This window comes from Carassius auratus, unplaced genomic scaffold (genome assembly GCF_003368295.1).
Source record: "Carassius auratus strain Wakin unplaced genomic scaffold, ASM336829v1 scaf_tig00216070, whole genome shotgun sequence".
Taxonomy (NCBI): Eukaryota; Metazoa; Chordata; class Actinopteri; order Cypriniformes; family Cyprinidae; genus Carassius; species Carassius auratus.
The window spans coordinates 116,772-226,547 of NW_020528391.1; the positions used below are offsets into that span (position 1 = coordinate 116,772).

At 35.5% G+C, this 109,776-nt stretch overlaps 3 protein-coding genes across 3 annotated transcripts; 2 read left to right on the plus strand and 1 right to left on the minus strand.

Annotated features, from left to right (window-relative positions):
- Positions 1-27,934: 27,934 nt before the first annotated feature.
- Positions 27,935-37,767, plus strand: LOC113097023 (coxsackievirus and adenovirus receptor homolog). Its single transcript, XM_026262256.1, has 7 exons — positions 27,935-28,010; positions 30,575-30,738; positions 31,475-31,676; positions 33,815-33,964; positions 34,237-34,359; positions 35,559-35,697; positions 37,196-37,767. The coding sequence occupies exons 1-7, from the start codon at positions 27,935-27,937 to the stop codon at positions 37,440-37,442; spliced, it is 1,101 nt and encodes a 366-aa protein (XP_026118041.1). The 3' UTR covers positions 37,443-37,767.
- A 9,007-nt stretch (positions 37,768-46,774) lies between these two features.
- LOC113097016 (uncharacterized) lies at positions 46,775-48,014 on the plus strand. Its single transcript, XM_026262247.1, has one exon. The coding sequence runs from the start codon at positions 46,986-46,988 to the stop codon at positions 48,012-48,014; it is 1,029 nt and encodes a 342-aa protein (XP_026118032.1). The 5' UTR covers positions 46,775-46,985.
- A 4,943-nt stretch (positions 48,015-52,957) lies between these two features.
- Positions 52,958-107,881, minus strand: LOC113097021 (dedicator of cytokinesis protein 5-like). Its single transcript, XM_026262254.1, has 51 exons — positions 107,839-107,881; positions 101,001-101,084; positions 99,761-99,801; positions 99,586-99,641; positions 97,864-97,960; positions 97,544-97,692; positions 97,197-97,332; positions 96,047-96,204; positions 95,720-95,801; positions 95,063-95,192; positions 92,172-92,244; positions 91,850-91,992; positions 90,707-90,832; positions 90,458-90,582; positions 89,692-89,790; positions 87,765-87,837; positions 87,288-87,391; positions 85,990-86,170; positions 85,513-85,610; positions 85,340-85,429; positions 83,744-83,844; positions 83,382-83,516; positions 82,999-83,110; positions 82,417-82,487; positions 81,505-81,611; positions 81,295-81,431; positions 79,603-79,698; positions 79,239-79,337; positions 78,772-78,942; positions 75,947-76,047; positions 75,777-75,835; positions 75,392-75,546; positions 74,854-74,939; positions 73,833-73,989; positions 73,625-73,665; positions 73,439-73,529; positions 70,892-71,011; positions 70,278-70,367; positions 67,893-67,997; positions 67,218-67,359; positions 66,180-66,261; positions 66,019-66,103; positions 65,068-65,154; positions 64,517-64,693; positions 64,223-64,306; positions 60,692-60,829; positions 59,363-59,529; positions 57,347-57,491; positions 56,999-57,149; positions 56,320-56,441; positions 52,958-56,160 (listed from the first exon to the last, which is right to left on the minus strand). Exons 1-51 carry the CDS (start codon positions 107,879-107,881, stop codon positions 56,059-56,061), a joined length of 5,604 nt encoding a protein of 1,867 aa, XP_026118039.1. The 3' UTR covers positions 52,958-56,058.
- Positions 107,882-109,776: the final 1,895 nt, after the last annotated feature.

The window sequence follows — 109,776 nt, forward strand, 5'->3', positions numbered from 1 at the left end:
TACTCAGAATTCATGCTCTCCATTTAACCCATCCAAAGTGCTCACACACAGCAGTGAATACACACACACACCACTTCCTCAAATGCAACATTTTCAAAATTAAGCAACTATTACAATCGAGAAAAGATCACTGGGATACCTGAAAAACTCTAGAGAAGCTCAAAAGGTTGTAGTCAATTCATTCAAATGACTATTTAGAATTGCATACTGCATCTTTCCTTAAAATAATCTAAATGATCATTAAAAAACAATTATTGTACTTCACCATTCAATAGTTTGAGGTTGTTAAGAATATTTATTGTATATTTTTTTATTTGTGTGATTAAAAATACATTAAAACTATAATTTTGTGAAATATATATATTTTTTTACATTAATAATTACAATTTATTACAATACAAAACTCTCTTCTATTTTAAATAGAAAGAGAATATGCTGATTCCTGTTCAAGAATCATTTATTGTTCTTATCAATGTTGAAAACAGTTAATAATTTAATATTTTATCTTAATAATTTGGTGGAAATGGTGATGCATTTGTTTTTGGTGAATCCAATTTAAAACAGCATTTATTTGAAATAGAAATCATCTGTAACATTATGACTGTCTTTAGTGTCCCTTTTGTGTCAAGAAGAAAATATTAATTGACACCATTATTGCTTTAAAAATGATGCTCAAACCATTAAAATATATCCAGTAGGTTCATACAGACTTCCCACAACCCCATCTGCATCTCCTGATAAATTAATGCTTGAGTTAATAATAATAATAACAATACTTTTAGTTTTATATATAAAGTGGCTTTCCCAAGCTTAAGGTTGCTGAGCATTTATGGAGCATTTAATGCTCACCGCCCCAATGCTGCAAACCTTTTCTTAAATCTTTAAAATGCTGTTATGCTACAGTAAGTGACCAGTAGCATGCCAAATCTATATAGTGTTGTGTAAGTAAACTGAGAGACACAGGTGTTATGTGTTCACATGTTTCCTTTGCTATCCTTACAGTTTGTGACAATTACGATGTGAACCTAAGGAAATCTCTCTGTGTGAAACTACGCTGATGACAGTCTGCCCACAGAAGGCTTACAGCAAAACATTCAAATTGGCCTGACTCTAGAATTAGCTGAATTTGACCTTTTTTTCTGGCCAAGACAGGTTTCACAGCTGCCCAACCAATGAGCTCCCTGGTGACAAGCAAAAGAGCACTTTGTGTCAGTAACGGACAAATACCGTTCCTGTGATTTGCAGCCAAAACCTGTCAATTTGTGAAGTTGTGCATGACTTGTGGATTCAGCTTTAGAGGAAAAAGGTAACATGGGATTCTGCTCCAGTTCCAATCCGCCTCGACTGGCAGCGTTTTGGCATGTGAACCACTGTGTATTGTTACACTGCCAGTGCTGCGGCTGTGATGTGGACATAATGTGATGAAATGCTCGAACTCAAACAAAACAAACCATTTATCAAGGTGAATGTTGTGAGCAACAGAATGATTGTTATGTCCCTTTTGTTCTGTTTCTGGGTTTTCTTTTGTTTTGCGAGGTGTTTGTGTGTCTCTGTCCAGGAAGAAGACCGATTGGTTCCTGCAGTCTAATTGGTGCCACACCCTCCCTGGTCAGCTGACTCCGCTGCTTATAAAAGCTTCCTTCATCACTTCCTGCATCACTTCCTGCATCTCGCTGTGTTTGCCCTGCCTGACTTTGACAGCTTTCAGACCGTGTTAATAAGACTGAGAGAGCATCTTTTTGTGTACATTCGAGAGCTCTTTGACTTTTGATTCTGGATTGCCCCTGTTTGGACCTGTTAGCTCTCATAATTGTAAATAAATTTTGGTTGTAGGGAGACTGATGCCATTTTTTGTTGTAACATTTATTGATGGGTTTTGGACGTAGGAAAGTAATTGCATGTTCTTTTCTTTACTTTTGTGTACAAGGGCAGTTATTAATTGTTTTTAAATGCCATTAAGACATTCCTGTTGCTTAGTGGTTTGGTTTGGCAGCACAAAAGGTTGTGGGTTCAATTCCCAGGGAACACACATACTGGTAAAAAAATAATAACATATAGCCTGAATGCACTGTAAGTTGCTTTGGATAAAAGCATCTGTTAAATGCATAAATGTAAGATTTAAAAAAAGACATTAATATTAATATCATAGCAATAAATTGCATATTAAAGCTGCAGTAGGTAACTTTTGTAAAAATATACATTTTTACATATTTGTTAAACCTGTCATTATGTCCTGACAGTAGAATATGAGACAGATAATCTGTGAAAAAATCAAGCTCCTCTGGCTCCTCCCAGTGCTCCTATTGCCATCTGCAGAAACTCCATCGCTCCCGGTAAGAAACAACCAATCAAAGCTGCGGTCCGTAACTTTGTTTGTGTTCAAAATGTAGAAAAATGTATATAATAAGCGAGTACACCATGAATCCATTTTCCAAACCGTGTTTTTAGCTTGTCCTGAATCACTAGGGTGCATCTATAATAAGTGTTTATATTTGGACTATTTTAGATTGCTTCGGGGGTACCGCGGCGGAGTAACCCAGTACCTTTGTGATTCTTCATAGACATAAACAGAGAGAAGTAGTTCCGGCTACGATGTTCTTCCGCAAGCAGTTCTGTTTATTAACCGCTAGAGCATTAAAAGTTACCTACCGCAGCTTTAAAATGTATTCAAACAGAACCCCATTATTTTAAATTGTAATCATATTTCACAAAATTTAATGTTTTTACCATTTCTGAACAAATAAATATGTTAAATATAATACTTCTATTAAAATCGTAAAAAAAATACACTTACACCTAAAATTTTTAAATGATAGTGTAGCCTACTTTTCAATCCATCTTTTATTCCATAAAAACATAAATTATGTTTCCTAGAAAAAGTGTAAATGGTTTTCTCTGATTGCAGACATTGTGTAAAGGAACTGTTTGCATCCACAGGCAAAACCACACTGAAAAAATATTGATGGATTAACTGTGCTTCCCTTACAAGCATTTTATTGTTTTTTTTTCTCCACATGGAAGATGATTATAATTGTAGTGTTGTGAATTACAGGTTTACTGGGCTGGATGCAAATGCTTTATTTCATTTATATTTTGACAATTCATTTCAATCAACCCCCACCCATCTCAAACTATTCAATTTTCATACATCCCATCTCGAAACCTGCATATGAAGCATGTAATTTCTATGCCATTTGCAACACCAAATGGGACTGCAAAAAAAAATAAAATAAAATAAAATAAGTGATGCAAAATTCACCAACACTAGCCTGGTATGTTTTGGAAGGTTTTCTAAACATATTGATTAAATACATTAATTAAATACCATTTTATTTTGTTATGGAGTTGCCAGGGCATTTCAGATACAGTAGCTGTTTACAGTGCATCTCAAGTCTATGGCTCAACCAGTGGACAACTTAAATTTGACTCAGAGCAATAAAGTGGAACCGGATGAATAATTTACACATCTAAACAAAACCACACAGAGCATCTTGCTATAATGCATTCAAAGCTCATTCATCATAATAATAATTTTCGAAAGATATGCAGTGGCATAAAAACTGCATTTGAATATCAATATAAAAGTCATTAGCAGAAATCCAATGTTTTTGTCTCATTAGCAGGCTTGCAACCAGGGGCGGACTGGCCATCTGTGTGATCTGGAGAATCACAGAACGGCCGGTACACCACGCACGCAGTCATCACCTCATTCAGACTATAAGTCGCACCTTAGTCGCATCAGTCCAAAAATACATCATGACAAGGTAAAAAACATATAAATCGCACTGGATTGTAAATCGCATTTATTTAGAACCAAGATCCAAGAGAAAACATTACCGTCTACAGCCACGAGAGGGCGTACTATTTTTTCAGTGTTAGACTACAGGAGCACTGAGCAGCATAGAGCGCCCTCTCGCCGCTGTAGACGAGATGTTTTCTCTTGGTTCATTTCTCTCGGTTCATTTCAAATTAATTTTGATAAATAAATGGCACCTGACTATAAGTCAAATAAGTCGCAGGACCAGCCAAATTATGAAATTATGAAAAAAAGTGTGATTTATAGTCCGGAAAATACAGTAAGTATCGTGCATGAGAGGAGAAAGAGTTACTTGCTAGGGATGATGTTAGGAAGTGATATTCAGGTTGCTACATTTTTAATGATTACAGTAGTTAAAACAGCTAAACTTCAACATTTTAGGTGTAAAATGCCACATGCAGTAGCTAATATTAAGAAATATTTTGTGTTTTTACTTTAAAAATGTTGGTAACGTTAAAGTTAATGCTTACAAACTTTGAAGATTTTGAATACAGAAGTTACATTTGTAATGGTGTATTTTCATTTAGATGTGGTATTAATTAATTAAGATTATTAAGTAATAAATTCATTTGAAGACAGCATAGAATAGATTGTATAATATGCTGTTATAACATATATTATATAATATATATTATATAATCTATTCCACGCTATCTTGGAATAAAACCTTTTTTTTTTTTTTTATCCATTTCATAATTTGTTTATTCAGGTTGAGCTTAGACAAACTGTCTCTGGCTTACCAAGAGCAGATAAAGACACTCTCTCCAGCTCAACTTTAAATTACTTTTAAGTGCGCCAAGTCAGATAGTCACATCCTAGAGTTTTTTTTTTTTTTTTTTTTTTTTTGTCAAACCACCCTCAGAAGACAAAATACCTGACAGTACAGAGAGTGTTTAAGTTGAGTGTTTAAATCAACAGTACACAAAGATGTACCCGCTACGAACTCCCGAACTGATTCACAAAAACAGAGTGTGTTAAAAATGTAAAAGATTGGATGACAAATAATTTTCTCCAATTAAATTCGGATAAGACAGAGATACTAATTATTGGACCAAAAAACACTACACAGAATCTTGTAGATTACAATCTGCAACTAGACGGATTGTACTGTTACTTCCTCTACAGTCAGAAATCTGGGTGTTATATTAGACAGCAATTTGTCTTTTGAAAATCATATTTCCAATGTTACAAAAACAGCATTCTTCCATCTTAGAAACATTGCCAAGCTACGAAACATGTTATCTGTTTCTGATGCAGAAAAGCTAGTTCATGCATTCATGACCTCTAGACTGGACTATTGTAATGCACTTCTAGGTGGTTGTCCTGCTTCGTCAATAAACAAGCTACAGGTAGTTCAAAATGCAGCAGCTAGAGTCCTTACCAGGACAAGAAAATATGATCCTATTACCCCAATTTTACAGTCTCTGCACTGGCTACCTATTAAGTTCCGTATCAGTTACAAATTATCATTACTTACCTATAAGGCCCTAAATGGTTTAGCTCCTGCATACCTAACTAGCCTTCTACCACGTTACAACCCATCACGCACCTTAAGGTCACAAAACGCTTTTGGTAGTTCCTAGAATAGCAAAGTCCACTAAAGTAGGTAGAGCTTTCTCACATTTGGCTCCCAAACTCTGGAATAGCCTTCCTGATAATGTTCGGGGTTCAGACACACTCTCTCTGTTTAAATCTAGATTAAAAACACATCTCTTTCGCCAAGCATTCGAATAATGTATCTTTTTAATTGTGAGTGTAGTTGCATCTGATCAAAGGTGCATTTTTATTCATTACCTTAGGTTAAACTAATCTTACTTTGATGGATCAGCAGCTATGCTAATGTCTGTATTTTGTTTCTATGTTTCGCCACGGGATTTACATCCTGTGGTAACTAGGATTTACACAAGTTCCAGTCTGGATCCAGAACACCTGAGAAGAGATGATGCTGACCCTCAGAGGACCTCATATGATGCTAACCCTGAATCAACAAACAGAACTAACAATTATTGCTAAATGTGTGACTGAATCATATAATAACTTAATTAATAATATTGATAGTTCATCGTCTAGCTGACTACGTCTTGTATTATTATTATTATTTTTATTTTTTCTAAAATCCTGTCAAATGTGCACAAACTACTAGCAACTACTAAATATTGTAGAAACATAATTTTCTGTAAAGTTGCTTTGTAACGATTTGTTTTGTAAAAAGCGCTATACAAATAAACTTGAATTGAATTGAATTGAATTGAAATGATTCGCGATCCCCAAACTGACTCAAATGATTCGTGAACCCTCTTTGAACTCCCGAACTGACTCAAATGATTCCCGAACCCACTACGAACTCACGAACTGATTCAAATAATTCACGATCCCCAAACTGAGTCAAATGATTCGAGAACCCGCTATGAACTCCCGAACTGACTCAAATGATTCGCGAAACCCGCTACGAACTCTCGAATTGATTCAAATGATTCGCGAACCAGAACTCCCGAACTGACTCAAATGATTCGCGATCCCGCTTTGAACTCCCGAACTGACTCTAATGATTCGTGAACCCTCTTTGAACTCCCGAACTGACTCAAATGATTCGCGAACCCGCTTTGAACTCCCGAACTGACTCAAATGATTCGCGAACCCGCTACAAACTCCCGAACTGATTCGCGATCCCGCTCCGAACTCCCGAACGGACTCAAATGATTCGCGAGTCCGCTTTGAACTCCCGAACTGACTCTAATGATTCGTGAACCCTCTTTGAACTCCTGAACTGACTCAAATGATTCGCGAACCCGCTTTGAACTCCCGAACTGACTCAAATGATTCGCGAACCCGCTACAAACTCCCGAACTGATTCGCGATCCCGCTCCGAACTCCCGAACGGACTCAAATGATTCGCGAGTCCGCTTCGAACTCTCGAATTGATTCAAATGTTTATCCCAGTCCGAACTCCCAAACTGACTCAAATGATTCGCGGGTCCGCTTCGAACTCTCGAATTGATTCAAATGTTTATCCCGGTCCGAACTCCCGAACTGACTCAAATGATTCGCGATACCGCTACATGCTCGACAGTCGGGAAAGAATATTGCAGTTTTAAACCAATTGCTCCCTGATCTCGCTCCCTACAATCTAAACCACAAAAGCTGCACAGTCGGCTATGGTGCTTCTGTCTTACAGACATCTGGCACAGATGTGTATAAACAGCAATAACAAAGTGAGAGAAATGAGGTCAGATTTTTTTCCGTATTTGGTCCACTGTCTAAATATGGGCAATATCGATCATCATATTCTGATGATATCACTTCTGATGTTGACGTTACAGAATATCATAACATTTGATTGTTGCATGACATCAATAATGATTTAATAATTGTGCTTGAAAATTATTGTTTTAATTACATTCCTCCCAGTGTTCATCTTATCTTTAGAAACTATATGAATAAAAATCATTTGTTTAATATCTTTATTCTTAACATTATCAATGCTAAAAACTGTTGTGAAAACTACGATATACTACCATTCAAAAGTTTGGGGTACAGTAAGTACGATTTAAATAAAATGAATTCATACTTTTATTTACCAAGGATGCATTAAACTGGTTGAAAATGACAATAAAAGGCATTTATGATGTTTCAAAAGATTTCAGTTTTAAATGTTTTGCATCAAGGAATAAATTATATTTGAAAAATATATAGATAACAGTTATTGTAAAATTTAATAATATTTCAAAATTAAGCTGTTTCTATTGTATTTTTAACCAAATATATTCAGCCTTGGTGAGCAAAAAATACTTGTTTCCATAAAAATATATGGGAATACTGGTGCAGGTATTCAATTCAATTCAAAAGAGATCTATGGAAAGCCAGAACAGCTAAAAATATATAAGAATATTTTATTCTCAATGACTTAATGGAGGGGAAAAAATCAATATAGGAAATACAATCAGTTATGTCTAAAGTGAATGGCAACAGACAAGACAGATCTGTGAAAATCTGTCAAATGATCAGATTTGTGCATTGTATGCAGTCTAAAGCAGACACTCGTTTGGAAACACCCTAATGCTGTTTTTTCACTGTGAATGCTTCAAAGTGGCTCTTATTCACTAGCTGAGCATACAAACCGCCCTTCTAACGGTGTGCCGCAGCTTTGAGACGTGCCGTCCCTGAGGCAGCTCCTCTTGAGCCGGACGGATGCCGCATCCGTGAATGATGAGGTCCGACACAGTCCAGGAGCGAGCAGTGTGAGGATATTCACGAATTAAAGGTCTAGCACTGCAAATTCACAAGAGCAGAAAGACTGGTGATGGAGTTGCTGGAAAGTGAGGAGCTGTTGGTTGACAAAGAAGAAAAGAAGGAAGCAATACAGGGATATGAAAAGAGATGAAGGACAGGAACACGCGGAGACCATAACAAGAACTCTCCTGAGATACTTTAGCCATTAAATGCTTGGAGTCTCTTTACGCACTTCTTCCACACATTGCAGACTCGCAGTGCTAGATCTAATTATGAGAGAAATATGGCCACTGAGGGAGAGAAGACTAGTGCAGCGCATATCATTTATTCACTTTCTATTAGATTTGAACTTTCTATTTTATTTTAATAACATCAGACAAATTCTAATGGCATTGAAGGGCTCTGCTGGTTCTGGAGGAGGACTGTGAGCCACTAAACCCTTTCACTGAGGACCCTGTTAGTGAAGTACTTAAAACGGTCACGTCAAGAAAGCCATTTTGCCATTTACAATCATACGACCCTGGAAGGCATGTCCTCAACTACTCATTTTGAAAGCTAATTTATATAAGATGTTATCTGAGATTGGAAAAACTCTCTAGGACTGAACTATTAACTGCAAATATTTCTAAAATATTTTCATGTTTATCTTTAATTAAACACCATATGAAGAACCTATAAAGTTGAAAACGTTCCATATGAATTGAAAACACAGAAGCAATATTTGACAGACATCGGGTCTCCTTCAATAACTGTGTGGATTATTTCATATTTGTATGCACAGGAAAACCTTCTGAAAAACCTTCTGCCAAACTCACAGAAGTATACAGAGTTAGTAAAACTTCAATTCATTTTCTCCATAAGGAAAACTGATTTTAAATGATAACTTATAAACTTTCAATAATATACCTACTGTGAGCTACAAGGTTGTTACAGTAACTGATATATGCTTTTATTGAAGCTATTCATTACTGAATTTGTGATGACAAACAACTTTACCCATGAGTCTATACAGAAAATTCCACCAATCAGTGAGTCAAAGACACTCATATGAAGCATATCCAATTAAATACTTGCAAAGTATATCTGTTATATATCTGTTTATATATGCATATTTTGCAGTAAATTATATATATATATATATATATATATATATATATATATATATATATATATATATATATTGTTTCTGTAGATATAATAACTTTAAAAGAATAGTTTTATATTTCTTTATCGCTTTTATGCCACATAGTTTTTTTTCTGCCTCACTGAAGATCTTAAGTACATCTTGCACCCTTGTGTTTCTGTCTGATTTTCAAACACTTTTATTCAGAAAAGATACATTCAGTTTAAAAAATGACTAAATAAATATTTATTTATAATGTCACAAAAGATTTAGATTTCAAATAAAAGCTGTAAATATTGTGGACTGAAAACAGAATGATGACAATAGCTAAATTAAACAATGTATTTATAATTACTTATAAACTTATTTTGATGGCGGTTAATAACTAATCAAATGTATGTCCATGTCAAATGTCTATAATAACATCTGAGAGTAGATTCCTGAAAATTCAGCTTTGCATCCCAGCAAGAAATTCCATGTCTTTCAAAAGCATCAAAATACATTTTAATAGAAGAGTAAATCAGGCAACAATATTCAAGTAATCAGTTCTTATGTCTTGATTGATTGATCGGGTATACATATTGCATTTATACTTATGCCACATAAAACTGGTCTTTACAAAATTGATGTAAATCTCATCCACAGCTGCAAGCACCTCCAGAGTAATCTGAAATGGCTATACATCTCAAATGTTTCAGTCTTTCCGTGATCTGATAGCTACCCGGTCAGTAAAAATGAATGAAGTGACCAGTGTAAAGACCCCTCTCTTTTCCAAGCTGTTTACTGACAGGCTCATTTCACAGACGAGCTGTGTTCTTTGCAGGTCACAGCTGAAAGTGAATGCGCACAAAGATGTTTGTCAGAACGAAACCCTGTTTTAGACTAAGCTTGGATTGCAGAAGTGCAGCTCATACAGTGTACTATGGGTTCTGGACTAATGGGAGCTGCAGTGTTGTTGTTTTTTTTTTTTTTCAGATGGCTCACAGCAGTTATAACAAGGTCAACACAAATAGAGTTTTTTTTTTATTTGAGCAGTGTGGACCTTGTTAGAAACCACAGATTTAAACACAGGTACAGGCCATCACACAACAAAACGCTGTGATTGTGACAGGCCTTTGAGTGATGACAAGCATGATGTAGCTGATTTTACAAAGTTGAGAAATGTTTAACTGAATACAAATATTAAACACTAATGTGACATGATCCACCTTCTGTGAGAATATGCAGGACAAATAAATGTCACTGTGAGAAAACGATGTGATGATCTACAGTATGATCAGTATATAAAAATACAAATATATACATATAAATATTTTTTATAATGTAGAGAGAGAGAGAGAGAGAGAGAGATTTAATATTGTTATTTTGGTAGCACTTAATTTTACAGTCCTGTTCCCCATGTACATAGTATGTACTTATTATAGTAATTACAATAACTATGTAATAACTAGGTACTAACCCTGAACCTACCCCTAAACCTAACCCTACCCCATGTAGATACCGTGTATTACCAGAACTTTCTTAGATAAATATACTGTAAGTACACTATAAGTGCATGTTAGTACACGTACTGTAAAATAAAGTGCAACCGTTATTTTATTAAAATATATAAATATATAAAATAAATTGTAAACAATAAAAAGAACTGAAATTTAAAATAAATATTATATGAACAACTTTAAAAACATAACATTATAATTTGTGTGTGTTTAGAGTTTAATATTATGTATTTAAAACATACAAATATATATATATATATTTAAGCAGAAAGATGCTGATTCCTTGTCAAAATCGTTTTAGATCTATTGTTTTACTGCAATAAATCACATTTGTGTCCAGTCATACAATCCACCATTAACTTTAGGCCATCCAGCAGCAGGACACCCCATGACCTCCAGTGAACTCTTCTTTAGCTTTGTGCATGTAGAATAAAGTATCTTTTCTTACACTCACCAGTACTTTTCATCAAATATATCTTAATAAGTGTGTCACACAAACACTTGGCCCAAATCAGCAGAGCGGCAATGTCCATAAATATGCAGAAAAAATAATAATCATAAATCCCCTACGCTGAGGCTTGTCAGATTTTAATATTACTTGTCTTTTGGCCTGAAACTAAACCAGGCCATTGAAGTGAAAAGTAATCCATTTGGAGAAAAATCTTGTGTTGTGGCACGACTCCTTAAATTGCCTTACCAACAAATCATCCTTACCAGACAACTAAGGGAGTTGCCCTCGTCGACCTAATAAATTACGTTTTCACTCGGCTTACTTAAAACAGGATTAAGATTGACAAACATTCTTCTGGGTTAAGCTTGCTGTAATCTCTGCTGATTAGATAGAAATGACTGCCATGTCCAAACTTCTTGAAGATCTATTGAGGAAAACCAATTCACTGGCATTCTGCTCGTGCCACTGCACAGCTCGAATTAGAATTATTACACAGCCCATTTCATCTACTGTACACTTCAATTTACCCAATATGGGCTCCGGAGTTATTCTGAATGTCCTGTTTAATAAATGAAGGACTTTCCTAACTAAAAAGAGGGGAGGTGGGGTGGCACAGAAACCTGTTTTGGGAGGTCATGGCACACAGGCCTCCAACTGTGTAATCAAGCATTATGATAAACAATAAAACGAAAAGTGTCGTCCCTGAGAGAAGTTACTTACTCCATTCAAGGGGGTTTGTCTTCTTTTGTCGAGTCATTCCAATCGCTAATCACAAGCTTAGCAACAGCTACATTCATTAATGCATTCAGATACAATGTAGCAAACTCAAGATAGCATCTTAGAGAGGCTTTTCATTAGTGGCCTTCAAACTACACAAAACCATTCAATATTTGATACGAGCCATGTGATTGTGCTTGTTATTCGAGGAGCTAATCTCATCACAAGTTTCCATGGAAGTGTACTTGACTCGAAGCAATCTGCCTTAAAAGGTTCTGCAGGAAACAATAGCTGCACACCTTGGAATTATATTTTGGAAAGAAGTAATCATTCTCAAGAAATTTTATTGCCTAAAAGATTTCCCTGGACTGCGTTTCTGAGACACTAACTCATTTTAGATAACACAGCTTAAATAATAATCACTAAACCAGTCATGAGCAAAAGAAAGTTGTAGCTGTAGTGCTTTTAGCCACTGTATTATATGAAGTGCAACCAAGAGGTCCAATGCTCTGTCTGTTCATCCTTGATCGATGGATAGATGATTCATCCTCTGTACCACTCAAGCTCTTAATTTGAATCAATAGCCCTGTTTGTACCGGGAATTCTGGGTAAACGTGTGTTTCACAGACATAATTCACAGATTGTAATACCATCCGAATCAAACATGCCTATGTTTATCCTTACATGACTTCAGAAAAGAATGTTTTTATCTGCAAACTTGGGCAAACCTTTTGAGAAATGCAATTTTGTTCAGAGAGGACTATCTATTGGACATTATTGTATCATATATATATATATATATATATATATATATATATATATATATATATTTTTATTATTATTATTATTATTATTTAATTTATTTTTTTATGATTATTATTTAGTAGGTCAAAAACTAAACTCAACTAAAGCTAAATATCACATTATACCTTTCCTGGCAATGTTGTGGGTAAAAATGACACTTGATGGTTTAAGAAACTACATCTAGCGAAAATTGTAATAAGTGTTTGATATTTTATTAATTTTTTGTTTTTTTGTTTTTTTTTACAAATATATTAAATACATTTTCATCCAACAAGGACTAAATTCTTCAAAAGTGGGTTTTAAATGTTATGAATGTTTTAAACGTTAATGAAAGAACAAAATTAAATACTTTTATTCAGCAAGGACTAAATTCATCATTTATTTTTTTATATACACTGTTCTTTTGAAATGATTTTTTAGAAATATTCTAAGAGAAAACATATATTTTAATTTGCTTTGCCATTTTACTGCTTTTATTGTATTTTTGATAATAAAAACTGCATCCTTGGTGAGAAAAGAGACAAAAAATTGCACCAATCCCAAACTTTTGAACAGTATACAAACATGAATTTATGATTTATGATTACATTACAATTAATTTTAATAATGTAGTATTATGACTACAATAGCATGTCAATATTTTTCACAGTAATGTAATTAAGTTCTTAATTTATCTTAAATTATTGAACGTATGATAAAATATTCATTAATATTTTTTCTGAATATAATCACTGTCAAATATCATTTAAAAATTGGCATTCTATTAAAATATATTGTAAGAAATCCTTACATAAAATCACAAGCCAGTTTCTCTCCCACTTACACTAAACATGAACGACTCCTGAGTGAACAATACCACATCTTATAAATATCTTGGCATATTCATTTACCTCTTGCTTTAGTATTGGGTTCACATCAAAGTTTGTTATATACAGATTTATTCTAAACTTATTTAATATGGGTTTCAGTATAAACATATCTACACACTACAAAAAAAAAAAAAAAAGTATAACAACAGTGAACTCCATCCCACCAAAATCAGTACATGAAATCACAGACATCCTTTGTTTTAAATCAAACATAATCAGAAAACAGATTCTATTTGAATAGTGTTCTGCGCTCATAATTAAAACTCTCAAACCGGGTTGATAGATTCTCATAAGTACCCAGGGCAGGTTTAGTATTCGGCCATCACACGACCCAAAACGGAGTAAGACTGACATCAGTAACATCATCAGCTGATTGCTTGTGAATTACAGTCACTGTGAAAACACAGGGACAAACACCGCGGTCAACACTGTTGGTCTGACTATGTAGATGAGAGGCAGGAATGGTCTCAGTGGTGGGTCACCAGCGAGCTGTCAGTGCTTCCACATTGGGCCGTCAGTAGTGCGTTCCCTTGAAATGTTTTCTAACAGACTGTCAAACAGTAAAGCTATTCTCATCAATCTAGACAGCCGAGCACAACAGATGAAAATGCTTGTCAGAGAGGAAGTGTGGAGGGGGTACAGTATATTGTTGTAAAGGAAATGGGATATTTGTAAAAGTAAAGATGGGTGAGATGGGAAAAAGCAGTGATGCTCATGAATTTTGATCTGTGAAGAAATTAGAACAGCATTTTTTGGCCTTTTTCTAATAGATGCAAGCATTGCTGAAGAATACAGCATGGTTTACATTAGATGCTAGAAGTATTATCATATCCTTTGTGTCTGATTGATGATTTATTTATGTTCTTTCTGCCTCATTTTTATGTGTGTATGCTAACTAGGGCTTTGCAGATAATCGAATGTGATTTTCATGCACATCTCATCAGTAAAGACGCTCCTGTAATTAGAAGTATATCCCCAGCACGTGCGTTCAGATCAGGGTTGCCAGGTTTTCACAACAAATCCTGCCCAGTTGCTTCTCAAAGCTAGTCCAAAACTAGCCCAATCGCGTTTCCAGAAGGTTTCACGCTAAAAAAAAATGGCTTCCCGGGGTTAAAATATAGGTTTTTTAGCAGGGTTGTCTTGGTAAAATTTGCATTTTAGGGGGTAAATATCACATTATTTGTACTGGGATCGCTTTGACCCGCGGACATGAAAAACAACCACCACAGACTTGGCAACACTGGTTGGCATTTACTACACAGAGCCGTAATTCACTGACAATCTACACAACATCGATGTTAAAATCGCAGGCGATTCTTTGTCGATTTTGAAAATGATTTTGTGTTAGTTGTCGGTAGACTACGGCTCTGTGTAGTAACTGCTGCTCCACCTGAACCAGTGTTGCCAAGTCTGCGGTTGTTTTTCATGTCCGCGGTTTGAAGCAACCCCAAAACCAATAACGTGATATTTAGCCCCTAAAATGTGAATTTTACCAGGGCAATCCTTCCAAAAAAAATTATATTTTTACCCCGGGAAGCAATTTTTATCGGGGAACCTCCCGGAAACGCGATTGGGCTAGTTTTGGATTAGTTTTAAGAAGCAACTGGGAATGTTTTGTTGTGAATACCTGGCAACCCTGATCTGAACGCACGTGCTGGAGATATACTTCTAATTACAGTAGCATCATTACTGATGGGATGCGCATGAAAATCGCATTCGATTTTTTGCACAGCCCTAATGCTAACATCTCTATAGGATCAGTACAACCTGATCTGTAGGTAGAATGGATAAACTTATGAAGAGTCTTAAGTTAAAAATGTTTCAACATCCTCACAACAATTTACTTCTGACCGTGAAGGAGGTTGTGGGGTCTAACTGACAGTGGATGCGAGTATTTAGTTCAGTTCATAAAGCACAATAAAACTACAATGGTTGACCATTGTGCTGAACAATATTGCTTAAAATCAAAGTATATAACATGATATGACAAGACAAAACTAATTGTAAATAAACAGTGGTTTAGACAACGAATCAACACTTTAGCTGATTCTTTGGGCTCACACACACACACACACACACACACACAGACATGTTGGTATATGTGGTTTATGGGGACTCTCCATAGGTGTAATGGGTTTTATTCTGTACAAACTGTATTTTCTATTGCCCTACCCCAACCCTACCCCTAAACCTAACCCTCACAGGAAACTTTGTGCATTTTTGGATTTTCAAAATAACTAATTCTGTATGATTTATAAGCGTTTTGAATTACGGGGACACTAAAAATGTCCTCATAAACCACCTCCTCATTGTAACACCTGTGTCATACCTATGTCATTATACAAATGTGTGTCCTCGTTAATAAACAAGCTCACACATACATATGTTCTGGACAAAAAATGGCTTTAGAAATATATATTTTCCATTTAAGTTTTTGAGTGAACCATCCCTATTGATTTTATTTTATTAATATGGATTTTTTTATTTCATATGTTAAATTTATATTGAAATATAAAAAAAAAATTAAATGATTCTGTAAATAAGAAACTAAAACTGTCCATAGGTGGCGGTAATTGTCTTTTTTTATTATTCGTTTAAAAGGTTGATTCATTCAGGAAAGATGTAAACACTGTAGCTCTCTTATGAATACAGTAAGACATTGAATCATTGGTCCACTCAATTCATTCAAAATGGGGATTCATTCAGAAATGAAGAGAGATGCACAACAGTTCTTCTGTGGTTTTATAGGTTATATAATATAGGTAAAAATCATAAAGGCACATTTTTTTAGATCTTATGAATCTTATGCATTCTGAAGGACATGCGAGTTGTTGTCCCACATCATGTTCTTCAGTAGAATTAAATGTAAGATAACCTTTGCATTAAAATAACTAATTAGAATAATGTGTTAAAACTACAGCCCTAATATAATGTAAATACAAATTCTCATAAAATGTATTACTAAAACACATACGCAAAGAATTTCTGTCAGACACACTGCATTAAATATTGATCAATTGATATCACAAATTATAATATAATATAATATAATATAATATAATATAATATAATATAATATAATATAATATAATATAATATAATATAATATAATATAATTACCAATATCAAAAGGCTAAACAGAGGCCAAAGCAACATTAAACAAGTGTAATCCAAAACAGCTGTAGACTGTTAGAGCCACTTTCCAGCAAAGTCCAATTCCTCAGAGCCGGTCAGAGCCAGTAAATCAGCTTTATGAAACAGGCACCTGTGCTGGACTAATATGATAAGTGTACACTGGCCGAACGGCACTGAGGGGATTAAAACTGTTCACAGGAGAACCAGAGGAGCCAAACACAAGTGGGCTTTTTGACAATGAACCCTCTTCAAATACAGGATAATTACAGTCTAATGAATTACTTCTGGAGAGTCTTTTAAAAATATTCCTGCTCATGTTCTATTGCTATTCTAATTCTGTGAATTGCATCTGAGAGAAAATGGCATTTGCAACTACAAATAATAATGCCATTACCATTCAAGAAAATTAATTTTAATTTACACTTACTGTATGTATAGGAAGTGTCATGCAAAATGTCAAGATCTTTTAAGTGTTTAAACTGTGCACATTACTCTCCATTTCTGAAACATGTCTTTGTCTTTTGCACCTGTCAGTTATTATTCTGATCTTCTGTTAAAAGTTTTAGAAAGACCTTTATCTCATAATACTACACAAAGAAAAATAAAGAAAAAAATATATATTTTTTATCTACTTTAATATGTAGAATGGATACTGATAGTGATATTTAAGATTCTGCCCACCTTCAGATATTATATTTTGTTATATTATATTATATTAAGAGTTAAGAAATTCCTTAAATATTATTTGATTTACTAATTACAAGACTAAGAGATAAGAGCTTTCCCACATTTAAAGATTATAGTATATTATATTGAGAGTTATGAGATTGTGCCCACCTTTAAATTATATTATGTTGTGGGCACAGTCTGAATTCTCATTGTACAATAGGTGAACATATATAAAGTATAATAGTATCTGACAGGTGCACAGTGACATAAAAATCATCGCTCCTCAGGCGTATGGCCCATCTTCATCGGCTCATTGAGGCGAGATCCTTCCCTCACAAGAAAAATATGGACCTGTATTCCCTGTTACTAGCTCCAGTCAAAACCTCAGCTTCCTCTCCTGGCACGTCTTCAGACATTTTCAACCTCCCTGCCGATTTGAAACGGTCATTTGTTTCTTTTCACCCGTGTTCTGTTGTTTACCAGTGATTTGGACATCCCCTCCGGTGTCATTAGTGAGGTCCTTTTTGCCAAATCTACTAAGATAGATGGGGTTATCAGTAGAGCCCATGGCCGCAGATCAAATCCAGTCCTGTTTGGCCGCTGTCCCTCCTTATTGCAAGGGAACACAATTACCATACGATGAAGGGCGTCAGCACTGACTTTCAGTGTCTTCAGGTAGATCAAATAGTAGAGTAAACAGAGAACAATGAATCTGAGTAACAGAGGAAGTCTCCTTTGTGATTGAAGACATAAAAGATAGTTATATATATAAAAAAAAGAAAATTCTGTCATTAAAGGGGGCGGGGGGGGATGAAATGCTCGTTTTCACTCATTATCCTGTTAATCTTGAGTACCTATAGAGTAGTACTGCATCCTTCATAACTCCAAAAAGTCTTTACTTTTATTTTATTCATAAGAGAAAGATAGTCTGTACCGATTTTTCCTGGAAAAACACGACCGGCTGGAGGCGTGACGTGTGGACGGAGCTAAAGAATCACGAGCGCCAGTAGGCTTTTGCGTTATGAGCGTTTGGAAGCTGTGACATTACCGTGAGGAAAAAAACATCCAAAACAAACCATGGCTAACAGTCAGATTCAGCGTATATTTACGATCCAGAATCAGATCCAGAGGCTGAAATTTAACAAGAGCAGCATCAGCAACAACGTCTCTATGTGGTATGTACTGAAACTGTATATATTTGCTTAGCGGTTTTGGAAAATGACTAAGTTCCACTTTGTCGTCTTTTTTTGTTTGTTTGTTTTTTAAGCTGTACATGTGGAAAGTGCAGTTTGATGACAACATCGCATGTTGTTTACTTGATGTGCTTACGCGCCGATAGCTAAGTTAACAACACAGAGATATCTGAAGCAGTTTTACTCACCGCATGCGGTTCCAACACATGATCTAGACCCTTTTTCGTTGGGACTGCATTATCCTTAAGAAATAAACGATGTGCAAATCCGGCATCAAACTGGGCCTTGTTTGTAAAACAAGCATCTTCGAAATGTAGGGAACAAACACAAACACTTGCACAACTCCGCTGATGCTCTGTAAAAATAAACTCCATCCACTGGTCCCTTAATGCAGTTTTTTTTGGTAATCTGTGCAGGGTTGTCTTGCCCTGGCAACCAAAAACACACTTCTTTTGTGACATTTCGCGACGCTCTCGCTCTGATCAGTGAAGCCTGTTGTGCTCTCAGTGCTCTGTTATACGGGAGCGCGCGCTCTTCCGGGAGAAGTGCCCTTAGGACCCATATAAGGAAATTCCGCTCCATCTAACGTCACACAGAGCCATACTCGAAAAAAACTTTCCGAAACTTGTGACAAACCGGAAGGAGTATTTTTGGAACAGAAATACTCCTTCAAACGTACAACTTAATTTTAGAAACTTTGTCCATGTTTAGCATGGGAATCCAACTCTTTAACAGTGTAAAAAACTCAGTATGGATGAAATAGCATTTCACCCCCCCCCCCCCCCCCCTTTAATTACCTTCATGTAATTTTAAATCTGTAAGCCTTTTGCTCATCTTCAGAACACAAATTAAGATATTTTTGATGAAATCCAAGAGCTTTATGACCCTGCATAGACAGCATCACAACTGAGTGTATCCAGGCCTAGGAAGGTAGTAAAGAACATTGTTAAAATAGTCTCCGCTGCCATTCCCAAGAGTACCATGACACATGCATGTGGTGCCGCTGACGTAGGAGCCTCAAGCGCTGCGCCTTGTTTACAAGCAGAGGAATGCACAAGCATGCGTCATGGTACTCTTGTGAGTGGCAGTCAAAAGAGAAGAAATCATTGAATAAAGTCACTATTTTTGTTTTCTTTGCACAACAAAAATATTCGTGTAGCTTCATAACATTACGGTTGAACTACTAGACATAGATTTTTTTTTTTTTACCGATATCCTTACTACCTTTCTGGGCAGAATTATTGACAGAATTTTAATTTTAAGTGAACTATTCCTTGGTAATCTTTTGGCAGGAGGGTCTGTGGTGTCTTAAAATGCTGCCTGTGGAGGAAGCTCACTGGGTTTAGGAAGAGAACACTGGTCAAAAGTCACAGTCATTATACTAATGATTTCTGTACCTGGCTTGTGTCCTCTCATTACCAGAAGGCATGCATGGATCAGTCAGATTTTTTTTTTTTTTTTTTTTACTTGTTTAAACTTGAATGGAACTTTCATCAATTGTTCTTAACTCTAAAGATTTAAATGGACATACGCTAGCATTCAACCATTTGGTTTCAGTTTTTATTTTTTATTTTTTACGTTTTTCTTCAGCAAAGATGCTTTAAATTGATCAAAAGTGACAGTAGATACATTAATGTTACCAAAAGTTATTAAAACTTTTCTCCCTGTGCAACTATCCCTTTAAGAGTTTTGAACGGTAATGCAAAAAAACTACAGCAAGCTAAAAAAAAAACACATTAGATAATATGCTTTAATGCCAGTTAATTAGTTTAGTTTAAAACTGCAAGATCTGCATCATCTGCCAGCAGAAGACTCCCTAGCAAACAACTGGACAGTAATGCCAAGAATAGCATGAATCCAAATGAAGATAAGACTTTAAACAAGTTGAGCCCTTAATTGTAATCCCTGCCTACATTCAAAGTCTTGTGAATTCAGCCAGATTCAGTTAATGAGCTTAATTGATTTGGAACCACATTTCAACAACTTAAGCGTTTTGAAAAGTAGTGCAAAAAAGATGCATACACATCTAAGCACTTGCATTACCATGGCGTTTAGAACATCTCAACATGCCGAAAGCATATAATCACATCAGATGTACACCCGTGCACAGAATGCATCTCTTCACACTGCGGCATTCACACAAATCAGGGTGTGTTCTGTGACGCGTCACTTCTTTCTTCGCTTTAATGAATGCCGAAGGTTTTTTGACTATTCTGACTCAGACTTTCAGAGAATCCATGGGCCAAATTACCAAAGTACAGTCACAGCATGATGAAGCGTATTCCCTGCCGATCGATGCTACATAATTACATGTCATCTCCCATTCTACAGAATTAGCCCTGTCGGCTGATGTCCCCTCTTCCCGTCTGCCTCTCTCTCATCACACATTGTTCAGCAGCAGAAGAACATCAAGGTTTGTTCAGGTCCGGCGCTACAGCAAACCTACTAATAGGCATCCTGCCGAGCTGTCGTTGCATCCATCTACAGATGGCAAAGATAAATTACTTATAAAGAAACTCACAACGCAGACAAAACTGAACAGTTTCTCCCTGTGCAAAATGCACATCAAACGGAGCATAAGTTCTATTCGAACGGTCAAATTGTGTGGATTGTAATGACAAAGGACACCTATTAAGGTGACTGCGCTTTTGCCAAAGATTTTGTTTCTCATTTCTAATTTCTCATATTAAAAGTCTAATTCAAGGTTCATTACTCAGAAGAGCGGCTTTCTGACCAGCTAGGGGAATTTTAGAAGGAAACCACAGAACAGCCTTCTCCAGTTCAGTACCAAAGGTGCAAATAAACAAAAGCGCAGCACTCACATTTGCATTCAATGGCACAATGAGGAACAAAGCATCGGCCTCGCTTTCTAAAGACTCCATTAGCATTTGAGTGAGAGCAGTCATGGGACGACAAGCGCAGCATTTCCCAGTGTGTTTTATCTTATGTGACTCCAATATCTCAAGTTAAAACACTTTCACGCGGACTGAATCACACTCAGACGGAAGGCAGAAGCCAATTTAAAGGTGTACCATGTCATTTTATCCATGTTTTGCTTCTAGGGAAATGAGTAGTACTATTAACAACAGAGTTTCAAATGATCAAGGCTCATATCTGTGGCCTAGAAACAGCTGTTTTAAGGTGCGATAAAATGTTATGTTCCCGTAAATTCACATTTAGATTCCCTGGTTGGTCAAATGTCACAGACTGTCCTCTTGGCTCAATATATAAAGATTACAAATACACTTTTTCCTGCGTGTTCCAGGTTTTAAAACGTTTTATGCCAATGTTTGTGTAAGGGAACATTCTATTTTATCATTTTGTAAAGATTATGAAATGTTACTTTTGAATGTTCTCTGAATTTTCTAAAACGATTTCTTAAAAAAAAGTTCCATTGTGCAAATGTTTGGAGAACATTACTAAAGATCAGAAAAGTAATAGAGCAAATGTTCTATTAAAGTAACTGCAGAAATGTTTGCAGAGAACTTGCCAGACCGCTGCCCGTTTGCCAGGGAGTACATAACACAGACACTTTCAGCTTAACACAGATATTCCTGTGAATCCACTGCCAGCCAAAAACACTTTTGTGTGTCACTGCATCCACACCAGTAGGGGTCAGCAGGGTCCAAAATGAACACTTGTCAAGTTAAACCTGTCTTTGATGTGTAAATAAAATGTTTGAGCTGGTAACTGCAACATATTACATTATAAATCAAAACGAAACGCTTGCCAGACCCTCACTGAATGTCAGCATGACCCATGTGTTTTCCACCATCACAAGTTTATCTAGGATTTACAAGGAATTATTTTTTAACTCCAGGACTCCATATGGAGACACATATGGAGCATTTCTCACATTAAACCACTAAAACAGAAACAGAAAAGACGTTTCATGCACCAGAATATATTAACCTACCATAGACTTTATGCCACATGCAAATACAACTAAAATAATCCCATTGTCATAAGAACAAATATATTTTACCAAACATAATCATGTAAAATAATACAAAAACTTGTCTCATGACAATAATGTTTATGGACAGAATATTTTCTCTATTCTCTCACCATTGCCTGGTTTGTTAAAAATACATAATACACTGGGAGTGAGTATCATTCTGAGATATAAAATGTTTTTCCACCATGGTCCATAAAATAAACATGAATTATTAAAACTCATTAAATATCTATAAACTATAGGTGAAATTTCAAGCCTTCAAGTGTTTCTGGAAATAATCAATATGCTGTATGTATGAAATCATGTTGATGACTCAAAATGGGTCAGACTTCTCCAGCTGACTCGTGAGCTGAAGTGTTTCCAAGATTTCCTGTCACTGCTGTGCCTGTATGACACTTCATCACAGATTATTGAAAATACTGTAGTGCTTTAAAGTTGACTGCTTGAACTACAGTGGTTCTTTAAGGTCAGATGGTATCTGTACAAAACAAAAAGCGGAGTTATTTTCAAAGCATCGCACCATATACAAGACCTTTCATCTCGAGCTCACTGGATGAACTGCTTCATTGAAAACCACAAGAAGATGCTTTATTTGTACTTGAAAAGGAGAGATAAGAATTATTAAAACTCACATCTCAAGGTCTTCATGGAAAACTACATCAAATTGTCTTTATTTCCTAATCGCCACCAATTATCAGCGGCCGCTATCTCATCGATTAGCTGTGTAGAGGCTGTCGGCCTTGAAGCAAAGCCCGAGGGGAAAAAAAAATCTCTTCGTTTGCCATGAAAGTAATACGAGGAAGAACAATTCTGTTGTGTAATGAATCAGACTGAACCTCAAATGCAGAACTTTGGCCATGTACACCACTGAGATCTTCAGTCAATTTATTAAACCAAGACTTACTGATCTCATCTTTTTTTCTTTTCTTTTTTTACAATGTAGGTTAAAGCTGCAGTAGGTAACTTTTGTAAAAATATATTTTTTACATATTTGTTAAACCTGTCATTATGTCCTGACAGTAGAATATGAGACAGATAATCTGTGAAAAAATCAAGCTCCTCTGGCTCCTCCCAGTGGTCCTATTGCCATTTGCAGAAAATCCATCGCTCCCGGTAAGAAATAACCAATCAGAGCTGCGGTCCGTTACTTTGTTTGTGTTCAAAATGTAGAAAAATGTATATAACAAGCGAGTACACCATGAATCCATTTTCCAAACCGTGTTTTTAGCTTGTCCTGAATCACTAGGGTGCACCTATAATAAGTGTTTATATTCGGACTATTTTAGATTGCTTCGGGGGCACCGCGGCGGAGTAACCCAGTACCTTTGTGATTCTTCATAGACATAAACAGAGAGAAGTAGTTCCGGCTACGATGTTCTTCCGCAAGACGCAAGCAGTTCTGTTTATTAACCGCTAGAGCGTCAAAAGTTACCGACTGCAGCTTTAAATTATATAGAATAATAATAAAATAACACAAATTAATACAATTATTTATAACTATAACAATAACATTTAAATATGAACAAATATACATATTAGTTAAGATACATGTTAAATTACATTATTTTAAATAACAAATTACATTTTATGGACTATGCTGGAAAAAACATTTCCAATCCCTACATTCAAAAAAGAGAAGAAACAAAATCTGTGGGAAACTTTTTGGAGCACAAAGACAAAACCAACAAAAATATATAAATTCAAATTCAGCCTCATGAATGAAATCCGATTCCTAAACACACTCACACTCACCTTGTGTTTCTGTCCTCAGTGGCTTGTGATGTTGCCATTGTGATCAAATCAACATATCCACGGCTGTGTGTGTAGCTGTGGGAGGCGTCGATGATCAGAAGAGCTCTTGATTGACAGAAGACTTCATCTGAGTCTGTGTGCACACATCCACAGCCTACATTGACAGCAAGGAGAATCACGTATTGTACATGTTTTGTAGTGATAATAAGTGTCTGAGCAGAGCCGAGCAAACAGTCTGATTCCACTGTGAAATAACACTTCAGTGTTTACATTTTTACAGCAGCCTAAAGATGCATCTGTTCATTTCCAAATTAAACATAGACATACTGGCCTATTGGGCTTAAAGGGGGGTGAAATGCTCGTTTTCACTCAATATCCTGTTAATCTTGAGTACCTATAGAGTAGTACTGCATCCTTCATAACTCCAAAAAGTCTTTAGTTTTATTATATTCATAAGAGAAAGATAGTCTGTACCGATTTTTCCCGGAAAAACACGACCGACTGGAGGCGTGACGTGTGGGCGGAGCTAAAGAATCACGAGCGCCAGTAGGCTTTTGTGTTGAGAGCGTTTGGAAGCTGTGACATTACCGTGAGGAAAAAAACATCCAAAACAAACTATGGCTAACAGTCAGATTCAGCGTATATTTATGATCCAGAATCAGATCCAGAGGCTGAAATTTAACAAGAGCTGCATCAGCAACGTCTCTATGTGGTATGTACTGAAACTGTATATATTTGCTTAGCAGTTTTGGAAAATTACTAAGTTCCACTTGATGTCGTTTTTTTTTTTTTTTTTTTTTTTTAAGCTGTACATGTGGAAAGTGCAGTTTGATGACAACATCGCATGTTGTTTACTTGATGTGCTTACGCGCCGATAGCTAAGTTAACAACACAGAGATATTTGAAGCAGTTTTACTCACCGCATGCGGTTCCAACACACGATCGTGACCCTTTTTCGTTGGGACTGCATTATCCTTAAGAAATAAACGATGTGCAAATCCGGCGTCAAACTGGGCCTTGTTTGTAAAACAAGCATCTTCGAAATGCAGGGAACAAACACAAACACTTGCACAACTCCGTCGATGCTCTGTAAAAATAAACTCCATCCACTGGTCCCTTAATGCTGTTTCTCTTTTGGTAATCTGTGCAGGGTTGTCTTGCCCTGGCAACCAAAAACACACTTCTTTTGTGACATTTCGCGACGCTCTCGCTCTGATCAGTGAAGTCTGTTGTGCTCTCAGTGCTCTGCTATACAGGAGCGCGCTCTCTTCCGGCAGAAGTGCCTTAGGACCCATATAAGGAAATTCCACTCCATCTAACGTCACACAGAGCCATACTCGAAAAAGCTTTCCGAAACTTGTGACAAACCAGAAGGAGTATTTTTGGAACAGAAATACTCCTTCAAACGTACAACTTAATTTTTGAAACTTTGTCCATGTTTAGCATGGGAATCCAACTCTTTAACAGTGTAAAAAACTCAGTATGCATGAAATAGCATTTCACCCCCCCCCCCCCCCCCCTTAATATAAAAATAAATGTGAATAAAACTAATAAAAATAATCACAAAAACCAAGCAAATTGAAACAATTATGCAATGTGCAACACATGCGACATAAGGCACACTTCAGCGCAGTGGTTCTCAATTGGTTTAGCATTTTGCATTAGAAAAGTGCTAAAAACTGTTTTTTTGGAAGTTAACTAAATGAATTAAAACTGTATTAAAATTACCCTGAATTGCACTGTTCATATTATAAAATGGCAGGTGTATTTGCACCAAAAATGCCACGTGTGATTCGATGAAAGGCCTTCGGTTTTAAAACCAGCAGGAAAAATATGTGAATCTGCCCTTTTAAATGTCATTGGATGGCTGTATATCGAGTTATATTGTATTATTTTTTATTTGCCATTGTTTTTAACCCAGATGCCAAGCACTGTTTTAATGTGAATGTACTGCTTTTGAGTCAGTCACATGGTTTGATCCGAAATGGCTGATTTAATTAATTTACTGTACTTACTGTGATTCTTTGAACACATTTCACATTAGATAATCCAAATGGAATCATCACCGGAATGAAAGCTTAAAATCCTACACAGAGGCAACGAATCACAACATCTCAGGAGTAAATAGGCTGATCAGCAGCAAGTTACACTGAGTTTGTGATTGGAGGAATGCTGTGAGGGGGAGGGGCCTTAGAGGAAACACCTGTTTACCTGCTTCAGGTGAGAGTAAGAGCTGAATAGAGGAACTAGCAAAGAAAACACCTGACAGCACCGCTGTGTTTGTTGGACTACTCTGAATTTGGTTCTTCCGTTAAGAGGTAATTTGTCATTTTTTACAGAAATCCCTTTTTGAGTTTACATCAGTTGAATGTCAACACAAAGAACTGAAGTTGGAAGTTGGTTGTGACGGGAAGGACTGCAGTTTGGACTTTGCTCTTTATAAAAGCTAACAGAAATGAAATCCTTGCCTGCTCTGACCTCAGTTAATTAGTTTTTCTGGCTTATTTAATTTCTTATGAGACTAAAATGATTACTGTAAACCGTCAGTAAGCAAGTGCTCCAAAAAGGCTTATTGAATTAAAAGTGATGTATGTGTGTGTGTGTGTGTGTGTGTGTGTGTGTATTTCAATCCTGGTGGAGACTTAAACCTGAATACACACCAACTCGTGGGGACTTATGGGGAAACGAGCTTATAAATCATACAGGATGAGTTTTTTGAGAATGTAAAGATGCAGATGGTTTTCTGTGAGGGGTAGGTTTAGGTGTAGGGTGATCGAATATACGGTTTGTACAGTATAAAAACATTACACCTATGGAGTCCCTGCAATGATAGCAATCCAGATGTGTGTGTGTACTGTATTCAGTTTTCAGGGGACTCTCTTCCTCAAGGTTTTATTACTGTGTTGTTTTTTATTGGCAGCTACTTTGGCACATACGTTTTTCCTTAATGATTCATAGACAAAGATAAGAATCACAGTTTCGGCCTTTGTTTTGATAACTCTACCTCATGTTTAAAACTTTACAATGTTTGAGTCTGAAGTGATTTGTATATTATAAATGCATGCAAATAGTAATAGGCAGAAATATCAGTCAGGCAGTGTTTGAGATGGTCAAAAATATTTTAACACATTTGTCGACTGATAGTGGACATTTCCTGTTTAAATTATTTATTTTAATATTATGTAAACAAACAAAAAAATTGTGTGTATATATATATATATATATATATTATTTTTTTCATATGCTTTTAGATATTTGTTCTTATAAAACAGATGATATATATGATTACATTGAAATATTATATTTATACAGTACATACATAGTTATATGTTTATGTACATATATAGTTCATATGCTTTTAGATATTTTTTATTATTTCTTGTCTGTGTTTGATATGTGTATGCACATATACATACACATATCAAGCAGATCACATTTGTAAGAGACAATCCATCTTTGGTTGCTGATTAGATTTTTCTGTGCTTGAGAGTGATTAATGATTTTTTACACTGGTTTTTACACTTTTGAATCGAAACTCAAGACTTTCTCATTCCAGCTAAAATGACATTGTAATTTGTCATACGTGTGACCCTTATCAGAATCAGATGATTCACATTTACAGATAAGGTGTCTAGTCAGCAAGGGACAATGACAGTCTGTGCTTTTCTTCTCTTTTCTTTTTTTCAGGTTTTCTGTGAGAAAAGCTGACATTTGGCTATGAGCAAGTTCTGGTTTAACTTCCCCTTGCCTTTGGCTGCATTATACATCACTTCACTATGTCTAAATCATGCAGGTGTGTAAAATACTATTTATTTACTTATTTAACAGTCTCTTTGAGGGTTTTCTGGGTTAAAGGTCACTTTTCTCTTCACTTTGTGTGGGCTGTATCAAGTTTCAACGGCAGTCTAAGTGTGACCATGTTATGCATAAATTAACCCTGCATATTAAGAAGTTGCACTGGCCTCCCACTCCACTTTATGCAAATTCTAGTGTTGAATAATACTGGAGCTGAGATTCATTTCAATGCATTTGCATGTGCATTTCAGATTTCAGAAAGCAGAAGATGTAGCGTGCATAAAACTATAAGGTCATTCATTATCTGTGAGCGTGATCTGCTAAATATTAAATGCACTAAAATTACAAAGCATGAAAAGGTGTGGTTTTTGACCATACATGGATGCTCTCACAGAGTTTTAACCCAGCATGTTGCTCAACACATTCATGCTTTGACTGTTTTTATTCCAGCTGATGGACGATCTGTAAATTGCACAGATGCTCCCTGTGTTTTGTGTGAATGTGCAATACTTACAGTTATCTGACACATTCTGCTGCTTGTTGCTAAGAACAAGAACAACCTGACAATCTGTAGCATTCCTTCAAAAATAAATCAAATGAATAAATTGCAGAAGCACCTAGCAAAGACTGCTCATCTGTACTCAAAGCTGTTTTTTGGTGATTTTGAGACTCAGAGATTGTGACAGGAGCATCGGAGGACAGTGCATCTCATCCGTTCACGTTGCATAGATCACCTAATTGCTGTTTATGGCATCATGTCTTTTTATTCAGCCACTCAGCTTCTGATGACAGTAAACTTGTTTTTGGTAACATTTGTGTGACCTTAACGGCTGTGGCCTTTTGTCAAATTATAAAATCACAACATTCTAATAAATTTGGTAAGGTTCTATCAAAACGTATTTAAAAAATGTTTTTATAACTTAACACGAACGTTAGCACAATGTTTGTAGAACATAATTGTTAGCTTGGAAGATTCTCTTATATCTTATGTATATTATTTATACATCATTCTTTTTTTTCATGTTGCTACTTGTTTCAGAATGTTCAGAAAACATTCAAAAGTAACGTTCCCATAATCTTTGCAAAATTATAAAATAGAATGTTCCCTTTGTATAAACAAGAAAAAAAAACATTTAATGAAAATCTGGACATTTAGAACATTGAGAAAACATTCAGAAATAGTGTTCATACACCCTAATTGAAACATTAATAAAAACTTGGTAGCACTTTATTTTACAGTCCTGTTCCTCATGTACATACTATCTACTTATTATAGTAATTACAATAACTATGTAATAACTAGGTACTAACCCTGAACCTACCCCTAAACCTAACCCTACCCCATGTAGTTACCTTGTATTACCAGAACTTTCTTAAATACATAAATACCATAAGTACATGTTAGTACATGTACTGTAAAATAAAGTGCAACAAAAAACTTCTTAGAACATATTTTTGTTTGACAAGGTTCAGCACAAAAATGTGTGTTATTCACAGACAACTCTTTTCATAGGCTTAATATAGAATGTTTCACATTTACTGCAGTATTCCACCTAGTGCAGTTACTGCTATGTTATTACGCCTGTGAAAAATTATCTAGTGATCGGGGCTCAGGTAATTCATCAAATAATGGAGAAGAGAGCTACAACCAACCATATATCCAGATTCAGCATGTTGTCAAGTGCACTTTCAGCATTTAAAGAGCGATGGATGGTGTCTGGATCATTGTGGTAGAGTGATGCATGCAGACTGTCACAAGCTGCACTGTACAGCATCATCCTCCACATTCTAGCACTCAGAACTGGCAAGATTGGAAATAGCACACAATGATCTATCACAGACACACTATCACAGACAGAACAGAATGTGCAAATAAACGGCACTATTAGCAGCCATGATTCATTTGAGCAAATTCTCCTCTTGATCTGTTTTTGATAGTGCACATCATAGAAACAGGACTATTTGTGCACTTTTGAAATAAATGTCATGCCACTTCTTCCTCTGACCAATTATTGAAATTCAGCTGCAAAAAAAAAAAAAAAAAAGTTTCTTCAGAAATCATTATGGCATCACAACTATGAGCACATGACCACATATCAACATATTCATCAGTGTTCAACAACTTGGAAGTTTCAGTGATATGCATCTCTCATGCAAACAGTTTAGTCAATCATAAAAGTTGAAAAACCAGCTTGTACAGATGGCATTCACAATGTTTTTCGTGCATGAAACCTTGGCTTCCAAATAAAGCATAGAATACGGGCTCTTTAAATCAATAAATGTTTTACAGCAGTGGTTCTCAAATGGTGAGTAACAGATCAGTTCTGATAGGAATTTTTTTTTGATTGCAAATAATAAAATGCAACACATCATATAATCATGAGTAGTAAATAGCACAATAAAAATGCTTACTGGCTTTAAGCAAAGTAGATGAGAACCACTGATTTGAATTATTGTATAGAGGGAAAAATTCTATTCAATAAGACATTTTCTGAGTTGGACAAGACAGGTGTTTGTAAAACAAATGATCATTATTCCGTATCTCTCTGTGTGAACCTTTAGCTTTGGCGGTACAGGTGACATCCACAGGACCACAGACGGTGAAGAAAGCTCAGGGGGAGAGTGTTACTCTGGGCTGCACATACAGCTTGGACGCCTCAGATGTCGGAGACCTGGACATTGAGTGGACACTCGTCAGTCAAGACATGACCCAGAAAGATGAGCTGGTGAGAGCGTGCTGAGGAAACAGAATGCAGTTTAAAGCACATCTTGTATTGTATTGGTTTGTTACTGGCATCTTTAAGAATAGTAAAAATGAAAATGGATCTGAAAGTTTTTCGAAAGCATCAGAATACGCTTAAAATACACTTCTTAAGATGTTTCTCAGTAGGCATGAGGGTAATTGGCTTATTTTAATTATTTCAGATTACATATCAGATTAAATAAAATACAAAAAATTAGCAAATAGGGTTATTTACCATTTCATGCTGATTTTTAAGTTACAATAACAACAACAACAAAATCGAAATATTAATAATAGTATCTTAATCATTCTAAAATAACACTGACTGGTACTAAATGGTGATGGCACTAAAATAACACTAATATCATAAGAGAGACTGGATTATTTGTCACACCTGCATGACTGTTTAAGATGAACTGACGCATGCGGTGCAGCTTTTCTTTACGTAGCATCTGGTGTTTTTGATAAGACAAGAATGTAGGAATGTGTTCTCAGCTCAATGGAGATCACAGTCTCCACCTCATCAATCATATCATCTTGATGGATTTTGTAATTTCCTCCCATTTCTACCTCGTCCAAACCGCTTAACCCCAGGTTTTCCAGAGATGTGTGTGGAGATTATGAGAAATCCATGTGTAAGACTTCATCTTAATGACGGCAGGTGGTTAGACCGGTTACATTAGATAAGACTCACTGAGCTAGGTTTTTCTGTCTGACAGATCTTATCCTACACTGGAGGGAAACAGTACCAGCTAGGAAACCCAGACTTGATGAGTCGCTTGAAGTTTGCTGGCGACCCGAGCCTAGGCGACGCCACGGTCAGCATTTCCAGCGTCAAAGTCTCGGACACCGCCACGTACCAGTGCAAAGTGAAGAAAGCACCAGGCATCGATTCGAGGAAACTCACTTTAGTAGTGCTGGGTGAGGATGTGCTCTTTCTGTGACTGCTGACCAGTTCTGACACTCTTATCAAGCTGCAGGTTTCTGTTTTACCGGTTCTCTCCAACTTTAGCCTGCATCTTTCCTCGAGTTGCTCTCGATGGCATGACTGGAATGGTAGGTGGAGTGGATGCTTGTTGTTCACATCTGCTTTCTGTTTTCTTCTGGCAACCTCAGCCCGACCCCACCGCCTCCTGTCTACAGACTCGATGATTTACACCCTCTTGTAAAACTTTGGCTCAGTGCTGGAGCCTTTAAGGTTGCAGTGTAATTATGGTTTTTTGAGTTTTACATTAGTTTGTTTCTATTTGATTTTAATTTTATTTTTCTTCCAAATTTTCTGGTTTAGTATTTTTTTTTCAAGCTATTCTAGTTTCAGTTTAGTGTTGTACACACACACACACACAGAGAGAGAGAGAGAGAGAGAGAGAGAGAGAAAGAGTGGGTATAGGAAATAAATCACCCCCCTTTAAAATAATAACATTTTGTTGGTTTGCAGCCATAAATAAAGACGGACACAGTTTTTGTTTTATCTAGCTGTATTTATTCAGTGTAACCTAACATCCAAGCGAAAGATATAACACCAACATGTCAGAAGAAAAAAAAAAAAAAAAAAAAAAAAAAAAAAAAAAAACAGAATCACCGAGTTGGAAAAAGGATCATCCGCTTGTGTCAGTATTTTGTTGTATCACTTTTGCTTTAATTAAAGCCTTTAATCTGTTGGGATTTGTCTCTGTCTCTACTAACTTTGCACATCTAGACCAGGGGTGGTCCTGGAGGGCCGATGTCCTGCAGAGTTTAGCTCCAACCTGCCTCAACACACCTGCCTGGAAGTTTCTAAAACCCTCTAATCTTTCACATGAAATGAGAGTTTCATTTAAAAAAAAAACAAGACGCTCTGCATTAACAGGTGACAGCAGGTTGCGAGTGTGGGAACGAATGTCCCCACCAGTACTGGAAAGTCGTTCACTGGGCACAGAGGTAGATTTTTGCCATTTCAGCCAGCAGTGGAAATCGCTGCTGGTTTGTCTTATATTTTATTCTTATATTTATATTTGTACACAACATTATCCCGGAGATATTTTGACTGTGCCTTGCCACCCATAGTTGATTGTTTGCTTCAGTTGCACTACCAAGGACCGAAATGGTCCAGGAAAGCTCTTTTCATACTGGAACTAATCAAAATGAGCACAGCTGATCACAGATGAAAGTCAAATGGCTTTGTGTGCCATTGAGAATGTGATTAGCTTTTTCTACATGTTGGTGTTATATCTTTCACTTGGATGTTATAAGTTGCACTGAGCAAATACAGTAAATACAGCTGGATAAAAGAAATACTGTGTCCGTTGCAACAAATTGTGATTATTTTAAAATGGGGGGTGATGATTTTCTATACCCACTTTGTGTGTGTGTGTGTGTGTGTGTGTGTGTGTGTGTGCTTGCGTGTGAATTTACAGTTTTTGCACTTTTTATGGCTTTTTAGAGACATTTAGAGTTCAGATCTGAAATCAAAAAATAATGAATGATCTTTTTTAATTAATAGATAATTTTTGAGCCATGTAAAATTATTTTAAGCTTTTGTTTCCACTTAAAAAATTATTTAAAATAATAACAATGTTTATATTTTCTGTATTTATTTGTTAAAAAAAATGGTTGTTTGTTTCTCTGGATTATTTACTTCAATATTATATTATATTATATTATATTATATTATATTATATTATATTATATTATATTATATTATATTAGTATATTTCAGTTGGCTTTTATTACAACTAAAGTTTTTTATGGTTTTAGTGTACAATATATTGAACATTTGAATATTCCTGGTCCTTCCTTCCTTTTGCGATTTATGAGATATGAGATATGAGTGTCAACATGAAAGTGCAACCTATACTGTATTTAATTTATGACTCATTTCTATGTAAACCTTATTATGAGTAGAACTTGATTTTTTTCTGAGGAATGAATTAGATGGTTAAAAACAGAAGCTGTACACAAGAATGCAGTCAGACCTGCATGTGAGGTTAAAGAATGTGTGTCAAATGTCATAAAGGTAATGCATCAGCCATGTGATTTCGTCCATGACTTCTGATTGTTTTTCTTTTGGTTTCCTTCAGTACGACCATCGCCCCCTAAATGTTGGGTGGAAGGTAGCGAGGAGAAGGGTGGGACCGTTTCGCTCCGCTGCAAATCTTCCCAGGGTTCATCTCCTCTAAAATATGCATGGACCAAAGAAAGTGGAAACCTGCCACCAACTGCAACACAGAGTGAGTTCCCCCCGGTGCACACAGGTCTAGTGCAACTCTACTCAGTAAATATTCAAGTGCAAGTTTAATATTTGATACCGCTTGAATAACCTGTAGCTTCAGGCCTGTGTTGTCAAGTCACATACAGCTGCTGTAGACAACAACAAAAAAAAAGACAAAAAAATTGTTGAGCCTCATAGCAACCAAACAAGTTTTAGTGTGCAACCTGTAGTACACGAGACTGCAGGGTCTTTTGCAGGTCTGCACATTCTAAAAGACTCTTTTGTTTGAAGATCCCCAGACTGGAGAGCTGCTAATCGGAAATCACAGTGAGAGCTACACAGGGAGGTACCTTTGTGAGGTCAGCAATGAAGTAGGCACTGAACGATGCACATACGCCCTTCAAGCATATAACCGTAAGTATGGGTGCATCCGGAATGTATTTGCAAACCTAAGCTTCCCTTAATGTCTGAATCTCAGTGCATCAGACAATAACATGTCAAATTGAAAGACAGAAAGACAGCACAGATGTTTCACAAAAAGACTAAGTATCAAAGAGGTAACTCGAGAGTGAGAGTGAACTAACTCCAGGGAAGGGTTTAAGTAGCCTAATGTTAGTGTGGTCACACCATAAAGCCGTCTTTTTTGTCTGTACCACATATGGGTGTCATGTCATGCAATATTTTTAATACGGCTGAAAGTTATTAGGTTGTTCAAACAGCAAATGAATTATATTCAGAAAGCGAGAGTAGAACATTTACATTATCAAAGCACGTCATCACTAACTTCATTTCAGAGTTAAGTCATTCTCAGAATACTCCTGTTATAATAAATAAAGCTGTTTACACTGTGAAATGAATTTCTTGCTTACATGGTACATACTGTACATTTGCTTTATGATGAGAAAATTGAAGCTAAGCTAAGCTAAACAGAATCGTGTGTGATCGGTCATGTGCAACGCTGTAAAAACGACTAAAAGGAAATTAGCAGAACTAAATTTAATGCCGCATTTCATTTTCACTTTATTTGCGACAGCGGTAATATATGTTTATACCTTGAAGTGTTTTTTTTTTACCAATTTGGTGATCAAAATTCCCACCAAAATGTGGTGATTCAAATGCTAGGTTGGTGAAAAGAAAAGATCCAGAGACTTTTGACAGGCAGATGCCAATTAGACATGTTTATTTATAATATTATTTTATCTATTAGGCTATATAAATGGTTTAAGTGTCCAAATACTTACATAAATCATTTGTAAGTAAGTCTCTTTATGCTTATTGAACATATGGAGAAAGTTGGAAGAAATGGAGAAAGTCAAAAGATCCAGTCATTCTCTCATTTCTGTGCAGCGTTCATACCTCAACTGCAGTAGCATATCTCTGTATAAAGGCCATTATGCATTATGTGTCCTTGAATGAAATACGCAGACTCACTCAATGGAGGATTTTGTGTTAACATATTCTTTTTATAAACACATTTATTCTCCAGATAATTTTTATAAGATTAATGATTTTGTGAAACCTCAGCTGCACTTTCAGATTAAATGTATCTCAGGTTAAGAGTGAGCCACTATCTACATAATCAGCTGTGTTTTATCTGAATCTTTTATCTCTAGCAACCAATAAAGTGGGAGTGATTGTGGGAGCTGTGATTGGTGCATTGCTGTTGTTTCTCCTCCTCCTTTTCCTGATCTGGCTCCTGATTTGCTGTTGCTACAAGAGGCGCTATGAAAAAGAGCGTGCCAACGAGATCAGGTGAGATACTGCTGGTTTATTATAAAGTGGAAAATAATGAAGCCGAAGTAGTGACAGATCTTTCTTCCATATTGGGATGTAATATGAAGCCCTGTAAATGGCATACAGGAAAAAAAAAAAAAAAAAAAAAACTTGTTTTTGTATATCATGGCCACATTGTACTAATTTGTTTCCTTATTTCAGTCAATTAAACATGGGCATGTCATATGAAAACAAGAAAACTAATTCATATGAGTTTGGAACAAATTCTTAATTTCTGACCATGATTTAGCTCAAAGAAGATAATTAATTGTTTATATGAGGAAACTAATTCTCAGCCATGATAAATATGTTTCTATCTGCATGTATCGGTTGTTGATTCAATGTTGAAATGTGGGTGTTGCATTTAAAAATGGAGGCAGATGAAAGCGAGCTTGTGTGAGGTGTGGGTGAATGGAGAATGATTGGAGAAGTCTGGCTTATGTCACCATATGTCGTTTTCACCAGAAGGTCCGGTTATATAGGCTATACTTTTTAATTATGAGCAGTGAGAACATGCATTATAAATGCCTTTGCTGTCTCTGTTCCAGAATATTAAGACAAGACACCACAGGTGAATAGAGTCAAATTTGAACTAATTGACATTACCATACTTCACAAAATGATTAATCATATGGAGATTAAGACTACTGTTTTGTATGACAAGTTTCTGAAATCTTATTTTTAAATATGCAAATATAGATAAAAAAAAAGTTTGGTCAATGTAAGTGCTGCTAAAACGTTAATTTCTGGCTCAGTGCATGAGAAAAAACTCATTTGGATTGACTTTTAACGATACATATTAAAACTGAAACATTTTAGCAAAAGGTTAATGTTTAAATGGATATATATTCCATGTCTCCTGAAATGCAAAAACTCTTTGCTAGTGTTGTGTTGACAAATTAATATCTGGTAAAAATTTGGAAGGATTCCTCCAACCAACCACATACAAAAAATTCCTTGGTTCTGTACGAAAAAATGATGAAAATGATCAACTTTGGGGCAATATTCTTTGTACAACATAAAAACTTTATTTCCATTTCTAAGTTCAGTTGTGGCTTGAAATTTATGTATAATCGACTTGGTTGTACAAGTCATTTCAACTCAATTGACATTAAACCAATTTCCATGTTTTTTATTTATTTTTTGGAAATTGCATTCAAAGTCTATTTGGCTGAAAAACCTGAGAGGTTTAATGGGCTTAACACTGGCATAGTGTCTCTCTACATGCTCGATAGTTTCCCTTCAGGAGCAGAAGTACATGTTTAGCTAATAGTTGAAGAATGTCTCGCAACCAATCATGGGTAAATACCTTTCTGACTTATCAGCAACACTGGTGATTCATTAACAACAACCACACCCAATAATGATTCTCTCAACTGGATTAGTCCCAAATATGTATGTCTCCTTTTTCTACTTCGGGTATAAATATATTTGGCTAGCATCAAGTGACATGTTACTTTCCTCTACCGTATTTTAGGGAGGATGTTCCAGCTCCCGAGAGTCGCCCGGGAAGCCGTTACTCCAGCTTCCATTCTGCACAGAATTATTACGGCCATCAGGGGATCCATTACATCTCGGTTGGCAAAGCTGATGTCACACAGGCCGAATCTGGTCCCAGCAGTACCCAAACCGAACGCAGCAGAATCCAAAGGGAAGCCAACATGCTTGCGTCTGATCACAGGCCTTCGCTCAGATACGACAGCAAATATGGATACGCCGTATAACCACCAACGTCCTGCCAGTGGACATGGCACTCAAAAGATGCAATACTGCGCAAGACCATGGCAAGATTCGAGGGCATTAAAACTGCACAGTATATTCACATTTGTTCTGGATCGAGATCTGCTAATATATATGTATAGTTATGTTGATGTATTTTTGTATGATTGTTTTATAAACATCTAGGTGAAATGTGGTCATGGTAATTGAAATATATTAACTAACAAGCCTTTTAACTTCTTTATAACAATAAATTCAGCCTTTTAAGATTGATAGTAAGAGAGTAAACATCATATGAGTGCTTTACAAGGGTGATTGTGCCAAAAAAAATCGAATTACATTTTTAAAATTATACAAAATTATTTTTATTTGAATATTTTTGTTTTTTTTAAATGGTCAGAATTTGAGTATGAAAAATAATAATAATAACTAAATTAATCATGCCGCCAAATTTTGTATTAAGAGAGGTTCCTATCATCAGAGCAGCTTCGAGGACCTGACTGCACAGGACATGCTTTTTGAGTTCAAAATAGCCAGATGTGGTGAAACGATACGACATGTCCTGGTCCTGTTCCCTCAAGTCAATTTTATTTATATAGCACTCTTCACAATGGACAACGTTTCAAAGCATCTTTGCAGGAAAACATTGCAATAATAATGCCCAAAATTCCATAAGGTCCTCATTTGAAAGTTCAATTAAAAGAAAATGTTGTCTTAGTCTATTTTTTCTGTAAAAGCCAGTGAGCAAGCCAACGGCAAGGAAACTGAAAACTTCACAAAGTGTCAGGAGTAGAGCAAAAGCAAAATCCCTGGGAGAAACCTCAACTTTCCTGTCAGTTCTCCACAATCCTAAAACATCTTTAAAAATATCCTAAAAAACGGTTACTGTGGTATAGACATTGAAAAGCAGCAAGAGGCCCAAGTTTGTTTAAACTAAGTATTTAAATAAAACACACAAATGCCGCATTTCCACCGAAATTACCCGGAACATTTGTACCAGGAACTTTTTTTCCCAGGAACTTTTAAACATAATAACAGCTGCAGAAATGTACTTAGTTCAGGGAAATGTGTATATATATATACAGCCATTACAATGAAACGAAATATTATATAAATTTGCCTTTTTTATTTTCATTTTAACATACAGATAAATTGAAAACAGACCAAAGATAACCTGTTAGTTTTACCCAAAACGAATTATATGTTATGTTTAACCACTAAAGAGACATCAGAGCCAGCGGCACATATCAGAAGGACTAGCCGAGGTGAGGCTGCTCTCGGTGGATAGATGACACAATAACAGTAATATTTTGAAAATTATCTGAATAAATGGTTGTTGAACTCAACCAATACTGCGTGAACTCAACCAATCAGGATGTTTAGCGCTCAAGTTCCGCCCCCGAAAGTTCCGGAACTTTGTAAAAGTACCACCTCGCCAGCAGGAACTTTCTGAGAGGCATTTTTTTTTTACCTGGAACTTTATTTAGTTCCTGGTTCCTGCGGTGGAAACACAGCGAGTACCAGCCCAAAGTCCCTAGTTCCTGGGTAAAGTTCCTGCGGTGGAAACGCCCCCTAAAGGCTAAGTACAACTTATAAAATCGGAAACAAATTTTTAAACACTAGGCATCATACATTCGCCAACTTTGTAAATGGTTACAGACCTGGAACAACTGAGGGGTATTCTTTAGGGTTTTTGTAAAGTTTCCCATACATACGACAATGATCTCAAAACAATCACAGTTCACACGAATCCACAAAAATGACTCTATTATTCATGCCAGCCCAGCAGTCGGCGATGTCACTTATAAATGAAACACTCACCCGCGTAAATACACATTTAAGTACATACTCACAAATAAGTGTGCACGTGACATTGGTGTTATCACAAATTTGCGTTTTTGCAAGTTTCAGAAACTTGCATTTTGAAAACTGTTTTCAAATGTTTGCATTTTCTGGCCGCCGAAACTTCATTACTGTTTCAATGATTGGCCGAAATATATAAAAAGTTTTTAGTTGCACATCTTCATTCTCCAGTTTGCAACGGTGTGTTAATATAGTGTCACTAGTATACTATTACAGTCTTTAAAAATATATTAAATTAAAATGTTATGTTGTTTTGAATTCAATTGTAGTTTTTTAGTTTTTTTGTCATTTTGTGTCGTGTCATTTTTACGTTTAAAAAAAATATATAAAATATAGTTTTTGCAATTTTTTTATTTATTATTATAGTTTTATATATTTATGTACTTTAGATTGACTTAAAGTTAAACTAAATGAAAATTTGAAATATTGCCTTGGCAGACAGCTGAAATAACTTTTATATAAGTAACGTTTTATATGTATTTCAATTTAATTAACAATAATAATCCAGCTCTACGCTGGTGGTTGCATTTACAAAGGCCTCCTCTGTTTCTAAGATGTTGTTTTTAGTTGCTGGCTAACTGTTTTTCCCTTGTGACGCACCTGTATTGACAAGCATTCACTTCAAATCAGCAGTGTGATTTTGAGATGATGGAAAGGAAATTGTTTGCTCGGTTTGATTTGCCATCTTCTTCTAATAGTCAGGTCAATCAATGTATTGCAGTGATAGTTTTGTGCAAGAGCGCCCCCAGCTCCAGGGTCACTTGCCCTCCTGGTGGTCAGTTTAGCTCCAGTCAATTTTTTCTTTTCTATTTTTCTCACAGAATTGTTTGACTAATAACCTCCGATTATGGGGAAATGGTTCTGGACTAAGGGATGGAAAATCAGAAGTGCGTGGGAGAACGACATGAAAAGATGTTTGTGAAATGAAATGAGCGCATTTACACGGCGTGTTTCAGGGACACATACACAGTGTTATTGTCTGTGAAAGACTGAACGCAGATGAATTCACATTTAATTGCACAAAGTGAAGACGGTTTCCCTTGCCAAGGTTCATTAGACATGAAAAATCAATATTTTGATGCAAAGAAACCAGTCTTTTGAAAGGAAGAGTACAAAACATCATTTTTGCACCAGCTTGATTTTCTGAAATAAACAAATTCATAGCATTCTGGGTGGTTGCCAAGGTGGTTGGGCAGTTGCTAAGAAGTTTTGAGTCTATTAGCATATTGCTAAGTGGTTTCTAGGAAGTTATTTTAAAGAGTCCACCTTCATGCCTCATATTCAGGACTCTTCAATGTACATCTGATGGCTTTTTTTTTTTGCTTGCCTGGTAAAAAAAAAACAAAAAAAAAACAAGGAAAATGGTGTGTGATTGCTTTAAAAAATAACAGCATGCAATATGTCATTATTCACAAACAGTGCGAGATAAGCTACTAAACTCTGTGTTGGCTGTGCAGCGATTCACTTAGACAATTTCTATACTTAGTATATGATTTCAATCCAGCAGAATCACTTAAGTGCATTTAGTAAAGCGTGACTGTATCCAATAAGAGCAAAAAACCCAAAGTAATGGTTTAATAACAGAAATGCTGTTTTTGTGAGATCATTTTTGCAGTCAAAGATAAGGTTTTATCTTTCTCATCTGTTGTTTCATAGCTCATTCCTGTTCCTGTAGCATTTAAGTCACTTATCAAATGAATATGCTTGTGTGGTTTTTAAAGTCCCCCTATTATTATATTTGAAATGTTAATAATTTTGTTTTGAGAGTCCCCAACAACAGATCTACATGCATCATATTCTTATAATATGAATTTAATTTTCTATATTTCTCAACGACTCTCAAACAATTCATTTATAGATTAATCTTTCCAAACCCCTCCTTTGCATAATGTTACTCTGCTCTGACAGCGCATGTCAGGGAAAAGGAACAGCTATCACCAGTACAGGAATATGGCTTATTAATCATTCATCCTATTATAATGATAGTTCTCCACTCTGGTCTAAAAGTGGAAAAAAGTTGTTTTACACTTAAGTTAGCGAACCAGACCCACAGCTTGTCAGTAAAAACCCAAATAATAATGGTATATGCATTAAGTTAGCCGAACACAGACTAAAGCACTACAGTTTGTAAACCAAAGTATTGCTCCATCCTTTATCATGACTCCAAGTACAACATCAAATCTATATTAATAGACATATTTCTAGATAATAGTGGGCCCACAGCTGATTAACAGAACTATAATGAGTGTTAGCCAGAGACTTACAGCTGCATAGACTAAAAACGACTTATTTTGCACACTCAACAGAACATCAAAGCAACAATTATTAATCATGCTTACAGGTTGTGATTCGGAGGAGCAAGCTGGTCCAAACAAACCGGTCACCGACTCATCTTTCAAAGACAACCAGTTTACCACATTGATCTCGTGGAGATTGGAGACGCAGTCGTCAGAGAAGTTTATTTTCCACGCAAATGTCCACGTAAGATGTAGGTGGGCATTATGACAATGTAAGAATTTGTGACGTATGTAAATCACGGAATGGGATTCGATTTTAAAACAACTCGTTTCAGGGTTGTGGCTAGAAGAGATACAGCAATAACCAAAAGCTAACAATAAATAGAATTTTCTACCTATTTGATTGTGTTTTATGAAACCTACCCCTTACAATAATGCAAAAATAGTATTTATTGTTGTACAGTGTGAGAAAAATTACGCTATGTTGATGTGCGCATGAGCAGTAGTTTTTATATTCCATCTAGCCTTAACCTCCGATTCTTTCTTTTGAGAGGCAATAACTTAATTAATGATGCACTTTTCACATACAGCTGCATTACACACTGCATAAAATTTAATTTTCAAAAATATTATGAAATATCATGGCTTGATTATTTACACAATGGTAGAAAAAAATAACAGGATGATTCTGAGGGCTGAGAGTGGATATCAACTTTTTGATATTATCAAAGATTTAAGTTATTTTGGCTTTTTAAAGTGACAAACAAACTAATGCCACAAATCCTACACCATCATACAATCCATGCAACTGCTGATTTATGTGCTGTGGCAGATCTGAAATGATGTTCCTTCCTGAAAGATGACATCAGTAAAACACTTTTTAGTTAAAGCTGCGGTAGGGAACTTTTGACGCTCTAGCGGTTAATAAACAGAACTGCTTGCGTCTTGCAGAAGAACATCGTAGCCGGAGCTACTTCTCTCTGTTTATGTCTATGAAGAATCACAAAGGTACTGGGTTACTCCGCCGCGGTATCCCCGAAGCAATCTAAAATAGTCCGAATATAAACACTTATTATAGGTGCACCCTAGTGATTCAGGACAAGCTAAAAACACGGTTTGGAAAATGGATTCATGGTGTACTCGCTTATTATATACATTTTTCTACATTTTGAACACAAACAAAGTTACGGACCGCAGCTCTGATTGGTTGTTTTTTACCGGGAGCGACGGAGTTTCTGCAAATGGCAATAGGACCACTGGGAGGAGCCAGAGGAGCTTGATTTTTTTCACAGATTATCTGTCTCATATTCTACTGTCAGGACATAATGACAGGTTTAATAAATATGTAAAAAAATATATTTTTACAAAAGTTCCCTACAGCACCTTTAAACAGATTTTTACAAAGAAAACCTATAAATGAGAGAAAATGATCAAACTGAAATATTTCCTAATAAATAGCTTTTTTTCAAGTTAGAAATGAATGCCCACACAAGTGAAATGTCTTAAAAAACGTCCAATTCTTAGTTAATTCAAATTTTTAATTACAGAAAAATAATTCATATGATTGCATATTTTAAAAAAGTCAGTTTAATTTTTTATCCAGTGTATGCTATGATGAGGTGGTATAAATGTAGCATTACTCGTATTTAAAAGGAACTCTAGCTGTGTGTTTGTTCAATTAAATCACTTTTGTATCAGTCTAAATCAAGGGGCGCCATGCATGAGTTTTTTTTTTTTTTTTTTTTTTTGAGGGGGCACGAGTGGTGCACGTCAAGCTTGTCATGTGACAATAGCACTGTACAACTGATATAGGCTTATGTTTTATTTTTTTATTTATTTTTTTTTATTCGAAATATTTCCAAATGTGTTAACTATCAGGAAATATATCTCAATTCTCAAACAAGTAAATGTGTTTTGCACTGGATAGTTATTTGATATAAAATGGTTGATGGGCAAAGTAGAGTGTAATCTAGTATACACATACTCAAGTACCAGATAAGGGTGTCATGCCATAAAATATTTTTAATATGACCGACTTTGTATTTAATGTGAATTTAATAATAATACTGTAAGTTAGCTACTATAACATTTCCATTTTACAGAGAGCAGAGAACATTTACATTATGAAAGAACATTTTCACTTCAGTCTAGCCAGAGTTCAGGCACTCTCAAAAACTCCCATTTAAATCACTCAACCCGTTTACACTGTGAAATTAATATCTTACTTACATTTGTACACACATCTGCTATAATCCAGTCAGCGAGGATGTGAACAACACACCACGTTTCAGCGATGACTCATCTGAACTCTCTGATTGGCCATTGCATTCATAAACACAACAGAATTGTGCGTGATTGGTTATAAGGCAGCGCTTTACAAATGCATCTGTTTCTGACTCAGCACCAGCCAAAACGCCAACATGGATTTGAATTCATAAGATGACGCTGTGCCTGAACTGAATAATCTAATCACATCGATGTGATTGTATCAAATATAAAAAATATTATTTTTAAAAATGTTGTCTTTTGGAAGCTGCATTTAAAATCCACTTGGCTCAGAAATCTGAGGGGGCACTTAAGTCTAAATGAATTCATAGTGATTTATTATTGAATACCCACAACAGTTTTCATGGTTTATACGATGTTTGGATTCACAAACAGAATACTGTAGGTTCCCCTGATTATCCGAGGCTTTAATCCTTCGGATCTGTGGGTAAAATGTCAGGGTCATCTAAGTATTCTCTCTATCAGAGGAAACCGACTGCTGGGTTACTAAGGAAACAGGAAGACGTTTGGCTCAAAGCAAGCACCGCTGCAGGTGTTTGAATGTGTTCACCAATACTAGCAGAGAGCGCCAAAGTTCGTCAAGAGCAACCTGTTTACGTTGACCGCGTTATTTGCTGCATGTCACACCATATTCCAATTCAGGCGCATGCCGCATGTGAATGTCAGGAAAGCTGTTTGTCTTGTGAATGAGGTGCAAGTCTTCCATCATCTCGCTGTGATTCGGTGTATGTGTGCTAGTCAAATGAAACCTCTAGACATCCAGGGTGCATTAGCACAGGAAGGACGGATGCAGGCAAAGCAGTACGACCACCACTAAATTTGGCTTCAATTTGCATTGGGCACATCTGAATAAGTATCCAATATGATTTCATAATGAGAACAGCAGGTTTAAGCAGATGCCATTCATCATGGCGAACAATTCATACATATTAAAATCTCAGTTTCTTTTCTTCCAATCCTGGATTTGCTCACAGCCTTGTTAAACATGTATTTTAAAAGGCCAGCCTCTAATTCTTCTTATTATTTATTATTCTTATTATATATATATATATATATATATATATATATATATATATATTATCTACCTCTCAAATATTTAAGACAATCATTGTTATTTTGAATGTGAAAACGTTCTTATATTATTTATCTTTAAGCCGTATAATAAACTATGTCATTTATTTATATATATGTATATGTGTGTGTGTGTGTGTGTGTTAAAACATATAAACAATAAAAAATATGTATTTTAACAATGAATAAATTATATAAAACATAAATAATGCATTTAAAATATATATTTGTTCAAAATATGTTTTACAATATGTAAGGTAAATATATGTTTGTTCACTTTAAAATATATATTTTGCTCTCCATATTTTTCAATCCAAGAAAATACATTCACATATCACATTTGAGAAAAATAAATAAATAAATAGCCCATAACACGTATGATGAACACATAAACTCTGAACAAAAACCGGCAAGGAACATATTTGACAATGTTATTTTTTATGTGTGTGTGTGTGTGTGTGTGTGTGTATATATATATATATATAGACACGCATACATATTAATTTTTTTAATTTTTTTTACATAATAATATTTAATAAATCTGGTATTGATTTCTTGCTATTTTGGGGAATGACAGCAGTAAACTAATTATATTTTCAATTTAAATAAAATCTATTTAATTGAGCTTCATAACATATATTTAGCATATATTCAAAATATAATTTGTCCATAAAAACTACATTTTTTGCCATATGGGATAATGCCCTTATACTGAATTGCATTAATGCTATAATCATCAAAGTAAACAAATATTATGTTACTGAAAGTATATTTGTGTCTGACAAGATAAAGCTTTGTATCAGAAAGCGAATGAACACTGCAGCAGACCAGAGAATGAATCACACTGTTTCAGCAGCCTTTTCACCGTGTTTTTTTTGTTGCTGTGCACCTGTTTAGATGTGCACCTGGGTGTGAAACCCAAAATTACAAGCCCACCGGCCCCCGATTGCCATTTGAGTTGAACCACAATGTCTGGATGGTGGTTAAAATGACTAGTCATGCTTCTGTGCCATAAAACAAGCAGCTTTAAATATGGTTAAAGTCAGCGTATTAAATCATCCTTCAAATCTGGCTTCTTGGCTGGTGTATAAAAGTCAGGCAGCTATTGTCAAGAGCTTTCAGCACTACCCATAGCAATTCAGCTTCAAATCTCTCCCTATCATTTACTATTTCTTTAAAAAAAAAAAAAAAAAAGTTGCATTTTGCCATGACAACAGGACAGTATTCTCTGGTCATTTTTATCTCCTAAATGCACGAGGAGCTCGAGTGAACAAGAGAGAAAATATTTGAGGCCTCCAAAACAAGGTACTTACAGTAAATGCTTTTTAGTGTGTGCATGTTCACAGGGAAAATGTATACGCTCATATTCAGCTGGTGTATAATGTGTCAGATGTTTCTCCTAAGATGTATTTGAAGATATGTGAGTCAATAGTTTTCATATCGCTACAAAAAAAAAAAAAAAAAACGTTTAGGAGGTCAGAACATTTGCTCTTTTTTGATGTCTGAGTTGATAAACTCTCTGAGTGCAGACTTTGGTCTCTTTACAATTTTATTTTGGTATTATTTATATAGTATTAATATTTATTATTTTTTTAATAGCTTATATTTTTAGATTAAAATGTTAATTTTAAAGTAATTTTGTTGTGTACTCTTGTCTTTTTAAAATAGTTTTTTGAAGGGTGGGGGGGTATATTTATTTTTTTGCATTTTTCTTTTTCTTTTTTTTTTCTTTTTTTACTTTCATTTTAGTTAACCTAAGGTGTTTATATATGCTGTATAATTGTACTTTATTTAAAAAGACTTTGTTAGCAATGACACTTTACCACATTTATTTTACTGTAAAGTATACAAGAAAACATTTATCATCTTCATTGAATTTTTTCATCTAATATTTATACTTGACTTCGTTTCATGACTTCATTTGACATTCATATTTTCAGTAAACTCTAAAAACACAGTTTGACAGATCTTTTCCGGTACACAAGATCACTGGGGTCTTTATCTCAGGAGAGACATCTAAAGATCTAAATGTAATCCGTCTGCAGATTTAGTACTGTATTAAAGAGATCTCTTTTTCTTTTCTGTTTGTTAATGTTGAGATCACAATACTCTTTCAGAGAACAATCGATCATGCTGTCGTCCTTGGACAAACTCGTGGCCTGGATACTGACTGGCTTCTTGGCGATTCTCACTATCTTCTTCAACATGTACCTGCTTCTGATCAACCAGAGGAACTACCGGAAGAGCACAAAGCCCCGACTGAGCCCGGCCGATTTCATCATCACAGCCATCTCCCTGGCCAGCATCTTCCTGCAGGTTCTCACGTACTTCTGGCAGACCTTGGATGTGATCGACACTGTGTGCCGCATCAGCTTAGCGGGAGCCATCCTGCTGGTGCTCATCTTCAGCCTCAAGTTCATCATATTCTGGAGCACGGCGTTCCTGACCTTCTACTACGGTAATAAACTGGTGGTTGAGCCCGTCCACTGCTTCACACGCATCCAGGAGGCCATCATCAAAAACATCCACATGGTCCTGGCGGTGATCATCGTAAGCGGCTTTGCCAATTGTGTGCCATTGCTGAGCGTGTTGACCTACAACACCACCACCACCACCACCAGCGGACTGAGCGATTGTGGGTCCATCATGCCCACCGACACGACCGGACTCGCCTACATCTTCTACTACGTGTTCATCTCTGACATCGTTCCAGGAATCATAATGGTCAAATGCAGCATCTCCATCTCGTACTACCTGGCCAAACATCTTCTGAACATGAAGGCCAGTAGCAACAGCGCCCATGGGCCCAAGCTCGGCACGCAGATCCGGGTCATCAAGATGACTCTCAGTTTAGTGGTCGTGTATGTGGTCTTTCTGATCGTGGACATCGTCACGCAGATAACAGTGGTGCTGATGAGGCAGAACACACTGGCCCTGACTGTTCTCTTCGCTAGCATCTACACCACAGTCAGCGCGTTCGTGCTGGTCTATGGGAAGAAAAGCTACTGGAAGGAACTGATTGCAACGTATAACCTCTTTTTAGACGAGTACCCCTGTTTGAGCAGCATGAAGGTCGAAGAGGTCAAAACAGAACCACATGAGAACAGCAATGGGCACTAAGCTTGATAGAAATTATATAGTTGTGTAGCTTCTTGCTATTTTCCTGAAAAAGATCCTTTGAGAAGTCTTCAAAATCTTCACTGTAACAGAGAATCAGATCTTAAAATGAAAAAAAAAAAGAGATTTTATTAAACACACAAAACTTTTTTTTTTTCATTTTACAATTACCCTAGAGTTAGGGGCCGTTCACATATCGCGTCTTTTGCATGCTCAAGTTCGTTATTTCCAATGTAGGCGCGCGGTATGCACGCTCATAATGGAAGCGATGCAGCCGCGATGCGCACGCAGTGCAACGCGCCCGTTTTTTCCAGGCGCGTCCGCACCGCATCAAGTTAAAAACATCTCAACTTTTCAGAATGCCGCAAGAGCACCGCAGGTCATGTGACAAGAACTAAACATTCAGCTTCATCTTTTCCCGTAACAATGTTGAAAGCTCAGCCTAGATGAAGGAACAGCTGTTCATAGTTGTATATGGATTGCCATTTTGAAATAAATTTAGTAGCAGAGCTACTGCAAGTGATTTTTTTGTGCTGCAAATTTATCCTTTGCTGAAATGTCTGCGTCTTCATTGAGAGAGCACGTCATTGTTGCTTAGCAACGGCAGACGCCACAGGAGCGCTTCTGCCCGAGCGCTTTGGAAAGGAGCAGAAAGCGGCGCGCCTAGCGTTTTCCACGCGTTTTTAGGTGCGATATGTGAACGGCCCCTTAAACAGTTGAGTTTTACCGTTTTCGAAGCGTTAACTACAGAAGAGTCCAGTTTTAAGTAGGAAAAATATTGAAACTTTGGTCATTTTTGAGCAAGACGCTATCGGTCTAATCAGATTCAATGAACTATGCTTAGCTAAGATAAAGAGATAAGCTGAATGGATTCGAAAACGGTAAAACTCAACTGTTTAACTCTAGGGGAGTTGGAAAATGAGCCTATTTTACAAAAAAGTGGAGTGTTCCTTTAAATGTGGCTAAAATATTTAAATACTTATAGGCTATAATAATCTTATTCTACACATTTATAGAAATTATATAGTTAGCTAGAAGCTTCTTGCTGTTTCTTGTTCATACAAGTTTACATTTCTTTTCATCTGAGATGAACAGTGCGATTTTATAACTCATACTCATAGGTCTGAGCATTAGATGCTATTGCACATTGTGTTATGAAAGTCTGCACAATCATTCTGCTCTACTAGTCCTTCAAGATTCAAGATTCAACTTGTCAATGGTTGACATTAATAAACTATAAAACATTTGCTTTTTGTGTAAAGAAACTCCTTTGTGTGCTGAAAGATGCTGCAACATATTTAGCTTTGAGCAGATGCTTGCAGTTCATCAAACATGACTTTTTTACTTATTAAAATTCTGCAAATGTTTGCATCACTGGTTCTAACAGTAGTTAGACAGACTCATTCATGAGGCTCATTAAGCACAGGAACATTAACGAAAGACTTTCCAGCAACATTTCCTTCCTTAAGAAAGAATCACTTTATTCGCCAAATGCATCAGCAGATACACAGGAATTTGATATGGCCATCAGTAACACACAAACTCAACACACAAACATATATGCGTATAGCTGCAAAAGCATGCCTAAAACAATCAATCAAATAATAAAATAGTCCAAAAATAGTGCAAGATCAGCTATTCATAAGGGAAATGGCTCTTGGAAAAAAACTATTAAGATGGCATGAGGTCCTTGTCCTCACTGCTCTGTACCTTCTTCCTGAAGGAAGCAACCTAAAAATGTCACTTGCTGGATGGGACTGATCAGCAGCAATTTTAGCCGCCCTCTTCCTGACTCTGGCCTCATAAAGGTCTTTAAGTGACAGCTGCCTTTGTCCAGTCAGCCTCTCTGCTGTGCGCACAATACGCTGTAGTCTGACCTTCGCCTGGGCTGACACGGATGCAAACCAAACAGTAATGGATGCTGAAAGAAGGCTTTCCACAGTGGCTCTATAAAATCTAGACCGAACAGAGCTAGAAACGTTTAATTTATTTAACTGTCTCAAAAAAAACATTCCACTATGAGCTCTCTTAAGAATGGAGGAAGTATTTTCCTCCCATTTCAAGTCATTTGTGATAACCGTGCCTAAAAATTTTATTGACTCCACCCTCTTCACAACGGAGCTCTTGATAGTTAGAGGAGAAAGGGAGGCGGGTGTTCTGCGAAAATCTATCACCATTTCCACAGTCTTTTGCTGATTAAGCTCCAAGTTATTCTCATCACACCACGCAACCAATTTAGACACTTCCTGCCTGTAAGCAGACTCCTCGTTTCCCTTAATAAGACCAACTAATGTAGTATTGTCTGCAAATTTAATCAGCTTGATGGAACCATTATTGGAAGTGCAATCATTGGTATACAGTGAGTAGAGAAATGGTGACAGCACGCACCCCTGAGGTGCTCAAATGCTCAATTCTTTTGAGTTAGAGATACAAATCTGTACTGTATTATCTGTACTGTAAGTATTAAATGTTTTCTGCTTAGGTCAGTTTCTCTACACTCATTCATGAAGAAATTATAATTTTTTTATTTAAGTGGATTCATAAATATTACACTAATTTCTTTCAGCCAGAGCAAGCATTTTACAGAGTACTGGATGCCAAAACTTCACTGCATCATTTTGCACCTTTGGATCTTTAAAAAAAAAAGATTTTAAATGAACAGTGGCTAAAAAAGATTAGACACAAAACAACTAAAACGTTTTAATTGCTCTGCATTTAATCCATCCAAAGAGGACACACACAGTAGTGAACACACACCCAGAGCAGTGGGCAGACATTTATGCTGCAGCACCTGGGGAACAGATGGGGGTTCGGAGCCTTGCTCAAGGGCACCTTAGTCGTGGTATTACCGGCCCGAGATTCGAACCCACAACTGTAGGGTTAGGAGGCAAACTCTCTAACCACTAGGCCACAACTTACCCTTTTATTTGATCGAAAATACGAGTCAAGTTTGGACTTGTTTCAAGTCAGTATTTTGCATGTTCTTAACCTGATAGCCTACTCTTCACATAAAAGGCATGTAGGTGGCTCTTGGGTTACATTTAACCAACAAATCAAATGGTATATCAATAGCCAGTAACTAATAAGAATAAATTGAACACTAGTACTTACAATTAATGCCACGTCTGGTGCTGCGTGATTTTGCATATCTTTTTGCAATTTGTAAAATGAGACAAATCGCAGTTCCAGATCGCTCCACAAATGCTAATTCGCCTGTCCACTCAGATTGCAAAGAATGATACTAGTGTAATTTTTTTAAATATATATTAGCAATTGCACGTTTTCCGGCAATGTCATTCCAATTTATTTTCCTCTTTAATATTCACGTCATCAGACCGCTCTGAACATGAAATCACCCTAATGATGGATTTTCTGTTCTCATTTTATAAAATGATTTAAACTTTTCGTTGAAGTATATTTTTTCTGGCAGTTACCATGCTATTGATCTTGTTAATTTCTTTGTTACTTTTTGCTTTTTATTATTATTATTATTATTTCAAGTTTGTTTTCTTTCTTGCAAGAAAAAAAAATGCAATTAAATTACATATTTCGAATAAGCAACAAAATCTTAAATGAAATGGAGCTACAAAAGCATATTTTTCGGTCTTTGGTGAATCAAAACGCTTGATTAATATAAGCATTTATTAAACGAATGATTTTTTTTCTCAGTCTGTAGGTTGAACTGAGGATCTCCATTTCTGAAGGCAAGTTCAAAGTGGTGTTTCCATGGAGATATCCATCAGTGGCATGTAAGATTAAAGGCTATTTAGCAGTCAATCATTTTCCAAGCTTATAGAGAGACTATATGACGTCCAAGTGTCACGTAAAAAACACTTTCCAGCAGGAGGTCTATGGAGAAGAGGACAGCGGATATACTATTCTGGTCTGCCATCGAACAAAACGAACAACAGCAAATTATACTGTCAGCATCCAAAATTCAATATAAGCCACATAAATGATTTGGATGGTCTAGAGGATACTTGACTTTGTGTGCCTTATATAGTTCAGCGAAACACAGAGAAGTGTCAATTAAAAAAAAAAAATTAATAAAAGAAAAAGCAAGCAAAAAAAAGAGCGACCCATTCACAGGCGAGATTAGTCCGTATGTAACCTCCAGCCTGGGGGACGGGAAAGGGCTTTGATCTGCTCCCACCACCTCCATTTCTGGCCACTGAGAGAGAACAGATATCAAGAGTATAATGTCATCCTGGGGCATCTTAAACTCAGGAGATGACCAGTTAACACCTGACGGTCAGGGGTCTGGATGACTCAAGAACATCATTTAAATAAGATCACTGTGACAAGTTACTCTTTATTCAAGCAAAAACACACCGTATATTATACATATTTCACACAAAAATATAAAATATTTAGTATATTCACACACAAAGATTGCTGAGAGCTTATCACCCGCAGATTTCCCCTGATTACAACCTGACCTGTCAGGAAGATCATTGACAGTGTTGCCAAGTCCGAGTTTTTGGGCTACTTTAACACATAGACTGTATAAAAACATGGATGTAGTGTGTCCGTGACGTCACCCGTAGGTTTCTGGAGAGCATTTTTGAAGCCTAAAGTGGGCGGAGCCGAACGTCGCCATTTTGGCAGCGCGTCACTCCTGGATAATCAAAAATGGGAAAAGAGGCGGGACGTTTGTGGAGTTGGTTGCTGAAACCAGCACAAGAGTGGTGACAGCAGCAGCAATCTACCTGTCACTCAAGTGGCCACGCCCCTAATTATGCAGAACTTTAAGGCTTGATATAATTTAAACGGATGAGTTATAAAAAACAAAATATATATATAAAACACGCCTCTCAGAGTTGTCATGAAGGGTAAAATTAGTTATATAGACCAAACCACTTTATTTGTTTTTCTGCTAAAGTTGGGCATTTTACAGGTCATTTGACTTAAAATCCTTTAGTGAAAAACTAGTAAACAGTCCAAGATTAATTTTGCCACTTTATTCAAACTGGAGTGCAAAAATTATCAAATAACAGTTATGATTGGTTGTTTCCCATTGGTTTTCATGGGTGTCTGCCTGCAGGTTGTGAAAACCGTCCATTTTGAGTGCAAAAGAATAATTAAATTACTTGAAAAATGCATGCATTTACTATACTAAAACAGTTTTTGGATGTTGAAATTATCCATTTAGGACAGATTAACCTTGGTTTGTATTTTTGCTCAGAATGAAACAAAATAAAATATTTCACTATTTCATTCATTTAAATCTCATTTATATTATAGTTACAAGTTTAAATAATTCAGCAAAGAAATTCTATATTTACACTTAAAATCCCTTTAAAAAAACATAGGTTTGGTTTTCCCTGGAATTTTGCCAACTTTGTCACATTTGTTCTGATAATTGTGCGATTGAATACAGAATGTACAAAACATTTCATGCAGAACTAGAATTTTCCATGAATTAAATATTACAGTATATGAATTAAATATTACCATATTTGCAAAAAACACTATTAAAGTACAAAACTATGCAATCTTTATGAAAATTACCTTATTATAAAGAACACATTACAAGAATAAAACAATGCAGAGAGACCAAGTGTAGTTTTTAACCAGTGAACAAATCCTGCTATTCTGATATCTTTATATAATAATTTCATTACTGAATTAATTTTCGTGATAAAAATGCAACTTTAAATTATTATTTGTCATGTTGTTTAATGCAACGCGGATTCAACAACATGACAATTAGTAATTTAAAGTTGCATTTTTATCACGAAAATTTAAGACAAATGTTGAATCACAAAAGTAAAAACAATCTAAACATATCATATAAAGAAATTTAAAAAAAATACAATGAGCAAAAAATACAGTGTACAAATACAGTGCATGTGCTGCTGAAGTGTGATATTTTGACTTGAGGTAAATGAACAAGCAAGCCCTAAATCTGAATTGGTGATCTGAAACCTTACAGGTGTGTTTAACAGAGCAATGTTGCTCCGAAATAAAATGTTCCAATTAGGTGGCATTTAAAGAAACAGTTCACACAAAAATAAAAAATTGCTGAAAAATACCTCATCCTCATTCCATCCAAGATGTAGAGAAGTTTGCTTCACCATAACAGCTTTGGAGAAATGTAGAATTAAATCACTTGCTCATCCGTAGATCCTCTGCAGTTGAACGGGTGCCGTCAGAACAGGTTTTTAATTTCAATTTCAATTTAATTTCTGGCTGAAAGTTCATTTTCCAAAATACTGCTTTCTCGTCTGAATCAGGAGAGAAATATGCACAGATCCAGCAGCATTTACAAGTTAATACAGTCCATAATAATCCTAAACAGATATGTGGATGGATTTCGATGTGAGAGGACAAACAGAGATAGGAATTTTTCACTGGAGGAAACATTATTATGGACTCGTATTTTGGCCAGAAGTAATGGCTTCAAATTAAATTGCTTTGATGGATTATTGATAATTAGTAAATGAATGGACTGGACTGGACTGGTGTGGATTACTTGTTGTTACTTGATGTTTTTATCAGCTGTTTAGACTCTCATTCTGACGGCACCCATTCACTGCAGATGATCCACTGGTGAGCAAGTGATGGAATGCTACATTTCTCCAAATCTGTTACCATGAAGAAACAAACTCATCTACATCTTGGATGGCCTGAGCGGGGGAGCACATTTTTAGCAAATCTTAATTTTGAGATGAATCATTCTTTTAAGTGTTGACACAATAGGTAGCATTCCTGAATTCAAGCACATCTGATCTGCTTTTTTGTTATCATGACAAAAATAAATGTAGACATTTTAGATAATTTCAGAAAGCCTGAAGTTTTATACTGCATCTTCTGGATACTCTTCAATAAAATTTAGTGCACAGGATTTTTTAAAGTTTGGGATTTTTAATACAAATATTGCTCTGTGGAGTGAGGAAAAAAAATAACCCTATCAAGAGTATTTTCTTGCTTAAAGGGAGAAGTAATGCTTACTGTGCTAGAGCTCCAAATACAAAAGTTTTAACTGTGTGAACATGCAACCTGACAACTATGAGCAATATGCAAAGTGAATTTGTGAACAGATTCATTAACTTTAAATATCTCGATTTATATGGCACAGATACAGGTTGAGATAAACTAATCCAGTGGATGTGAGGCTGATTTAAACTTTAAACAAACCAACCAACCAACAGTCACGTTCCTGCCCAGCAGTTCTGAATAAATACACACTGGAGGTCCATTTCCAAATAAAAAAATTATAATAATGCTTTATCAGGATGAAACTGCTGTTTTGGCTACCAAAAATAAATTATAAACAGGTTTAATCAGGAATTCCAAAAAACCATGACAAACAATATCTCAGCTCAGAATTTTTTACAGGGGTGCTATTATGCTTTTTCACTTTTTCAACTTTAGTTAGTCTGTAATGTTGCTGTTTGAGCATAAAAAAGATCTGCAAAGTTACAAAGCTCAAAGTCCAATTCAAAAAGAGATATTTTATTTAACAGAAATCACTTTTCAAAAACTACAACGAATGACTCCTTTGGACTACAACGCACATTTTCCTGGATTTGTGATATCACAAAGATCGATGAATGGGATGAGACCTGGTTGAGCTGCATTAGAGAAGACATTAGAGAAGACGCGACTCAAACTGATTTGATTTTAACGCAATATTTACACTGAAGCTCGCAGCAGGCAGCTTTAGTAAGAGGCAGGACATTTCCCAACCAGGCGCCGAGTGCTGTCAATCACAACACACACTGGCCCAGCTAACCAATCACAGCACATCTCCAATTCCAGAAGGCGGGCCTTGGATTTGATACAGGAACCATTCGATCTGTTTATGCCAGACTAGGGAGAGAGGTGTTGTCATAATGTAAAATGTGTGAAAAATAGTCTGTTTTTTGACTAACCTAGTATGAGAGCCTGTTTTAGTACACCCCAAACCAAAATCAAGACCTTGTTAAAAGAGCATAATAGGACCCCTTTAAAAGAGGAAGAAGTACCATTAAGTAGTGGGGTTTTTTCACAGCACGCAATTATCTGAGAGAGTACCGCAGGCGTCAGGAGAACTGGACTGGGTTTACTGTGGATTGCTCTCATTGGTGGGAAACATGGACTTGCGTGTTTTGGGTGGCGGCGGTGGAGGCTTGTTTTCAGCTTTCGTCGGTAAAGGCGGTGTAAACTACAGGTGAAAGACGAAAAGCATTTTAACTTTCTATATCATTTATATCTTGGTAAAAAAATTTAGATCAAAATACAGATAAATGTACAAAGGAAATAGTACATTTACTGTCAATAATTGAGCTATTTTCCTAGTGCAGACTGTGCATGTGTGTCTTACGTCAGAGGTGGAGTTATAGATGCTCTCACTCTCGTGAGGGTGTTTTTTGGGTGGCATTGGTGGAGGGGTGTTCATGATGTCCAATGAGCTGAAGTCACTCTCGCTTGGGAGACACGTGTAACCTGCGGGACAATGATCAATATGAGGTTTAATAATGTTTATACAGATGTGCTGTGTGCAGGATCAGTGTCATAATAATTATGTGTATGTTTTTGTGTGTTTGTGTGTGTTTGTGTGTGTGTGTGTGTGAGTGAGTGTGTGGGTGAGTGTGTGGGTGTGTTTTTATAAAACTGTGTTATTTTTGTATTATTTATATAATATTTATTGATATTTTGAACTTGGCCTTTATATATTCGGTTTTCAATTTAATTTTAGTTTAACTTTTAATAATTAATAATTTTACTATGATTTTTTGTTTTAAATAAATTGAAGCTTTTATTCAGAAAAGATGCATTCAAATTGATCAAAAGTGACGTTAATGATTGTTACATTGTCAAAAACCAACCCCAAGCTATTGAATGGAAGCATATATTGAAAACTATTTAATCTTAAAGAAAAAGAACTGTAGCACTATGGTACAATGATGTAGCATTACCATATTCATTCACCATAGAAAAACCATAGCTCATGTCAAAAAAAACAATCTTGGATCGTGTCGGATGTGTAGTTGTGCACTCACTGGAGCTGCGTGGTGTGTGCGGTGAGGCAGGCAGAGGGCTGACAGGGTTGTGTAAACTCAAACTGGATGATTCTCCATGAAACGGCGACAGTGTTAGCCTCCGATCTCCTAGCGTCAGACTTTTAGGCCTAGGCTGCTTCTCTGGAGGAATCTGCCACCACACAGACAGCGTATAAAATGAATCATATCTCCAAATATTCAATTAGTCCACATTGAAAATGTTCTCTCCTATGATTTATTCCACTCAATCCTTCAATTTCACTATGAAATGACACAAATCAATATCAAACAGAAGTTAGCATCAGAGAATGGTCAGAGCCATGAACAGAGGAAATAAATAAAAGGCACCTCGTCGCTGTCAGCGGGACGCTCCAGTAAGACCTGAGACTTGCTCATACTCCATTCTTTCCTGTTCCTTATACTTATCCGATTATCTTCCTCTGAGCGAGACAGAACCGAAACCCTGCTGTCGCTCACACGGGAGAGCAGCGAGCTGAGAGAAAAAGAGACAATCAGATCAAACCGACAACATTCTGGTCAAGCAACACATTTGCTTTAAGATAAACACTTTCCTTAAAATATTTTTGCAATGCACAACTGTTTCAAAGTAGGTTTACAGAAAATGCACGTGTCTACATTACAATCTTTTAATGTGAAGGAACTATACTGTAAGTAAGCCACTCGTGGGCTGAGTGACTCAGAAGTGGGAACCTCCAAAGTGAAACCTGATATAAAACTTCAATAGATTCTTCTGAGATCTGTGTCTCATTCACTCATATGCGTGTCTTGGTAATGGCTACTTATTTAAATGATATACACGCTTGATTAGCATTTCAATAAGAACACACCTGCTAAAAATGGCAACGCTAACTTGAGAAACACTGACATAAAAGGAAGGTCAGTGAACAAAAGAGGTTTTTCAAACATAGTTGGAAACGTGACAATTAAAAGATAAATGCTTTGAGTACCGCTGCAGCTTTTGGCAAACACAGAAAAGTCACAATAGAAAAGCACAAACTACTGTTGCCATCGTTTTAAATCGAATCCTGAATATTTTAACATGCAAAGGAGGAAACAATAAGATTTTCTAAACTCTTCAAGGACATTTTTTTTTTTTAATTAATTTTAGTCTAAACCTTTACAATTATGTCAGTCTGAGCAGCACATTTTAGCACTTATCGTTTTTTGAATCCATCGCAATGTACTTACTTTTGAATTTCCGAATGACATTGTTAATTTGCTATAACTGATAAATGACATAATACATGATATTTTGCCTAAATAAATAATAAAAACACCAAAAATAAACACCACATAATATTATAAATTATTATATTTATGTGTGTGTGCGCGTGTATATATATATATATAGAGAGAGAGAGAGAGAGAGAGAGAGAGAGAGAGAGAGAGAGAGAGAGAGAGAGAAAGAGAGAAAGAGAGAAAGAGAGAGAGAGAGAGAGAGGCTTATACAAGATATTCAATAGATATATTAGATAGATCCCTAAAAGAAATGTTTCAGCAAATTTGGTTATTACCTAGTATAGAAGCATATAAAATATAAAGAAATAGCTAGATACTATCTGAATAGAAAACAAGTTCATGTCAGTTGTAAAGAGGCTGTAATCAAAATACAGAATTTTCCCTCCTAATTATTTTTTTACTTTAGGGTCTCTTAATTTTCTCCGAATTTTCATATTCATATAACTTATTATTAGTCATAAATATATTATTTTGTCTTAATTAAGAATTAAGAATTTAGTCATGCTAATGAATTAAGAATTAAGTCATAATTTAACTTAATTAATTAACAAGAATGTTTTCTCAGTAATCAAAGCACATACTCGGATGGCGTCAAACGATGCACAAGATGAGAGGAAAAGAAAAACAGAAACTGAACTTTCAATGTTCTTTCCCACTAGGCATCTCTCAATCACAATAACGACTTTGCAGCAAAAAAAAACAAAAAAAAAAAACAAGGCAAATGTTCTGACTAGTTAAACATGACTAATTTGGAATAATTTCAACTGCAAATACTCGAGGGAAACCAGCCTAATCATTGACAACTGGTTAAAGGTTGTCATTTACTCCAATTTTTTCCCCCATAGTAATGCGGCGTTAATGGTAATTTAGCACTTGTTTAATGAGAATCCACTTATCCAGCACCTACAAGAGCCAATTAAACACGGAGGTTAAACGGATTAATGTCTTGTTTGTCCACTAGCAGAAAGCTAATTACATGGGAAACTGATTCATTCTGTGACCTTTCCATGACCACATCAACATTGTACTGTGGCAAATGAGCCCTCAGTGCGATGCTGAAAACAAGGGAGTTTATTTCTAGAAATGAGAGAAGTGGATACTGACTCCTGGGAAGCAGGTCTGGAGGAGTTTCCATCGGAGGAGCCTGAGCCGGTGGAGTGTCCAGAGGAGGCGTTTGAGATGGTGGACATCCGTCTGAGTGTGGAGGACATGATGTACGGCATCACCACCGACCCCACGCGACTCTTTTTCTTCTCTGTCAGAGAGCAGGGCTGGAAATACACAAGCACAAACACATTTCTTGTTAAAGCATCACATGGTTCTCATTGACTTCTACTGTACTTCAAACAGTTTAACTCAAAGTCAAGCATTTATAAATGCAAGTTTGGAATTATTTTGTCTTCCCATTAAAGATTACATTTCTGCCCCACCCAGTAAGATTTTTTATTATAGAAAATAATATTTTCATTCAGCAACGATGCATCATATTGATAAAAGTAAAGACAGTAAAGACATTTATAATGTTACAAAATATTTTTCTTGTTCAGAATCCTGAACAAAAAATTTATCAGTTTCCACAAAAAATAAAAAAATTAAACAGCATAACTGTTTTTAACACTAATAATAATAAATTACTCTTGATCAGTAAATTAGAATGGTTTCTCAACACGTGAACACTACAGACTGGAGTAATGATGCTGAAAATTCAGCTGTGCATCACAGGAAAAACTACATTTTAAAATATATTGAAATAGAAACCAGATATTTTAAACTAATTATATTTCACAATATTACAGTTTTTACTAGATTTTAATTAAATAAATGCAGCCTTGGTAAATGTAAGAAACTCCTTTAGAGACATTTAAAAATCTTAAAAACTGTTGAACTGTAGTGTTAGTATCTGGGGTTTTTGATTAGTAAAAATGACCAAGTTAAGCACTAGAATGCTTCTGCACAACAAGTCTGATTTCAATAGTTATTAATGCATTTAGGTCAAAAATTAAGGGGTGAGTTGTGTGCCATCTCATAAGAACTGCTTATAGTTGTCTCTGCATATAAACTGGGATAGGAGAAAGATTTTAACATCAAAACAATGACATGCTTCACCTTTAAGATATTATCCCTTTAGTGGACCACACTTGTGTCATACACAAAGAAAAACATCTTAATGAAAAGACTAAAAAGTGCAGGCTTTACTTTGTTGTGGGGACCAAATGAACCTGCAAGTGTGACAGAAACAAGAGACACTTCATTAAAGTAGATCGGTCCTCCCTCATGTAGTCTAATCTAACGAAAATGAACCTTGTGTTGTTTTAGCTCATTTCAAAACTCCTTCAAAGAAACGGTGAGACAACATCCCGAATGAATCGTTTCCTCAGATCTTAAACTGCATCACAGATCTCTTGATTATAGAGTCGAATCTGTCAGACTCACAAGAGTAATGACACCGTAGAGTTTCTCCACTTTAGCACGCAGGTCCTGGAAGCAGGTGACGAGTCTGTTGTGAAGTGGTTTGAGCTGTTCTGTGGATTTCTCCCCGTGGATCCGAATCCCCTCATCAAGCAGCGGGACCTGAGACGGAAAAGACATTAAAGCTTTTTGAACATTAAAAATATAACACTCAACTGAATTTAGGACTTTGATGCTTTTACGGTATCTGATTTCAGTATGACAAAACATACAGTGTAACAGTATGAATGCGTCAAGAGATTTAGAAATAAATATATTTGCAGATATCATGTGCTAAAGGTTAGTTTGGCCAACTCTGCATTAGCGCATACAGTGCATTCACTAGCCGCTTTATTTGGCACACCTCAGCCAATCACATGGCAGCAACAAGGTCAAGACAAGTTTCTGAAGTGCAAACCAGAAATGGGATTTAAGTGATTTTGAATGTGGCATGGTTATGGGTGCAAGACAGGCTGGTCTGAGTATTTCAGAAACTGATGATCTACTGGGATTTGAACATAGACTGTATAAAAACATGGACATACTGTCCGTGGCGTCACCCGTAGACTCCCGAAGAGTGTTTTTGAAGCCTAAAGTGTGCAGATCGCTCCGTCGCCATGTTGGCAGCGCGTCACTGCGCGACTTTCCCGGCAAATCGAAAATGGGCAAAAAGGCGGGAGCTGGTTGCTGAAGCCACGCCCAGCTAGTGCGACAGCGGAGACAGCAGCGCTAATCCACCTGTCAATCGAGTGACCACGCCCTTAATTATGCATAACTTTAAGGCTTAATATAATTTAAACAGATGAGTTATAAAAAAATTACACAGTTGTCATGAAGGGCAAAACTAGCTGTATAGACCAAAATCTTTTTTTGCACCAGGCTGTAAACATGTTTTTTTCTGCTGTAAAGTTGGGCATTTTAACATGGGGAGTCTATGGGACTGACTCCCTTTTGCAGCCAGCCTCAAGCGGCCAGTCGATAAATTACAGTTTTAGTCACTTCCTTATTGGCTTCACGAGAGAGAGTGGGAGGTTGCCGCTTGGATTTGAATGCACAACCATCTCTAGGGTTTACAGAGAATGGTAAAAAAAAAAAAGTGAGAGAAAGAGCAGATATACAGTACAGTGAGAGGCAGTTCTGTGAGTGAAAATGCCTTGATGATCTCATGAGTCTTGATTTCTGCTGTGATAGTAGGATCAGAATTTGGCTGAACAACATAAAAACATGGATCCATCTTGCCTTGTATGAATGGTTCAGGCTGCTGGTGGTGTAATAGTGTGAGGAATGTTTTCTTGGCACATTTTGAGCATCTTAGTATTAATTGAGCATCGATTAAATGCCACAGCCTAGGGCTGCACGATTCTGGATAAATTGAGAATCACGATTTTTTGATCTCATATAGAGATCACGATTCTCCTACGATTCTTTATTATTATTATTACTATTAACATTATCATTATCACAAGTATATAAATTAATTATTTTATTTTGCAAGGATTCTTTAAATTGATCAAGTGTGACAAAGACATTTATAACAAAATATTTCTATTACACACAATTATTGTTCTTCTGAACTTTCTATCAAAGAAACCTGAAAAAAATCTACTCATCTGTTTTCAACATAATAATAATAATAATAATAATAATAATAATAATGTTTTTTTTGAACGGCAAAACAGCATATTAGAATGATTTCTGAAGATCATGTGACACTGAAGACTGGAGTAATGATGCTGAAAATACAGCTGCACACCACAGAAATAAATTACATTTTAAAATACATTCAAGTGAAAGCAGTTATTTTAAATGGTAAATATTTCAAAACTTTACTGTTTTTGCTGTACTTTGGATCAGATAAATATAGTTTGGTGAGCAGAAGAGACTTTAAAAAAACATTACACATCTTATGGTTCAAAAACTTTTGACTGGTAGTGTATATATATTTAAAACCCCAGTTTTTTTAATATTAGAATGATGAAAAAAGTTGTTTAGATCACTGATTCAACGACTCACTCATAAACCTACTACACTTGTTTCATTTCTGGATGAATCAGCGTTTTTGAACGATTCTCTTGAATGAAAAATTAATTCATTGACAAATAAATTAAGACACTTGTCGCCACCTATTGGTGAAACAATGAAATCAACACAAACGTTATTTAAAGCGCAGTACTTTCAAAAGGGGATTTGTTATATTTTGATCGCTGCCATATAGACATCAATGTTTATATTTAAACTATAAACTTTATCCCAGTATTTCTGTGATAACATAAATGACTGTAAGACAGATATAATACTGTGTAGTTGAAAAGACTGTTTGTGAAGATGTTTCTTAACCAAACATGGTAAGAGCTCTCTCTGTGTCAGCGGCAGTGCGCGCACGGATTTGAATGATCCGGTAAGACTTTGTCAAAGGTTTAACAGACTCGGGGAATCGTTGTCTTTTAGAAATGAGATCGAGAGGGTGTCTGAATCGAGATCGCGATCTTTTAACGATTAATCGTGCAGCTCTACCACAGCCTGAGTATTGTTGCTGACCATGTCCATCCCTTAATGACCACAGTGGACCCATCTTATGAGGGCTACTTCCAGCAGGATAGCATGCCATGAAACAACGTTTAAATCATCACAAACTGCTTTCTTGAACGTGACAATGAGTTCACTATACTGAAATGGCCTCCACAGTCACCAGATCTCAATCCAGCAGATCACCTCTGGGATGTAGTGAACAGGAGACTCACATCATGCCATGTCAGTGATGCTATTATATCAATATGAACCAAAATCTCAGAGAAATGTTTTCAGCACCTTGTTGAATCTATGCAACAAAGAATTTAGGCAGTTTTGAAGGCAAAACTGGGTCCAACCCAGTACTAGCCAAGGTGTACCCGATAAAATAAAATAAAAAAAGAGTATATACTGTATGGTTTTAAAGCTAATAAACATTTTGATTTAAAAAAAAAAAAAAGACTTTTTGTAATGAATAATTGCAATTCAGATACAAAAAGAACAATCAAATGACATATTATTAAAATATTTAATTAATTGGTTGTTTAATACACACTAATGTTGAAAAGTTTGGGTCAGTAAGATTCAGTCAGTTTTTTATTTATTTAATTTGAAAGAAATTTATACTTTTAATATTAAGCAGCACAACTGTTTTCAATATCAATAATAATCAATGTTTCTTGAGCAGCAAATCAGCATTTTCAGAAGATCATGTGACACTGAAGACTGGAGTAATGATACTGAAAATTCAGCTTTTAAATAGTAAACTGTTATTTTAAAATGTAAAAATATATCACAGTATAACTGATTTTAGAGTATCTTTGATGTTATATGGCGAGCATGAGAGACTTCTTTTAAAAACATTCGAAAATCTTACTGACCACAAACATTTGAACAATAGTTCAGTTACCATGGTATAAAATCTTAGTCTTAATCTCCTCCACCTATGTGGATATATTATGCATTGTTTAAATGTTTCAACACAGTACAGATCTGCAGAAGTGTCACCTGCAATGCAATCAGGTGTTTTAAGACTTCAATGCGTTCCAGGTGGTCGGGGTTCTTCTTCATGTAGGCCTCTGTGAAAAACGCCTGAGGGGAGAAACAAAGATCTCAATTAATATCAGCCAGTCCTCCAGCAGAGCTAAAGCTTCGAGGCATGCATTCATTTTTCATATTTGACCAGGAGAATAAGTACAGAGGAACTGTGGAGCACATCTGACAGATTCAGTCAGTATTATCACAGGTGGACTTCTTTTGGTTAAAAATGAATAGAAGCAGCAGAAGAGCAGAAAGTCTAACCTTCTCGTAGTTGGAAAAGCCACCCATGACAGCTGGGTCCACGATTCCATTGAGCATCATGGAGAGGGGGTGCACAGGGAGAGAGCGGTCACACGCCTGGTGCTGCACCAGATTACTCAGCTTCTCATTGGTCAGCTCCATTGTTTCTATGGCGTTGTCCAAAGGGCTGATCTCTTCCTACAAACAAGTAACAACAGTTCAATGGATTATGATTATAAAAACTATTTATGATCATACACTACTACTTTTATTCAGCAAAGATGCATTTAAACTGATCAAAAGTAACAGTAAAGACATTTTGAATGTTACAAAAGACCTATATTGTGTGTTTAATAAGCAGCAAATCAGCATATTAAAATGATTTCTAATGGAGTAATGGTGCTGAAAATTCAGTTTTGATCACAGGAATACATTTTAAAATATATTCTTAGGATGAAAGATTACAAAGACAGTAACATGCACTAATAAAATGAGCACAATAAGATACATGTGTGAGAAAAGTGAAAGGGATCCATTCTGATGTCATGATGTGTTTAGGACGAGTAACTCACCACCGACATGGATTTCACTTCAAACCACTTGAGGATTCCTGGGAAGCGGTATGCTGTGATAAAGGTGGTCCTTTCGATCCACATGGTCTGTGAGGTCAAAGACAGAGAGCCAGATTCACACCGAGGGGTTCCAGGAGCTGAAGGTTAATCATCTCCATTTATGAATAATTATATAGGGCTGAATTACAGGCTCTAGTCAAATGGTCACAACAGCATTTAATTTTATTGCCAATAAAAGTGATATTTCAGTGTTAGCGTGTGTCCACTTTCCTTTAAAAGAGTTATCAAAATCATTATCTTCAGAGCTTGACAATCTTTTTATTTTGTCCCTGGTACTTAGAAACCTTTGAAAGGACCTTGACTGAAAAGATCATAATACAACCCTCTACGGACACCTTGGCAATTGAATCGCCATTGGCATATGTTTTGAAAATGGCACAGCTTTTTAAATACCTTAAAGTACATACTTAACATCAGTCAGTCAAGCATTATAATATTATAATTCTGGCAGTTTTTAAAACTGAAGAAAAAAAATCTAAAGGACCTCCGTTATTTTGACAGGAAAATACAACAAAGAACATTGTTTACATGTAACGCGTCAACTCTGCATGATATGTAAGACTCGCTCGCTCGCTCTCTTTTTTAAGGTACACTAAATACACAAACACAGGTACACTGTGCATCCATAGAGCTGAATTGAAAAATATCACAGATCGCATGATGGAGAGTGAAGCTCTGAACCTATCCGTCAAGAGAGTGTTCGGCGAATTAATATATATCTGTGCTATTGGCTAATCCATTGGCTAATATTATATATATTTAGTCGCCAGGGTGAAGATTTAGTCGCATATGCAAGTGATTTACTCGCAATGTAGAGGGTTGTAATAGTAAGTTTTTCCAACCGAAGGTGAAGTCACCAACAATAATACAATACAATAAATCATAACTCACAGCAAACTCATTGTCAGGATCTTTTTCTCCTTTCCTGAACGGTCTTGAATATTGGAACTTTTCCACCTCGTTTGTCCTGTAATAACTGAGAAAACAACAGAGGATCTACAAGAGCATTATTTATAAGAGACGTGAATCATGACAAGTGTGTGGATTCATACTTGAGGATTTGTTCAGGAAGCTCCTTGTCCTTGAACTGTGAAGGTAAGTTTAGGACAGGCTTCACCATAAAACACTGAATATCTGCGAAAAATTTATTAAGGGTAGAAACGGTTCACATTTCTGTAATTTGGCCCAAAAAAGCATTTGGATGCAATGCTTGTTTAATTTGAAGCACAAACAATACCATTCACAAGTTTGGGGTCAGGAGATCACCTAAAGCAAGTATTTGAATGAGTACTTGATACAAAAACTTCACTGCATCATTTTACAGAAAAAAAAAGTGATTTAAAATGTACAGTGGCTATAAAAGAGTAAAATTGCATTATATAACAAAATATCAAGGCAATCAGCAACTAAACATTTCTGTGAAATAAATAAAATAAAGGACACTTGCTTTGATATTCTTTAATCCAATGCAATGACATTCAGACATTCTAAAGGCGTCACAAGTGTGCACAATTAAAAATTATGGGGTCGGTAAGATTTTTTATGTTTTTGAAAAAGGTCTCATGCTTACCAAGGCTGCATTTATATGATCAAAATACAGTAAAAATAAATAATGTTATATATATATATATATATATATTATTAAATATTATTCAAATTTTAATATATTTTAAAATGTAATTTATTCTTGTGAAGCAAAGCTGAATTCCTCCAGTCTTCAGTGTCACATGATCCTTCAGAAATCATTCTAATATGCTGCTTTGCTGCTTAATAAACATTTCTTCATATTATTAATGTTGCAAACAGGTTTGCCACTTCATATTTTTGTGGAAAATATGTGAAACGATGCATTCTTTCAGGATTCTTTGATGAAAAGACAGTTCAAAAGAACAACATTTTTATAAATGTCTTTTCTTGATCAATTTAATGCATCCTTTCTGAATAAAATCATTAATTTATTTTAAATTCACCAAAAAAAATTGGAATGTTCATGTATTTAATCATACATTTAAACATTAAACAAAGCAAAAAATTGATAAAAAATAAATGAATCCAAATATTCTACTATTTTGCTAAAGAGTAAAGGATACGCTGACCGGGTGAGTTGCAGATGTTGTCACCAGGGGGCGATGTGATGGTCATCTTCACTGCATTGGGAAACTGAGACATCAGCTTCAAGCTGAAGTCCTCCAGCCACTCATACTCTTTACCACGGTAAATGAACATTTTGTTCTGTTAGGAACAGGCAGAATAAGTTGAGTAAACATTGATGAAGCCCATATGAATAACATGATCTTCTGCAACTTTTAGCTTTCAGCTTCTTCCTCTACTCGAGTGACATCCATGGCTTGATATCTGGCATGCACAACCAATGATAACTGCAGACAGCCTTTCATTTCATTAGACATCTAAGGGGGTTTTTGTATCTGTAAAAGTAACGCCAGGGTTTTCAAACCCCTGACTGTCAAAACAAAAGTAGTATTTTCTTCTTAAAACCCAATTACTCAGAGAGCTCTTTGGAAAAGCTGTAATCAAACTATCTGTTTTCCATTGGCAATGATTGACACTGAAATGCCAAAAATCGACCCGACAGCATGTTTGTGTCACCATTTAATCCATAGTTTACATATTTCAAACCACATAAACAACAAAAAGATTATACATTTGTGGACTAAATGGAGAAAAAGCTCTCCAAGTTGTCGTTTGGAAATCTAATTCCTCATTCCAGTTTCATTAAAGGCATTAAAAATGTCAAATTCACTCACCCTGAGGAAGGATGGAAAACCCTGTCCATAGTATCCCACTGCGAAATATTCTGGCTGGGGTCTCATTGCGTGCATGATGTTCTCAAAATACTGCGCCTGCTGTTTCTGTGTACAAAAACAACTGGGATTTGTTCACTTGAATTTGTAGTTGAGGCATTTAAAAGTGAAGCATAAAAGGAAGAGTTCGGCCAAAAAACGAAAACACTGTCATCATTTGCTCACCCTCATGTCATTTCAAACCCATATGACACGAGATTTACGTGCATTCACGATGCTCTTATTCATGCAATGAAGGTGAATAAGTTCATAGTGCTTGTGAACTTCATTACAATTCTTATGAAGTCATTCAGCAGCTTAATGTGAAGTGAATCTAAATACCCACCATTATCGCCAATATTCAACCATATCTGATAAAAAAAAAACTGCTCATTAATTGACAAAAGAATTACTTGTTTGACCCCTATTGCACGTAATCCTGCTAACCAAAAAGCTTCAGTCAACTTCTATTACTTTTATCTGCCTCCATAGTGCTTTGATCAAAGCACTTAACCCCTGCTCCTTCACTTGGAAAGACCAACAATTATGATCCTTTTAGTAATTTATTTTAAAAGGTTAATAATAATCAAGGTCTTAGTCATTAAAAATGTTCAAACTGTTGAAATTGTTCTTCCAACTCTGAAAACAATGCCTTGGGTAGTAGCATGCAACACTTAATTTTGGCAACACTGAAGAATTGCAATTACTGCCAATCATTTTGAATGCTCTTGAGTTCTGTGAATCATTTCACCCATTGCTAGGTCCCACAAGAGCCTGTTATTTAGTCCTATGTACTTATTCATAAATGAAGATGATTCACCTTAATTTTCTAGAAAGCTTCTGTGTAAATGTGGCACTTTGATTTTGACCTCTGTGACCATGTGGCTCTTTTGTTGTTATATATGGCATTGAAACTGTGATTCCTTCACTGCAGCTCTCAAATCTGTTTCAATATATGTGAACATAAATAAGAGTTATACTGGAGGGTTTAAGGGTTTAATTGTTAAATCAAAAATGTATGTACTATACGACAGTATTGCTTTTGATAACTAAAACTATTAAACATCTTTTCAGCAATTTAAATAAAGCCGAAATTATAATATTGAAATGTTTAAACATTAGAGTTGCTGCATGAGCAACAAACTGAAATTAAGTTTAAACTGAAGTACTAAAATGACTGCAAGTGAGGTACACATTAAGTTAAGCTATATGAAACAAAACTAATAAAAATGACAAAAGCACATAAAATTACTAACAAACTAAAATTACAATGAAAACTGAACATATATCAAATAAAATAAAAAATACAGATATCAAATAAAATGAAATATAAAAATATTAATAAATACTGCAAATAATACTAAAACAAGTGTGGTTTAATGCTGTATTTAGTAAAATAAGCATGCATATGCACACCATCTGAGGTGCTGGTCAGAAGACATCAAAGTAGCATAAAGAGGCATAAGATCGCACACTCACTTGCAGGTGATTCTTTATTTACCAACGTTTCGGCCCAACATCTTTTGGATACCTTGACAAAGCCATTGTGTCGAAACATTGGTAAATAAAGAAGTGATTGTGCGGTCTTTATGCATAATACTGTTTTTTGTCACTTGTGCTGCCTGAACATTCTACTAAATATCTCATTTTTGCTCCATCAATAAAGAAAAAAATTCAATCTGAAAAATTAGGAATGACATAAGGATGAGTAAATGATGACAGAATACGTGCTTTTGAAAATATTTAAAGGGACAGTCCACCCATTTCCTCAGTGGAACATAAAAAAAGACATTTTGGAAAAATACCAAGAAGATTGTTTGGTTAGCAGCAATAAATGATGTGTAAATGATAGAATTTCCATTTTTGGATGAACTATCCCTTTAAGGTATGGTACTGTAGTTTTTACTGTACATTTTATGAACAAAAGAACATGGAAAAGTTGTCCACCCAATTCATCAGCACCAACAGCAAAATTCTCTGATCTAACTGAAGTCAGCTGCCAAGTGAGAACTTGACTGAGCCAAGGGCAGAACTGAGGAGAGTGTGTATCTGCTACAGTAGTTGTAATCGCACCAGTTTCCTTCCTCCTCTTGCTTCAAAATTGCTATATTTATTTCCTGTGCAGAGTGACGCTGCTACCCAGCAGACAGGGTTATGAGTTACCAACCCAAAACGTGAATAAATATGAAGTGTGTGAATCGAGACGAGCTCAAGGCTTGTCTCACTAAAATATTTGTTCATCACAGAGCATCTCCTGCTCTGACAGAAGCTCTGGGAGGTTTGTCTGTGGCATAACCTTCAGACCACATTAACAAAAAACAATGGGGAATTCTGCCACTTCTGTCTCACCAGCAGTTGACTGAGCTCTATGAAATCAAACATTTGGTTTTCGTGAAGTTTAACCAACTGTTTGGCCATCTCGATGGCCTTCTCCCACATCTGTGGACAAAAGAACAAACAAACAAGCTCAGAATCTGGCTAATGAATAAGAACGAGTGTTGAACGCAAAAAAATGTGTTATCAATTATTGTATTAAGAGTCTCCTTTATAGTGTTCAAAACCAAATACATTATCTGAAACAACTTTTTTTTTTTTTCATCTAGCTGCCAAGGCAAAGTTTCTTATTGTTCTTCAAGTTAACTTGATGTGACACTGAAGACTGGAGCAATGATGCTGAAAATTCAGCACTGACCACAGAAATAAACTACTTAAATTAAAATAGAAAACAATTGTGATAATATTTATTTATTTTACTCTTTATTTAATTTAACCAAATTAATGCAGCCTTGGTGAGAATAACAGACTTCTTTCAAAAACATTCAATAACTCAATAATTTACAAAGCCCAAACTTCTGAATGGTAGTGCAGTTAAAATCTGTTCTTTACAGTTGTACTTCCCTAAAAAGCTGTGAGTAAAGGCCATGTAAAAGTCTTTAAATTAGATGTACAAGCTAAATACATACTTTGCCCTTGTCCAGATTGCACATTATCTCCTGAAAAAGTCTTTCCTTTAGCTCTTGTTGCGTCCACCCCTGAGTTCCGTCCCATGGGATCAGGTGGGGCGCACATGGTTTGTCGGACCACTAGAAAGAGATTGCAAAATTCAGCCATGCTAATCTCACTGACCTCATAATCACCAAACTGTGTTGCAACTTCAAGGAACATGCTGCAAGGGCAACAGGATTTTCAGCGCAGATATTCAAATGCAAGCAGACTAAGTTAATTTAGAATAATACGAGTTTAATGTTTGGCTTATATATAGATTAGGAGGATAACGACTGACTTTTATTTACATCTAAAAGTATGAATTGCGCCAACATATGTTTTGTTACAAAAGTACATATAAATTAAAAATAAATTCCAATAAATATGGACAACAGATAATGAATAAAAAGCAGCTTAAATTTACGATATTTTTTTTATATATTTTATTTAAATACGTTTTAAATGGCCTAATTCTTTGGTCACTACATACTTCTGATACTCCCATTTGAGTTATTTCTATTTTGATGACTTCATTAATAAACGGAAAAACAGCTGTAAAGAATAAATGTCTCTTAAATTTTGACCGTCAATGTGTTATAAACGATATCTGCATTATAACGGCCATTAGTCACCCTTCTTTCTAGATGTCAAAACTTAGATATCTCTATCTAAAGGCTGGAGTACACTTGACGACTTTTAAAATGTGAACAGATAAAACAATAGGCATCATACACTTGCCAACTTTGTAAATCGTCATAGAGGAAGAAAAGATCATCACACACTAAATGACTGAGGATCACACAGTACCAGACTATGAAGTCGTTCCGATCACAACAAACTTGCAGAAACGTGCACTTTGTTGCAAAGAGATGCATGACAAATGAAAACAATGCGTTCTAAAATTGATTCATGTTTGATATCTCTCTGTCTGAATAGATTCATAGTCTGAAGTAGTGGTTGACCGATATATCGGCATATATTTGGACGATATCTGGCATTTTTCATATATCGGCATCGACCAATACGTTTTTCTGCTTGTGTTCGACTCATTTATTTTGATGGCTCGCATGACTTTTATTATGACGGTTCTGAGAAAGGCAGCTCACATTCTCCCTCTTGTTTGATGTCGTCGTTAACAGTTCTAATATGGATAGAAGTCGATCTAATAATCAGATAGAACGGTTAAACAAAGGATTTAATGTATACAAAAGTATTATAACGACTCCTTTTATATTATTATTAATAGAAAGGCAAACATTATAATACTTCATCATTTGCCATCAGCATTATGCAAATACACATTTGTATCATTTAAACAAATCCTTGAATGACTAATGAATATTTAATTTCACAAACCATGCAAACTTAGTCGAATCCAGCTGTGAGATCTTTTGCATTTTTATCCAGCATTATCGCGTGTTCTCTGTGTGATGGTCAGTCCATGTGTATTGAATGCTTTAAACTCCTGATTTCAAATTATGCTGCGCTTATGCATTTGCCCACTGTCTTTGCCCAGTGTATTCATGTCATTTTCTCTGTGTGCTGTATGTAAAATGAGTGTTACCCTGGCTTTATTTGAAAAATATGATTCCCAATGCACACAAACAAATCTGTTACTACTTTTTAATTTTTATTAAAATATTCATTTATTTGTGAAAATACTTTGTCAACTAAATCATAAGCATGTTTATTTTACACATTTATTTTTTAATCCATCGTCAAATGATTTCAAATTACTTAAACACATTACTTAAATATTTATTAAAATAAATTTATATCGGCAATCAGTCACCCTGCTTTCCAAGATATTGGCAGTCAAAAAATATATATTGGTCGACCACTAGTTTGAAGCTAATAAAATCAGAGTCTGGGACTCTCATACACTACATGATTTTCTACACAATCTGGCAACTCAAATCTGCAGACTGGCTCTGACTTTAAACAACTAGTGACGACTTCCTTGGACTATAATTTGGGGCAAAAACCTGGACAAAAGTCATGTCGAGTATTCCAACCTTAAAGCTGCAGTAGGTAACTTTTGTAAAAATATATTTTTTACATATTTGTTAAACCTGTCATTATGTCAATGACATGAATACACCGCTCCCGTTAAGAAACAACCAATCAGAGCTGCGGTCCGTAACTTTTTTATGTGTTCAAAATTTACAGTTTACAAAATGTATATAATAAGTGAGTACACCATGAATCCATTTTCCAAACCGTGTTTTTAGCTTGTCCTGAATCACTAGGGTGCACCTATAATAAGTGTTTATATTCGGACTATTTTAGATTGCTTCGGGGGTACCGCGGCGGAGTAACCCAGTACCTTTGTGATTCTTCATAGACATAAACAGAGAGAAGTAGTTCCGGCTACGATGTTCTTCCGCAAGATGCAAGCAGTTCTGTTTATTAACCGCTAGAGCGTCAAAAGTTCCCTACCGCAGCTTTAACCTACACACTATCTATCCCTAGATGTCTCTATGTAACCTTAACCCAAATCTGCAGTTAATAATAACAGTCCATACCTCCAGCAGTTCAGCATGGAGCAGCAGGGTGTAGGCCGCCTCTGTGTAGTTCTCACAGTCTAGATGTAGATCACGTAGCTTGTACAAATACCTAATGAAAGACCACAAGATGTATAGATGCATGCATCAGATTCATATTTGTGCCATCAACAAAGACAATAACATTTGATCATCAAAAACACTTACCGGATATAAATATCCTCCCTCTTTTTTTCTTTGTAAAAGTTCTGTGGACATGAGAGAGAAGATACAGAGATGTGATTTCATAAAAGTCTCTAAACAACTTTTATCCCTTACTGGATCCTTGCTGGTCTTTTCAGCAGGTGGAGCACATAATAAGGAATATTTATGAATACTGCAGCTGTGTTTGAGGTTCACAGGGTCTGCTTCTCACCAGGACGTTGACGGTGCAGATCATGCGGAGCTCCGGGCTCTCATCATGGGTGATGGTGCGGTAAGCCAACAGGTTCTCCAGCAGACTACTTAAAAGAAGAGCCAACGCCTCACCAGACTGAGAAAGATAGCGGTGCCGTCGACAGCGCTCCAACAGCCTGGACACAACACAACAAAGTGTTGAACAGACTGGTGAACAAAGTACACAAATTAAGTATAGATACCCTCATAAAATTTTACTCCAGTATAAAGTATTAATAATTACATTTTCATGTTTACTTCAGTCAAAGTATCGTATCAGAGTAAAAGTATCGTAAAGTATCAGAAGCGTTCGTTTGTTAATGTACTTAAAAAGTTTTAATTTTTTTATTCTAGTCAGTATAAAAGCATTTGATTTTTTTTATGTATTTAAAAATAAAAAAGTTTTAATTTTTTTTATTCAGCACTAGTCTGAATAGTCAGCACTTAGTTTAGTGCATATATTTAATATGCATTAATCTGCAAATAAGCAGAACATTTTTACCAAAGCATATTTTATCAAAACACAAAACTCCAAAATACTAAAACATAAATTTAAGTCAAAGATAATTTGAATGCACAAACAAGAAATTGACTATATAGTATTTTAAAAATTAAGAAATATATATGTGTATGTTGAGAAAGTATGAAAATACAAAGTACAGATGTCACATGGGGCAATAATGATAAACCTTTTTAAGAGGAACACAAATGTACTAGTTTTGTAAATGTTTTAAAGTGCTACAGCAGAAGGGAAGAGGCACTGGCATTCATTTGCAATATTTTACATTAAATAGCATATAGACAGTGACGCAAATGCAAACGTGTCCACATCTAAGCAATGGGCATAAACAGCTCGCCCTTTTACAGCAGACCTGGTTTACAGGCAACTGACAGTGATCTTAACACCATTTTCAATAATCAATCTTAAAACTTACTTTTCTAAGTACAAAACAATCAAAATATGAGAGGCATCACATGGTAAGAGGAGAGGAAAATCTCACGTTTTCTCCAGCAAAATCTTGTATTGTTCATCACCGCGGCCTCCTTCAACTTCCTGGTCTAGTTTTGTGATTAACTCATTCTCAAACTGCAAAGAACATAAATGCTTCATCAAACTTTCTGACCATCATATAAAAGCCTACATATGCAACATCTTAACAGACATGGGGCCTCATCAGTACATTAGCCTAAAATCTAACTTCAAATTAAAAAAATTAAACAAAATGCATTTAAAAAATCACTGTAAAAAATAAATCATTTTACGTCATCAAACCTAAAGCATAAATCTTAGGTTAACAAAATTATTAAACGAATATTTATTTTAATAAATAGATACTTCTGCATTGAATAAAATATAAGATTTATATTTAATATTTAAAAATGTGAAAAAACCTGTCACAATGTATTCTTCATTTTTGACCAAAATACCAGCATTGTTGACAGCATTATGATGCCTTAATAAGTTGCCAAGGTAGACAACTTCTGCAGGTTTTAAATCTGAACTTCTGAAAAGTATGCTGGCACAGAAACAGCCCTCACCTTCTGAAAGGTGTGGTTGGTGCTGAAATGGTGTTCGCACTGCATCATGTCAAAGAAGATGGGGATGATGGCTTTCCTCAGCTCCGGCTCCGGCACTAACGTGGCTTCCAGGATCGGCCCCACCATCGTAGGGATGAACTTCATCTTCTCTTGGCCTGAAAGTGACATAAACATCCACTGACATCACAAAACAGCCAAAATTCCTTCAAAAGAAATAAAATATGAACTCTGTCTCAGCCTGTCAAAGACAGAGACTACAGTAGTGATTTTACTCTATAAAAAGCAGTTTTAGGACATTCTGTAAAAATTCTTCTTTACATTCGACCACTTTTGTAATTGTGGTCACTTTCTATAACAGATAAGAAGCACGAGAAAAAGCTTTTACCGAGGTTGTACCACATATCTCTCAGCTTGAAGCCGATGCTCTTCCGCATGTCTCCGTACCTGTTTACATTTTTAGAAACTCAATTTAAGATGTCAGCCTTTCAAATAAAATGAACAGAAACCAACACTTGAACACTAGAGAAACAATGTACCCGCAGGTCTCTCACTCACTTGTTGAGAATCTTGTTGCGCTTCTCGAGCGAGAAAGACTCCAGCTGCAAGGACTTGTGGGTAAGGAAGGCAACAATCAGGTGAAAATAATTGTTCCAAAGCTATTGAGAAAAAAAACAACAGGAAATCATCAAAACAAAACAATTTCCTGAGCACAAAATAGACATAAAAAGTTCAGTGAGGCTTTGCTGTAATTTCCTACATTTGACTGCACAAACAATGCATAACAAGTTAAGTTTAACACTTATGACCAATAGTGAACTCATTAAAACTAGGATTTATTGAGGGAAACTAGTATTTACGACTTCATTGTTTCGAGAACAGAAATTTTCTATTATTATTACTTGTTCTATTATTGCAACACAGAGCTAGAAATTGACCTGGATTATTAGAAATACTGGCAGATGTTTTTAAATTGTGTTTTGAGTTACATAAGCACAGATGAGTAAGACCCAGTCTTAGACAATTAGTTTGTAATGATATACTCTAATGCATTTGCTTTTTTAATCAACTGAGGTCTTACGGGTGAAATACTTCCGATGCACAGACTGTTAAATGAATGGTAACCAAGTTGGGTATTTTTCAAAAGCGTTATAGATGATATATACTAAATGTCTGAAGTGCAGAAGGCTTCCAGTGGGTGCAAAATCCATAAGCTTACCCAAAAGATCATCACAAATGAGCATCATAAAAACATGTTATATAAGAGCGTGCAACAGAAAATGTTCATATGCTTCATAGAAATGCCCTAACATCACTCTACTGGAAAATAATTACATGCACAGAACAACTGCTCACTCAGTGCATGCAGAGATACTCACAGTGCAGATTATCTGTGGTCAAATCACTACTGAACATTAAAGGTTTTATTATTTTAAACTCGGTGGTCTTATTATAATTTTTGACAGTTTTTGTTTTTGCACCATTTTCTACAATCTCTCAGACCCTTAGGGTTAAAAAGGATATAAATTCCCTGTTTGCTTATTAAATGAGAAACAGTGGTCTGCCGCGTTTACACATGATGTGTGGTTGTGGGATTGCTATTGGGTCTCATAGATTACACGGTGTGACAAAATCAATGCTGAATCTGTCAAAATCAGACTGAAATTACCAGAGATCTCATTATAAATTTTATCTACTGAAAATCGGATGGTCCGAGGCGAAGTAACATAATGTTTAATAATCTAGAACACATTAAAATGAGCTTTAAAGACAACTGAGTAAATATTTAATGTACTCAATGTTTAATTCCTGGTGGAAATAGAACCACAGGTTTACATTTATGCATTTGGCACACACTTCTATCTAAAGTGACAAATACACTTTTATTTACCTCTTTTAACCATTCTGTCAAATGCCATTTGGATTACAACCATCCCAACACTCTAGTTTATGGGATATCATTGCTTCTGAAAGATTTATGCTGCCTTCAACACTCAACCAAATGAAGTATAGGCAGGTTTTTGCAGGCAGGATGTTGTGCAAACATTGGATTTGGATCTGTCTTGATGCCTTCCTGCCTCAATTTACTGCCCGTGAAAGAAGTGTTCTTCAATTTAAGGATTCAGCAGTGCTGTTTTTAGGATTGGGATGGAAACATAAGTTCTGATAATTACAGTATGGCTAGCACAATGGACGCCTTTATCTCAGAAGATCAAGGAAAATATTCCCCATGGTACAGCCTTTTAACTACAGACAACTCTCAATCATTTCTTATCCAAAACACCAGAACCGTTCTTTAAAGGTTCATTAACAATTATTTTAATAATTTTAAGAATTTTTTTTTTATTTGGAAAAAAGGAATGCAATTCCTTGCGATTGCAATTTTAATAAACTAGTATTTAATATCTTTATTTCACATTTTAATCAACCTTAACTGTATATTAAAAAATGGAACTCAAACAAATAAGCAGCAACACATTAATTCATTTTTTCATCTTCAACCCAAGCTGAGGTACGAACAACCAGTCAGTACCTAACTGCACTATTTGAGCCTCACAGTTAGTTGTATATGTGTTAGATTCACTATAAAGAAATGATTTATAACTGTCAATACACAAATTACACTGATTGCACTGCATGTTTGGGGACTGTAAGATTTTCAAATGCTTTTAAAAAGAAGGACTTTTAGCATAAAGGGATATAAATAAATTAATATAAAATTTAAATAAAAAAAATCTAATATTCTGAAATATTATTACAATTTCAAATAACTGTTTTCTGTATGAATATACTTTAAAATGCTAATTATTTCTGTAAAAAGTCAAAGCTGTATTTTCAGCATCATTACTCCAGTCTTCAGTGTCACATGATCTTCAGAGATCATTACTTCAGAAATACGCTGAGTTGCTGCTCAAGAAACATTTTATATGTTTATATCATCAATGCAATTAAAACAGATTAATATTTTTGTGGAAACTGTGATATATTTGTTTTCAGGATTCTTTGATAAATAGAAAGTTAAAAAAAAGAACAGCATTTACTTAAAATAGAATATTTTGGTAAATTACAAATGCCTTTACTGTCACTTCTTATCACATTAATTCATCTTTACTGAATAAAAGTATTCATTTCCCTTATGGACCATAAACTTTTGAACAGTAGAGTAAAAGAACAATTCATAATTGTCAAAACTGGCCACCAGACAAAATAGAAGTGGTTCTGATTCAGTTGCCTAATAATCGCATTGCTAATCACTGTTTTTTTTAAGAAATTGTGGCTTGAGCAATACAGAAGCATGACTGTGTTTCCAGCAATATAATCTCGGTCTTGCCTGAAGCATAATTGTGTACTTTAAACCCCTTTACAGTCCCCATTAAACTGACCTGCAAGTGGAAGTGTGTGGAGTCCAGGAAGTATCTGTTGAGAACATCTGAGTACTGGTCAATCGCCCACAGAAAGACTTTCATTTGGTGAAGATTCAAGATCATCCAGTCGGGCGGAAACACGTTGCCCATCAGGTTTTTGAACATGATGAAAGTCTCCATTAGAAAGTCCTAGTTGGGAGACAACAAAGAAACAGATTCTTGTTGTTACGAGCATGTACGTGTATGCCGAGGAATACTACGATTAGACGCAGACCGGCAAATGACATTAGTGTTACGCACAGATATGACTGAGCAGGAAAAACTGATGCTAATTTGAACCTGCGCTTATCTTGTTCTGCTATTAAACCCTGACATGCATCGCATCATTCAGCTGTGCAAAAGGTAGATTATTTATAACTTAACGCTCAGAGAACGAAAAGCTCTACAATGATAGATGGGGCCTGCGGAGAGAGCGGGAGACTTACGATAATGTCCTGCCTGGTTTTGAAGGTGCTGATGTATTGTGCATAATGTGCGTCTTCCATTTGTTTCAGGATTGCGGTCATGCATGCCAGGTAGTGGCCCTGTGTCCAGAGGAAGAGAAGAAATAATCAATAACTGCATGTGCCGCCCACTCTGCTGAGGAAACTCATAGCCACAGGCCTGGGCAAAGAAATAAACAAGTTAAGTTCAGTGGTCCAGACTGCTATCGTTATGAGTTTCAGCAGGTGTGTGTGGGCTCCGGTGCTGTGCGCTCGAAACAACAACAGCTTTGACAGGAAGGTAAGCTGATTCAGCACTGCTAAACATTTCTAGAACACTTCATATTGTGGTGTGCCGGTGTCTTACTAAGAAGGGAGAGTCCAAACTCAGGTTGATGACTGTACGGTTGACCCTCCGCAAGAGACGGTCCACGATTAACTTCACATGACCGCATGTGGGACCCTGAAAGCATAAACAGGTGAATGAGATGCACTGAAGGATGCTTGAATGCATGATGGGTGAACCCAGAAAGGAATCTCTCATCAACAAACAGCAGTGCAACTTAAAATGACCTTATTTTGGAAATTTGCAACATAACCGCTCCAGCAAAGAGATGCTCACAAGTCGCAGGAGTCTGACCTGGAATGCATACCTGTCTCAATACATATCAACCCAAATGTCAAGCAATCTTGAATGCACTGTCAGATCAACAAGCTAGCATAATGCATCATGGTTGAAAGATTAGCTTGTCTGTATACATTCAAAAAAGTCCTTTACTGTCTCATGTAGTTAAGACTTTTCACCAGGAAGTCTTTTTTGCGAACCATGGAAGCATTTATTTGCTCAAAAATAGTGTGTATTATTAATATAATTTTAAATAACTGTTTTGTAATATATTTTAAAATGCAATTTATTACTGTGAAGTCAAAGCTGTATTTTTAGCATCATTACTCTCGTCTTCAATGTCACATGATCCTTCAGGAATCATTCTAATATGCTGATTAGATGCTCAAGAAGCATTTCTGATTATTGTACTAATACTGACTTGTGCTGCTTCATGTTTGTTGATTCAAATTATTGATTTAATTTATCTTGCACATCCATTTTTATGCCTTGCAAATTAAACGGTTTCTGAGGTCTTGTGAATTCTATTCTATATTAACTTGACAAATCAGCAAAATTTGCAACAGCTTTATAAAGATTGCCAAGAAATAGGAAAATGACAAAACAATAATTAATGTTTTCAAGAAATAGGAAAATGACAAACCAATAATTAATGTTTTTCAATGCATGTCATTTTCCAGTTCCATTTTCTGCTGGAAATTATATTTTTCTGAAGTAAATGTACATGTGAAAAATAAATAAAAACATAAATAAATGTAAAACACTTATTATAATATACTTGTTAAATAGAAATTAAATATAGTTAGTCATATTTGTTAAGATATATTAAAACATATGATCAGCAAGGATGCATTCAATTGATCAAAAGTGACGAAAGACATTTCCCAAACATTTATTTTAAATAAATGCTGTTCTTTCCATTAATTTAATTCTATTCACTATGTTTTGCTATCACAAGAATAAATTACAGTTTTAAAGTATATCACAATACAAAACATTTGTTTGTGTAATAATATTTCACAATAATACTGTGTTGCATTTTTTAATCAATCAAACGAAGCCTTGATGAGCATAAGACACTTTTCAAAATATTATAAAAATATTTCAGACGCAATAATTTTTTTTACATGTATTAAATAATACAAATGCATATCTAAAATCAATGTGTATCATTCTTTTGTGTTGGGGCCAGTGAAAGTGCTCAGAGGAAGTAAAAATGACATACTGTATTGTTAAGCCATGACTCAATAATTCATTGGTAATGTGTAAACACGTCTCTGTTTCCCAGTGGAATGATAAAACCTGTACAAAACCTCCTGGAAACTGCATAAAGCCAACCAATTAGTTTGGTTCCTGTGGTTTTGCTCATCAGATGGTCTCAGGCTGAGATAAGTTTCCTCATAACTGGCATCAACTCAACTGCATCAAACTCACCACGTCTTTACAGTCCAGCATGTCCAGGACGGTGCTCAGCAGCTGGACACAAGCCTCGAGATCAGGTTTGTTGTAGTTATCGTCCAGCTGCCCACTCAACTGATCTGTGATCAGAGGCAACAAAACATCTCTGCAGTCTAAAAGCACAAGAGAGTATATGAGAGATGTGGATGATATGATATGTTGACCTGAACGGCTATCAAGTCCTACCTGGCTGTTTGAACAGGTTACTCTCAACAATTTTCACCAGACAGCCCAGCTTCTGCCTCACCATCTGAGAATCTGGGATGCTTTCGATGAACTTAGCCAGCTGAACACTGGGAGAGACAGAAATGTGTTCGATGAAAACATAGTGGAAACTACACAGCATGGTACAGAAATCGCAAGTCAGAGGGTAATCACGTAAAAAGAAAAGAAAGAACTGACATACATTTCTGAACTCGAGTGTGAACAGTTGAAATAGAGTACATTCCCTACACTTGTCTTCAAACAGAAGATGAATGCAAAGCCTGTTAGAGATGTGATGCATTTACCAAAGATCTACAGCGTCAAAGACCTTCTGTAAGTCAGTGATGATGCCAGGAAGTCTCGGTTCTTAAATACTTTTTTTTTTTTTTCTCACATTTCTGTTTTTTAACCATTAGGATCACTGATGCAATTTATATGTAATTATAAGTGTCTTACTGTAACCATGATTCACGAGTTCACACTTACATATAATTAGCTGAAGTATTATAATGCATATTTGGCGTGCTCCGAGCTCGGGAATGGCCCAAACCTAGAGTACCCCCCCGTATATGTAAAAGTGTAAAATGATCTCTAGTGGAGGAGATGGGGTGGAGGGGGGATGCTGATAAACCGTCAATGGAGACAGGTAGGCTAATTCAGCTGTATTTATACCCTAAGGTTGATTATCTTAAGTGGCTCCACCTGTGCTAATTAGGCTAAGTATCTGACGTGCTCCTCCCGAACCTTGTTATGAAACTGCATTTAATGCAAAATCTTATGGTAAACAACAGTATCCCACAAATCTGTTTCTAACAAAACTGGTATATAAACTGGTGGTGATGCAGGGGCTAGATTTGTCATAGCAATGTGAAATACATCATTCATTTACTTTACCTGAGCTCTACAGCGTCAAAGACCTTCTGCAAATCATTGATGATGGTGGGAAGATATTTCAAGATTGCTCCCTGTACAATAAACAGAGAAAGTTCACTACATATATAATGAAAACAATAATATTGTGAAATATTATTACAATTTAAAACAAATGTTTTCTATTTGAATATATTTTAAAATTCAATTTATTCTTGTGATGCAAAGCAGAATTTTCAGCATCATTACTCCAGTCTTCAGTGTCACATGATTTTCAGAAATCATTCTGATATACTGATTTGCTGCTCAAGAGACAATTCTGATTATAAAAAAGTTTGCTGCTTAATATTTTTGTTTAAAATGTGATATATTTTGTTTTTCAGGATTGCACAAAAAAGCACAAAAGCACAGCATTTGTTTGAAATAGATATCTAAATAATTTCATTGTCACTTTTGATTAGTTTAATGGATCTTTGCTGAATAAAAGCATTATGTACTTTAAATCTGTAACTTTGTACATTTTTTTACAAATCTCTGTTCACAAATGGTATCTGTAAACATTTCTTCTAAACGTTTATGTATTTCCATGTGGGAAAAAAAACCTGCCTTTATTTTCACTCCTTCATCCAGAGGTCTGTCCATCAGAATACTGATAGAAAGAAATAAGGTCCGAATGGAGTCGAGAAACTGCCCTCCATCTTCACTTTTCCCATAAAACCTGACAAAAAAACAGAAGAAAATCAGAGATCTATCCATCTATCTATCTATCTACAAACATGCTGCATATGGATGCATTTCATCTTATAATGCATTAAATCAAGCTGCTTATTAGAAAGGTTTACAGATTCAAAAATGTCTTGATTTAATTGTCTTTGCTGAGATTTTTTTTTTCCTGTTGTTTTTTAATTTTTGCATTGTCAGATCAAGGACAAGTTCAATCAAGCCCTCTTGAAGGCTATTTTTGAGAGCCAATAAGGGCCAGTACTCACCTCAAATAGAGAATCCGAGACTGCACAATGAAATAAAAAAGATACTTGAAGGCTTTCAAAGCGGCGTACAGTCGCTCCGTATGAGCCGGGTCCTCAGCATGGCCCACAAAATAATTCAACACTTTGGTCAACTTCCTGTGAAAAGACAAGGCAAACCGAGGCAATTACGGCAAGCCTGTAAATCAATACAGGTCACAACCGAGAATGTCACTGGACAGGTGTATATAGAGAACAGGTCAGAGACGGTCAGAGTGTTAGTGTGAGATGGCAAGGTGAGAATTAAATGTGGACAAAAATGGCCAAGTTATATTAAAACACATGAACTGTGACACAAAGGACAGAGGAACCCAAACAAGACTTACTGGTACGCCAGAGTAGCGCTGAAGTGATTGCTAATGTAGGTCTCCAAAACAGGGTTGAAATGCTGAAACTTTACGTCGCCGATGAGTGAGATGATGAAAACCTGAACAAATCAAGCAACAATACAATGTCTCCTCCTTTATTTTAGAATCACTTTAAAACTTATGAAGTTTCAAGACAACATCAAATCTAAATGTAATTCCTTAACAAATGTCGCTTATTTTGAATGATTCATCAGAAGAAAAACTGTATTAATTGTATTTCATCACACTGGAGTCTCAACCTCTGCGAATCTTCAAAACAGCCTCAAAGGACTATGGGGCACAAACGTCAAAGGTCTGTCTCTCTCCATCCCAAATGTAATAAAATGAACACAGTGGTTGACAGAGAGGCTGAAATCAATTAGCACCCAAAATAAATAATGGTTTTCATAGACATCAAGCGCATATCACATGGTGGGATATTCTGACCTGTGTGTCTGTGAGGGGGAAGACATCCCACATGCAGATGGCGATATGGCGTGTTATGGTTTTAAGGTTACTCATATGGATAATTAATGAAAGCGCAATGACATGGAGAGTGCTCTTGATGCAGTTTGTAACTTTAATGTAACTTTTGTGCAATTATTTGGTCCCACCAAGCCACATGATCTGAAGTATCATGATTAGAAAAGAAGACCAAAGTTTAATACTTGTTCAGATCCCAAAGCCCAAGTATGAGCAACAGTGTTGAACAATCTGCCCACACTATGAATTTTCATTTATGATTACTGGATAAGGATTTTTATATATACACATGAAAAATACAACATTTATAAAATTATAGATTATAGAAAATTGAAGACTTTATTGCTTTTCATGACAATGAGATTGTATTATTATCATTACTATTATTATTAATATTTAAATACTTTCTGTGACTCTTTAAAGATATTATCAGTAGTAATGTTAGCTGATATAAATTAATTAATACTAACAGTGTCGTTCATATTTATAGTTTATTTATATATTTATTCTTTAGGGATATTATTATTATTATTATTATTATTATTATTATTATTATTATTATTAGTCATAATAATAATAATAACAGATATGAATGTGATTGTTATTTTTATTTATTAATAAAATAAGAAATATTAATTATGCGTATTCAAAGTAATTGTAATTATAATGACAAAATCTAAAATAGAAAAGTAATAAAACATTAATATTTATGTTACTATTAGTATTATTACGAATATAAATAATCATATTAATATTCATATAATAATAATCATCATTATAATCTCTTTAAAAGTCATGAAAAGTAATAAGATATTAGAAAAATCTATATTTTATATTCATGTATTTTTGTAGTTTAAAAAAAAATAATCCTTATTCACTAGTAAAAGTCATGCAACACTGAGTGAGCAACACTAACTGTTCCATGCTTGCGATGACAGATCTGAACATGTGTTATTTCTATTTGTGATAGTTAAAATCATAAGGCTTGGTCCCTGATATATCCAGGTTTTACATTGCTGGAGAAACTCCATCATAAGCATAGGTTGGCAACTGCTGGATGTTTAAAGAGTGAGTTAAATAATCGATACTTGCCAAGGCATTGAAAACCAGTGTATCATAGGTTTCTTCCTCTGAGGTCTCCATCATGATATTAAAGAGAGCGTCCAGTGTGTCCTGCAGGAACTAGAGGAACACACAAATAAAACCTAAGATCATAAAGCAGCATTTTAAAGAAGGCCAAGTGTTGTGTTTTCTACCACCCTTACTTTAATTATCTCTCCTCCTTCTACTTCCATCAGTTTCTGAAGGATTTCTTCAAGTCTCTCAGTGTTTGATCTCCAGTTGAGAAGCCCCAGAAGGTCAACTGAGTCAGAGGAAATTAAAAAAGTTATAGAAAGCCAAGTACTGCAAGAACGTTGCTGTCTCAAACGGTTACATATTGCTTTTAGAGGTGATAGTTTAGACCAAAATAAAACTTTTGTAATTATCTACTCTCACCTCTCTTGCGGTTTCAAAACATATGATTTTTTACAGAAGTTTTCGGAAGCCATGCGACAGCTTCAAATGTAGAAAAGACTGATTTTTTTGTTGTTGTATTATCTACTATTTCAGTTCAATATGCGGAGACATCAGTAAATGTCAGGTTTGCAAAGACATGAGGGTAAATAACAGAATTGTAATTTTGGGGTGAAATATTAAAAAAAAATTTGTGGGAGGGGGGTAGGAAAGGAAATGCCTCTTACCGTTTTGTGTAAGCTTTGTGGAGCAGGTGAGGGTGGCGATCTGGAAGCTGTCTTTGGTGATGGGAATGATGCCACCATGATGAAAGGATTTTCCCGTCTGTCTCTCTTTCTCTTCCACATCAGCATACGAACCAGGCAGAGTCAAATACGTCTTGGCATCGTCAGCTTTCTTCACATCTACCTGTAGGAACAGAAGAGGAATTGAAAGTGGCATTTCTCCTCGGTGGAAGAGTAAGACCACATCACAGAGAGAAATAACAGATACTGCAGGTATAGAGTGAAGTTCAGAGAAGTTTAAAGACATCTACTGGTTTACATGTAAAGATGAGGCTTAGCGACTACAAAGCTTCTTCTTCTTTTTTTGACAGAAATTAATACTTTTATTTAGCAATGATGCATTAAATTAATATAAAAGGGACGGTAAATGACACCTATAATGTTACAAAGCATTTCAAATATAGTATATGCTGTTCTTTTGAACTTTCTAGTCACCAGACAGTCCTGAAAAAATATATCATGGTTTTCAACACTAATAATAATAATCCAAAATGTTTCTTGAGCAGCAAATCAGCATATTAGAATGATTTCTAAAGGATCATGTGACACTGAAGACTGGAGTAATTCAGATTTGCATCCAAGGAATAAAATACATTTTTACAAATATTCAAATATAAAACAGTTATTTTAAATTGAATTTTAAATTAATAAATTTCTGTTTTCCGATATAAAAGAAATACTATTAGAAATGTTAAAGCTCAAAGTATTTTATTTCCTGTAGTCATCTTTAAAGCATATCCTTCCAACAACAATTCATTAATTTTTACTACAGCAAGTATGGAGCAAATTTTTCATTTAAAACAAATCTCAAACATTATGAACTAGCAAATAATGACAGAAGTTTACATTATTTCCTTAAAGAGATAGTTTTGTTTTCAGTGCAAACTAAGCTAAATCAGCAGAACTTGTGGCACTACATTGTGAACCACAAAAAAATAAATAAAGAAAAAATAAAAGTGGTTAATGCCAGTTTTACATTTTCTGTATTATGTTTTCATGACAACAAATATGTTAAACTGAATATAAAACCGAAAATAAGCAAATATTCTAAACTGGATATAATGTTGTACAGAAAAGGTAATTATCTAATTATTTCATACTAAACTCATGATAACGTTTATATTTTATGGCTAAAATGTCACTGAAAATTACCAATAAAAATTGTGATAATATTATGCCACAAGTTCTGCCAATTGAGCTCAGTTTGCACTGAACCAAGAAGGTTTCTCACAGAAGCCCACCTTGTAGACAATGAGTTTGTGTTTTCCATCTGGAAGTGTGGTGCCATCCGACTTCATCAGGCGAACAAAAGCCATGCCAAAAGGCTTCTCGGACTTATCTCTAGCTACAGAAATGAAAGACATTCAACTTAAACACAAGCCTGAATATACAACAGCAAAGAGGTTCTCAAACTGGGGTCAAGTGAGATCTGTATGAACTCCAGCTTATTCTTTATTTGTAAAACTGTTTTTCAAGCATAACGGTTTGCCCTATGTTGGACCTACAAACAAAATAAGCAGATTTTCTTGTGCATAAAATACAAAGTGAAATGCTTGCTACAAACGTGCCCTGCATGACAAGGTTAAGAACCCCTGCAGAAATGAATGAATGAAACTAAAGAGAACAGAGATCATAGTCCTCAGCTTCTACACACAGTTCTAGCTACTCAACATCATTTATTTACTATAAGGTTCTGTGAATGTCTGAAAGATACTCACAATCTTGAGACGATCTGTGTCTAAAGGTGAGCTTCAGATGACATCGACACACATCCTCAATGGGAATGGTCACCTGACGGACAGAAGAGAACGGGTGAATACGAACCCAGGTGTAGCTCTTAAGTCCCTTTCACATGACCCATGTTGAGGGCATCAATGCACCTCTTAGCACATGCTTCAAGAGTCACATTGACCTTGACATGGAAAGCATTGACAGGGCAATTTTCTTCCTGGGCAGAATGAAAGTGGCAGGTGTACACAGTGAAAATAGTGCAATCAGATGGAAGAAGAAACATATTTGAGCTTAAAATAAGAAAATGCATTACTCTATCTGATGATATGCATTTCAAACTATTTGCTCATTTCTCAGCCTATTTTCACATGCATGACATTATTTTATGGCTAACCCTGATTTCAAAGTTAGAATTATGACCATTGCTTGAAAAAAAATGGCATACTTGTTTTCGGCTACATCTGTGGGTGTTTTATTTCATCCAAACAGCAGAAAATTTGAGATTTTATGGAAAAAAGAAATAATTTATTTGACATTAAATGGACTACTTTAACATTTCCATACTTCTTTCGACATTTTATTACTTTTGATCAAGTTAGGTGCATTAAAGTTTAAATATATATATATATATATATATATATATATATATATATATATATATATATGTATATATATATATATATACAGTACAGACCAAAAGTTTGAAAACATTACTATTTTTAATGTTTTTGAAAGACGTGTCTTCTGCTCATCAAGCCTGCATTTTTTTTATCTAAATAAATATAGAATGATACAGAAAAAACATTAATATTGTGAAATATTATTACAACTTAAAATAATAGTTTTCTATTTGAATATACTTTAAAAAAAAAATTATTCCTGTGACGCAAAGCTGAATTTTCAGCATCATTACTCCAGCCTTCAGTGTCACATGTAACATCCAGTCTCCAGTCTATTACATGATGATTTAGAAATCATTCTAATATTCTGATTTATTATGAGTGTTGGAAACAGTTCTGCTGTCTAATATATTTGATCAATAAAAGGTTAAAAAGAACTGCATTTATTCAAAATAAAAATAAAAATTCTAATAATATATATTCTAATAATATATTTTCTTTACTATCACTTTTTATCAATTTAACACATCTTTGCTGAATAAAAGTATTGATTTTATAAAAAAAAAAGAAAAAAAATTACTGACCCCAAATTACTGACCAGTAGTGTATATTGTTATTACAAAATATTTCTATTTTAAAAACATAGCTTCTTTTTTTTTTTTTTACTTTTTATTCATCAAAGTATCCTAAAAAGTATCACATGTTCTGAAAAAATATTAAGCAGCAGAACTGTTTCCAACTTTGATAATTAATCATCTTATTTGAATGATTTCTAAAGGATTATGTGATAATGATCCTAAAAATTCAGCTTTGCATCATAGAAATAAATGATAATTTAAATAATAATAAATTTAAAAACAATTATTTAAAATTGTAATAATATATCACAATATTACATTTTTTTCTTTATTTTTTATCAAATAAATGCAGGCTTGATGAGCAGAAGAAACTTCTTTCAAAAACATTAAAAATAGTAATGTTTCCAAACTTTTGGTCTGTACTGTATATATATGTATATATATATATATATATATATATATATATTTATACACACACACACACACACACATGCAAACAGCTGATAATCTTTTTGATTTCCAAAATGTGAAATTGCTGAACTTTGAATAATAGGTCACAGCACCTGACCTGTGCACAACATAAATTGGGGTTGTGCTCTAGATTGAGGTTTTGCATTACAGGGCTGGCATGAGTCATATGAAGGGATGTTTAGTTTCAAACCATCAAGAAGCTAAACCCAGATGTCTTTGCTTTAGATTTTGTCCAGTGTTTGTACCTTAACCGTCTCATTCCAGCAGGGCTGCTTGACTTGATAGTAGATGACAGACTTGTATTCAGTGATCCCTTCATAACCAGCTCCAGGAAACATGGCTTTCTGAAGAGAGAACGAGAATGTAAAATAAGAAAAAGAAACATCTACTGGAAGAAAATAGTTTTTCTTTTCTCATACAGCAAGTGGTTTGCTGCAGTAAAATGTAAATGTTGACAAAACCAGAAGTTGGCAGTACACAACTCGAGTTAAAGGAAATGGTGTTGCATAATGTGCAGTACATAAAACAAGATCAAGACTGAAAGACAAGCTTATATCTCTTAAAAGAGGGGGACATCTTTTTAGGAAAAGCTTTTCAGATTTCCGCGAGTGTAAACAGGAAACGCTTATATGCGCATTATAGCTTGAAATAGCGTTTGGCAAGAACAGAGCTGTAAAAAGCTTTCTGTGTCATGTGTTTGGACATTTAAAGACGGCAGCCGTATCATAAAAGAGAAAGATCTGCAAGCTGTTTTTATGCCAGCAACAGTTCTGCTGTCAAAACACAGAGATAAGCGGGGTGGATGAGCGCTGCATGCTAAACAGTGAAAGCAAAGACTGTTAGACAACATAAACGAGAAGAACGGAGGACAATAGAACGAGAGAAAGTGCTTTTTTTATTCATTTTAAAATGACCTTTGAGGTATTTCCTAAAAAGTTAAGCCATGGTTATATCATGTTTTTTGTACACCTGCAAATTGCTGATGTATAAACATGGACAACACTGATTTACCTCCATGGGATTTCCATCTTCATCCAGCACGCTCATCATAACTTCTACATTTTTGGGGGTCTTTTTTTTGCCACGATCAAATTCTCCTTGTAGCAGCGTAACATATATATCATTCCTTAAATAACCTGTAGAGACATGATCGATGCATTAACTGGTACATATAGACTGAGATTTGTGGGTCAGACAAAAACTTGAAAAGCACTGCTATTAAGACAAAGATGTTACAATCTGAAAGATGTGCAGACTGACCTGGCAGGATAATTTCAGGAAAGCCCATTTTCCTGACTATAGCTGTTGTGCGATCCACAAAATGAGGGTAATTTTTTTGAACCTGACACACATCTCCAGGCAGCAGCTTTAGGGTCACAAACAAACCTGAAAGCAAGAACATGCCGTCATAATGTCAGACGGGTCTCATCAGTCAACAAACCTCAGAATCTCTCAACACAAACTAAATCAATTCAAAATCAATGATTAAAATTTTAAATAAAACAATTAAAAAGGAACAAAATAAAATGAAAAATCAATGCATTACATTTCAACTCAATATACAATAAAGCAAACTCATTATAAAACATATTAACTAAATGTGAGCTTTTATAGCACATGCAAAACTAATCCAACTCCCAGATTATTTTTGTTTGGATATTGCACCATTCTCACATTGATGGATTATTATAAATAGTGGCTAAGCAATCGAGATTTGTATAATTTTTTTGATATACATGTTAATATATGTTAAGGCAGACGAAATATATAATCATACAAAATGAGACATACACAAGTATGCTGGGTATATTGACACAATATTCATAAAATACTTTAAAACAGAGAACTATTATTGTCTTTTACATGTTCACATGTTCTACATGTGATTGGAGCACTGGAAAAAATATTCAAAAAGTACAATTTTAGTTTGAAGTCATCTGCACCAATGTTCATGCAAAAAAAAATGCATTACTATGGTTGATTTAGCATTTAGGTTTTCTAGTTTTTTTTTTTTTTTTTTTTTTAAATAAAAGTAATAATTTGAAAATGAATGAGCCAAAAAGTGACCAAAAAAAAGTGCACTGTGCACTTAGGCACTATTAAAATGGTAAGGCTGGTAATAATCATTAATGGCAGCTATAGTAATCTTACCAATTTTACAGTGTGAAATGGGAATTTTGAAAAGAATTGTGTGATAATCCAATTCCCTGCTAAAAACATCCTCATTCTGTCTCTATTCAAATCAGTTTGATTATATCAGTGATCATGCTTTCATTCTCTCAAACTTTCTAAACGTTTTACTTGCATTCAACAACCAAAAAACTTCCACAAGTTCACATGTCTCCCCAGAGACAAAAATACAAGAGCAAATATTAATTTTTTGGCCTATTGGTCTGGATTTACCCTGTCCTTTGTGGTTAAACTCTCGCGCTGCTATGACCTTGTTGAAGACAGCAGCGAGAGGCTCATTCTCGCCAATGACACGAGACGGGATGAGAGGAGACATGATTAGCTGCCTCTGACGGATGTACGTTTCCATGGCAATCCTAGGAAAAGAGAGGCCAAGAGGAGAAGGACAAAACTGAAGAAAAAGAGCAAAATACAGCCTAGGGGTAACAGTGCATGATCTGCCCAAAATAAACAATGCATGAAAATAAAAAATAAAAAAAGATAACTACAATCAGGCAAATGAAGGATGCTGTAATCTCATGAAGGACACACTCACTGTTGACATGGGATGAAATACTGCTTATCATCATCATCAATGTTCCCTTGAGCAATATCAGTGATATCCATGACTGTAGACACAAAGAAACATGAGTCTGGTGCTGATCCGAACCACAGATACATTACATTTAATTATCACATTCAATATCGTTCACATTTCCTTAGAGAGAGAGAGCAAATATCTCATATTTTCTAAGTATTTGTTTTCAGATGCATTCGAAGGTAAAAGATGGGGCACAAATTGTTCATTTTGTCTTCCTATAATTCTTAGAATGTGTTTCAATGTTGATAAAAGATTTAATGAGAGTCTACAGGACTCTCAATATCAGCTTTTGATTTGGAAGCTGGTATACCAAATGAAAAGACTCAACATTATTATTACTAAATCGAAGAAAATAGCATCTTTTCTTTGAAACCGCTTGCTGCCAATAACTGCTTTTGTTCGAAATTAATAGAACAAATCAGTAAAAATGAAAATGTACTCCCCATCAGCCAATCCAAGATGTAAAGAAGTATGTTTCTTCATCTGAACAGATTTGGAGAAACTGAGCATTACATCACTTTCTCACCAATGCATCCTCTGCAGTGAATGGGTGCCGTCAGAATGAGAGTCCAAACAGTTGATAAAAACATCACAATAATCCACAAGTAATCCACATGACTACAGTCAATCAATTACCATCTTGTGATGTGAAATTAATCCATCATTATATTTTATTTTTAACTACATCCAGCTAAAATATGAATCCTTTATCCATAATATTACTTTCTTCAGTGAAAAAGTAAAAAATCACTTTAAAATACACACAAAACACATGCAAAAACAGTCCAAAGCCTTTGCAAACAGATGTATCTGTTTAATTTTAATGTGACAGGACAACAGAGGATGGACATTTTCACTGGAGGAAGTTTTATTATAGATTATAGATTATCCACAATTTAAGCAAGAAGCTACAGTTTAAAGTTTAAATTCTGAAGGCAGAGGATTCACTGATGAGCAAGTGATGTAATGCTAACTTTCTCCAAATCTATTCTGATCATGAAATAAACTCATCTACATCTTGGATGGACTGAGCTCATTTTTATTTTTAGGTGAACTATTCTTTTAAGTGCAATGTCTTTTATTCTCTAACTCCATACTTACAACCGTGAAAAATGAACAGACATGTTCACAACTAGGTAAATCTGGTGTGCTCAGGTTTAAGAAAACCACAGGCTGAACATTATGCAATGTGACTCTGAAGATTATGGTATAAATGGATTTTTTCATCTCGAAAAATACAATGAAGGCATTCAGGCATCCTGACGTTGCTGTGTACAGCAGCAAAAAAGGGTCAAAGCACTTGACACAACATCGTTTTGAAACTAAAATAGGCACTATTTTCAGCAAATGCACCTGTAGGATTGATACAAACATCAATATAATCATTTTATATGACATTTTGGAGTTCAACCAACAAGGAAAGATAACAATAGTAGAGTTTGGTCTTTCAGGTACTTGCAAGACTGAAAGCTTTAAAATGAATAAAGAAAACACCACAGAACACTATAAGATGTGAAACATTGTGTGCACTTGACTGGAGGGGAAAAATCATTCTTCTCAACACAAAATTGGCAATATGGATAAATATATTTATGTCTTCTGCTCAGTTATTTGACAATGCGAGGCAGTGCTGAAACAAAAGTTAAAGTGCAGTTATCAAAATACTAGAGAAGTAGTATGTGCGTTCACACACACTCACACACATCTTCTGGTCAACACAAAATCATCCCTCAAGATCATAAAAAACAGATGAAAAAAAAAACCACTGGAGTAATGTACTTAGACTTGAAGACCAACGGCCAAGACATCTGAACAGCTTAAAAGCAGAAACATATGTGGTGTTGTTCTTTAAGCAATTACATGCATTCATCAGTAGAACAAAATATGTGCTATTTGAGCTGTAAAAACCTGCCTGAATAGTTATGTTGAGGTGGAAGAACTTCAAGGAATAGTCTATCCAAAAATGAAAATTGCCTGAAAATTTACTCTCAGGCCATCCATGTTTGTTAGTTCATCAGAACAGGTTTGGAGAATTCAGCATTTTATAATTTGCTCACCAATGGATCCTCATTAGTGAATGGGTGCCGTCAGAGTCCAAACGGCTGAAACAAATAAAATATGTGTCCTCTATCTAATATTACTTTCGCCAATGAACAAGTTTGAATAAGGAGAGAAATATGCACAGATCAAGCAAAAACCATCCAAAACAGTCCTAAACAAATTTGTCAATGGATTTTGATGTGAGAGAGCAACAGTGGATGGACTTTTTTACCGGAGGAAGTGTTCTTATGGATTATAGATTTGGCCAGAAGCAACGGTTTAAAGTTAAAACACCCTAATGATGGATTTGTTTCCTACAAACATGCAGTTTTTCACTCCACAAGATGTTAACTGATGGACTGGACACCACTTTTGGATCATTGTGATGTTTTTATCAACTATTTGCACTCTCATTCTGACGGCACCCATTCACTACTCCATTGGTGAGCAAGTAATGGCAATTTCTCAGAATGGTTTCAGATGAGGAAACAAACTCATTGGACAGCCTGAGGGTAAGTAAATATTCAGCAATTATTTATTAAGAGTGAACTATCCCTTTAACCAGAACTAACTGTCAAACTAATGGCAAACACGACGTTTGGAAAAAATTTGCCTGAAAACAATTCTGTGCAATTTTGCAACACTAAATTAGTGGCACAAAATTACTTTACCTTTAAGGTTGGTTGGAGTTTCTAAACAAACGACAAATATGAAATCTCTAATGAAGAGGAGAACTAGGAAACCTCTGGGCCTTCTACAGATATACCATCTATTAACAATAAAGAAGCTATTATTAAGTCTAGAACCTGCTACTCCAAACGGCCTCCGCAGTCCCCCTGTGTGTTTCTTTCCCTCCTTCAGCTCCATGCACCCCACACGGATGATCTGACACACCAGGAAGAGACGCTGTCTGATGAGGTCACTGCTACTCAGATCCTAAGCACAGAGACACCACAGAAGAAGAACAGCAGGAAGCACTTCAACTTGTTTCATTAGCACAAAGAAAACGTCTAATGCTTTTTTCTCAATTTTAGATCTATGATTCGAAAGTTTGGGGTCAAAACCTTTTTTAAAAACATTTATTCAGCAAGGACATTTTAAATTGATCAAAAGTGAAGTAAAGGCATTTATAATCTTTTGAACTTACTATTCATCAAAGAATTCTGAAAAAATGCTATTCAATTATTTTGGATGAAGATCATGTGACACTGAAAACTGGAAAATTGAACTGAATTCAGCTTTGCATCACAGGAATAAATTACATTTTTTAAATATATTCAAAAAGAAAAGGGCTATTTTAAATTGTAATAATAATTCAGATGTCATTTTGATTGAATAAATACAGCCTTGGAGAGCATACGAGACTTCTTTAAAAAAAATAATAAAAAAAATCCCTAAATGTTGATTGGTAGTATATGGGACTATAAAAACCTGAGAAAAAGTATTCTTTTGATCTTTGTTACCGTGAAGAGTGCAGGAAGGTTGTTGAGTTTTTCGATCTCTTTCGGCATGCCTGTGCTGTCCCACTGTACCAGAAAGTTTTCACTTATAGAACAAGACAAAATGTGTCAAAAAAAACATTTCTCTCCACTGTAACTGACACAAGCTCACCAGCTACTCGCTGTGATGTATACTGATGTACCTCAGCTTTCAAAGAAATAAACATTCACATATTTCAAACACTTCTTGTTAAGAATCCATATGTATAGGGTATTCTACATTTTCCTCCTCCTGCTTTTTAGAAAACAACATAAAGAAGAAAAAATAAATAAATGAAGAGACTGACTCACCTAATAAACTCAGATTTGTCAGGATCGTATAATGACATGAAGAGTTCCGCGTCCTCGCCGATGTTGCATACAAAGTTTCTGAGATTTATTAGAAGGCTGTACGTGTGCACGCCGCTGAAGAGTGTCTGACGCCGCTTCTCCAGGTTCTGAAGCCGCATCTACAGGAAAAAAAAAAAGCACAAGTAGTGGACAGTTTGACTGAGGTTTTAGAACACCTTTGAAATCAGTGCTAAAACAGTAAAGCATGGAACTAACAATGCCAAGGTCATGGGTTCGATTCGCAGAGAATTCATGAACTAATAACATCTACACCTTAAATGCAATGCAAGTTGCTTTCTTTCAAATGCATTTTTGAATAACATTTAAAAATTTAACATTTAAAGATACTTAATAGGAAAGTCTATGAGTGTTGCATTAAAAATTATGATGGAAATTGAATATGATTTAAAAAAAACTACAAATAAATTGCACTTTTTATGCAGACGATTTTCCAACAAACCAAAAGTTAAACATTTTCTCGAAATAATATTTTGAAATTAATATTAATTAATATTTAGAAAGCAGGGTTTATATACTATATATTATAATGTTCTATACTAGTTAATGTGAATACTTCTGCAACACTTAATAATATATTATTAAGATAAAAAGTTACTTCTGTTAATATCAGTTAACATTTTTATTAACTAACATTAACAAAAGTAAATAAATGCTAAAAAAAATATCTCTCTTTCACTGTTAGTTTATGATGGACAAAAAATAGGATGGAAATTGAAAGTAAAAAATTTTTTTTAAAAAATGTGTTTTATTTAGAAAGCAAGGTTTAACACCACATCAATATCAGATAATTTTATTTAAAATACTGTTATCTGTTTTAATTTGCAGCTTCTCTAAACACAACTACGTACAAAGAATCTATCAGTTATTTTTTTTCTTTAGAAGACTGTTTGCATCACTTTGATTCGGTCAACAAATCCTGTCATTTTTACACAGCAATTTGAACCATGTATTTATATTCTATTTTAATTACTCATCAAAGCCAATTTGACAGTTGTCATGTGCTATTCTGGAACCAGTTTTCAACATGCAACAAAAAAGAAAAAACAAATTCTAGTATCACAGTATATGTATTATATAACAAGTGTTTTACCTTCTCCTCCTGTATCTTCTCATCAATACTGCGTGATGCTGACTCGTGAGCCCTGAAGAGACTGACTGTGCTCGTGCGTTCGGGGTCTAATGTGTTTCCTGCTTCATCGCGCACCACTAAATCAAGACCCAGAATCCTGTGCAACAGACAAAGACGTAGTCTACAACACAAGAATACTAACACATCCCTACCATATTATTAGAATCAATTATATACAGTTTTAATACATTTCAGCAGCTTAAATTGGGTAAATTCAAAATTTATGCTTGATGATACCAAACATCCGGGCGCATAGAATTAATAGTTTGGTGAAACAACATGAGGAAGTACAGGAAGCCAAACTGCACCTGTTCCCATAATCAATTTTCGCTGTGACTTTCTTCTTGAGCTCCACAAGGTCGTCGTTGGGAAGCGTACCAGACACAAAGTGTGAGCGGTACTCGATCAAGCTGTAGGCCATCTGCTGAACGCTCCGGAACAGCGTGGTCTTGTTGCTCTGGTGTGCAGACGAACAGGTGATTAAAACAATATCACGGCTTACAAAACACTACCGATGGGATTTGTCTTTGTTGAACAAACACAGTGTGGGAAGCTCTGTGTTGCGCTGAGACGGACAATGAGGTGAACACAAACAAACCACATAGGCGACACAGATGGGTTCACGTACCACATAAAGCTTGTGCCATATTTGTGACCATTCTCGTAATGTGGTGCCCAGCTCCTGGACCAAGGGCACATCTGTAGGTACAACAGTCTCTTGTTTCCTGTACATTAACAGAAGGGTAGAAGACAAACATGACTTAATCAGGTTCTCAAAAATAAAGATGTCATTCGCAGTTCCTTAACCATTACAGACCCAAGCATAGGTGTAAATTCTATTTAAAATGTGTTTAGGAAGCCATAGTTATATATATATAAAGAAAGACAAGGTTTGTTTCCAAAATTTTCAATTGGGAGATAGTTTGGAAAAAACATCTGCAAAAAAATGCAGAGCATGGTATTTAGGGGGGCAAAGTACGAGTATTTTTTTATTTTTTGGAATTCTCAATACAATGGTAATACTTTATAATAACTGCATGCTATTAATCATTAGTTAAGCATTAGGAAACAGTTAATTCATCATTTATAAAGCATTAATAGACATTTATTAGCAGTGTATAAATACAGATATAAATGCTTTATACCTTATTTAAAAGCATATCTATAATGTATTTAATAATTGTTTTTTCATACTTTATTAATGATCAATTTATCATTTCTAAATTAAGTATAGCATTATTTACACACCAGTTATTAAGGAGTTGTCAGTGGTTCATAAGATCCCTTAGAAATTGTAAGTAAATGATTAATAAACTATTTAAATGTGCATTCATACATCTTTTTATTCAGACATATAGTAATAGTTACTTACAGTGTTAATAAATGGTTTATTAACATGTATTTCTACTGTAATTCAGGGTTAATTCAGGTAGTTATAAAACATATGTAGTTGTTAGTTAACTATTTTTGTGAGCTCATCTAAAGTGAGGACTATTTATGCCTTGTAAAGCTTATACAAATGAGATTTAAAGGCTGTTAATATTTCTATGTTCTGTATCACTGTGTTGTGTTTGTTTCTGTTTTTTTGTTTAGAAGATAACTGAGCCTTTAAATATCCTTTATAAATGCTTTACAAGGCATAACTAGTCCTCACTTTAGATGAGCTCACATAAATAGTTAACTGACCACTACTAAATGCTTTATAACTACCTGAATTTACTACATTTCTTGTGATCTTATGAATCACTGGCAACTCCTAAATAACTGGTTTGTAAATAATGCTATACTTCATTGAGAAATGATAAATTGATCATGAATAAAGTATGAAATTACACATTATAGATATGCTTTTAAATCAAGAATAAAGCATTTATATCTGTATTTATAAACTGATTATTACTGTCTATTAATGCTTTATAAATTATGAATTATCTGCTTACTAATGCTTAATTAATGATTAATAGTGTGGAGTTATTATAAAGTGTTACCCATAATGGTATACCTATATATATATCATTATATAGGTCCAACACTTACTTAAAGGACTGCTAAATTTGACTTTGGCATGCTGGAAGATGCAGACTATATTTCTTTGCCAAATATGTTGTTATGATACATTTTAGAGCGTTTTAACCACTATTTAAGAATTCTGCATTACTTAACAGCCTTGAACAAGTGTTACAATTGTGCTACAGTAGGTCTCTGAAGGTAAACAAGAACAAACAATAGTAAAGTCAATGGCAGAGAACTGCCACTGTAGACTCCTCTGACAGCACATAGTTAATTAAATGATAGACAATTTGCCATTAACGAATTATAGAGCATAATTAACATATGATCTGCCTCTTACCCGGTTCCCTCAACTTTTGCTTCTTTCAAATGAATATAGTTGGCAGGGAAAATGCCCTTTGAAATAAGACAAAGAAGCATTTGTGAGAACCCACGCAATTCATTGCGCCTGCTGCAGAATGTCAGGTAATGATTAGATTGTCAGTTTATCAGTAGGATGACAATTATCCCGACACCTTTTGTGATTTCTGTCGTAGTGTGTATCCTCGGTACCACCCTGAGAGAAGCAGAGAAGGAGAGAGAAAAAAAGATCAGATCTTTAAGACAAATGATGCCACATGGCAGATGCTCTTCTACATTGAATATATAACAATAAGTCAGACGTTGTTTTTCATCCTTAGCAAAAGCACTAGAGAAACTACAGTAGTTGTAAACCAAAAAAAATTTCACAGTGAATGCTGAAATTAGTTTGTGCACATGTTGTGTGTTGTTGAAAAAGAACAGATATAAATTTTGCCAGAAAATACAGATTTAACCAGTTCATGAGGAGACCGGCTAAAATTTTGAGATCAGTATTTTTTCTTTTAAAGCCTTGTTTTAGCACAATGCTTGATTGACAGGTTAGTCAGAGATGCATCAGGACATATTTAAATGCAATGTAGTTACATGCGTTTCTGCCTACATCCAAGAATAGTTTGAGGGATCACAAAATGTTTTGATTTGAATGATAGCGTTTATGCTTCACTTTTATTCATTAAATTGATTAAAAGAGACAGTAAAGACATTTACTGTGAAAAGTTACAAAACATTTCTTATGAAAAATATTATGAAGCAATATTGCTAATAATAACAAATGTTTCTTGAGCATCAAATCAGCATGTTAGAGTGATTTCTGCAGAATCGTTCATGTGACACTGAAGACTGGAATAATGTATTTTTTAAATCTATTAAAATACAAAAATACAAAAAAAATCTTGCCTACCCCAAAAAATGACCATTTGCATTTAGCGCTTTCAAAAATGAAACCTGTCATTGTTACTAGACCCTCAAGCTGTTGCAAACCTGTATTAATTGCTTTCCTCTGAATATTTCGAAGGACACTGTTGTACAAACAACATTGGAGCCCACTGGACACATTTTTCCAAAAATCTTGTTTTCTACAGAAGAAAAAAGCCTTACAGATTTGCAATGACATGAGTGTGAGAAAATGGTAATGGAAAACTAAAACATTTTTAACATTATAATTGGACTTTGAGGAAAATAAACTTTAACAAAATGTAAAATATGAGTCTTTTAAATCATGTTAGCAAATATGGTGCTTAATTTGAATGATGCAGGCCACATGTGAAGAACATTCTTTCCAGCAGATCTCCGCAGGACTCTGGGATATCCCAGATTGTGTGTTCAGTGCAAGTGTGAACACGCTATAGAAAGTGTGGAAGGACGTGTCAAGACACGCTGGAACTCGACACTCACCTTCAAACGTCTCAAGTATGTGTACCGTGTCCCCCACCTGAAGACTCAGCTCTGGCTCTCCTCTGGATTCATAGTTATAGATAACTAAAATTGAGACAAAAGGGTGTCACACACTGCAGAGAGCAAAGAGATACCAAAAAATAAAAACAACAAGGCTGCTGTCTGTCCTGTGAAAGAGGACGGCGCACCAACTGTTGAACAAGTTCTTGAGAGGAAAGGTCTCAAGTTCTGCAGGAAAACAGCCACTTGACATGTCTGACATCTATCGGTATGACTCAGATCTTCAAAATAAGCCAAACTCCAAATGAGATTACAATAAAAACTTTTTTTTTTTGCCCCGGAAAAAAAGCCACCACACAATGCAGTGGCATAGCTATGTAGCTGCTAGGATGTTTAGGGTGGTTTTGAACTTGGGGGGGGGGGGGTCAAATTGCAATTTTTCTGATAAAATTTGGATTGTCGTATATATCACTATGGACTATGGACATAAATTACAACTACTAATTATATAAACATATTTATAATACTAAATCAAAAATACTAAATAAAACTAAACTAACTATAATTGTTATAATATAAATATTGCATTATTCTATTGTAAAATAAAAATCAAGTTTTTAAGAAAATAACATTTTTATTTTACAACTGTAGGAAGTTTAGGTGCTACTACAGGAAGCCTCTAAAGCTTCTCTTGTTGATAAGTGCTTCTCATTGCAAGTATGGGAAGATTGCTGAAGCATGTTGCATTGCTAAATGAACACTGAAGCAACCCAAACTCAAGAGCAGATGCATACATTTATTTATTCAAACGACAGCCTTTGCTATTTGAAAATTGCTCTAAGCCGTACCATGAATTTGATTTTATTTTGATTAACAATGCAGCCAGCCTAAGTAAAAAAAGCTTACAACAAATCTGTTTAATATAATACAGATCTAGCTTGGTTCCCTCCTTCAGGGTCAGCTAAAGTAATAGCAATGCTTGCCTTCCCAAACACCTCTTAATACACGTATCAGAGTCAGTTTCACCAAACAATATTAGATTGCACAAACAGCATCTGAAATGTTGGGCACGGTGTAAGTGCTGATTCATGGAATGTGAACACACTTAGAGGCGCCGAGTGCTTTCCTCTTACTAGTAGCAACATTTTTGGGCTGTTAACCTGCAGATGAACCTGAGAATGCATGTCTACACTACAAGACTGAAGGCCTGAGTTTTCCCTCCCTCTTTAGTGCTGAAGGACACTTAGTGGGAGTGCAAGATTTCCTTGTGCCATGCATCTGCCTCCACACTGCTTTCCATCTGCTGAATACACACAAACAAGTGTTTATTTGTATAAAGGCGCAATCTAGGAATGTGTCTACCCTGTCTCTCTCTCTCTCTCTCTCACTCTCTCACACACTCACACAAACACACACACACAATGCACAAAACTCCGCATTTGAACAGTCAATAGCAAATACTTAAACTAATAACAAAACATTAACATTGTTGTAGCAATGTCCGAATTACCTCTTCTCCTATGGACTGTCATCCATAAAATGTGTTACTGTTCTGTTGTAGGTAATCTCAAATATTCCTAAATGCATCTATATTCGGAAGGCCAAATAAAGTGCTTTTGCCTAGATACACACAGCATCTCTCTGACATGGCTGCTTCAACACTAAAGGCGGTTACTGAAACCATGCATTCTTTCTTTGTGTGAACATTTGGAAGGCATTACGCAAATATTTCCACATAGTGACGTAGACATGTGGGGTGTGTTTGTGAATGAGCCGTTTTAGGGGGTGCGTTGTTCCAAAAATAGCTCTTCCGGTTTGTCACAAGTTTCGGAAAGTTTTTTTTGAGTATGGGTCTGTGTGACGTTAGATGGAGCAGAATTTCCTTATATGGGTCCTGAGGGCACGTCTGCCGGAAGAGCGCGCGCTCCTGTATAGCAGAGCACTGAGAGCACAACAGACGTTCACTGATCAGAGCGAGAGCGTCGCGAAATATCACAAAAGGAGTGTGTTTTTTGGTTGCCAGGGCAAGACAACCCTGCACAGATTACCAAAAAAAAAAAACAGCATTAAGGGACCAGTGGATGGAGTTTATTTTTACAGAGCATCAACGGAGTTGTGCAAGTGTTTGTGTTTGTTCCCTACATTTCCAAGATGCTTGTTTTACAAACAAGGCCCAGTTTGACGCCGGATTTGCACATCGTTTATTTCTTAAGGATAATGCAGTCCCAACGAAAAAGGGTCACGATCGTGTGTTGGAACCGCAGGCGGTGAGTAAAACTGCTTCAAATATCTCTGTGTTGTTAACTTAGCTATCGGCGTGTAAGCACATCAAGTAAACAACATGCGATGTTGTCATCAAACTGCACTTTCCACATGTACACCTTAAAAAAAAAAAAAAGACGACATAAAGTGGAACTTAGTCATTTTCCAAAACTGCTAAGCAAATATATACAGTTTCAATGCATAGTTTAGGGCTGTGCAAAAACTCGAATGCGATTTTCATGCACCTCTCATCAGTAAAGACGCTCCTGTAATTAGAAGTTTATCTCCAGCACGTGCGTTCAGATCAGGGTTGCCAGGTTCTCACAACAAATCCTGCCCAGTTGCTTCTTAAAACTAGTCCAAAACTAGCCCAATCGCGTTTCCAGAAGGTTCCCCGATAAAAAGTGCTTCCCGGGGTTAAAATATAAATTTTTGGGAAGGGTTTCCCTGGTAAAATTTGCATTTTAGGGGCTAAATATCACGTTATTGGTTTTGGGATTGCTTCAAACCGCGGACATGAAAAACAACCGCAGACTTGGCAACACTGGTTCAGGTGGAGCGGCAGTTACTGCACAGAGCCTTAGTCTACCGACAACTAACACAAAATCGCTTTCAAAATCGACAAAGAATCGCCTGCGATTTTAACATCGATTTTGTGTAGATTGTCAGTGAATTACGGCTCGGTGTAGTAAATGCCAACCAGTGTTGCCAAGTCTGTGGTTGTTTTTCATGTCCGCGGGTCAAAGCGACCCCAGTATAAATAACGTGATATTTAGCCCCTAAAATGCAAATTTTACCAAGGCAACCCTGCTAAAAAACGTATATTTTAACCCCGGGAAGCAATGTTTTATCGGGAACCTTCTGGAAGCGGGATTGGGCTAGTTTTGAGAAGCAACTGGGCAGGATTTGTTGTGAAAACCTGGCAACCCTGATCTGTACACACGTGCTGGAGATATACTCCTAATTACAGGAGCGTCTTTACTGCTGAGATGTACATGAAAATTGCATTACTTACTTGCGCTCGTGATTCTTTAGCTCCGCCCACACGTCACGCCTCCAGGCGCTTGTGTTTTTCCAGGAAAAATCGGTACAGACTATCTTTCTCTTATAAATATAATAAAACTAAAGACTTTTTGGAGTTATGAAGGATGCAGTACTACTCTATAGGTACTCAAGATTAACAGGATATTGAGTGAAAACGAGCATTTCACCCCGCCTTTAACTGTCTCTAAGCCACTCCCCCAAAAGTAACAGTAAAGACATTTATAATAATGCAATTAAGTGAATGACCATAGAAATAACAGCAGTTACAAAGATGGCCACGCAATATATCAGGTCTCTATTGGTTATTTTTATAGGACGTTTATGGATAATTAATTTCCATATATTTTTAGATTTCAGATTAATTTTGCAATCATCTAGCTAAAAATGACAACAGTAGATTACAACAAAGAGCAAACAATTAACCTTTTTAGAGTAAATAAAATAATTCATATAATTTTTTGATGCCTGAAAACACTTAAGCATTACAGCATTGATTTAACAATCCTTAACATCCTAATTCCATAATTTAACCTCCTAATCTTTGACATTCAGAATCCAGAAAGCATTTCCTTTTCACGGAAATTGACTACTTTGCTGTGTTTCCACAAAAACATGAAGCTGCACAGCTGCTTTCAACACTGATAAATAATAATAAGAAGAAATGTTTCTTGATCACCAAAGCAGCATATTAAAATGATTTCTGACGGATCATGTGACACTGAAGCCTGGAATAATGATGCTGAAAACTGATGCTTTGCATCAAAGGAATAAATTATTACATCTTAAATTATAACACAATCAAAACAGTTTTTTTTGCTCAATTTTGCTCTAATAAATCCAGCCTCGGTGAGCAGAAGAGACTTTTGAACCATAGTGTACATACATACATCTATATATATGTGTGTGTGTGTGTGTGTGTGTGTGTGTGTTGGGTTTTCCCATTAAATCTACAACCTTTAGCTGATGCATTACACAACAAAAAATATAAACTACAGCTAAAAAGAATGAGATTTTTCAATGCTACACTATCTACAGCATTCTGACACTCAGCTTAAGGAAAAATGGTTCAGGCCTTGTTCAGGCATGCACATTGTTCAGTTCAAATAAAGACTTGTAGATAAACCGAAAAGCTTGAGGCTACGTTTCACAACATGCTTCCACTAGTGCACTGAAGATCTCAAGCACACTCAACTGATAAATCTCTCCGCTTCTTCTTGACTGAAAAGAAGTATGAAGCAACTTTCCATTTCCGCTAAATCTGTGGCTAAATTACATAGAACAAGCTCATTACAATCTGACACATTGTGCTATCAGTGCTACCATTTCTAATAACCTCCCCAACTCTTAAAATCAGCCCATAAACTGGTTCGCTCAGATTAATCATTTATAATAAAGGTGCATGAAACTTCCTGTCCACACCCAAACACATCCAGACCTCAAAGGAGTGTCAAACACAAAGAATTTCATCACCCCTGGCTACATTTAAAATGCTCAGTGTGTCATTAAGACAAAAATACCATATTAAGATGTTTTATCACTTTAAAAACACTCCCACCATTCAGGAAACACAGACAATGATTCAGTTCACACACTATAGGCACCATTTGAGCATGTCATTCTTGGCCAAATGGGCCTTAGAGGTGTCATAGTGTTGAGGCCTGGTGCATGCTGGGATGTGGGCTAACAAGCTTCATTCTGACGGGTCCTTGTATACGCTCATCTATGACATCACTGACAGGCAGGCCAAGCTCTAGTACACCGCAACTTGTCATTTCATAGAGAAGATGTGTGATCGCACAGTGTAATGCCTTGTGGTTACAATGACATGGAGAAATAGTGTTGAAACGATGGTGCAAAAATGACACAAATGTATGTCATCAGAGTTCAGACGAATCAAAAATATTATCAGAAGTGGAAGTCATCATAATTTGCTGAACTTCTATAGTGGTAAACAGAAACTAGAAGAAATATAATACTCCCATCTGCACCAGCGACATAGCGACACAGAAATCCATAATAGTGTTTTTTTTACCAAAGAATACAGTCGATACCATTGGTCAGAAGAGAGAAACATGTCAAATTTGCCCTCAGCCATTGTAATAGAAAACACTTGTGCATCAGCTTTAACTAGTTTATGAAATTTAATGTCAAAGTAATGTAATGCAAAGTATAGTGTGCCAAACAAAAAAAACAAAAATTGAAGAAAAAAAAGTGCAGAAATGCATCATTACAATTTATACAATGCAACAAAAAAAGGGGAAGTTTAAGCACCATTAATTTAAAGTCCTTAAATATATGTCAAAGTTCTCAGGGGTGGGAAAATCAGCCCAGTAGGAACCAGACTGCTTGATGTCTGACCAACAGATTACAAATCCCTTAAGAACACTCCAACACAACAATCGTCCCTGTGTGCGTTAAACTGCCCAGCTGACCGCTCTTGGCATGAACAGTAAGTACAGTACTACACCAGAGCAACAGAATAAATACATATGCAACAGCCAGAGTGAGAAATTAATTCAGGGCAAAGTCAACAAATGCAATGTGTTCTGAGTCTGTTATCTAACATGTACAGTGAATCATAATGCTAAATTCTAGGCCAGTCAGGTTTCGAATAGTATGGCTTTTATTATTATGTGAATCATAAATTTAATCAAGTATGTCCAAACAATTGACATTAAAAATTAAAACATTAATTTATATAGTTTAAATACACTGACTGAGTCAGCTGTCAGATTTGCTAATTTGTTTCTATACTTATTTTTTCAAGAGCAAAGTTTTTTTCTTTTTTAAGGAACATGTAGAAAACAAGGACTTGAAAATGACTTGAGACCAGCCGAGCATTTATTTGTGTGATATCTTGTGCATGTGAAGCGGATTTAATTCGTCAGGCAACAGCTATAATAGTCCAGAGAATTTATTTGGGTGAATCAACTGAAGCATGCAACTTAAATTGGATGGTTGCAAATGAAAGTATAGCATGTCAGCTAGCCACAAATGTAAGTAACCAAAAGCCCTTATCAAGCCACAAACAATAATAAAGCACATTTGCAAAACAACCCATCCACTGAGCAGTGTGAAATAAAAGAGTTGATTCAGTTTGGTTTTATGGGTCTGTTAACCTGAGCTCATTAACACAGATTAAAGTGATTGGAGGGTAAATGCTGTTTATGACTGTGATCACTGTTGCTGTATTTATCATAATCGTATAGTCCTGTCAAACCTGCAGGAACAACATTCACTCTACTGTGTACTTATAAACAATCTATACTAAAACAAATATGTTGTTTGTGACCCAAAAGTGCAATGAGACACCCATCCAAACTTATCTTACACAATGTCAACAAACCTATATCCTGCTGATGTATTAAAGCATCTGAGTAGTTTATGTATAATAACAGACAACTCTCCATACAGGTATCAGAAGCGCGTGATGAGTGTGTTCAGGTAAAGGTGCGGCTAAACTCTCCTCAAACTCCAACGCGACTTTCCAGAGTGAGCAAAAACTAGCAAAAGCGCGTTGAAAGTCACTCACCCACTCCATATTTCTCTCTTTTAGTGGGAATCCACCGCGTCATGGCAGGAAAACTTGAGTGAAGTGAAATTAATCATATGAACAATAATAGTGTAGTGGAGCAGTGGGGCTTTAGCGGTCCTCACATCACAGTTCCGGTGTTACGCAAAGAACCGCTCGCTGCGCGCGTGTGTGACGCACCATCGGGCTCGCGCGCACTCACTCACACACGAACCATAAAGTTTGTGGACCGTAAAGTTTGTGATCATGTGAAATCTAATTCATTCGAAATCCAAATTTTTATTCGTGCATTATTTTTCTCTTTTTAAATATTAAAAATACTAAACCACTCAAAGTCGTAAGGAGATAACATCTTTAGCATTGTGCAACAGTTCAGTTTAACTAATACGGGCTATGAGGAAAGTTACAAATATTCAAACATTTAATAGATAGATAGATAGATAGATAGATAGCACTAGAAATATTTATACATATATATATATATATATATATATATATATATATATATATATATATATATATATTTATATATATATATATATATATATATATATATATATATATATATATATATATATATATATATATTTATTTATTTGTATTATTCTGGGATGTTGCATTAGCTATTATATTTTTACTTGGTCTAAAGTTAGAAATCTTTATTTATTATCTATATATCTATCTATTAGGAAATTAAACCTTTTTTTTCTTGGCCCTGCAATGAATGAATGTATGAAACAATGAACAATAAAATGAACATTGACTTTGAGTATCTGGTGTTTTGAAGCAGTCTGTGGGATGCATACCTTTCATTGGGAACTGTATTAAAAAGAAAAAGGGATAAATAATAATAATTATAGTAATAAATAGAAAGTACATAATAAATAATATAAATAAAAACACACAAACAACACAAAATAAAACATAACAAACTACCCATAAATTTATCAGGCTTTAATTATTATGGGAATATTTTCCTGAACAGTGAACTGAGCCAGAATGAGATGAGATGGGAAGGAATGTTAGGAATCTTCTATTGTTACAGTAACTAACCCTAGCCCTAACTACATCTCTGTGTGTGTGTGTTTGTGTAGATGTGTGTAAGTTTTTAGTAATCAATGGTGTCGACCCCGTCCCACACACCCTCTGCAGGACCCAAGCTGTTTAAGAGTGGATTTTACTAACTACCCGCCTCGTGTCTCTGATTTATTTTGACAAAACAAATTCCCCAATCCCTCTGCAAACACAGAGACCTTCTGTTGCCAACAACATGTGTTGGGAGAACATTCTGTCATTCTGTTCTGGCTTATTGTTCTGCCTTCAAATTTTGTACCAATTCAAGGTTTAGATGATTCAGCAAAACAGCGGTGTGTAAAGCACATTTGGTCAATAGGCCTAGGCTATAATTCTTTTAAATGATAATATGCGTGTTTACCGTGTAGTTAACTTTGGCTATACTCAATCTTTGGTTGAATCTTACAAAGTCCTCTAAATATTCAATACAAACTTTGTTTAAGGGTTTGAGACAATTATCTAAACAAGATAAAATGCTTGAATGTTTTATGTTTTACTTCAGTGCCATTTATATGTCTACATATCAGTGAAAATATCAATGAACTTCAGATGTAAACAGGAGAGCTGAAATGCAGAATGAAACAGGCCCAAAGACAGAATGGCAAATTAAGAGTCATTTAACTCAGGCCTCCAAAGTGATTTGGGCTTGTTAGTCTTTGTTTTTAAACAGGGACAGAGTGCCATCCAGTGTTCACTACGAGACAGTATTTTCATCTCAGTGTTTTATTCAAATCAGACTGTGCAAAAAAGTCAACTATATGGTATCAATAATGCCATAGGCCTATATATATATATATATATATATATATATATATATATATATATATATATATATATATATATATATATATATATATATATATA

What these genes read in the sequence shown, in the direction of transcription:
- LOC113097023 (XM_026262256.1), top strand. Translation starts at nt 27,935, where the DNA reads ATGAGCAAGTTCTGGTTTAACTTCCCCTTGCCTTTGGCTGCATTATAC. An exon ending in GCCACCAACTGCAACACAGA is followed by an intron (nt 33,965 to 34,236) that starts GTGAGTTCCCCC and finishes TTTTGTTTGAAG; the next exon opens with ATCCCCAGACTGGAGAGCTG. An exon ending in GAGCGTGCCAACGAGATCAG is followed by an intron (nt 35,698 to 37,195) that starts GTGAGATACTGC and finishes ACCGTATTTTAG; the next exon opens with GGAGGATGTTCCAGCTCCCG.
- LOC113097021 (XM_026262254.1), bottom strand. Translation starts at nt 107,881, where the DNA reads ATGACGCGGTGGATTCCCACTAAAAGAGAGAAATATGGAGTGG. An exon ending in AGATATGTGGTACAACCTCG is followed by an intron (nt 75,547 to 75,776) that starts GTAAAAGCTTTT and finishes TGTCACTTTCAG; the next exon opens with GCCAAGAGAAGATGAAGTTC. An exon ending in TCCAGACCTGCTTCCCAGGA is followed by an intron (nt 57,492 to 59,362) that starts GTCAGTATCCAC and finishes TTTTTCTCTCAG; the next exon opens with CTCGCTGCTCTCCCGTGTGA.
- LOC113097016 (XM_026262247.1), top strand. Translation starts at nt 46,986, where the DNA reads ATGTTGAGATCACAATACTCTTTCAGAGAACAATCGATCATGCTGTCG.